At 43.8% G+C, this 144,179-nt stretch overlaps 1 protein-coding gene across 1 annotated transcript; it reads right to left on the reverse strand.

Annotated features, from left to right (window-relative positions):
* Positions 1–13,049: 13,049 nt before the first annotated feature.
* Positions 13,050–93,609, reverse strand: CEMIP2 (cell migration inducing hyaluronidase 2). Its single transcript, XM_080820079.1, has 24 exons — positions 93,491–93,609; positions 74,578–74,920; positions 69,876–70,016; positions 68,717–69,278; positions 63,390–63,559; positions 59,049–59,237; positions 57,108–57,277; positions 55,316–55,525; positions 54,817–55,022; positions 54,605–54,674; positions 51,407–51,535; positions 48,719–48,807; positions 43,565–43,696; positions 42,211–42,246; positions 41,237–41,392; positions 38,687–38,864; positions 35,811–36,026; positions 32,190–32,398; positions 27,957–28,139; positions 25,408–25,627; positions 22,304–22,402; positions 18,098–18,252; positions 15,432–15,535; positions 13,050–15,103 (listed from the first exon to the last, which is right to left on the reverse strand). The coding sequence occupies exons 2-24, from the start codon at positions 74,906–74,908 to the stop codon at positions 14,907–14,909; spliced, it is 4,152 nt and encodes a 1,383-aa protein (XP_080676205.1). The 5' UTR covers positions 74,909–74,920; positions 93,491–93,609; the 3' UTR covers positions 13,050–14,906.
* Between the last annotated feature and the right edge of the window lie 50,570 nt (positions 93,610–144,179).

Raw genomic sequence — 144,179 nt, forward strand, 5'->3', positions numbered from 1 at the left:
ACAAGTTCACATTTCTTGCCACGGCAGCTTCCTGACATCTCTCCATCTGTGGTGTTGGATGAAGGGAGAGTAATGAGAGTCCTTTTTCTTTCTTTGCAAATCTAGATTAGCAGGAGAAAATACTTGTGGAGCCAGTTCCTTGGGCCTAGTTTGGTAGCGTACTCTCTGGTGACTGATGCATTTCTTCCCAGAGGAGGCCTTCGTTTTCTTTTGTCCATGTCATTTGATGTGCACATGAGGTAAAAGCTGTTGCTAAGGAACATCCTGGAAGCCAAAGCCACAAAACCACTAGCACTTAAAAGCTTTTAGAGTGCTCACACCTCAAGATGCCGCCCGTGGTGGGATAAGTTGGTCACAGAATGGGTCACACTGACACTGGGTCATCTGCTAACCTCAAGAAAACTTCCATGCAATGAGGTACACTATAAAACCACACACAGTCGCCAACCCCATGGCATATACCTCTTGGGTATTAATATGCCTCCAAAGACCAAAAGCTCAGCTAACACTATTAATGTACATGTATTTTTCCTTCTGTCTTGCTTTATGTCCTAAGACCATTGGCTCTGTGACCAATGAGAACATTCTTGTTGGTCTCCACCATCCTGATGGTGCATGTATAAGAGGTGAACTTTGGACTTCTAACGGACCAGGGATCCAAGTCTCTCTCGCTCTCCCTTTCTCTCTTTCTCTCTGTTTAGCCATGCCAGCTCTCAGGGGTGTCTGCTATGAGAAGTTCCAAACCACAGGAACCTTTGTCACGCTAACCTTTGTTGCTTGGTAGCGTGCAAAGTCCCATTCCAGTACTGTCAGCCCGGTGTCACAGATTAGCAGGTCTGTGGCTAGAGGCATCTCATGTTTGGGGGTTAGAATTTAGATTTGTTTTCATTACACCATCGTTACCACCTGTGCAACAAACATCTTTGCCTTCTCCAGCTAATTCTGAGAGTGAACTTTTGGATCGTGGGGCTACATCACCTACGTCCCCTTTGGACACCTCCTGCATCTTTGGTTAAGCCATTAAGGCATATGGGTTTGAGTCACTATTGACAGATCCTACTCACAAATGGCCAGATGATGGATCCTTTAAATTGCCTGTATTTAAAAGAAAAATGTTCTGCTTTTGGAATGTCCATGCCCATGTAGATTTCCCATACATATGCTATTAAATTTGATTTTTCTCCTATTAATCTGCCTCATGTTAATTTGATTCTTAGTCCAGCTAGAAAGACTTTGAAAGGAAGAGGAAATTCTTCCTCCCCAACACCTACCAATATTACCCTTTCTAGATGTATTTATATTGATACATAACATAATTCATTCATTTTAACTGGAATATAGTGGAATCTATGAATACACTGTATTTATATGACCTTTCAATAACAAACATCCATGTTCTGTCCAATGTTTTACTCATATAAACCCAGCCATAAATATCCCCACATATTTCTTTGCACATATGAACAGAATATTCATAGAAATATATAGTTAGAGCAGCTTATATACAAAGCTATTAGATACTACCAACTTTTTAAAATTTTTTTAATGATTTTATTTATTTATCTGAGAGAGAGAGAGAGAGAGAGCATGAGAGGAGAGTGGTCAGCAGGAAAAGCAGACTCCCCACCGAGCAGGGAGCCTGATGTGGTACTCGATCCCAGGACTCCAGGATCATGACCTGAGCCGAAGGCAGTCACTTAACCAACTGAGCCACCCAGGCGCCCCGATACTACCAATTTGATCTCCAAAGTGTTTGTACTCACTTTCCAGCCAACAATGTATCCAAAAGTTTCATTTCCTCTACATATTCATGAACCCTTTGAACGGTATCTCACCTTTTTTTTTTTTAAACGATTTACTTATTTATTTATTTTAGAGACCACACACAGTGGGGAGGGGCAGAGAGAGTCTTAGCAGACTCTTGGGCTGAGCATGGAGCCCGACATGGGGCTCAGTCTCACAACCCTGAGATCAAGACCTGAGCTGAAACCAAGAGTTGGCCCCTTAACTGATTGGGCCATCCAGGCACCCCAATATCTCACTTTTTAATTGCATTATCCCTAAACACTAATATAATGAGACATCTTTTATCATGTATGTATTTACCTTTCAGGTTTCCTGTTCTGAGTTGGATATGATCGACATTTGCCCTTTTTCCCCCTTGGTTTGCTTTTATTTTTGTTTTTTTTTTTTTAAGATTTATTTATTTATTTATTTACTTGACAGAGAGAGAGAGATCACAAGTAGGCAGAGAGTCAGGCAGAGAGAGAGGGGGAAGCAGGCTCTCTGCTCAGCAGGGATGCTGAGGCAGATGCGGGGCTCGATCCCAGGACCCTGGGATCATGACCTGAGCTGAAGGCAGCAGCTTCATCCACTGAGCCACCCAGGTGCCCCTATTTTTGTTAATGATTTAGAGAAGTTCTTTATATGTTTTTGCTACGAATTCTTTTTTTGGTTATACTCGTTAACAAATACCTCATCCAAGTTTATGCTGTGTCTCTTGGCTTTGTTTAAGATATCTTTTGTCATACAAAATGATTACATTGTAATCTAATAAATTTTTTTTTATGATTTGTTTTTTATGTATTTTTTTAAAGATTTATTTATTTGAGAGAGAGAGAGTGAGGCAGCAGGGGCAGAGGGAGAGAGAAAACTTCAGCAGACTCTGGGCTCAGCACAAAGCCCCATATGGGGCTCAATCTCACGATCCTGAGGTCACCTGAGCCAAAACCAGGGTCAGATGCTTAGCCAACTGTACCACCTAGGTGCCCGTTTTTTATGTATTTAATATCTATTTCTCTCTTCCAATGTCAAAATTATACTCTTCTGTATTTTCTCTAAAATTTTATAGTTTGGGGCACCTGGGTGGCTCGGTCGTTAAGCGTCTCCCTTTGGCTCAGGTCATGATGCCTGAGTCCTGGGATCGAGCCCCACAGTGGGCTCCCTGCTTGACGGGAAGCCTGTTCTTCCTCTCTCACTCTGCCTGCTCGTGTTCACTCTGTTGCTGTGTCTCTGTCAAATAAATAAACATTTTTAAAAAATATAATAAAATGAAGTTTTGTAGTGTTATGCCCCAATAACGGGTCCGTGATTAAAGGAGCGAGACTGATACAAAGCGAAGGTCATGCAAAGCTTTATTTCGTGCCAAGCATCAAGAATCTAACCGAACGTTCGGGGCCGCACCTCTTACAAGAGAGGGCGACCCTTGTCTGTTTCACAGTCTAGCTTTTAAGGGCAAAGACCATGCGGTCGGGCCTGGCCACGCACAGGTGGCCAATGAGATTGTAACACACACAGGAAACTCAACTGTGATGTTAGGTGACCAATTGAATTATAATTTACCCTAGTAGACATTTGAATCAGCCTATTACACCTTGATTAGGATTGGCGCCAAAAGAGTACCCAAAGGGCGGGGGCCCATACTCCTTGGTAGCTAGGGAGACAGTATGCAACCCCCTACTGATCGGATGTCTCCACCTGGCCTGATCCACCTTTGTATCTGGGCATTGTTACCCGGAGCTGGTTTCCGGGACCGCCTTTAAGTGAATCCCCTGGGGGAAGGGGAGCGAGGACAGTTCAAGGGCTAAACAACAAGGTTTTGTTTAACCTCAATGAAAGCCTCTTGACAAAATATAAACATAAAATAGGTCCTTACAGTAGTTCTACATTTCACACTTAAACATTTAATTCATATTGAGTTTGTTTTTCTTCATGGTGTTTGGTAGGCCTCCAACTGCATCTTTTTCCATAGGAAACCATTTATTCTCACTCTATTTATTGAATAGTTTATTCCTTGCCCACTGATTGTAATGCCATCTTTGTTACAGGTCTATTTCTGGGTGCTGTGATTCATTCCACTGTTTAGGCTGCTTATTTAAATGCAGATTTGGGGTTTCAACCAAAGATTCTAACTCAAACTATTTAGAATGGAATCCATGAATCTGCAGTTTTAACACTAAACTCCACGGTTCTGATGGAACAGCCCATAAACCTCACTTTTAAAAAGATAAATCCAGGAGCGCCTGGGTGGCTCAGTGAGTTAAGCCTCTGCCATTGGCTCAAGTCATGATCTCGGGGTCCTGGGATTGAGCCCTGCACTCTGTCTGCCTCTCTGCCTACTTGTGATCTCTGTCTGTCAAATAAATCAATAAAATCTTTTAATAAATAAATTAGTTAAATAAGATAATTTTGAGCTTTGGAAAACAATCAAGAATGAAAAACCCAGGGGCACCTGGGTGGCTCAGTGGGTTAAAGCCTCTGCCTTCGGCTCAGGTCATGATCCCAGGGTCCTAGGATCGAGCCCCACATCAGGCTCTCTGCTCAGCAGGGAACCTGCTTCCTCCTCTCTCTCTCTCTGCTTGCCTCTCTGCCTACTTGTGATCTCTGTCAAATAAATCAATAAAATCTTAAAAAAAAAAAAAAAGAATGCAAAACCCAGAAGGTAATATTCCATAACAGCGATGTCGCTCCTTCAAAACTGTCCTTTTTCCATGTAGAACTTGAGACCTTAATATTCAACATTACCGCCCATTTCAAGGCAATCTCACAGAAGTCTAATGAGAGAGAGAAGCTAAACGTTCTTTCTCTCTAAACTTAGAAACTCATACCACACAGATGGGTACATCTAACTTCCCCCATGGTCATTAACAGTAGACGTGACTTCACCCACAAAGCAATATTCTACTTACCACTGATGAAGATGATCTCCAGGACCAAAATGAGTCAGGCTCCTCTGGGCCCTTCTTCGGACTAGGCCCCTGACCTTGGGTTCTTGGAACCTTTTGGCCCATTTAAACCAGTTTTAACAGGAATCCTGCTGCCTCACCTTAGGGAAAATCCCCCACCCTTGGTATCTTATCACCCTGTCAAAAATCCTGTAAAGCTGGAATCCCCCTGCTGGAGATGTTTCCTCTTAGTAATTTCCCATCACCCAATCCCCCACTCTGCTCCTTGGCTATCAAAGTCCACTTGTCCTTGTTGTACCCTGAACTGAGCTCCATCCACGTTCCTGGTACAAAACCCCACTGTAATAACCCCTTGAATAAAGTCCACCTCACCATCTTTTATAAGAGTACTGAGTATTTTTTTCTTTAACACTGTACACACCAGTAAATATTCTCTGTGTAGCCCTCAGCAAGACAAAGTTCCAGGGTTGGAACCAAATTTTGGTTTTTAAAATGTGAGTTTCTGACATGGTCTCATTCCAAATTGTCAATTATATCATTACCAAAAAAACAAGGTTTCAAAGAAACATATGTAATATAAAGTTCATGTCACTTATCACAAAGTTAGACAGTCAAGTATATTAAGGATAAATAAAACAGAAGCAGTATTTACAAATTTAGGTTACATGAAACTCTGTGAAGATAATATACTTTTTTTTTAATTTTTTTAAGATGCATTTGAGTATCTTTTTTTTTTCCTTAAGATTTTATTTATTTATTTGACAGAGAGAGACAGATCATAAGTAGGGAGAGCAGCAGGCGGGGGTGGGGTGGGGGGGCAGGCTCCCTGCTGAGCAGAGAGCCGGAGGCGGGGCTCTATCCCAGGACCCTGAGATCATGACCTGAGCCGAAGGCAGAGGCTTAACCCACTGAGCCACCCAGGCGCCCCAAGAATATATACTTTTGACACACTAAAATGATAGATCTGTTCACAATGTGATAAAGGTCATAATGTTGAAGATTAAATTAAGTTCAAGGTTGTCATGTTGAGGGCTTTTAATTAAATTCAAGTGAGATAGCATTGAAAACTGAATTCAAGGTGAAGGTCAAGTGATAAAGACTTTTAATTTCATGGTTGTAGCGATGATATCAGCATAACAAACTCTCAGGCATATTAGACACACACACACACAGTAACAAGGAGGACAGGATTTCTTTAAAATGAGCACTGGGGGGGGTGCCCGGGTGGCTCAGTGGGTTAAGCCTCTGCCTTCAGCTCAGGTCATGATCCCAGGGTCCTGGGATCAAGCCCCGCATCAGGCTCTCTGCTCAGCGGGAAGCCTGCTTCCCCCTCTCTCTCTACCTGCCTCTCTGCCTACTTGTAATCTCTATCAAATAAATAAAATCTTTTTTTAAAAAATGAGCACTGGGTATTATATAAGACTGATGAATCACAGATCTGTACCCCTGAAACAAATAATACACTATATGCTAATTAATTTAAATTTTTTAAAAAGTTAATTGCTTTCTTTAAAAAAAAAAAAAAGCAAATTTAGGAATTTAGTAATGAGATTCCACCGGCTCTGACCTGCTAACTTAAGCATAGAAATAGTTAATGGAGGGGCACCTGCGTGGCTCAGTCAAGAAGCAAGAAGAGAGAGAAGTGAGAAGAGAAGCGTCTGCCTTTGGCTCAGGTCATGATCCCAGGTCCTGGGATCGAGCCCCACATCGGGCTCCCTGCTCAGCGGGGAGCCTGCTTCTCCCCCTCTCTCTCTGCCTGCCTCTCTGCCTACTTGTGATCTCTGTCAAATAAATCAATAAAATCTTTTAAAAAATAAATAAATAAGTCTTTCACTGGGTACCTTATTGCTTCATATTAACCACTTGTCTTCTGTAAACAGATAAAGAACCTGAATAAAGTGAAAAGAACGTATCCTGTTAATTCAAATATGTAGCAAGGACACAGGCATTAAGTTGATAATTTCAAAGTTGACTATCCAAAATATCCCATCATTACACTTGTCAACAGATTCTGAATCCAATTATTTTAGATAATATCACATTAAAAATTCACAACTGAAATTTTAAAAATCATCCCATTTCAAGGAATTGGAAACAAGCGCCAGAAAATACAGATCATCAATATAAAAAATCACCCTGCCTTTACCCCTCAAAATAATAATTTTGTATTTGTAATTGACCTTCTTCCTCTGGATGAAAGTGCACAGGAAACTCCTAATCCTTGTGATCTCTAATCTTGTTTATATGTCATCTATCTATCCACTTGGATCCTCATTTAACCTTGGGGGCCTGTGTTTTCAATATAAAGCTGTAACAAAGGAAAGCTGTAATTACCCAATCTCTTCCTTTAAGCTACTGAGATAAGGCGATTTACAGAAATGCAAGACACCATAAACAAAGGGATTTTCCAGAGCTCACCGAGCACAGCTTCCAGGAAGACACTGGGATAAATACTCTTTCTTGTGGCCAAGCCCCAGGGCCTGGAATCCAAATGGATTATAGGTTTCAGAGCCAGGTAGGGTTCTCATCCAGTTCTCATCTAGCCTGTGTTCTGAGAACATTGCTTAAGCAGGAGGAAAATCGGGGTGCCTGGGTGGCTCAGTGGGTTAAGCCTCTGCCTTCGGCTCAGGTCATGATCTCAGGGTCATGGGATCGAGCCCTGCATGGGGTTCTCTGCTCAGCAGGGAGCCTGCTCCCCACCCCCATCTCTGCCTACTTGTGATCTCTGTCAAATAAATAAAATCTTAAAAAAAAAAAGCAGGAGGAAAATCATCATATTACCCATAACCTTCTAAAAGATGATCAGAAGGGATTCCATTCAAACACAAATGCTGGTATGGGGTCGATGGTATTGATCCCATTACCCAGTGACTGATTACCTGGTTTCTGGATTTTCCAGATTTGCAACTTCCCCTAGGCTTTGATAGCATCAGCTTCATTTGTAGGTGAAGTATGTGGGAGAGCAAAATTACCTCAAATCGGGTACACAAAACTTCCAGCAACACATTACCGGGAGCATTATAAGCACTGTGGGCTGATATTAAAATGACATCATTGCCCAAGAGGAAACTAGTTTTAGACATGAGGACTAATCTGACTTTGAATTTGTTTAGCAAGGGCTCAGGCTCCTGAAGGCGGGACATGGAATGTGTGAGCAGTGGTGTGAGAGGTACAGAGAGGTCTGGGAATGTGGTCTTGGCCAGTCGGACCGGACCGCAGCCGTGGACCCTGGGGCAGTCAGGAGGAGGTGTGACAAGGAAGAAATGGGGTGCAGGAAGACGCGGGAATTTCCCTGCGGAAGACACTCATTCTCCAAGCCCGCCTCCCGGCTTCAGCTTGCCATCCCAGCCTAAGCTTTGAACCATTTCACTGTATGTTAGCATTTGTCCCGCTTGATAAGAAGCAAAAGTGAATGGACACCTGGATGGCTCCGTCGGTTAAGTGTCTGCCTTCGGCTTGGGTCATGAACCTGGGGTCCAGGATAGAGTCCCACGTGGGGCTCCCTGCTCAGTGGGGAGCCTGCTTCTCCCTCTCCCTCTGCCTGCTGCTCCCCCTCCTTATGCGTTCTCTCTCTGACAAATAAATACAATCTCAAAAAAAAAAAAAAGAAGTAAAAGTGAAAACGTGGGTGGTGGAAGGATGGAGTAATAATTAGAAATAAGTTGTTTCTAGCCCATGTTGAGTTTAGGGCAAGAGGGATTGCAGAGCAAACTATTAGCTGAACTGCACTTTTCCCTCCCAGGAACGGAGAGCAGAAAGCCGCACACACCAGCCGAGGAACGGGGTGCAGACGCAGGGTCTCACCCACAGCTGCCTTCCAAACAGCTGGCTTGCTGAGGTACACAGCTGGCACAACAAAGGGCACAAAGGCACATCCCATGAGGATGCTCAAAGCGAGTCACTGAACACGTACTGCCTGGCCCAAAGTCCTGTTTTCCAGATACAAACAACTGAGTACAGAAAGCATGTTAGAACTAGACCGCGGGCTTTCACAGGCACTTCTCAGGGGTTCCCAAATCTGGCATCATCTCCAAAGTCTGCTTTAAACAAAACAGATTCCCTAATCCTTAGCCCTGAAACTACTACATTAGAATTCACAGGTGTCTGGAAGTCTAAGTTTTGTTTTTTGTTTTGTTTTGTAAACAAACGACCCAGGCATTGTTATTGTTGATAATGAACCTTGTTTGGGAACCATGATTGTTCTCATTTAATCCCCTTTGTAATTTTACCCCAGTATCGGTAGTCCCATTTTATAGACGAGAGAGAGCGAAAAATCAGGACTAGGGATGCACCTGAAGTCACAAGGCTAGTAAAGACCCCCGACTGACATCAGACCTAGCCTGGTCACCAGAACATGCACCAGACCTACAGCAATGAACCGGATTAGGCACTTCACATTCTCAAATCCACTAACTACTCATGAAGAATCATTTCCCTTAGAAGACTGCTTAAGTGCACATTTTGGGAGGCAACAAGTTTTGGATGGCTTTTGTTTCCCGGGATCAGAACTCTCTTCTTCCCTGCCACATTGGGAACCAACAATGCCCCTTGCTCCCTGAGATCTGTAAGATCCTACATAAGCTCCCATCGGCAACCCATCTGATCTAAGCCTTCCGCTCTCAGGAACTGGGTGTTTAAGAACAACATAGGCTGGAGGGAAGAAGGGAGTCCCGCCACAGTCACCCACAGAGCGTCCCACCCTCTGTGGGCGAAGACCAATTTCGTTATCTCCCAAGCTCATCCAACCACCTCCCACCACCTGTGTGCGTTAAAAGGCTTTCACTTACGAATCAAACTGCTTGTATGAAGTCATTCACTCTAACCTTAAAAAAAAGTCTGCAATTGACAATCAGCGCTTCCAGGAATCTGAAATAACCAGAGTGGATACAGTTCCATCCCAAAGCAAAGAAACTATGCTTTTGTAATCCATGCGGCTTGATTATGGCTGAATGTATATTTTCCTTTAAACTCCTGAAACTAACAAGAACTTGCAGAAAACAAAGGATGGCTGGCCCTCCAGAGTGGGAACACCCAAGCCAAAGGAATCATCTAATAATGAGAATTTCAGACGATGGAGAGAGAGGCTTTTATCGCAGGCTCCAAACTTCTGCCCCAGGAACAGTGACAGACTGTGCTGTGCACATCAGATCTGCCTTGCATCTGTCACAAAAAGTTCTGGGGAAGATCAGGGTTCAAAAACACAACATTACAACTTGTTCAGATGTGCTCTCTGCTGAAGGAAAGGAGGGAGAGACGTAATAGGAGCTCACTAAACCTTATGGGGTTCTCAGAAAAATTCTCATATTTTTCTTTAGAAGAAATACCCGGGGAGCTTGTTATAACATTATATTCCCGGCTCCAACCCCTGGAGATGCCAATTCTCTGGTCTGAGTTGGGGCTGGAGATTCTCCACCTTCATCAAGCACCTCAGGTGATTCTCATGCTGGTTTTTTCCCTTAACTTTCTAGTTAAAAAATTCTCAAGTCTTATGAAAGTCCCAGGAAGAGGATAATGAACACCAGTAGACCCTTCACCAAGAGCAAACTTCCTCAGGAAAGGAACAGAGAAAACGTTTTCAGCTCTGAAGTCATGCAGACCCTGTGCCCACCTAGCGCCTCAGGTCTGCCACTGGGAAGCAGATGGATGGGGCTGTCTTCCAGTAAGACTTCACTTATCGTCACTGAACTTTAATTTTCACATCACAAAATTATGCTCTTCTTTTGACTTTTTCCAATGTGTCACCTTTAAAGATACAAACCTTATTCTTGGCTCAGAATTGGTACAAAACCAGTCAGGGGTCAAATCTGGCCTCTATGTCACTTTGCCAACCGCTGAGGAATTCAGTTCTGCTCCTAAGGTCTAAGTTCTTCTGATGATGAGCTTGAAATTGATGGCTTTTTAAAAAATATATATTTTATTTATTTATTCGACACAGAGAGAGAGAGAGGGAGAAGCAGGCTCTCCACACAGCAGGGAGCCCAACGCGGGGCTTGACCCCAGAACCCCAGGATCACAACCTGAGCCAAGGGCAGACTTTCAACTGACTGAGCCACCCAGGTGCCCGAAATCGATGACTTCTCTTATCCAGACTAATCACACTGTCCATCTTAGGAAAATTGAAAACCTTAATCTATGAGATTGTTTTCTGACAAACTCTCTGATGTATTTTCAGATAGAACATTTCACACCTTCTTACGGCTGATATTTTTGGATGCCCTGTAGGGCACAGTTCCTCATTTAGAAATCTTCATAGTTCAGTCAGTCCCTAATTTTATCACATAAAATAAAGTCTGTGTGTGCCCTTCCCCACAACACAATGGCCTGATTAGCATCTTTTTCTGCTTCTCTCTTTTTAAAAAATATTTATTTACTTATTTATTTATTTATTTATGGGGGGCGGAGAGAGAGAGAACCAGGCTACCCACTGAACAGGGAGCCCGAAAGGATCAATCCCAGGACCCTGGGATCATGACTTGAGCCAAAGGCACATGCTTAACTGACTGAGCCACCCAGACATCCCCAGCTTTCTCTTATTTTGAGGACAAATGGGTAAAAAAAACAAGACAAAACCCTCCGCCTTCCAGATGACTCCAATGACCCAGCAAGATGTGAATAGGATTTCGTTACTTGTGAACAAGGGACTGGGGATGCTTCTCCTTTTTCCTCCTTGACCTTTGGTTGAAAATCAGCTCCTGGGGCACCTGGGTGGCTCAGTCGTTAAGTGTCTGCCTTCAGCCCAGGTCATGATCCCAGGGTCCTGGGATCGAGCCTTGCGTGGGGCTCCCTGCTCAGCAGGAAGCCTGCTTCTCCCTCTTCCACTCCCCCTGTTTGTGTTCCCTCTCTCACTGTCTCTGTCAAATAAATAAATAAAATCTTTAAAAAAAAAAAAAGGAAAAGAAAGAAAGAAAGGAAGGAAGACAGAAAGAAAAAAAAAGAAAATCCACTCCCACCCGGAGTCTCTGCTTGCATTTCCAGCAGACCGGATTGTTACCAAGTTAAGACAACAGTAATGATACAAATCTGTCACCCAATGATTCCCATTCAGTCTTCACCTTTAGGGGATCTTCTCTGGTTATTAAACATGGTTTCCTAAGTATCTGAAAGCTAAACTAGAATTCTGGAGGGTCAGGTCCAACTCTGTATCACAGAATCAACAAAGACGGTCATGATGGGATCTGTATCCTTACCAACGAGGACCAAGCTGGGGGGAAAACCCACCTGAATTCACTAAGTGCATTCCTGTTTATTAAAATGCCTTCCACCGGGCTTATCCGAACATGACCTCATCTCCAAGGGAAGGAACACCTCGTTATCTGAAGCCTTCAAGCATCTATCACCTCATGGCCTGCCCCTCCTCGCTACGAAGTTACCCACTTAATGGCATGAGGATGCGTTTGTTCTCTTCTCATGAAGCTGGAGAACAGGGAAGTCCTAAAACCCCCTCCGCCATCCCCTCATCTGAATGTCAGCTGAGTGGCCACTTGCAGTCACATCCCGAAACCAGGCACCCGCCGTTCACGTTCCTGCAAGCTCTCCTCCAGCTTCAGAAGAGACTACGCGGCACACCAGGCTCAGGTGCAGAGGCAGGAACCTCACAGCAAAGACTTAAAACCCACGTCTATGGACATGCGAGAAGGCCCTGTGTTTCTCATCAGCCGGCTGATTTGCGGACGGCCACATTTCTGGAGCTCCGCCAACTGCCTCACCTGATGGAAAATGCTTGTGAACTTGTAAATCACCCTTGAATCCATTTTCCCCATAGAAGTAAAACAGATTGCTGGCTTCCCCCCTTGCCGGAAATGTATTTAAAAACTTAGTTGACCAACTTAACAATGTGAGGTGATTAAGGACTAAAAACCATATTTTAAAACTCTATTAAAAGAAGACAATAGTGAAGTGCCGTTTAGGGTTAGGAGTTCGGGAACGTAAAAATAATAGATACATGTGATTTTGCTCGAGTCACAAAAAATTACAGACTCGAGTTAAACAGTGGACCTGTTATATTAGTGCAATGGTTTTTAAACCTGGCTGTGTTTAAAAAGGGAGCTTTAAAAAAATTCCAATACCCAGGCTGCATCCCACCCCAATTAAATCTGAGGGTCAGGGTGGGGGGTGGGTCCCAGGCCTTGGTTTTTTGTTTTTTGTTTTTTTAAAGCTCCAAGGCAATTTCACTGCACAGGCTCGGTGGAAAAGGTCTCCGCTGCAGAAGAGGATCCTTGCCCTTCTGCAGCTCAGCGTTTCCCAATCTCCCTGGAGGAGAGTTTCCGTTCCTCATCCCTGCCAAGAACTTTTCCGCGGCTGGGGCTGGAAGCTGGAATGAAAAACGGCTGATCGATTGACTGAGTCACACGCATATATAAAAAATACATGCACACATATTTTTATTTATTTAACTTAGGCCCTGACAATTAGCACACAAATCAGAAACACTGAGTGCCTCAGAACTTACATAGCCTCTCCAAATCTTTAAAGAACCAAACTCTAAAAAACACACATCGAAGATATTTAAGTCATAAAACACACACACACACACACACACACACACCACGCACAAACTTTAATCACCTTCAGGAACCATGATCCAATAATATATTTAATAGGTAAGATCTTGTTCATCAATATACAAAAGAAAACGACAACAACAACCCTCAACTTTAAGACACATGCCCTTAGCAAGGGCACTTAAGAGTTAGAATGGTTTATCGGTAGCATTTTGAGGTAGCATATTTTGTAAAGTAACAGAAGTTTCAGACCTGTTCTGCAGCTTGTCCGGGACGCCGAGGGACAGGCCCTCACTCAGCCTTTGCTCTTGGGGCAGGAGAGTGAATCTGTCCGTGTTCACTGCCAAGTCAGCCTGAACTCACTTCCTACCCTCTCGCCATGGCCGTGTCTCTCATACCCTCCTTGTACTGCAGGTTTGGGGAAAAGCGAAGGCATTTTTTGGATCCTTCTCGCCCCTGGGTGTGGTGTCCTCCCTGGCTGTGGAGTTAATCTTTCCGCTACAGGCAAGTCTCACGGGCTGGACACGCACGCACCCAGGGGGAAGGGACATCGCGCATCGCGGCACTTTCTTTTTTTAACTGGCTCTAACAATTTAATTAATTAAGAGTGACCAATTCCTCTAACGCTCTGCAGAGTATTGTTACTGAATATCGCCCCCTCCATGATTCTGGCCCTTCAAAGGCTCTCCCTTTTTCCTCCCCCTGAGTACACTATTTTGGGGTATCGTTGAGCTTTCTGTAACTTTCCTGGCAGGATGGTGAGCAGAAAAGCTTAAAAAAAAAAAAAACACACACACACAAAAACGACAACGAAACCCGGGTACAGGAGCAACCCCGAGAACAGACTTCCCTTGTGCCCCTTGAAATGACCCACGTGTACAGTTCAGGAACACGGTCTTCTTTTTAAAAAAATGTAAATATTCAGCTCAGCTCTGCATTTTAAACAGAAATATACAGTCAAAACAGGCTAAGGATTAAAGCTGCAAATATGGTCCCAGCAACTTCAGACCTCGGCGGAGCTGATCATATTTTTTGCCCCGGGGGCGCAAGTTTAAAGGGATGTCAAATCCCTAAAGCCCTTTTGTCCCAGTATGCTTTCTGTCTGAAAGTTCAACCCTTGGAAGGAATCAATGTACAAATGCATAAAAATAGCACATGCCCCAGGCAAAAAAAAGGGGGGCATGAGCTGGGCCTGAGTTGCCACTTAAGACTGTCATCGAGTATCCTATACAATCTGCAAAGGCTGTGGGCCCCGATCCAGCACCCAGGGCCTCGCCGAACACGTCCGCCACCCGAGTCAACTGCTGACCCAAAGCCAATGACACAACCGGGCATCAGACTACAAGTATCCTAGGTGCTACAAAAGCTGGTCCGCTCAAGGACTCGGCCAACCCACCTCCCCCTGATGGCACCCTGTCACACAGAAGGTGAAGCTGCTTACAGTCACTAAGACACACGGAGTGGCGGGTGAGAGGCAAGAGAAATGCTCTCCGAATACACCAGCCTAACCAACCCAAATAAATTCTTCAACACTTTGTACAACTAGAAGGTGCGCGAGCTGGTATTCAAGCCATCATTTTAAATCCTTCCGTCCCCTCTCTGTATCAGACAGGAAAATGGTTCCATTGGGTTAACAGTGTCATTTTTAAAATGCCATAAATTAAATAAGTTAGTTCACATTTTTTTCTTCTTCCCCCAGCACTTAAGTTACAGTGAGTCCCTAATGTGCTTTTGCAGTCTGCATGAGCAGCTCCAGATCCCTCCGGCGGACAACGCTGGCTCGAGGACAACCATATTCATCCAGCTGCAAAGGTAGGAACTGTTCGAGCAGCCCGAGGCCCTGGCCAGCAGGACTGGTAAACAGCTTAGTCCAGGATGGTTTAAAGTTTCCGCTGAATCCCAAAAATATGGTACTCCCTTTAAAAAGAAAAAAAAAATGCACCATTTGTCCATCTAATCCTTCCAGGCAAGACCATGCAGGAGGTGAGTCGGAGGTGAGCAAAACAAAGACAGCTATGAAACAGAAAAGCTACACTTCCTTGCGTCAGCCGATGAACTCTGACCACCCACCTCTTGCCCCAAATAACAAACCACATCCCCAAACACTTCCTCTAATGTCTCCTTATTTAAAAATTATCTTAATGACACCCACTCCAGCAAACTAAGCTCTCGTAGCTTATCCCACCCGAAGAAAGCTTCTATGGCTGGACTCGTAAGAACTTCAAGAAAAAATACAAATACAAACCTTTGTTATAAAGATGAGCTGGTTTGGCTAATCCCAGAGGTACTAATGAATCGGAAATATTTAAATGCTTTATTTCTCCTCTTGTGCTCAACAGAACAATTGACCTGTACATAAAAGTCAGAAAATTGGAGGGAATTTCAAAAAATCAGCATGTATTAATTGAGTGCTTTTCTGAACTGAATACAGCAGAGAAATACTAGATAAAAGCAGAGCTAAAAACAAACAGGAAACAAAACAACAAAACAAAACCCAGATGCTTTTAGCATCTCTGCTGTTCCAAATTCAGGCTCCCTGCCCCGCCCAGGACCCACCCAGGACCCACGATGCTCCTGTAAGGTGTCTCCAAGTGTTGGGAAAGCCAAGGTCACTGAGGTCAGTTGACCCAGTGAGTGAACTGGGACTCACCTCTTTTATGGAATATATTAATAAGGGAAGCTAATTTTGTTTCAGATGCTCTATCTGTTCATGTCCTATTATCTATTTATAAAATAAATGAACAAACACCAGTTCTAAAAAGAAATAAAGTCTGTGCCCCATGGTTTGGTTTAAATTCCATGTTTATCATGCAGCATATCAACACATATACTTAAATCCGTTTGCGGATTTTCTCTTCTCCTGCCCTCTCTCTCTCTCAACTCTGCCAGTGTCACATGGGCTTAATTTCTATGGCCTCATGATTTATTTTAAGATGTTATAAAACAAGCCCCATGTATTATTTTAAGTTGTTTACAAATATTTTATTACTCTCCCACAGTTACTCTTCCACTATTCTTTTCTTCAACTTTTATATAACCATGAGTATTCATTTTATTAATGTGGGTCTTGACATGCTGACGTCATCCTAAAGCAGGGGAGACCACTCAGCGCCAGGACAGAGGTCCGACCACAGCAACCCTACAGGCCTGACCCTCTTCTTCAGGCTTGTCCCATGAGATCACCTACAGGTCCCCAGGGACCCGCATACCCCAGTGTGTGCCTAGTTCTCTAGAAGACACTGGTAGCTGCTCCATAACTTCTTAAGACTTTGTTAAGATACAACATACAGGGCCCCCTGGGTGGCTCAGTTAAGTGTCTGCCTAGGCTCAGCTCGTGATCCCGGGTGCAGGGATCGAGTCCCATATGTTGGGCTTCTTGCTCAGTGAGGAGTATGCTTCTCTCTTTCCCTCTACAGCTCCCCCTGCTTACTCTCTCTCTCTCTCTCTCAAATAAATAAATAAAATCTTAAGGGGGAAAAAAAAGATACAATATACATACAGAAAAGTATCATTAAGTGTACAGCATTTTGAATTTCTGCACATGATGTACTTACGTAAACAGCCCAGATGAAGAAACAGAGAGCTAACCATATCTGAAAAGCCTTCCTTCAGTACCCTTTACAAAAACAACCTAGTGACTTTTTAATGAGTTGGTTTTAACTCTTAAATCTATAGGGTACCTTACAGGACTGCCGTGTTATCCTAAAAATTTATGGTGAGCAGTATGCCCTGGAGGGGTTTAGGTGAACTGAGTAAATGTACCCACCATCAGCAAAAATCTTTAAATCCTTAAAGAAAATTGAGGCCTTGGAAAGGAATTCCCTAGAAGTACCTCAAAGCAGAAAATAGAGCTGTAATATTCAGCACACTGAATATTACATTCAAATAATCCAGTGACTTTATTTGAAATTTGGTCTTGTCAGGGTGCCTGGGTAGCTCAGTGGGTTAGGGCCTCTGCCTTCAGCTTAGGTCATGATCCCAGGGTCCCTGGATCGAGACCCGCATCAGGCTCTCTACTCAGCGGGGAGCCTGCGTCCCCCCCAACTCTCTCTCTGCCTGCCTCTCTGCCTCCTTGTGATCTCTGTCTGTCAAATGAATAAGTAAAATCTTTAAAAAAAAATTTTTTTTGGTCCTGTCATATGTAAAGAGCGTAAGTCATCAGATGACGGAAGATGCATTCAAAAACCAGACAGGACCTTACTCCCCAGGAAGCTTATGCTTCCCTTAGCTGCCTCACTGAACAAAGGTCTGCATGTAACTTAGTGTCTGCCACACAGCCAGGTGGCAGAGAGGAGGCTGAATTCGTCTCCTTGCCTCCAGGTAGGGTCTAACCATCCCCTCGAAAAAAAAAGTTTTGCTCATGTGCATTCTTCTTCAGAGACCAATGAAACAAAACCCATCAGGCCAGGGCTCTTACAAGAGAGACCAGATACTAGTCCACTTAAAACTGAATTGACTCCTTTCCAGTCACTTGCACCTGAGCTAGGCGGGGAATTCACAGCACAACGCCATCTGAGGGCTTATCAGTACAATGGATGGCCATGAAGGTCAAATTGTCTATAAAATTGCTTTAAACTGGAAATGAACCTTCTGAGTAAGTTAGGTGCGATATAATCGACCAAATACTAAAAAGTGGGAAAATACTGTTTAATATTCCAAAATATTGGACAATTCCCACATGAAGAGCCTTCACACCGTTTGCAAACTCCGCTCACATCCGGGCTTTCACCGAGCAATGCTATGCAGCTTAGACCATGGGCGCCAATCTGAGACGAGGAAGAAATGACCGCCTTTCAACAGCCCTAAAAGCCCACACCACAAAAGGGTGGAAAGACAAACCAAAGCTCAGAGTTAACCAGGTGTCACCTGTTGCGATGGTCCATCCCCTCTTGCAGAACAAGCGTCACCTACCTTGGAGGGATGCCTGTTCTCAAATACTCTTCCATGCGACTGACATCAGCAGGAGAGAAAATCTTTTTTTCCATTAACCGGAAGGGAACACTGCAGGCATCCACAATGAGGAGGAGGACACCTGCGTTCTGGATGGTAAAGTCGGTGCCATTGACCTGGGAACAGAGAAACGTCTGCTGTCATCACCCCGTTCCTATCTCCAAGATGAATCTTTCTAGCCTTTCCCTCCATCTTCTAAAGCCATGAATCAAATTCTATTTCCAGGATTCAAAGTGCATAATCCAGTGACTCTTTCTCCACCAACATCTGAAACCCTGCTGGTGTTCTCGCAGACTGTGCCTTTGATGGGTCTTTACTGGTTGGACTGGAAGCTCCAAGCAAAGCATGGCAGTCCCCACTCGGCTGAGTAGCGTGACTCTCACTGCAGGTGTGAGGACTCCATGCCTATCCCACTCTCTCACTGGGGTCAAAGCTCTCACACTCAGCGATCAGGTGTCAGCCTCTGTACCACCGTTCCCGCCGCTCACTTATTGTCACGCTAGTTCAGAAAAAAATATCATGCCTTCCCCGACACAGAAACCCCCCATTAGAGTTTAGGTTTGGAACACTGAAGGATCCAGATGGCCTCATCTCCTTTGTTCCACCCATAGCTCTCCCTTAAAATAAAAATGAAATGTGGTAATTTCACCAGGATGTAAACCACAAGGTATTAATAAATTTTGTTCATAATTTATTGTGAGCTGAAATTTCCAGTAGTCCTCTCTAAATTAAATTAGTGGTTTGAGACTTCTTCAAGAAAAAGGAACTCCAGACACATCCAAATATCATTAACTCGTCAGCCAGAAAAAGAAGGGAAAAAAACTCGCCGGACTAAAAAACGACTGAACACTAATTTAAGCCATAGGCACTGTTCCTATTTTAGATGTATAAAATTGGGGCGCCTGGCTGGCTCAGTTGGAGGAGTATGCGGCTCTTGATCTTGGGGTCCTGAGTTTAAGCCCTGCACTAATATAGAGATTACTTAAATAAAGAAATAAAAACTAAAAAGAAAAAGAAAAGGTTTTTCTTGGGAAAAAAATGTGTAAAATTATAAACTAGGCTAAAAGCTAACACTTGTTCATGTTTGGGGAAATAACATCTAAATTTTTTTTTTTTTAGGAATTTATTTATTTGAGAGAAAGAGCAGAGGGGGGCAGCGGGAGAAGGATAAGCGGATTCTGCACTAAGCACAGAGCCCAATACAGGACTCGATCCTAGAACCCCCAGATCATGGGCCCGAGCCAAAGCCAGACGCCCAATTGACTGAGCCACCCAGGTGCCCCTAAATTTTATTTCTAATCACTACTTGTCTCACAGGAGTCAAATGACTTTTTTGGCTAGGTATATAGCATTCTAATCCAGAGAACAATTCCAAAAATCCTTGAGGTCAAGTACCACTTCATACTTGGGAAGACGGGAAATGATTCTCTTATTTTTAAAAATCTGAATACCTAAAATTGAGATACATCTGAGAAAAAACACATAATGATCCTCCACACACTTAAACTGTCCTCTTGAAAAGAACCCCCTAAGAATCTATTGCTTAAAATAAATCACAAAAGTTTCCATAAAGACTAAAGCGACACCATGTCCTAGCAAAAACTGCAGGCAATACTTGGGTAAACCACTGGAGGTAAATATGACAGAACATAATATTGTGGGACTTTTCTGGGGTCCTGAGCACCTAGTGTGCAGCAAAGGAGTTTAAAATGTGTCTTCATGGGACACCTGGGTGGCTCAGTTGGTTGGGCGGCTGCCTTCGGCTCGGGTCATGATCCCGGGGTACTGGGATCGAGTCCCGCATCGGGCTCCTTGCTCAGCGGGGAGCCTGCTTCTCCCTCTGCCTCTGCCTGCCTCTCTGTCTGCCTGTGCTTACTCTCTCTGACAAATAAATAAATAAAATCTTTTTTAAAAATAAATAAATAAATAAATAAAATAAAATGTGTCTTCAGACGCTGGAGCAGAGCCTGCCTGAGATTTTTTGGACGAGCCAAACATTATCTTCTCGAAATGTTTAGTGAAGTTAGTAGAGCAGAGAGACTCAGCACCCACTCGCTTCCCTTCTGCAACGGATTCCCACGCCAACAAGGCTGGGGGGTCAGGTTCTCCATGCTGCCGACTGCCCTGAGATGCTGAGCTAACAAGTTTTATGCCAAAAAACCCCTACATCATGGGGGCGCCGGGGTGGCTCAGTGGGTTAAGCCTCTGCCTTCGGCTTGGGTCATGATCTCAGGGTCCTGGGATCGAGCCCCGCATTGGGCTCTCTGCTCAGCAGGGAGCCTGCTTCCTCCTCTCTCTCTGCCTGCCTCTCTGCCTACTTGTGATCCCTCACTCTGTCAAATAAGTAAATAAAATTAAAAAAAAAAAAAAAAACCTACATCATGAACATACTACAAAATGAACTGCTGCTAACAGAGGGCAACAGGCATAAATATATAGTTGGGAAATCTTTGAGCTCCATTTAAATAGGGATAGTCTCTATTTATTTATTTTAAATTTTGTGTATGTGAAGTCACGAGATCCATCCACTTAACCAATTTTAACTGTACGATACACAATCACGGACTACAGGGACAAGGAGGTAGAACAGACCTGGAGACCTTATTCATCTTACTCACCTGAAACTACATGCCTGTTGATCAATAACACGCCATTTCACCCTCCCCTCCCCCCACGTAGGGATATTCTTAATTCAGGGTTGTTAAGAAGTTCTTGATTCAGAGTTCAGTCCTGGAGATGGATGATGGTGATGGTTGCACACCCTATGAATGTACTTCACACCGCTGAACTATACACTTAAAAATGGGTAAGACAATGAATTTGATGTTATGTATATTTTAACACAATAAAAGAAATTGGGAAAGAAAAGAAAAAAAGTAAGATGCAATTTCGTCCACATCCATATGGATTTGCGGCTGTGTTGCCCACCACTTTAAAAAACTGAGCTCCTATGGTTAGAGGATGGGTCAAACGGGTATAGGATTAAGAGGTAAAGACTTGGGGTGCCTGGGTGGCTCAGTGGGTTAAGCCTCTGCCTTCGGCTCAGGTCATGATCCCAGGGTCCTGGGACCGAGCCCCGCATCAGGCTCTCTGCTTAGCAGCGAGCCTGCTTCCTCCTCTCTCTCTCTGCCTGCCTCTCTGCCTACTTGTGATCTCTCTCCCTCTGTCAAGTAAATAAATAAAATCTTAAAAAAAAAAAAAAGAGGTAAAAACTTTTCCAGTTATAAAATGTGTAAGTCACAGGAAGGAAAAGTACAGCACAGGGAATAGAGTCAATAATATTGTAGTAACTTTGTATGGTGACAGGTGGTAACTACACTTACCACAGTGAGCATTTGATAACGTACAGAGATGTCAAATCGCTACGTGGAACGCCTGAAACTAATGTAATATTGTAGGTCAGCTATACCTCAGTTACAAAAAAGAAAAAATGAGCTCTTTAGAGAGACCACGTGAGGGGCGCCTGGGTGGATCAGTGGGTTAAGCCTCTGCCTTTGGCTCAGGTCCTGATCCCAGGGTCCTGGGATCGAGCCCCACATCGGGCTCTCTGCTTGGCGGGGGGCCTGCTTCCTCCTCTCTCTCTCTCTGCCTGCCTCTCTGACTACTGGTGATCTCTGTCTAATCAAAAAATAAATAAATAAATAAATAAATAGAATCTTTTAAAAAAATTAAAATTAAATTTAAATTTTTAAATAAATAAATAAATAAAGAGACCACATGAAACTGGGACCAGGCCCGGCTAGCTATCAGTTAGGTGGCTAGATACCTGCCATACCGAGAGCTCCTTAGACAGTGGCGCACAGGTCAACCTGATTTGGAACAGACTTCATGCCAAGAGCTGGTCACCCCTGGCTAGCCGGACTCTTCGCCCAAATTCTACCTGTTGCCAGCGAGGCTCAGGCCTACACTTTCATAAACCCGCCTAGAAGAGAGGACTAACACTTTGCGAACCAATTTTAACATTCACTCGAAGTCATCAATGAACACAATCTAGTGAGAAAAAAGACTTAATACATTTAACTTGTGTAAAAATGCAAACGTTTAGGAGGTATTTGTAGCTCTATCACATTGCTTGCCACCAAGTGACTGTTGCCAGAGAGAATTCATGTCACCAGACGAAACACAACAGTGAGAAGCTGAAGCAGGGTATGTGCCGACGGTACTTACAGAGATAATAGTCAGGTCTCCACGCTGAGTCTCTGCTTTACTGGGTGACTGGAACTGCACGGGGAGGTAGCTTTTATGAGGATCACTAGTAAACACCACCTAAATGGGGAAGAAATTCCATATTTCTGTCAACCACATCTTCCTTCAAAGGGGCCTCAAAATCAACTCAATTATATGAAACCCAATGGTGCTGGGGTTTTTTCCCCCCTGTGAACTTTTTGTACAGACTGAATGGCCTAGAATTCCATCTTTGGATCCGGATTTAATTCAAGAAGAGTATGTTCCTCATTTTCTGGAATAATCCCAGCCTCAAATAATTGAAATCTTGTTCAGGAAATCAATTCTGCAAGTGACTACGTAAATGTGCTTCACACTTAGAACTTTGTCCTTTTCAGACCAGTTATCTTAAACTGGGACTCAGTCACTCCAGAACTAAGGAAAGTAAAGGTGACGAGGATTATATTTCAAAACCTTTCAGCCGGTGGTGCATCACCAAGCTAACTTCCTGACCTAATTTGCACTGTGTCCCATAAATCAAGCTACCCCGTACATCCAGGCCCCTAATCCCACTGTTCTATCGCCTTCTGCAGGCACCACAGCAACCTCGCTTTCCCACAAGTGCTTTATCTCCTTTCCTGCCACTTCACCTTTGCAGATGCTGTTCCCTCCCCCAGAATGCCCTTCCTTGTTTCCCTCCACTCCTTGAAATCACTCCCAGCCTCCAAATCCCACCTTGCACCTCCTCCCTAAAAGCCTTCCTCTCAATCAAAAGCAGGCCAAACTCTCACACAGTTCAGTACTTCAAGTATATATTCCTTATGAATGCGTGTTGACAACTTCATTCCAAGGGCAAACAATCGTCACGATACTCAACATTTAGAAGCTCAGGTTTAGAGTCAAAAGTCTGCGTGAATTTTCCTACTTACTCCTCATGTACATGTGTTTCTTTTTGATATTCAAAACAAACTCATTCCTTCAAATTTCCAAGTAAAAGTGAGGTTTCCAAATGCTTCAAGTACTTTGCAATTGCACCAAGTCAGTAATCGATACATTTTTAAAAAAATAAATTCTAGGGGCACCTGGGTGGCTCAGTGGGTTAAGCCTCTGCCTTCAGCTCGGGTCATGATCCCAGGGTCCTGGGATCGAGCCCCGCATCGGGCTCTCTGCTCAGTGGGGAGCCTGCTTCCCCCTCTCTCTCTGCCTGTGTCTCGGCCTACTTGTGATCTCTCTGTCAAATAAATAAATCAAGTCTTTAAAAAAAAAACCCATAAAAAAATAAATTCTAATCAATGTTTTAAGCACACACACAAAAAAACTAGGAGTGCTAAACATTAATGTATGGAACCATTTAGATAGGCTTAGGATATTTCCAATGATAATTATTTTTATAAATTACCATGTTATGATTGCTTTAATAAATTATATAATCTTTTCTGTAATGAAGGACTTTTAACAAATTCGGCTTGAGAATTAGGCTGAAGAACTTACTTCCCCACTAAGATTATCTAAAAATATCACTTTAGGGGCACCCGGGTGGCTAAGTCAGTTAAGCGTCTGACTCTTGATTGCGGATCAGGTCATAATCTCAAGGGCTGTGAGACTGAGCCCTGCATCAGGCTCTGTGCTCAGGAGGTAGTCTGCTTGAGATTCTCTCTCTTCCTCTCCCTCCATCCCTACCCCTAAGAAAATAAAAATGAAAATAAAATAAAAAATAAATAAAATGTCACTTTGACAGTCAAGATATTACATGGAACAAGCAAGGATCTATATAAACTTCCCCATGTACATGGTTGGCTTGCTTGGTTGGTTGGTTAGTGAGTTGGCTGGTTGGTTGGTTGGTTGGTAGGTGGGTTGGTTGGTGAGTTGATTGGCTGGCTGGTTGGTTGGTGAGTTGGTTGGTGAGTTGGTTGGCTGGCTGGTTGGTTGGTAGGTGGGTTGATGGGCTGGTTTTATTTGAGGTGGAGAAGAGAAGAGGCACAAGGATATGAAAGACTGAAACTGTGGATAGTGAGTTGCCATTGAAAAAATACTCATATATGATAACAGGAAGAATAAATCCATGTTCCTCTTTCTGCTCTTACCGTCACCCACAGGCAAAAACAAGAAACATTTCTGATTCAGCAGGACTAGGGTGGGACCAAGAATTCTAATATCTTATAAGTTCCCAGGTGATGCTGATGTGGTTGATCTGGGACCACACTTTGAGAACCATTTTCCGTAACCCATATTTGTTGTGTAAAACTTAAATATTAATTAGAGCAATATCAACTCTATACTTCTTTTTCACTTGGAGCTGGTCTGACTTCCTCTGAAACCCTCATGCCCAGTCTGAGCTCATTATTTTGGATTTACTTTCACTGCCACGTGTTCTTAAGATCCAGAGGGAGGCCTTGTAATTAAGAAGGAGAAGAATTTCGCTTCTAGCCAAAGTTAGTTTGTAATTTTAATTACAGGTAAATGTAATAGCAAATGCTTCAAAACTAACAGTAGCTTTCCACCTTAAGGGGGGGGCAATTTTCATAGGGGTTGCATTTTTTTAAGATTTATTTACTTTGGTGGGGGAAGGGCAGACGCAGAGAGAGAGAGAATCTCAAGCAGATTCCATGCTTAGCGCAGAGCCCTGGATCCCACAGCCCTGAGATCAGGAGCTCAGCCAAAATCAAAAGTCACTCAACCCACTGAGCCACCCAGGTGCCCCATATAGGAGTTGCATTTTTGGAAGAGAAATTTTATAGTTCTCAATAAAACAAAGTACTTTCCTACATCACTGACATGTAAACCCAACAGCAATATTTTAACAGAATCACACCTGAGGGGGAAAGAAAACAATGAGGACCAGAAAGTCCACAGTCATCCCCAGTAAACTGCTGTATCCCAGGGGTCAGATATTTCTATTACGAATTTGGACTAGTTTACTTCTTAGGCTTATCGCATTCTAGAATGGGCCAAAATTCAGGAGAAATCACGCAGTACTTATAACTTGGCAAGACAGATGTTCCCAAGAAGAATGTCCCTATTGCCAAAATAAAGAAACAAACAAACAAAACAGAACCCTGCTTTCGGTTCTTCATCCCACCCACAGCGCACTCTTCTCCCTGATCTACCTGGCGGGTCCCGCAGTCTTGGCAGAGCCTGGTGAGCATGGAAGGCATACGCTTGAGGGCCGACGGCTTCCTGGAATACTGGGGATACGCTCTGGCCATGCAGTTACTGATATCTTTTGAGTCCGTCGCTGCCTGGATCTTGACTCTTTCGCATCCCTGAGATGAACAGTAACTGTGGCCATCCCTGTGGCTTTTGGCTTTGAGATACAAAAACAGCAACCTGAGAACACAAACCAGTCCACGGGATGTTAGCCGGCCTCTCACAAACTCACGGAAATTCCTCCCACTGGCTCATGGCCCAGAGGGCTATTCCTCTAATAAAGTAACTTTTCCTTAAAAGAAAATAAATTACAAAACTAATAAAGTCGTTTCTCCTTCCTTTCTATCCTCCCAGGGCCCTAAGTAAAATGCAACACTACTTTCAGGAAATATTTTGATAACCCGATTCAATCATTCTGAAACATACCAAAGTTCAATCCCGGAGTGAATTAGTTCAATAGGTAATTTGGGAGGATGGACTTTGGTTTGGTTCAAAACTTCCTTGGAAAATTTTAGATTTCTGTTGAGTTTAAGATTTCATAAATTACTGTGCTTTTTTTTTTTGTTTTGTTTATAAATCATTTCGGTTTAAGGCATAAATTCGAAATAAATAAAAATAGCAACTGTGACTTGCTTGCTACGGTCTCCCATCAATTCCTGTGATGTTTACAAAGAGCAAATGGGCCTGAGGTCCTTCTGTCTGTACTTCGGCCAAAATCAAGGGAAAGGAACAGTCCCGCCCACTTGGAATTATCCTCCTGCTGCCAAGATGAATGGAAAAGTAACTTCCAGGCAACAGTCCAACATCTGTCAGCAAACCCAGTCTTTCTGAACCAAAGGAAGTCAAGACTATAAAGCATCTGATCAAATGTGATTGATTACTGGAGATCACGAATTCATATTTTAATACGAAGTCAGTTAACAACGAAAAGTTGCAGTTATGAGGTAAACATGAGCCATTGTCCTAACATCAACACTTTCAACATACATCTATCAGGAATGAAAGGGACCGAATTAGGCTTGGGCCTTTTTGACATACAATTTAAAAAAAAATTTTTTTAATAAATAAATAAATAAAATTAAATGACATACAATTAAAAATCAACAAAATGAATAGAATTAAAAAAAATTAGAACCTCGAAGGCTGAGGGATTCTAAAAATACCAGAATGGAAAAAAAAATATTTCCCAGTTAATCATTCATCATTTGTGATCTCCAGACCATCCTCGCAAATTGGGGTGTTCCATTTATTTCTGTGGAAAATCAACGGGGGATGTGGAAATTTTGTCATCTGCAGAATATAAGTCCAAGTAGATTGTCTTAAGTCTTACTAAGAACTGAAAATCAGCGACAATTATGATAAGAAAAGACTTCAGCGGGTCACACGGGCTGCTGGGGGAGCCCTGGAGGGCAGAAGAGGGGCATCTTCTTCAAAAACTAACAAGACACGTGACGGAACCCCTACCTCACGCCCCCTTCTCCCCATTCTGAACTTCCGTCTTTCCCCCAAACATGCCATGCCGCGTTCTTCCATGCCTCCATGCACCTCTCCACACTGCTCCTGGGGACACCTGACCCCTCTCTTTTTCCATCTCCTCCTACTCATTCCTCAGGAGTTAGCCCCAGGGTCACCCTCTTGGGATGTCACTGGGCATCCCAGGCTGAACTTCTGGGTGACCTCAGAAGGCACACTGACAACCCCACTATAGGAATTGCAGCATTTAAACCTCTAGTTCACTAATGACTTGCTTTATAAGCCCACGTCCTTCATTCAGTGGACAGTGAATTTGCCGAAGAAATGGCTCTTAGTCACATGAGTATCTTTATGGTACCCAGACGATGGCATACGTGATGGGAATGTCAGCTTAAGGGATGGACGCTGAAGGAGCATGCTACTTGCTGCAAGAGTACAGGAGATCGAGCCTACCATAACCCAAAGGCTGAGAGACTGTAACTGGATAAAGGCAGACAAAGCCAACAGGACCCTGGGTGAACAGGATTAGAATTAAAAAGTGGAAAGATGCAGCCTAGAGAAAGTTGAAAGCAAACATGCCATGGTTACACAGTGGTTTGGTTTTGGTTGTTTTTTTTTAAACTCAAGGTCAACTTGAGAGATCACCTTAAAGGAAGAAAAAAACGAGCTCTCCCTGAAATACGAACTCTAGCCCACATAAGCGATCATCTTAAGGGTTGCCATAGAAAAAAAAATTATTTTAATTTTCAATTGGGCCTACTGGTTCTTTATTGACAAGGGTAATTTTTCTCTCCAAATTGCCTTAATAGGTATATGGCAAACATCTTCATCCGATTCCTGCTGCCAACTGTAATTACGAGTCATTCTACGTCTCTAAACCTCTAATAGTTAGTGATGAGCAGAGAATTACCCGCATCAGCTGCTTTTCTAAACAGCCGTCCCATCCCAACCTATTCTTAGTTAGGCTGAAGAACTAGTAATTTCACCATTAAAGAAAAATAGCAATAATTCCCATTCACTGGTTGCGCCCAATTACCCCGTGTTGGAGTCAAAATAGAATTTCCTCTCCGACTGCTTCCGCTGCAGCTCTTCCAGTGAGTGAACGGGCTCGTACTCCTCCATTCTGGATAACGAGCCATTATGGCGCTGTAAGAAGCCGAAGGTAACCTGAAAACTTGTGTTTGATGGATAGCAGAGGCCAACTCGAATCCAGTCATTCCTATAAAGGACAGACAATAAAACAATGAATCCACACTTGAGCCTGCGTATTTTGAGTACCATAGCATCTGTGAATTTCAGCCGTGATCCTTCTCCGCCTTAAATTTCTGCTGTGGGGGCGCCTGGGTGGCTCAGTGGGTTAAGCCTCTGCCTTCGGCTCAGGTTATGATCCCAGGGTCCTGGGATCAAGCACCACATCGGGCTCTCTGCTCAGCGGGGAGCCTGCTTCCCCATTTCCCTCTCTGCCTGCCTCTCTGCCTACTTGTGATCTCTGTCTGTCAAATAAATAAATAAATTTTAAAAAACAAACAAACAAACAAAAATTTCTGCTGTGTATTGACTGAGCCACTAACAATGGAAGTTCCACACCCCGACATACCAGCAATTCCGGCCACCTCTGTATGTTCCCCAAACTTCTCTTATCAATATACTTACGACAACTGTCTGGCTTGCAGCAATGTCTCGGTCTCAACAAGACCTCAAAGAATGTGAACAGAAGCTGGATAAAATGTACTTAAACACGGCAAGAGGAGAGTAAAATTAAGTGAGATGGCTGGGAATGGGGTTTGCGAAAACAGAAGGAACACTAATAGCCTGACAGTGGGAGTGTACGCTGGTAAAATCTTTCCAAAGATTTTTTTTTTAAAGATTTTATTTATTTATTTGACAGACAGAGATCACAAGTAGGCAGAGAGGCAGGCAGAGAAAGAGGGGGAAGCAGGCTCCCCGCTGAGCAGAGAGCCCGATGCGGGGCTCAGTCCCAGGACCCTGGGACCATGACCCAAGCTGAAGGCAGAGGCTTTAACCCACTGAGCCACCCAGGCGCGTCCCTATTTTTATTTTTATTTATTTTATTTTATTTTTTATTATTTATTTTTTAATTTTATTTATTTGTAAGTAAATAAAACTCACAATCCTGAGATCAGGAGTTGCACGCTCCAACCTTCTGAGCCAGCCAGGGGCCCCTCCAAAGAATTTTTTGTTCATAAGTATTTTTTTTTCTTTTGTGATTGCATGAGGATAAATACTTAGTGGTAAAACTGCTGGATATAAAGGCATATGTGCTTTTAAAGCTTCCGATGCATATTACCAAATTGCTGTGGGTTTGTTTTTTTTTTTTTTCCTTAGGTAATATCCTGTCTTTAGATATAAAATCAACACTTTCTGGAAACCATTAAATCATTTGCTGTTTGAGGGCATTTTGTAAGTTGTGGTAAAATATACATAACCAAAAATTTATCTTTTTATCCATTTTTAACTCCACGGTTCAGTGGCATTAAGTACATTCACAGGGTTCTACAATTACCACCACTCTTCCAAAAGAATTTTTAAAAAATATGTAACGAGGCCTTAAAATTATTCATGCAGGTTTTACCAGTAATCCCATTAGAGAATAATTAGGAACGTAGACCAGGAAAGATGCTCTATGCTGAATCATTTATAATAGCATAAAGGGTGTGTCGAGGGGCTGGCAGAAGAAAAAGAAGGTACATGCTCATGGAGAAAGAGAGCAGTCAAGTAAATTCTGGTATATTTATATGCTCCAAAAACACAAGGGTGGAGGGGCGCCTGGGTGGCTCAGTGGGTTAAAGCCTCTGCCTTCGGCTCAGGTCACGATCCCGGGGTCCTGGGATCGAGCCCCACATCAGGCTCTCTGCTCAGCGGGGAGCTTGCTTCCCCCTCTCTCTCTGCCTACTTGTGATCTCTCTCTGTCAAATAAATGAATAAAATCTTAAAAAAAAAAAAAATAAGATGGTGGAGAGAGAGGAGAATAATACATTTATAACGCCTCACTCTGATTAGAAGAATTATAGGTTATTTCCATTTTCTTTACAGCTTTCTCTATCTTCCTTATTTTGTTTAGTGAATAAGCATAGCTCTTACCTTTTTTTTTTTTTTAAGATTTTACTTATTTATTTATTTCACAGACAGAGATCACAAGTAGGCAGAGAGGCAGGTGGGGGGTGGGGGGGAAGCAGGCTCCCTGCTGAGCAGAGAGCCCGATGCGGGGCTCGATTCCAGGACCCTGAGATCATGACCTGAGCCGAAGGCAGAGGCTTAACCCACTGAGCCACCCAGGCTCCCCAGCTCTTACCATTTTTAAAGTGTTGTTTGTAGACATGGCACTATGACAAGACCTATGACTGCTCTATAATCACATCAAATTTGGGGGCAAAAAACTGTCCATCTTTTCCACTTGCCTCTGCCCATGATGTAATTTTTATAAACTTTGAGCTACTTCGGCAAGGAAAGTCTGACTGAACTTCAAAAGCCCATGCAGATTTTTGAAACTTCTGGGTTCGGCCTCGTTTCACTTTAAAACATTTTTATTCTAAAAGATCTTTACTTGCTCAGTGCTTGTTCAGAAGTTACACGTGATCCTTACAGAACCCTGCGTATCCTTCGGTTGTCATCTCTCACATCAAACTCACACCCTGCTGGACGCCAGTCTTCGCATTACTAATCACTCTGACCTTTCTCCGTGGTCCCCTCTGACCATCGCTGTTTCTTTCACTGCCTTCTCCGCAGCTCACTCCTGAGACTGGCCACACAGGATTGGCTTTTAGAAACCTCACCCTGGACACAGTGTGAACTAAGGACTGGAGGCGGGGAGGTCACGTAGGATCCAGGTGAGAGACGAAAATGGTCTGAACTCAGCCGCAAGCAGTGTGGGTGGAAGGAAGTGGACAGACTCGCACAGCGCTAAGGAGATGCGACCGACAGGCTCTGGTCGCTGACAGGATGGGACGAAGGAAAAGAAGCAATGATGAGTCCTGGGGTTTTTGCCCGGGGCTGACTCCGTAGGCAGGGGTGCGGTTCTCCAGCAAAGGCATAGAGAAGCAGCAGCAAGTGTTAGGGGAAAACAGTCATGGTCCGCTTGAGAGCAGGTGCTGGGGCCCTAACGTCTCAGAAGGACATCGCTGATATGTCACAGACCCTTGGAAGTGACCTACGTAGAGCTGAATTCCTACATGTTAAAGGCCACCTCTGTTCATTTCAAGTGGGCGTTTTTTTGTTTTGTTTTTTCTTTCTTTTTTTTTTTTTCAAGTGGGTGTTTTAAGAGAGGCCATTTCAATTTTTCCAACACCTATCCGAGTAGTCTCATGGAATCCCCCGAGGTCACCAACACACGCAACTAGACTGGTTACCTTTGTCTTTCAAAATAGTCCCATTCCTCCTTGCCAGGGTCATCTGTCACTTGCCCTGACACACCCCATGCTCCCTTAGCACTGAATCCATCCGTCCCTGAGCCGAGCCAGCCTGTTCTCAATGGCATTGCTTTTCTAGCAAGACTGAGCCCTCAGTATCACTTCCTCTGTGCAGCCCGGCCCGGCCCCGGTAGGCAGCATTCCTGCTCCATCCCGTGTCCACTAAAAATAGCACTGGGTTGTCAATGCACTTAAAATTTTTTCTACCTGGACAACAGGAGCTCCTGAAAGGCAAGAACTTTTCTCGCTCACCTTTAGGTCATCAGGCACACAGAGAACGCTTGAATACACTGATGGAAAAACAGAGCCTTTGATTGAAAGTAACGTTATTAGGACAGAGAACTGAGATCCAGAAGGGACAGAAAGATGCCTTCTGGCAAGTGGGGGTAGGTGCCTTGGATTCACGTCCCGGCTCTGTCCCCTCTCGCCTGCAGCTGATGTTAGTTGTCAATCACGCCGCTCTCTTCTGTCAGGTCTAAAGTGGGCCTCAAACATCTTTGCACTTTCTAGATAACCAAGAGCTCAGCTGGTACGCCCAACACAACTTCGTCCCCTCCCAGCGACGGGGAATTAAAGCGTTCGGCAGACTGTAGTGAAACCTCTTGTGAGGCTGCGCACAGTAGCTCAACCACAGACAAAAGAGAAATGTTTTTAACATGATGGGGTCCTGTCAATCTGTGAAACTGCTTAATTATGTCAACAAGACATATACAGCCTCCACCTAAGAACGAAGTACATGAAAATGGGCATTCATGCCCTGCTCCGAAAGCAATACGGTCTGGTTTGTCCCCACGAAATGACGCCTTGCTCCGCTATGGGAAGTAATAGTAATGGAGACGTACTTGTTGAAGTTTATGAGGTAGAGAAAAGCAGTCCTCGGTGCCGGTCCGTTCCAGTGGATGGTGTAGCCCTTCTCCAGCATGATCACCGGCTGGTACTGAGGAAAGGCAGCCTTCTGGTTAATGCCCCGGAGCACCATAGGGTAGGAGGGGTACTCATCTCGAGTGATGGTCATGGTCAGATTCTGAGTGCTCCACGTCTGCACATAAACCTTCAGAAAGCAATCAAGAATTAAAGGGGAGAAGAGTCTTAGCCACAGAGAACATGCTGGTAGTCCCCGGAGGGGAGGTGGGGGGCAGGGGGGGCTGGGTGAAATAGGGACTGGGGATTCAGGAGCACACTGAACCGTGATGAGCACTGAGCCACCTGTAGAATTGCTGAATCACTACCTCATACATCTAAGACTAACTGAACACTCTATGTTAACTAAACTGGAATTAAAATTAAAAACTTAAGGGGCGCTTGGGTGGCTCGGGTCACCATCTCGGGGTCCTGGGATCCAGTCCCATGTACGGCTCCCTGCTCAGTGGGGAGTCTGCTTCTCCCTCTCCCTCTCACCCTCCCCCCCAACTCGTGCTCTCTCTCTTTCAAATAAATAAAAATCTTGCAAAAAAAATTAAAACTTAATGAATTTTTTTTTCAAAAAGAATTAAAGAGCGGAGAACGAAAGCTCAGATAACCTAAACAAACACTTTCCAGCACAAAGTTCAGAGTCTCTCCTTCCAGAACAGAGGTTCTGTGACCTGAGCCAGACTCAGTGAATAGTAGCCAACTTTATCCTAAGTTATACTTAAAACGAAGCCGACTTAAGCGGCAATGGTAAAAACAGACCAAGCATTCCGCTAGCCAAGACCTTCATCATCCGTTCCACCGCCACAGGCCAGCTTATTCATCAGAATATAAAACCTTTGTGGCTTATACAGCTTGTCAAAGAAATACTTCAGTCTGAAGAACACACATACAAAGAATCTGTAAATTAATGTGAAAACTGATACCCACCAGTCAATCTGAAAGCCTTTCCTCTAAAACAAGAGATGGAAAATGAAATATCTTAGAGCTTTGGCTTTCAATTTTCCATGACCTACATCAGTCCAAAAAGTCATTTTTCACCCATTCAAAAATAAATAAATAAAATAAAAGCTATAAAGCACTTTGCAAAAACTGGAAAAAAATACATTCAACAGACAAATTTAAAAATCCTGAATTCATTCCAGTGGCTGTGCCCCTCGCTGTGCCAAAATGAAACCTTCTCCAAATGCATCCTCCAAAGAACACACCTCAGAACGATTTCCTAAAACAAATCACTATCCCATAACGGAAGTCTCCAGGAGGATTAAAACGCTTGCTGAAAACGGCATTTAATCCACTATAGTTCTCTATTTTTCTCCCTGTCAATTCTATGGTTTTGTCCATATTGATTCCTCATGCATACAACCTGTGAGCCAGAAACGCTCCCAAATCTCAGTCATGTCTGACTATTTCAGTATAGTAACACTCTTCTTTACGACATCCCTTGAAGATTTAAAATAACGAGAGGAAACATACCATTTGAGACTACCAATGATCTTCATTTATATATGTTTATTTAGTATATATTTACTTAGTATTTTATATTTATTTAGTATTTATTGTAAAAATTATAATAGGATGTTTATAAAAATCATAATATATTATTAAAATAAACAGTATAAAAATTTAGGGGCGCCTGGGTGGCTCAGTGGGTTAAAGCCTCTGCCTTCGGCTCAGGTCGTGATCCCAGGGTCCTGGGATCCAGCCCCGCATCAGGCTCTCTGCTCAGTAGGGAGCCTGCTTCCCTTCCTCTCTCTCTGGCTGCCTCTCTGCCTACTTGTGATCTCTGTCTGTCAAATAAATAAATAAAATCTTTAAAAAAAAAGTATAAAAATTTATTATAAAAATATTTATATTTATTTAGTATATATTTGTTGTTTATGTACTATATATTATATTATAGTTACTACACAAACATACTTATTTTAAAAAGTATGTTTATATTTAACCTATACTTATTATATAGATTATATAAATATAGAATATATCATTTTAAATATAAGTTAAAATAACAACATAATTTTCAAACTAGGTTATAACATAAAAAACAGATTATATATAACAGGATATATGTAACAGACATATCGAAATCAATCTCCTGCCTTCTTCCAAATCCAGGAAGGACAGGAAGTGACACATGTGACTTTTTTTTTTAAGATTTTATTTACTTATTTGAGAGAGAGAGGGAGGGAGAGAGCACAAACAAGGGGAGCGGCAGAGGCAGAGGGAGAAGCAGACTCCCCGCTGAGCAGGAAGTCCAATGTGGGACTCGATCCCAGGACCCTGGGACACTCAACCGACTGAGTCACCCAGGCGCCCCTGTAACTTAAATTCGCCTTATGTTTTCACCTTTCTTCCGAGCCCCTTTAACCCTTGAGTTAGCAAAGAGCTAAAATATATTCACAAAGAGCCAAACAATTATTATTCCATCTTGAGATCCAGGTACTTCTACCTTTTGCCTAAAAACATACCGTCTTATTTTGTTTCTACCTTTTACGGAAAAACACACAGTCTAAACATTATCTAAGTAATAGCAAATGGCTGCAGATCTGGGCTTCCAGCCCAAATCTCAAATTCTTAGGAGAAAATTTCTGACTTGTGGTCCTACCATTCCTAGAACCTCCTAGGAAGCATTAGATGACTTCTTTCTTCGTCCTCCAATAAAAATTGAATTACTACTCTGCCTTGTAAGACAGGAGGATTAGATTCACATTCTCCAATACATTTGAAATCCACAGGGTTGATGGGCACATTTATAATAATTTTCTATTTCACTGGTGAGCACATACCACTCTCAGACAGACACACACCCATGAAATTCAACTAAACTGTAGCTACAGAAAAGAGCTAAAAGCTTTTTGGTTTTGTTTTATTTTAATTCTAGAATTTCTACAGCATCCGAGGTTTAACTTCGTTTTAGCAGGCAATTCCGATTAAGAGTAAGATGAAAGGAAAAAAGAAACTACATTTCAAACGACATTCTTTTCTTCTCTATTATGGTTAATTCTCCATTTCTTTCCTTGTTTTTCCCAGAACTTAGGCAAGAATAACATGTTTTTTTTTTTTCCTTATGGGGATAAGAAATCCCACAACAAAGAAGCTAATACTCCTTTAAAATTAAGCCAGGAAACTTCCTCCAATCTTTATCCCCCTGCCTAATTCTCTAATTTAGCAGAGATAATGACCCTCAAAGCAAAGAATAAATCTCCCTTTCAGTGAGCACAGCGGCAGCACGGCAAGAAAACCTGGCCTAAGACTGAGGAAGTACGGGTTCTCACCCCAACTGTATCCCAAGCATATTTAACCAAGGGCAAATCATCCTACCGCGCTTGGACCCACATTTCCACTTGTTGAATTGCTCTGGAGGAGGAGAACTTGAAATAAAATTGTATGAGTCCCCGATCCCTTATGAATTTTTTTTTTCTTTTTTCCTAAAGAAAAATCATGCTTTGGAAAGGATCAATGACACTACAGAGCAGGAGAGCCCTCCTCCCAGAAGAGATGCTGTCAGCAGCTGGGTCAGAGTTCGGGCGTCACAGCGCACAACGGCTCACCTGGGCGTAGTCCCCGCTGCAGACCACCGCGTTCCATTTGGTAATGTTCGCACAGCTTGGGTGGCGGATCAGGTAGTTGTCAATTCTTCCCACATAAGCATCCTTGTAGCCTGTCACGGAGCCATCAATGTCGTGGAATATGGAGTTCTTGTCGCCATCCAGCTCACAGTCTTCAAACCAGGGGCCAGGCTTTCCAAAGAAGACGTTCAGAGAGACCTGCCGGCAGTGAAAAACCAGGACATCACAATGGGAAGGCTTCTACCGTCCTGGCCGGCGTCCCCTGCGAGCACCCAATGGCATATCCACTTCAACTGCTTCAAGGTTAGAGCAGCCGCCAGTCCCAGTTCACGGTTGTCGATGATGGCACCCAATCAATCAAAGTGTTCAGTTAATTACGACATGGTTGGGCAAAAAAAAAAAAAAAAAAAAAAAAAGTCACAGAGCCTTGTGGAGGTCAGGTAGCAAATGTTGAAAACATATTTGGTGTTTTCCTTTTTTTCCATTTAAAAAGAATTACCTGCTCTCCAGAAAAAACTAACCTTGGTAAGAGAATCAGAACAGTTGCGGGAAGGAGGAAATACGCAGTCACGCATATTTGTTAAGAATTATAAACTTCGGGGCGCCTGGATGGCTCAGTAGGTTAAAGCCTCTGCCTTCGGCTCAGGTCATGATCCCAGAGTCCTGGGATCGAGCCCCACATCGGGCTCTCTGCTCAGCAGGGAGCCTGCTTCCTCCTCTCTCTCCCTGCCTGCCTCTCTGACTACCTGTAATCTCTATCAAATAAATAAATAAAAATATTTTTAAAAAAAGAATTATAAACTTCACACTTAAGGTGTGTGCATTTCCCTGCCTGCTAATTATACCTCAATTAAATAAAAATCTATTATAAATTCCATCTTCTGAGCTAGCTCATCATTTTATTTCCCTCCAAATGTTTTAGTTGCTAGTTCAGTTGACTCCCCCCTCCCCCACTCCCACCACCCAAAAACAAGTATAGTGCAGACTGAAACCCCGTCCCGGCATTGCCTTGGTGTGCTGGGTGACCGTTGAGCGCACTAGAATCTGCTGTAAAGCATATGTGACGTTCTCCCCAACATCGACCAAACCCAGCTCAGTCATTTTCATGTCAGGTAGAGTTAATTTAAGGCTTTTATTAAACACACAGTACACAGCTGCAAAGCAGGCTGCAGGTGACATGTTTTATAGTCTTTAGCTACTTCTTATTAGTGGTAAATTACTCCCACTACGCAAGCCTCACAGATACACCTCTCAAATGCTTTTATGCACTCATTACCCTCAGATGTTGTAAAATCAACCAAACATCTAAATAATAGGCAACTCAACGAAAAATCAGTGATGTTTGGGACAGGTGGCTCTAAATTCTTACTTGTAGGCCTTTTTTTCCCCATTTCCCTTGTACCTTCTGTGGTTAAATCTAGGAGAAGTTTAGGGCACACTTCCCACCTCTTCAGGGAGAATAAAACTGGCATACCGTTCCCAGGGCACCTCGGCAAACTGTTCCCAGGGCACCAGCACCGTCAGACCCCCAGGCTGATGACCACTACCTTCAAGAGCACGGATGTAAGAACTCGGGAATTCCACAGCCAATGTAACACCCAGTGAGCTATTTTTCAGAACGAGTGTGTCAGGGGTCACTAGAACTCCGTGTATGGAAAGGTCTGTATGGGCAGTAGTGAACACCCCACCTCCTCCCTAGCTGTTCCAAGGACTGCCCTACTTATTTATGCGGGAAGTGATCTGCTAGTGTAGCCTTCCCTCTTCCCCTGGAGTCATAGGGCCTAAGAGAGAACCAGCCAACGAAGCTGGCATCCCAATGTGCACCTGGGCTCCTGCTTCATGTGTCAGCCATTCTGGAAAACTGGATACACACTCTGGTCAAACTATCCCATGTTCTTTTTTTTTTTCCCCCAAAGATTTTATTTATTTATTTGACAGAGATCACAAGTAGGCAGAGAGGCAGGCAGAAAGAGAGAGGAGGAAGCAGGCTCCCCACTGAGCAGAGAGCCTGATGTGAGGCTCGATCCCAGGACCCTGAGATCAGGACCTGAGCCGAATGCAGAGGCTTAACCCACTGAGCCACCCAGGCGCCCCTCCCATATTCTATTTTAAGCTAGGCAACTGCAGAGTCTGCCTGTGGACAAAAATGAGAGAAATATGAGCCACTCTCCAGTTGCAGCCATTTGTGGGAACGGTGAGTGAGGAGAGACTCTCATCCCCCCAGTCCCACAGTCATCTTGGAACAGCCAAGATGGCGGAGGGCAAGGTATAGAATCAGACTGTCCTGTGTATCAGGCTCCAGAGGGCACGGATGAAAGTACTAAGAAAACAACTTTTGTGGGCTACTGTACTGTAAACAATTATTTCTCAGTCTTCTTTGTAGTCTTCATAAAAATTTCCCAACAGTTTGTACCTGTATCTGTCTTATACCATCCCAGTTCTCCTCTTCTTTCCCATCCCTTTATCCTCTGGTTCTCCAGAAGAACAAGCCCCAGACAAGTAAAATACCAGGCACAACTCAGTTCTCCTCATGGATGATCACAGTGAACTTCCCCAAATCCTATATCCTGCTGCTCCTCTGACACTCTCCCATCCCTACGCCGTGTCATCACTTTAAGCCACGGTCCCTTCCAAGATATCACGTGAAGGTCAAAAATACCTCAGGTCACACGGGACTTCTGTTCTCACTCTGAACCCGAAGGAACAGTGTGCATGGAATTAGGAGTCTCTCTTGCATCTACTTCTCCTCCCAGTTGTAAAGACTCATCACGAATATTTGGTGTTTTTGTCTTTGGGAATGATCTATCCCCCACCCTCCCGCCATGGTCACCGCACAGGTACCGTAAGGACATACTTACATGTGGACCAAACTTCACGAGGGAGATGTTATTCCTGGGGGTTATCTGCCAGGGATTCTTCATAAGGAAGCCAATAGCGCTGGTGTACCTATCTGGAGTGGGCACGTATTTTTTGAAGGTACACCTGGTTAGATGAATGGGCCCATCATAAATCTGAAAACCTCTGATGGGGAACGTCCTGTTGAAACATAAGATTTTGTTTAATGCACATAGGCCCCTCCCTTCACTCACATGTTTGTTTTATAAACACTGTTGAATCTCCCGGACACACTAAGTACAATTCTAGGATCCAGTGGAACCAAGAGAGAAGATCCCTGCGCGAATGAAACACATACTGCAGTGGGAGAGGCAGAGAGAAACAAAAGGTAATTTCAGATAGTAAGTGTTGTGGGGGCAGTGACACACAGTACTACGACACATTGGGGTGAGAGATGTGCTGTTTGGGACAGAATGGAGGCCTCTCTGAAGATGTGACATTTCCCGCTTGAATCAACCCAGTTAAGACCTTTTATTTGGGAACTCATATACTTTCGCTTTGGTTCCAAAATCTCTGGCAAGAGAACAAAAGACAAATCTGTAGCTTTCACAGAGAGAACCTCCTTTCAAGCCACTAAATGATAGTAATAAAATGAAATGATAGGCTTGAAAGTATAAAAGTGTAAATTCTCAAGGCTTACTATGTCAGAGGGGCTGGCTGGAGTGAGAAATTCGGTTTATTCATTTTCCTCCCTTCTGTTCAAACACAAGCCCCTTAACCTACTAATCATATATCATTAATCATAATTAAGGTACAAAACCCATAATATTCTGGATCCCTTAGGTGTCTACTCTGTTAAAATTCTTTAATGGCACTGCCGAGGATTTCTGCAGCAACTTTAGTTTACAACTTGGCAGCGTTTTTACAGCAAAAGCCTACATGCTAGCAAGGAAATGAAATCGCCTGGTTAAAAAAAATCTATGCATCTCGATGCATTTCTGAGGAGAGATCCCCGAATGGTTCTCTCACATAGAAAAAGTTGTCAAGACACAATAAAACAAAGGCTGGATCCAGGGACCTAGGAGGAGTCTTTGTTTTGGAAAAGCCTCCTTCGCAAGGAAGCAGTGAGCATTTTGAAATAAAACTGGAGGCCACATAACATACATATGATTGTCGAGTCAGTATTTTGCACACCTGAAACGTAATACTTTAAGTCGACTATACTTCAGTTAAAAACAGAGAGAGAGAGACAAGAAAAAGAAGAAACCGGAGGCTTCGTAAAATAAAAAAGGACGGAGCTGGCCGCCATCATACGGCCACCAAACGCCAATAGCCATTCTTGGAGACACGTCAGAAGAGGCAGCTACAGCTTAGAACACTCCGACAGGCACGGACTGCGCTGAAGGCCGACTCACAGGATCCGAATGCCACCCCAGCCACGTTCAGTAAGCTCCTCATTTATAAAGCAGGATAACGACATGACCTACCTCACTGGGCTTTGCAAGGATTAAGCGGAGAATAGAGTATTTAGAATGGGGCCTGACACATCGTCAGCATTTAATAAATGTTAGCTATTAAATATCCATGAAGTTTCTTTCCCAGTAGCTTCCACACAGTCTGGCCAACAGGAGTGCTAGACAGAGCGAAGCTTATAATGGCATTCAAGATTTCCCAATGACCAGCACAGGGGGAGTGGAAGCAAGCTCGCTCTTTGCCAGAAGCTAGTAAAGTCCATTTGGCCCTCAAAGCCAGCAGCCCGTTGGACCCATCCCCCTGACCTGTCCCAGCCCAATGACCACCTATGGTGCACAACTTTAAGGGGACTGCTGCTTGATAACTTCTGGCAGTAGCTCTAATGTGAGACCTTTAGAACATGAGTTTTTCTTTATCTATTTTCCTCACGAGGAAAACAAGGACGATTCCAAACCGTGTCTCAGAACCAAGGTATGGATTAATTCGTTAGTAGCTCCCTAAAAGCTCCAAAGAATCATTCTGGGTTAAGTACTATTTTAATGACTCTGATTATTTTGACAGAAAACATGCCAAGAGTCTCCTCCATGCAGCTGAAACACTGGTAATTATATGGGCCGTGGTCAGGGCTTGAGTCAGCTTTGGCAACTGCCCACTCTTATTTTCTAGGACTCTTTGCAATAGGTTATTTCCTTTTGCCAGTGGCTATTTCTGCAAACCAACCTCACAGATTGAGGCAAAAGTGACCTCATGTCATAGTTTACAGTTTGGCCAACTTTCTGTGGCTCAAGAAAGAAGAAAACAAAAAAATCAGCAGCTTTTATCAGGCCTCATGCAAGGAATGAAAAATGAGATAGCTTCCTTCGTTTAAACAATTGATAACGAAATCTATAAAGCGTTCGATCGTTAATGCTCCAGAATTCCAGAAGATACTATACACAACTGTAATAGCAATAATACCAAAAATAATAGTAGTGGTCATTAGGTAAGGTGGGAAGGGCGGCACGGTGGGAACCAATCCACCCAGGATTACTACGGAAGCTTCCGTAAGGGTTTTCATTTCTCGTTCAAATATAACCGTCTGCTGCTAAAGCAATGCTTACCTGTTCCGAGGCAGGGTCCGGGGCTTCTGGTCTATCCCTCCAATGCCCACATACTTGTTCTGACCCCCCTGGAAGCCGTAATTCCTGCTCTCCCCAACAAAGAGAGACTCGGATACCTCCTGGCTGGAGCCTTCATCACTTGGGAAGCTTCCATCGCTGTGAAAATGAGCATAAACATTACCCTCCCCTTTCCAGGAGATTTAAATTGACTCTCAGATAAACAGCTGGGGATGCCTGGGTGGCTCAGTCGGTTAGGCGTCGTCTGCCTTCAGCTCAGACAATGACCCCAGGGTTCTGGGATCAAGTCCCTGTGTCAGGCTCCCTGCTCAATGGGGAGTCTGTTCACGACAGCAGCCAAAGTAACTGTCCCATAAAAAGTTCAGGTCTTAGAGATCACTGCAAAGTTAGACCGGCTTCTAAGAAAGAAGTTATTTAATATGTTCCCAACTGTTATTCCCTTCTTCTCAAGTGTTTTCTTCTCCTTGTTGTTTTTTTAAAAAGATTTCATTTATTTATTTGACAAAGAGAGAACACAAAAAGGGGGAATGGCAGGCAGAGGGAGAGGGAGAGGCAGGCTCCCTGCTGAGTAGAGAGCCCTGACGTGGGACTCGATCCTAGGACCCTGGGATCATGACCTGAGCCAAAGGCAGATGCTTAACTGACTGAGCCACCCAGGCGCCCCTCAAGTGTTTTCTTCCAAACAAAAAAATATGACGGGCCTACCTTTCTACGGAATTCCAGCTATATTAACCTCCAACTTTGGTACAAATTCTATTAATTAAGAAAAATGTATTTTTGGCCCTCTAGTGGTATCAGGAAGTGGGTGTTGTTTTGTTGTTGTTTTTTTCTTTAATGCTAATACAATGATAGAACACTCCTATGTCCCATCAAGTAAAAACAAAAACAAATACCCACGCTATTGTACCTTATAGCTTTAAAATAATCTAGGAAGTATTTCCAAAGTGATTACAAACCTGGCAAAGGTCAGCCCTATTCCATTATCTGCAAATCTGTAAGAGAAGAGAATAAAAGAACATTTAATTTACCATCTCATGTAACAAGAGATCATTTCTCTCAGTATTCAAGTTTTAGGAACTCCAGAAGCTTCCAATAATGTTTACTCTCCAAGACCAACAGAAAGCATCTCGCTTCCCAGCAGCTAAACGCACAGACTCCACAGAGAAGGTACCCGGTTCAAATCCTACCTTTGCCAATTACTGGCTACAGGAACCTGCGTGACCTTGCATGACCTTGGGCAAATGACTTGACCCAACTCTCCCTCAGTTTGCTCACCTACAAGTTGAAGCAATAACACAACCCTGCTCATCAGAGTTGATGAGGGCATTAAACATCCTAATTAATTCTATCCCTTTAGAACAGCGCCTGGCACAGGGTAAGCAGTCTGTAAGTGTGAGTTGTCACTGTTATTTTCATCATTATTTTTTAAACAATTAGATCATAGCATCCTCTTCAAATTTTTCAACACTAATACCTAAGCTACTTCTACAGACTTCATGCAAAATTAATTTTTTTGCACCATGAAAGTCAGAGGTGACGGTAAAATGCCAAGGAGCTAACATGAGTGCCAGCCAGAAAAAACGTGTTTTTCTAGACTCTCGAACCCCAACTCTTAGCTCAACATACATCAAGACTTCTCCTAAAATTATAAAAATGGGAAAAAAGCAAGATGCTTACTGCCTCGAGTCATGTTAAGACATAAGTCAACAGACTTATTAAGGTGGAATTCACAACTTCTGTTTTGAATGGCAGTGAAGGAGCATCAGGGAAACTTGTGAGTTTCCAAAAGCAAAGGAAAGAAATCCAGGTAGTTTCAAAATCTTTATTTAGCTCTCTGACATAGACCATGTTTGTTCTATCAAGTTAAAGCCCCAGTTTCTGTTCAATCTCATCAAAAAACTCTCATGTCACCAGACAGGTTCAGTTCCAATAAAAGCAGCGGAATGAGACGATTCCAAACATTCACAGTCTGTGAGTGTGAGCTTACTTCCTCAGCGCCCACCCTGTCTATTAGGAACAATAATATGATTCCAGGGGCGCCTGGCTGGCCCAGGCAGAAGAATATGCAACTCTTGATCTCAGGATTGTGAGTTCGAGCCCCATATCGAGGGTGGAGATTACTAAAAATAAACATACTTAAAAATAATAATAGTACTAATATTAGAAGTCCAGAAAGTATCACTGTACTTTCAGTACACTGGGTTTTTCTATTTTTTAATAGACTTGAAAAATAAATACATTGGAGAATAAATAATTAAATTCGTGCATACATCAGTGTTATCAGACAATGACTTTGCAGAGAATACCTACGCTGAATTCTGAACGACAATGTCTCCCCCTCTGACCCAAGCTCCGTTGTCATTATTTTTAAAAGAAATGAGCCTGTCAATTAAAGCAGCAACACGTGGCTTTTCAGGGTCTGCATCCTGATGAGGCCTAAACCTTGGGGGTTAAAAAAAAAAAAAAAAAGGAAGTTATTAAAAAAAGCATTGGACTTTTTTACAATTGTAAGCTTTTTATTTACAATTGTAAGCTTAAGTGTCAAAAGGCAGGATTTATATTTGACCAAAACAAACAAACAAAATCTTAAGGCACAACTTATAAACTCATTATTGGTATTTCAGATATTGAAAAAAAAATTTTGTTTACTTACCTAAGATTCCAGAGAACTACTTTCATAACTTATTTTTTTTAAATCAACTTATATTATAGACTGGGATACTGCAGAACATTCTAAACACTAAAACCATTTCCAAACAAACAAACTCTCAGACCGGGAAATCTGGTATGTTTTCACAAATTCTTAATCTACACGACACTAATATAAACATACTAAATAAATTCATCAGATATTTCAACATTCATATATGCGAACTGGAATATTATGTGAGTTGTATGCTGGTGAAAATATTTTAGACCCAGAGATAAAACTAGTTCAAGACCTTAAACACGACTAAATTTAAGACAGATTGTATTTAATTAATTTAATTAATTTAATTGTATTTAATTAACTTCATCAAATTTTACCTCTTTTATTCTCTTCCTTCCAGAACCCTTCCAGAACCCTTACAAGGACCTTTTTTTTTTCCCTTAAGGATTTTATTTATTTATCAGAGAGAGAGCAAGCACACAAGTAGGGGGAGCAGCAGGCAGAGGGAGAAGCAGGCTCCCCGCTAATCAAGGAGCCCGATGTGGAACTTGATCCCAGAACCCTGGGATCATGACCTGAGCCAAAGGCAGACACTCAACTGACTGAGCCACCTGGGTGTCCCCACTTACAAAGACCTTAATAAAAAGGTCAAATAATTGGTGTAAAAAACTGTCCCTTAGGGGCGCCTGGGTGGCTCAGTGGGTGAAAGCCTCTGCCTTCGGCTCAGGTCATGATCCCAGAGTCCTGGGATCAAGCCCCATATCGGGCTCTCTGCTCAGCAGGGAGCCTGCTTCCTCCTCTCTCTCTCTCTCTCTCTCTCTCTCTCTCTGCTTGTCTCTCTGCCTACTTGTGATCTCTGTCAAATAAATAAATAAAATCTTTAAAAAAAAAACTGTCCCTTATAACAAATTGAATAAATAATTCCATAAGGTCACCTATTTTTTTTTAAAGATCACTTCTACCTTCATCTTACAAAGCTTGGGGACAGGGTGGTTGGGGGGACAACTAGATAGCTTTTCAAAAACCAATTCAGCAGTTCAAGATTTTTTTTAAAAAGATATTATAGAGACAACAAGAGAGGGAACACAAGCAGGGGGAGTGGGAGAGGGAGAAGCTTGTTTCCCACCAAGCAGGGAGCCGGATGTGGGGCTCAATCCCAGGACCCTGGGATCATGACCTGAGCTAAAGGCAGATGCTCAACGACTGAGCCACCCAGGTGTCCCAGTTTGAGATTTTTAAACATGCAGTCAGCAAATACCATTTGCTGATATGCCACTACCTTGGTTGCTGGCACACAGTAGGTGCTGTGATGGGAGAAGAAGCCAAAGGTTCTTAGGCATGGCTGAGCTTGGCACATTCAGAGAACAAGAAAGTTGGCTGGAGAGTTAACACCAAGGAGCAGGGGCGCCTGGGTGGCTCAGTCACTTAAGCGTCTACCTTCGGCTCAGGTCATGATCCCGGGGGAACCTGGGATGGAGCCCCGAAGGGAGCGCCCTTCTCCCTCTGCCTGCTGCTCCCCCTGCTTGTGCTCTCTCTCTCTCTCTCTAATAAATAAATAAAATCTTAAAAAAAAAAAAAAAAAGAAAAGAAAAACAAAAAGCATGGGGTAGAGGATAGAGAGCTAAGCATGTGCCCAGCAAGGATATGGTTCTTTATTCTAAATGCAGTGGGAAAAGCAGACCAGAGAATAATGGCTGTGAGGGCAGGGGGGAGCAGGATACAGGCAGATGATGGCCAAAGGGCACCAAGTTTTAGTTATGCAAGATAAATTCTAATTTTTTTTGAGAGTGAGCACATGTGCATGTGCCAAGACTGAGAGGGGCAGAGGGAGAGGGAGAGAGAGAATCTCAAGCAGTCTCCTCGCTCAGCAAGAGCCCCACACGAGGCTTGATCTCATGACCCTGAGATTGTGACCTGAGCCGAAATCAAGTCAGACACTTAACCAACTGAGCCAGTCAGGTGCCCCTGTGCAAAATAAATAAATTCTAAGGATCTACCATACAGCATCGTGCCCACAGCTAATAATCCTCTATTGTGCACCTAACATTTGCTAAGAGAGTAAGATTTTAGGGTAAATTCTCATATTACATATCCATAAAAAATATTCTTAAATTTTTAAAATCATAAAGGAGGTCAGAGAAGACTTTGGGAGGTGATGGCTAGGTCTATGACCCTGACGGTGGTGATGGTTTCATGGGTGGACACCTATCCCCAAACTCCCTGACTTGTATACATTAAGTAGGCTCAGTTACATGCTAAGAATATCTCAATAAAGTAGGTGGATAAACAGAAAGACAGACAGACAGAAGGACGTGATGGAACGTCTTCAGAAGCCGAGAAGCAAGGAAGTGATACAACTAGATTTCACTTTCTCTTAAAAACTGGTCATTTGCTGCGACATGGTGAAAGGACTATAGACAATGGAACCCAGGAAACCCGTCTGGCAAGCGCTGTATCCACCCTCGGACCATGTATATACCTCTTAACACTAAATAGCTCTGACCTCAGGACTGAAAAGTCTGACTCTAGGCTATCGCCTACTCTCCAGCCTTGTGCTTGCTGGCACCAGCTTCACAGTCTTTGCATAATATCAAGCAGATGGAAGAGTTCTGGAAAGAAAACTATACAACATTCTAAAATCAGGCCAAAAAAAAAAAGTATCGGAAAGCAACACTGCTGCCGCCATCTTGTCCTTTCTCAAATTCCTATCCACAGAAATCAATCGTTGACCACTTGCTTGGACGCTCTTTACTTTCAACCTCTTTCCCACTTGAGGTGGAGATGATAGTTAACGTTCCCAATTTTTCATCTTCGTCACCCATGAGCTTTCAGCATGCTTTCCAACCTCCCTTAATTGCCCTTGGCTTTAAAGACTAGTTGGTTTTCATGCTTTTTCATTCCTTTGGATGAAATGTCCCAATCTCAAACCAAGAGTTCTCCTGGGTTACACTTCCCCATCTTCAGATGCCTGTCATTTCACATCTTGAAGACACAAGGAAAGGCTCATCTGATCAACTGTTGAGTCAACTTCCCCTTTGATGAACAGACTAAGTATCTTCTGGATCCCATGAGCCAGAGATTAATTCATGGGCTGGCTTATTACTCATTGTGTTAGAGTTTTATCATTTTTACTCATGTCTGGACTGCATGAATGCATGTGGGCATAGCCTACACATTAGTTTGTACAAAATTAAATGTATACACCAGCTGCCAAATGTCTCATTACTCATCTTCTATAATCAGTTCTTTTCTATAACAACTTCCAAATGGAGTCTAATTCCCAATATGCATGCACTTATAAACTGGCAAGAGAAATAATGCAGAGCAGAGAAAAAACTGCCATCATCGTAATATCATATACACATACCCACTGTGTTATCCAGGCCATTATGGGTAAATTGTTTTATCGTCAAGTCTATTTAATTCTGAACTAATTCAGAATTCTAATGAATTCTGAAAAATATATTTTCACCCATCCATCATACACACACACATCATTTTTTTCGGTCAGGGAAGAGAGTCAATTGTGTTGTGTTAAGGATCTTTCTGTTAATACTAAGCAAACCACACACTATTCGTTCTACCAGTTAAAATAAACTCTTAAAAAGCAGGAGTGTCCTGCCAGCAAAGATTTCTTTGTTTTGCCAGTTAATATTCTCTTCTTGGTTCATCGTTGGTTCTCATCTCTATGCTCCTTTTTCTCTTTTAAGTTCATCTCCTCTTTCCCTTTCGCATTATCTTACTCAGCTATTAGATGTCCAGTGACTTATGTTTTATTTAAATAATGTCCGTAATTTCTTGGCTTCTCACATGCCATCTGATCGTTGCCTGAAGATATTTCAGGCTCAAGTTGACCTTTAAAGAATCCTGATGAGTAATTTTACTAACTGTACTTTGCCCAGTTTTCTCCTGACCTCATGCCTTATTACTGTGTTGCAAGAATCCTGCCTCGCACTTCAACGCACTCACCAACCTACAGTGTGGCTCTTATCTTACTCCCTCATGAACAGTAGGGCCTGGCAATCCTTTTCTTAAATGTCTGTCAACAGATCCTATTAAATCTAGCACCCCTCCAAAACCGGACGTGGGTCAGTCAACTTGAAGTATCAGAAAATAACACATACAGAGTTTCTGCTGAATAGAACTTTGAGTTGCTATCTCTTTTCCAGAAACTCTTATTTCCATTGGAGACACGTTATTTATTTTGGCTCTCATATAGCACGTAAGAGAACTTTTGTTGAAATGTTCCCCCTATTCCAACCACATTCTGTGGTTATAAAGGAGAGTAATACAGAGCCCAGCGATGATGGGATTCTGAGCCTACAGACAAATGAACCAAACTAGCTTGCTCATCAAGTTCAAGACCTTTCCCTGTGAAATACATTCGACGCAATGTTCCCTTCTGACCACTAACAATAAATTCTCCATGCCTTGGTTTTCAGGAATGACACTAAAACATCTTAGCTCGCTTTTGTAGTGAATCACGTTCTACTTTATGCCAAACGTAGCCCCTGTTTTCAGCATCTGTCTCTCCTTTTTCTTTCTTGTTCCGCGTCTCTCTTTCACATCAATTTACAACTATGAAAAGCTGGAGAAAGTACTGACTTCTTTGGCATCTCAGTAAGATTTTAAAACAAACCAACCAGCCACAGGGCTTAGAACAGCAGAAAGAAATGTTTTCCCAATGCTCTCCTGCAAACATTGAAAGCTTCAGTTTAAATGTGTTCATGGAAAAGAGAGCACAATGGCTTAACTCAGGAAGTTTTGCTTTGGCAAGATATGGCTGGAGTGTGAGGTCAAAGGATGAGCTCTACCTTGCACTGTTATCCAAACAGAGGTACTCCCTTGGGTCTGCCGAACTGGCATTGGTTGTTTTGACACCTTTGTCAATAAATAAGCCAGCCTGCAAAACACAATCAGGGACTGAAATGAATATGAATCCTAAGTTAGAGCTACATAAAGATTCATGAAAATTAGTTGTAGCTTCTCACACCCACCAAAAAGAGGGGAAAGGAACAAACAGCAACTTTACCAGATAATTTACTTGATCTAATTATATTCAGTCATTCAACAAATATTTATTTAGTGCCTGCCTTCTGGGAGGCACTGAGCATTGTATGTTAACAAGAAAGCCATGGCCTTTGCTGTTGCTGGCACATAAACTGGCAGGGAGACATGCCATTAAGTAAACAATTACAATCCAACATGATAAGCATATGATGAAGAAGTAGACGATGCTCGAGCAACACAGAGAGGGGCATCAAGTGAGATCTTTCTCACAGGTGGGAGACACAGGCTGCAGGGGAGGTCCCCGCAAACCAGGGAGCCCCTAAAGCTGAGCCAGGAAGGTTGGGGAGGACATAACCACACTAAGGAATGGGTTGGGATGAAGGACAGGGATTGAGGGGGAAGCGGCTGAAGAGCCCAGAGGAAAGCGCTCAGGGATATCATTTGTACAAAAAGCCTGGAGGTGAGGCAGAGCATCTGAGAAGAAAGTGTCAGATGGACTCCCAGGAAATGTAAGGAGGGAGGAAACGCAAGAAAGAAGGCTAAAGAGAAGCAAATGGCGGACAACACAGTCGATACATGAGAGTCACTTCAACGGGACTTTTAATAGAGGCATGTTAGGAAGGAACGCTCTCGCCAACAGGATGGATTAGTGGATTACAAGGGGACAGAAATGGGGGAACTGGGTGATGGGTATTAAGGAAGGCACTTGATGAAATGAGCACTGGGTGTCATATGCAGCTGATGAATCATTAAATTCTACCTCTGAAACGAATAATACAGTTTATGTTACTTGAATTTCAATTAATTTAATTAATTAATTTTTAAAAAAAGAAAGAAAGGGACAAAAAGGGAGATAAGAGACGAGGTAGGACACGACCTCAATAATCCAGAAGAAAAATTAAGGTGACCTAGGCTTGTGGGAGTCGTTAACGGGGGAAAATGGATAGGGCAAGGCTTCTTTAAGAGGTACGATATGCTTTAGTATTTAAGGAAATGTCTAAGGGTGAGGGAAAGGGAGCAATAAAGATTCCTGTTCTAAGTTTGGGCGATCGGGTGGCCAGTGGTTTCATTCAGTGAAACAGAGAGAGGGGAATGGGTGTGAGGATAAAAAGAAGGATTTTTAGTGAGGACCCACAGCAGAAGGGTCGGTGTTGCTATTCTTTATGACTGATCCAAAGATCACCGGTTCCTCTCGGAGGACTCCCAGGGTTCCATTTCCCTTGGCTACAAAGTATTATTCTGGACAGTCAACCCCAAATTAAATAAGTTAAAACCTAACCATTATTAGATTATTATTTAGATCTGCTATTCTTAGAGCTAAAAGATCACTGCATGTCCTCATGGCATAGGATATTAAAAAATTAATTAGAATGAGTTTTTTTGGTACCACTATAATTAGAAAATTTTGAGGATTTCCAGTTTGAAATGGTACTCTCAACAATGATTAGCCTCAATCAGCTCCTCAGCTCACAAAAAAACATAATTCTGACTGAGGTTTTTTGCTCTCTCAAGTCTTCAAGTGATTCCACTCTTCAAATTATACCACACTTAGGTTTTTAAAGGGTCCTCTCTGTATCAGAACTGGGAAGCATTAATTGAATTTCGATGTGGCTCATATCAGGGTAAAGAATCTGGGCACCGTATCGCATAAATGAAAATATCGAAGTGCCTTAAGTGGGGGGTTTGGGGTTTGGAGGGAAGGAAAAAATGAAACAAGATGGGATCAGGAGGGAGACAAACCTTAAGAGACTCTTAATCTCACAAAACAAACTGAGGGTTGCAGGGGGGAGATGGGGAAGGGAGAGGGTGGTGGGGTTAGGGACATTGGGGAGGGTCTGTGCTATGGTGAGTGCTGTGAACTGTGTAAGCCTTACGATTCACAGACTTGTACCCCTGGGGCAAATAATACATTATATGTTAATTAAAAAATTTTTTTAAAAATCAAAGTGCCTTGTGAGCACAAAATGAGGCAAATATAGTTATACTCGAGGGTGGGGATGAATATCATGGAACCTTGACTTCCTAAGTGGCCTTTTATTTACTTTATTTATTTCAAGTCGGGTCAAATACCATAAGTAATATTTTACTATGTAATTAGTATTAAACGCCCAAAAGGAACCTCTACCCACACTGTGAACTGGGAGCAGAGAGAAAGGATGCTTCTTATCTAATGTGTACATCCCTAAAACATGATATTAATGACTGGAAAGAAGGGGAGGGGGGAGAGGGAAGGAATGAGGGAGAGGACATGGACACAGGGATCAAGTCCATCATTCTAATCACTCAGTTTGAGTGCACATGCGTTCTGCTGGTGCTATGCCTGTGGATACTGGACATAATTCTCAACGTGGAAGGGTTATGGGTAATCCCAAATTACTTTTTCCGATGACAAGTTTTACTGAAAACTGTCATTTCTCACCTGCATTTCTCAGCATTCCATCCTTCACCTTGGAAATCACATGAAATGATTTTGTTAAGACCTAGGAACCTACCTTAAAACTTGAATGGACTCTGTTGTTATAAAATATACCCAATGGAGTGAGTTCCGGTTTTGCTAAGAGCTGCAATCCACTGGATTCCCCCGTAGGTTCCTTGTGGAATAAATACCATATTCCAGCATCCTGTCAGTAAAAGGGCGAGATCATTAAAAGCCTTACTTTATAAAGCCACTTTAGGAAACATGTTCAAAAAACCAAGTGCTTCATAAGCAAACTGAATCTTCTCAACACTAATTTTTCATTGTTTCGGGCTTAGAACGGACTACGAAAGTTGTGCACTGATCTAGCACCCTCCAAGTCATTATAATCAAGCTTTAAAAAAAAACAAACTTAATTCTACTTGCAGTCCTGGATAGAAATAACTGGCTGATACCAAAACTCACTTTCAAAATATACCTCTCCCAGCATTATCTACTTTCAAAAGTTATGCAGTATTAGAACCAAACAAGCCTTCCTTCCTTCCAGGTGACCAGGACAGCACGGCCTTTTAGCCATGTGAGTGTTTTTCTGTCCACCTCCAAACCTGATCAATAAATGAGTCATACTCATTAAACAACTGTCCGCCAACACGCAGAGCTCACTGACTTCTTTCAAACAACTCCAATGCCCTTCCTGTCCCAAGGCAAACTTTTGCCAAAGAAAAAAAACCACCACACGCATGAATCAGGATGCTGTCTCAGTCTGGATCCTGTCTGTTCACTTTCGGTATTACTGGCCTGAACAGGAGAAGCAGGGCCGTTTTCACAATTTTTGGCACTCAAAATGAGATATAAAAATCAAAATTAGTGTCTTAATCCCCATGACAAGTGTTTTATTTTGCAGTTTAATGAAAAACGAGCCCAATGCAAAGGACAAGTTCCCGCAATAGAACTTTGACTGAAAGTTAACATAGAGTCCGAAAGTGTGCTATAGAGAAACCCACATTCAGCAAACATTTCTTTAGTGCTTCCCTGTGCCAGGCGTGGAGTGAGCCTATTCTCAAAGAATTCATAGTCTGATGGGAAATAGAGAGGGAACTAAAATATATGTATTAGGTACTACATTCATTGTAAGAAATAAGGTTTTTTAGAAGCATAAAGAGATGAACAGCAGAAAGCATATATACTTACCCACCAAAATGAAAGCAATATTTAACATTTTTCCATGATAAAGGTTTAGAGATGGATCTTAATAAAACAAACTACCCTGAAAAAACTTGTGCCTCCTGTACTCTTTGGGGCACAAAACAGCACAGAAGATGACCTGGAGGCTCCATACCACAGCCCTAGAAGCTCAGGGTGGCACGAACCCTCCCAGGACGCAATGGAGTCTGGGGTGGGGGTTGGGGGGGCATCAAGGGGGTAGCAGCTGTTTCCTGTTGAACACTGTGGTGTCAGAACAGGTAAAGGGAGCTTTGTAAAAGGCAGTGGAAACGTACAAGAAGAAAGAGTTTGATTTATTTGGGGAGGTAAACCCTTGCCAAAACATGAGTTTTACTGGAACGGTTTTTCTAGAAAGAAAAGAAAGAACTCACAGAACGAAAAGGAAAAAGGACGAATATATGATGGGAAATGAGAGACCGGCTTTCTTCGTGCCTCACATGAGCCCCAGGAAGGGCTTCTGGCCACCTCCCCCTACATTGTTTCATGAACCATTTGCAATTTGCTTTCATCTTCAACCCACGACTTCTGAAACAAGCTGAAAGGAACCTTTGCTCTGTTCATTTGAAACGTAACACACATCAGAAGATGATCCCAGCCAGGGTGAGGCTGTGTATCAAGCCTGTGGCCATCTTGGCCCCAAAACCTATCTTCTAATTAGAAACTCTTGGCACAAATTTGACAGATGTTCAGCAAACATGTGACGAAAAATGAATGGACGGAAACCTGAAATGATTAAATGTCCAGGTCTCTGCCCTGGTAAGTAAGAATTTTATGTTTTATGTTTTTAAGGAAAATCACAGAAGTGAATGCCACCATCACCCAGTGGTGCCCATATTCCCATTATCTGGAAGAAATACTCCCTTCCACTAATCTTTTACTCAGTCCTGGGAAATAATGCTAGGTATCTCTTTCCTTTTAAAAATTTAATAGCTTTGGGACGCCTGGGTGGCTCAGTGGGTTAAGGCCTCTGCCTTCGGCTCGGGTCATGATCTCAGGGTCCTGGGATCGAGCCCCGCATCGGGCTCTCTGCTCGGCGGGGAGCCTGCTTCCTCCTCTCTCTCTCTGCCTGCCTCTCTGCCTACTTGTGATCTCTAGCTGTCAAATAAAATAATAAATAAATCTTAAAAAAAAAAAAAAAATTTAATAGCTTTTACATATATATATAATATATGTGTATATAATATTTTTTATATAATATATAAAAATGTGTGTATATAATATATATAAATGTGTGTATATAATATTTATATATTATATATAAATATATAAATACGAATATGCAGGCGTTGCTGCAAAGCTCCTATTTCTGTACCACAGTGCTCAGCACGGACATAATCATAACAGTATAATGTCTTCAAGACTCACTTTTCCATTATAAATTAACAGTTTCAAATCACACTCAATTATAAATGTAAATCTCTCCCAAGTTTCTCCAGGAGACATTTCTGCCATCCCAAAATGGCTCATTTATTCTCTTAAATTATTCTTATGTGTCTGCATGTCTCTGAAATGATTCAAGGCACACAGTTAATTGAAGGCACAGAGTTTAGCTGCTTTACCAAAGAGATGAAGCCCCTAAGCGTGTATGATCCCAGAAGAATGTCCACCTTGACCAGAATGACTGCTGCCATAAGATTCTACAGAACAATCCGTTTCCATAAAGAAAAGCTAAGGCTTTCCTCATTCATTAAAATTAAAAACTGAAATGATCAGGCACTCAGCCATGCACAACTTGAATATGAGAAGCCAGAAAGATGGCCCACGACCCAGCGAAAATGCACCTGCAAGGTCCGAAAACCCCACACACCAGCCCACCTCTTTTCCTCCATTTGGCATCCATCTTACCACACCCATAGGTACTAACTGGCAGGAATGATGCAGAAGAAACAAAAGGACCATCTCAACCATATCCCGCTTTCAGTGAAACGAGCAGTACCAGAACACAGCACCGTGCCTGAGCTAGACTGTCCCCCATGACGTCACATCCCCACAAACCAGAACACTTCTCAACACGAAGACCACACAACCAGAAGCATTTAACATTACTTACCTGTGAGCCCGCAGCTGCATTACTAATCAGGTTATTGTTGGGATGAGCGATCCAGAAAGTTGAAACGGCCCTGCAAGGCATTTTTTTAGAATGACTTCAACACCAATCATGGAAAAATCCTGCCCACTAGAAAACTTCCCCCGAAACATCTTCCCCCAAAGTTAAAGGCTTTGAGCATCACACACAAGTCTCTCTCTCTGCCCGTCACTCACATGCAGTCCGTGGCAGGCACAGGCACGTAATTCCCGAACACTTTATCTCGCATGGTGGTGCACATGGAGTTATTCCTATCGGTGGGGAGGAGGGTGCCGGGTTTGGTGAGGAGGCCCAGATTGTGGAACAAAGTATTTCTCTGTTCCACACCGTCTTCCAAAAAGAAACAATGACCCAGCGTGTCAAATCCGATTGTGTCTTTAATCTGTAGAAACACAAGTGCGCAACGTCATCGATAACATGATCAACTGAGGTTCAAGTGACAAGTGCCATCTACACAGTGCGCTCACTACAGACGCAAAGAGAAGTTTTCATCTTAACTGGAGGGGCAAAGCCAAATGCCCGCTGTTATTATCTCCTGATAGAGGAAAACACCAGAATTCTCAGTAAGAGGCGGATCGAGGAAGGCAGGAGCTACAAGAGCTGACTTAATCAGATGGAGAGGTTGTGACAATGAAGGAGAGTTACTATGCGTCAGCGTAGTGAGGGGCTACGTACCAGCAGACCATTTGTCCCGTGCACAGTGACGCACCGGGAGAAGCTGTGATGAATAGATAAGCCGTCCACAAAGGTCGCGTGTCTGTACCCCCCCTTATAATCCACGTCGCCACACAGGTGGAAGTGAACAGGATACCGCCCCAGCTGCTGCTGACCCATGTGTTTCAATTCCACGTAAGAAAGATGGACAGATGTGAAATTCTTTCTTATCTGTAGGACAAGATAACCGAAATCAAAGCGATACACTTTGGAATATTCGAGTAGCAAAACAAAATATGGTTCTAATAGAAAATGTCTAAAGGTGAATGCATATTAAAATTTTTGGGGGGGGGCACCCAGGTGGCTCAGTGGGTTAAGCCTCTGCCTTTGGCTCAGGTCATGATCTCAGGGTCCTGGAATCGGGCCCCGCATCGGGCTCTCTGCTCAGCGGGGAGCCTGCTTCCCTTCCTCTCTCTCTGCCTGCCTCTGCCTGCTTGTGATCTCTCTCTCTCTGTCAAATAAATAAATAAAATCTATTAAAAATATATATATATCCATATATATATATATATATATATATATATATATATATCCCGCCTTTGGCACCCTGCTTTCCCGGATCTCCAGTTCCTAATTTAGCAAATCCTTCTTCTTTTTTTTTTCTTCTAAGTAATCCCTATGCCCAATGTGGGACTCAAACTCACCACCCTGAGGTCAAGAGTCACACGCTCTACTACTTACTGAGCCAGCCAGGTGCCCCAGCAAATGCTTCTTAACATAAGTGAATACTTTAAAGAGCCATAAAAATAGCCTCTACTTAGGAATAAAAGGAAATGCAACCAGGAAAGCTACAGAAATGATTTCTATATACGTAATGTGTTTTGATTTGTTCAAATATTTTGGTCATCTCCAGTCTTGTCTCATTCTTTCATTTCTGTAAATACCATCACAGTTTGATAAATAGTTATTTGTTAATCTTCCCACATAATATTATTTACTTCAGTTCTTTTTAAATATTTCTCTGCGATCCACAATTTCAGCATTCTATTTTTAAACACCGGATTTTTATTCATACTACTAACAACAAAGGAATAACACTGACCACAATTTCAGTAAACAGTGTAACAGAAATGTTAACAACCATAACCTACGCGGTGCACAAAAACTGTTTTTAAAACACAGGCAGCCCAAAACGCAGCCCAGAAGTCACAGCAGTTAGTATGCAGGGCAAGGCTTACCACAGAGTAAGTGCTCAATACTTTAACAGAATAAAAATCTACGTACAAAAAAACATTCTTACAGAAAGATATTTTGTATGTATATATCACTACTGCTTCCCCTTTCATATCAAGTTCTAAGAAGAATCATTTGATCCTTTCAGAGACTGCATGCATGAGACAAAATGGTTTAACTAATGGTCGAGGTCAACTAAATGAAGATAGAATTTTCTCTTTTAATTATGCAAAATCTTTTCATTGTTCCTGAATAGAAAAATAAAATATGATTTCTTTTTCATATCCATATACATCCCACTGCAAATTTGGGAGCTCCTGGGTGGCTCAGTGGGTTAAGCATCTGCATTTGGCTCAAGTCATGATCCTAGGGATCCTGGGATCAAGTCCCGAATCGGGCTCCCTCCTCATCGGGGGGCCTGCTTCTCCCTCTCCCTCTGCTCCTCCTTGTCCTGCTCATTCTCCCTCCCACCCTTCCTCTCTCTCTCTCTCTCATAAATAAATATATAAATTTAAAAAATCTTTAAAAAAGCCTTGAAAGTATTTAACAACCAAGGAACTCATTAAATCTTTTTGCCTACCATGACATGCCCCCCATATGTATCATAGTCAAAGAATTGGCACTGGTTCCCAGCGTAGCATGAGTCTTCCATTTCTCCTCGGATGACAACGTTCCGGGTGAGAATTCCGACCTCCGCTCTCATGTCTACACCATCGGTGATCTCACCCATGTGCAGGAACTGAGGGGCTTCTGGTTCACATGGGCAAGAGACAAAAAATATTTTTAGCAAAGAACACATGAAACGTGTCGAAAAGACAGTCCTCTTTATTGTGCAACTCCAAGATATTATCAAAATGGATAGTGTGCTGCCATTCTTGAATACCTCAGAATCATAGAATATAAGGAAGCAATTTTAAAGATTATTTATTATTAATTTTTAATTACTTAAGATTATTTTATTATTATATTATAATAATAATATATTGTAATTATAATTTATTATGATTAAGATTATTTATTATTAATTTTAAAGATTATTTATTATTAAGCTTAAAGATTATTTACTCTAACCATTTACTCAACCTCAAAACCAAACACAGACAGGGGGCTTAATCCTCTCCTGAATGATACCAATATTCTGGAATGTACCTAAGTACTCTCTCTCTCTCTCTCTCTTGCTCTCTCAGGTTCCTTCCAAACCCTCTTGTTCTAATCCCCTGAGGGCACATGAAGAACCAAATGCATGGTGAATCCAGAGAAAGGAATGGTTTTGCAGATGTTAATAATGGGGTATCAAGTTATTTTTGCTTTCACTTCAAAACTAAAGGAATATGCACTGAAACATTAACATTACAAACCTGACCATCTTTCCTACTTCTTATTTTAATACGAGCATGCATTCTTTTAAATTTCCACCTTTTTGGAAGTCTAGAAACACTTTAATAATGAGTTTTCTCTGATGTTTTTATCACATAAACTCAGGAAGGAAAAATACAAATAAATCAAGCAGTTGAGATCATGGGAGATTCATTATCATGTAGACTTGTTAACAAGAGTGGGAATTTCCAAACAAAATGAATGCCAGATGGTAACATGGTTTTTTGGGGGGTTTTGTTTTCTGCTTATGCTCTATATCATCAAGAAGGAAAAGTACAACACTGAATGAAGCATAGAACGTGCCAAGGGAGCCAGTTGTCCTACTTTTTTTTAAAGCAAAAACACTTTCCTTTGAACTACATAGAGCTCTAAATTACCCATGACTGTGTGCTTATTAAATAGTTACCATAAACTCTTTGGTTTTATACCATAAATGTATATATAATCTTGAGTACACAAGGAAGGGAGACAATGTAATAACTTCTACAAGTGAAGCAACATATAAACGAGCTTTGCCTATTACAGTCTCAGGAGAAGTACCTGGTAGAAGTCAGCTGTTCTTCCTAAACACAGCTTACAGTACGGATCTCACTGCATACTGCTTTCCGTCAAAGAACTCAAGCTTATGATAAAAAAATGTAATCTATGAAAATACCTTTCCAGTTCTGTTTTAAATATTAGATCTGTTTTTTTTGCCAAGGAAGTAGGTGCTCAAAAACAGTGAGACTTTTTTTAAATTAAGAAGATAAAAGACTTCTATTTAAGTATGAATCAGTCGATAATTGGACTATTATTTAATAGTAAAAAATGAAAAGAAGTTGGATAGGATCTTGGTGGGGGGGGAATCAATCCATGAAGCTCCATCTTTTTTTGATGTTTGTTTTAAACAAAGATCAGCACAAAAAACCCTGATTTTCCTGCTACACATGATTAACAACAACACTATTGCTCCCCAAATACTCTTATCTAACATCCCCTGGGATCTGGTGTTCAAAGCACCCCACCGCTCAGATCTCTAATATCCAGATGACGGTGGTGGTGGTGGTGACGGGTGATGAGGAGGGCCCTGGCTTTGGGGTGGGGTGGCGGGAAGGGGGATGCTGCAGGAATCAAATGCCAAGAAACATGCTGAGCAGCCCGATACCTTTGACTTTGACCTGGAAGCGGTTGCACTCGGGACAGGGGAGGAGAGTGAACTCCTCTGCCTGGTACATAGAATAGTCTGTGCTCGCAACCACGATCTGGTCTCCAGGTTTCCAACTACTAACGTCATCCAGCAGGTGAAGCTTCACTCCATCCACAACCTCCACCCGGAAACCTGAAAGAGAAACACCTAAACCAAAAAGAAAGAAAGAAAATGATGCGTTAGCAGGCGTTTCTGCCTCCTCATTGACTCACAAATCCAAAGCTGAGTTAGACACGAGTCAGTACATTTTTACCAGTGCTAACCATGTGCCTGTTGTTCTGCAGACACTGATAAGAAGAAGATGGACATGGACAGCCTGACCTCCAGGGTAGAGCACCCCATGTTCCCCAAACCACGACGGGACAGGAAATGTCCAACTACTCTTTTTTTTTTTTTAAGATTTTATTTATTTATTTGACAGACAGAGCTCACAAGTAGGCAGAGAGGCAGGCAGAGAGAGGGGGGGAAAGCAGGCTCCCCGCTGAGCAGAGAGCCCAATGCGGGGCTCGATCCCAGGACCCTGGGATCATGACCTGAGCCGAAGGGAGTGGCTTAACCCACTGAGCCACCCAGGCGCCCCCAATTACTCTTTTTGATCCCCAAATCTCTCTCTGTACTTGCACTCAGTGCTAAAACTATCTAATAAGGCTTCCTAGCAGTCCTAAAATGTAGTAAGAACATATCCCACATAAGGAGACGCTGCCAAACAGGGATAGGTCTGTAGTAAATACTCAGTGTTTCAATGTGATCCAGACACAGGATGAGAGAGAGAACATTAGCACATACATCATCTTAAGAACACAAGTTTGCTTAGGCAATCTCTCATCCCTGGGCCTTTGTTCATGCTTTGGTTCCTTAGCTACAATGTCCTTCCACTCTTAATCCACCAACCAAGATACTATCTCCATCTTATAAAGGTCAGGCAAATCTTTCTTTTTTTTTTTTAAGTGGATTTAAGTAATCTCCAACCAATGTGGGGTTCGAACTCACAACCCTAAGATCAAGAGCTGCATGCTCTACTGACTGGGCCAGCCAGGTGCCCCGAGATCAGGCACATCTTTAAGGACTTCCCCGACATCCTTGCTGGAAGCAACCTCCTTCTCCAGTATCCTCATTCTACTGTTCCTTCTGGTATTATTCACACCTGTCCAAGGGGAGAATAGCTCCCTCTCTTGGAGGGTACATTCATGAAGGCAGCGAGTACGTCCACCTGTATATCTGCTCCTCTGTCTCATCGTGCAAACTCACAGAGGTCCGCTGAAAGGACCAGCATTCCCACTAGGATCTATAGTGTCACCCAGAGGCCACAAGATAGTGTCCCTGTCCAACACCGCTCCTTCCCTGGGATAACATCAACTCTGCCGTCTATGTGACCCAGGGACTAATCCCTGATCTCTCCCAATGCATCCTTTCGAAACTCGAAGTCGGTTCCCCATTAGCTGACCAAAACTGAAAAATGGATCCAACATCTCCTTCACTTACTCCTTCACGTGCAACCAAGGGTCAGAGCATTTCCTGCTTCTGAAACACCCGTGATAGAATCTGTCACAAACCAAAAGCTGAACTTAATGCAAATGTATACACAACAGATGGAAGCCACGTCATAGCATCAATGGAGAAGGGAAGACACCGCATCTCAAAGCTGTCTGTTTCCTTGTATCTGTACTTACAACCATCCTTCCAATTAACTGGCACACTGTTCTGGGGTGACTTCAAGATACCGACCCTAAGGGTCCATGGCAGGAGTGAAGAAACACACTGACTCAAGTTAGGGAACTCAGAAAGAGGGAAATTCGGGCAAGGCACAAGGAATGCTACAGACACCTTGACAGTCCTGAGCCCACTCTCCCAAGAAAACCTAACCTGAGCAAGTCATGGATTCTATTCCTTGAGATGCCAACCTACCATGCGTTTGTTTTCACAAAGGACCAAAAGAAAAGTACTGAAAAAAAAAAAAGTAGCTTTCTTGTTTATGTATTTCTTTTATCCAGATACTAAAGCCTATGATGGGATTTGGTCTAAATAATAATATTAATAATAATGACTCCAATAACAACAGCTAATAGTTGCTGGGACTTTACATGCATAATAAATAAACTTTTCAGGGTGCCTGGGTGGTCGGTTAAGTGTCTGCCTTCAGCTCAGGTCATGATCCCAGGGTCCTGGGACCAAGTCCCTCATTGGGCTCCCCGCTCAGCGGGAAGCCTGCTTCTCCCTCTCCCACTCCCTCTGCTTGTGCTCCCTCTGCCGCTGTGTGTCTCTCTCTCAAATGAGTGGGTAAAATCTTTATAAATAAATAAATAAACTAAGAACTAAGAAACAATTTTTTTCATATAATATTTTTTTTAAAAAACTGCTTTTTAAAGAAGAGGGTTGCTGGATACATCAGGTTCAACTTCAAACACCATGAGGATTTGTTGCTGTTTAAAGAAAGAAGTCATAAGGTTAGATCGGGAAGATCTGTGTTATTCACGAAGTCCTCACTTTTTCCTAGCATCAGAAGAAAATCCTGCCTAAGATTTCCTCCCATTAACACTAGCGAACTGGAAATATGAAAGGAAATAAGCTCACCCCCGCCTTGCTTCCTGGAGAGATTTTTCTACCTCTTCCAGAAAATAAAAGCCATTGAGAACACGGAACCCAATATCCTACGACAGCTAGAACGGACCCTCTTCCAGAAATGAGTAGTCACTGCTAATGTGGAAATAAAAACAAAATTTTCCACAGAGGAAATGTTGATTTGAGGTTTGTCAGTAATTATCCTCTGCATGAACTCTTACTGGAAGCCCTTCCACTAAGCTCTTCATGCAGGACCAAATTCTTGCTAAGAAATGTTTCCCGTCCGCTTTTTGCCGGGGCAACCAGGACGGGGTAGAACGCAGTGGTTTTGGAAGCAGAAAGCTGAGCTTCCTTGTCGGTAGTAAGTACCATCTCCTCGGCCCAAACCCAGAAGGTGGTTTAGAAGGAACATGTGAAAGTCTCTATTACATACAGGGAACTCTATTTACCTGCTTATTTTTAAGCAAAAGACTTTCTCTTTAATTACAAGGGTACAAAACGCACCATTACAACCCAAGTCATGTTTGGATCACCATTAAAATAGCTAATACCAAGTGCTTCCTAGGTGCATGTATGAAAAACTTCATATTCTTCCCCTCAGATACCCACAGCAGCTCTATGTGGTAGTTTCTCTGACTGTGCCCATTTTTCAGATGAGGAAACTGAGAGCTAGGAAGTTCAAGTCACATGCCCACCATCGCATAGGAAGTAAAAGAGCGGGGCTCTCTGTCTCCAGAAATCCATCTTAGTAAGCATACTGGCCCCCTGCTGCTGAAAACGGAGGTATGAGCCCTAAAATCAACCTTTCTGGATAATAAGGCACCTCTCGATTACTCATTTCACAATAATTTTGGGATAATTTTTGCTTGCAAAAGAAAGGTAGTGGGCAAGCACAGACAGGAGCCTGCTAATCCATAACTTGAGCCAAAAAACCTGGCAGCAAAGCAGGAGAGGAAACATCCTTAAAGAAACAAGTCAGAGGTACCCTGAACACCCAGTGCCAGGCATTATTTGAACTAATTATGGTTCTTCTGAAAGGTGAATGAGAATAAAAATTATGTGGAAGAAAATGTTAAAGACCTAAGGTAACAGTATAAAATGTTATTTCAAGCGAGGGAAACAGGTTAAAACAAAATGGACATTAGGGGAGAAAAACATATATAAGAGAAAAATAACTAGATTATTTGCACAAAAACAATTCTCTCTTAACAACAGGGTTAGAACTTAATTTTTACTTTGTACGTGTCTGTGTTTTCCAACTCGTTTAGAAGACAAATGCATTAGCTGGATCAAGGAAAAATTGCTAAGAAAACGAGGGTTGTTTATATAGCATGTGTGCAAAGGTACTATTTGTGACATGTCTGCATAAAGAGAAGATTCAAAGTACAAAAGCATATTCACCGTCTCAGGTTATAACCGAAGGCAGCTCACCCTATCACATCTAGACTGGTTCCAGTGGTACCAAATCCAGGAAACAAATCCGTCTCTAATAGTTAACCACACTTTATGACTCAAGAATCAAGAACAAAGGCCAGCTGGGAGTGACCAGGCTTCAACAGAGCATTCTCCAACCCAGCAAGAACTCTTTGAGTCAAAACGATGGACTATAGTGGGAAACGACACGTTTCACCTTCAACCAGTTGAGAAACCCAATCAGACTGTCCCTTGAATACAACTCCACCTAAAGTCTTTCACAGAACTTGCCAATGTCTTAGAAGAGTCTAAACCATTCCTGCTTACCTTCAATCCACTCACTGTAAGCTGTCACGGCGAACTTCTGACCATCCACAGTATAAAATTCTCTTTGGGCAAGAGCCTTGCCTCCACTACTATGGTTTTCATAGTTTCTCACGGACTCATTGCAAGAAGTACTTCCTCCATCGATGACCCCAACCAAAGCCCACGCTTGCCTGGAGGGGAAAAGAGCAGGCGCCTTATTTGTCACGGTCCCAACCCAGATCCTTGACACAGATGTTACGTCAGGTGCTGCGTAGTGCTTGAATTTCATTTTTATCAAACCCTCTATCTCTTTTTCCATGTGGCTGCAAGTCCAAACCTTGACTGAAGTCACAGACGTCACAGAAGGAAATGCATCTAGATTTTTTTAAATCCTTGTTTGTCTGGCCTTGTAACAGGTGGAACACCGAAGGCTGGGACTAAAATGAATCACTGTCTTCCTTCCCCAGTACACACCCCTATTATTCACCTATCATTCTGGCCACAAACCCATTTATTTCCCTTCTTTTAAAATGAGTATGGCACGCACCCTGGTATTTATAACAGCATTATCTACAATAGCCAAAATATGGAAAGAGCCCAGAATCCATTGACTGATGAATGGATAAAGAAGAGGTGATGTGTATCCACAGACACACAGACAGACAGACAGACACACACAGGAATATTACTCAGTCATTAAAAAAAAGAATGGAATCTTGCCATTGACAAAGACACGGATGGAACTAGAGTTCATTATGCTAAGTGAAATAAGTCAGTCAAAGAAAGACAAATACCATATGATTTCACTCATATGTGGAATTTAGGGGAACATAGGGGAAGGGGGGTTAAAAAAGAGAGAGAGAGGGAAGCAAACCAGAAGAGACTCTTAACTACAGCGAACAATAGAGACTCTTAACTACCAGAGGGGAGGTGGGCTTGTGGGGGGCAGGGAGGGGAATGGATAAAACATGTGACAGGGATTAAGGAATGCACCTGTCGTGATGAGCACTGGGTACTGTATGCAAGTGTTCAATCTCTATATTGTACACCTGAAACTAATATTACACTGTATATTAACTAACTGGAAATCTAAACAAAAACTTTAAAGAGAAAAGAGGGCACCTGGGTGGCTCAGTGGGTTAAAGCCTCTGCCTTCGGCTCAGGTCATGATCCCAGGGTCCTGGGATCGAGTCCCATATGGGGCTCTCTGCTCAGCAGGGAGCCTGCTTTCTCCTCTCCCTCTGCCTGCCTCTCTGCCTACTTGTAATCTCTGTCAAATAAATAAATAAAATCTTTAAAAATAATTAATAATAAAGAGAAAAGAAAAATAAATAAAAATAAAGTGAGTACTGCCCGCTCTCTTTTGAACTCTCAGCAATGTTCTCAATCCGGCTCCGTGATAGAATGACATAATAGAACGAGCTTGAGGAAGCCATCCAAACTCAGACCCAGCCTGGACTGATGCCATCATCATCTCTGCAGGTGGGGCATGGCACTGGCAGGTTTTCAAAGTTCCCCAGAGGATGTGAATGTGCAGCCACACTTGAGAACCACTGAGTCAGAGAGTGGTTCTCACACTTGAGTGTGCATCAGAACACCTGGAGGGCTTGTCAGATCAGACTCCCAGGCCCCACCCGCTGACTGTCTGAGATGGGGACAGCGCAGGCACATTGCTAACAAGCCCCTCCCCCTGCCCCCCTGTGATGCTGATGCTACTGATCTGTGGACCGCACTGAGAACCCGAGTTACAGGTCAGAGGTTAGAGCAGTAGTGATCAGACCTGAATGCGCATCGAACACCTGGGGGTCCTACCCATCAGAGATTCTTCTGTAAAAATCTCTAGGAGGAACTTGGGCATGCGATTTTAAAAAATCTCAGGGGTGCATAGCTGAAAACCACTGGGTTACTGGTTTCTTAATAATCTTAAATCAAAATTGTGTAATCACTACCTGAGAGATTTAAAGTTTTACAAGCCATATATCTATTTGTTGACAGCAACTGTGTTTGAAAATGCCCTTTAATTTCATTTCATTTTTGTAATAAACATTCCAGGGACTTGCGCAAACTTGTGGCCAAAATAAAAAAAGAACAAAGACAAAAAGCCAAAAAAAATCTGCCTTAAGATTCCTGGTTTAAAACCCAGAAGGAAAAATGTCAATTTCCTACTCTAGAGGGATGGGGTGTGGAGGGGGGGGAGGGCGTGTGTGTGTGTGTGTGTGTGTGTGTGTGTGTGGGTGGGTGGGTGTGGGTGTGGGTGTGTCTGCCTTAATATTCCTGGTTTAAAACCCGGAAAGAAAAATGTCAATTTCCTACTCTAGAGGGATGGGGGGGGGGGGGGGGGGGGGGGGGGGGGGGGGGTGTGTGTGTGTGTGTGTGTGTGTGTGTGTGTGTGTGTGTGTGTGTGTGTGTGTGTGTGTGTGTGTGTGTGTGTGTGTGTGTGTGTGTGTGTGTGTGTGTGTGTGTGTGTGTGTGTGTGTGTGTGTGTGTGTGTGTGATATATCTATGCCAGACAGATGGCTGGATAGTCACAGATAAAAGTTAACCAAAGCATGCCTGTATCCTTATAAATTCCACACCTGCCCCTGCGCGGATTAGCTACTCTCAGCTGACCATGCTTTATAGCTCTATTTATACTCCTTGGTACAGTACAAAGAATCAAATGCCAAATGTTTCAATTTATTATCTCCTATGTGAGAAGAAAGGAGAAGAAATATCAGAGGCTTCCTTTATTTACCAAAGCTGCCTCAGCAACTATAAAACAATGTTCTATTCTCCTGACATTATCTCCAAAACACTCCTACTTCCCTCCTCCACTTGAGGAAAATTTCGCTGCACCAGAACAGTATCTTCAAAGGCGTGTGTTTGTGTACATTGGAGATAATGTCAAAGCAATGGAACACTGGCACACTGGCAAAGGATCACAACTCAAATTCCTCTGTCAAATCAGCAGCACTATTTGAAAGGGAATACAGGAACCAGGAGGAAAGGAACCCAAAAATGTCAAACAACATATTCACAGCTAATGATCACACAAATCCAGAAGAATAATGGAGTAAAGAGACAAAAGCTGTCATCCTGGCATTATAGGATAATGAAACGAAGTAGGTATCTAACTTTGAAAAGACCATGTTTCCATTCCTAGGTCTATAAATTACAGAAGTATGGATACATGGGTTTTAGAAGACGGATAAAAGAACATTTGGAGAAGCCCTTTTTATTTACTTTTTTAGGATTTTTTATTTATTTATCTGACAGAGAGAAGAGACAGTGAGAGACGGAACACAAGCGGAGGGAAGGGAGGTGGCGAGAGGAGTGAGAAGCAGGCTTCCTGCTGAGCAGGGAGCCTGATGTGGGGCTCCATCCCAGGACCCTGGGATCATGACCTGAGCCGGAGGCAGACGCTTAACGACTGAGCCACCCAGGTGCCGCAAGGAGAAGCCCTTTTTACAACAGAGGTCTGAACTGTTACAAATGCCCAGCGGTGAATACACGGGGTAAGACTCCTACAACAGAAAATGAACAGCAATGAAAACAAACCAGCACCACACGCACCAACATACATAACCCTTAGTTAAGAGTTGAACAAAGAAGCCAGATACAAAATGGGGTATATTGTCTGCTCACATTTATATGAAGTCCAGAAATAAGCAAACCTAAACTTTCACATTCTCCACAAATTCCAGTGAGTGGTTATCTTTGGGGAGCTGAGGGAGTCATCAGTGAAACAGAGGGGACAGCCAGGGGGCCTCGGGGCCACGGGCAATGATCTATGCTTTGACCTGCATGGTGGCTATCCAGGAGTCATGTTGTGATAAGTCATTAAACCCTGCATTCTTGGGGCGCCTGGGTGGCTCAGTGGGTGAAAGCCTCTGCCTTCCACTCGGGCCATGATCCCAGGGTCCTGGGATCAAGCCCCACATCGGGCTCTCTGCTTAGCAGGGTACCTGCTTCCTCCTCTCTCTCTCTCTCTCTCTCTCTCTCTCTCTCTGCCTGCCTCTCTGTCTACTTGTGATCTCTATCTGTCAAATAAATAAATAAAATCTTTTTTAAAAAAAACAAAAACCCTGCATTCTTGTTTTTAGCAGTTTTCTGTGTGTGTCTTACATTTAATCCTAATTTTTTAAGAACCCACCTCCGGGGTTTGGCAACTGCTACTCCCTGTCTAGAAAGCTCTCCATCTCCAACTGCCCACAGAGCATGCTTCTAAACAACCCCCCAGGTTTCTCACCTTTGGGAAGCCTCCACAGGTCCCCCAGGTCAATTTGAGGGCTCCCACTATTTGCACTCCCCTGACAGCCCAGAAGTGAGGGTCTCACTGCACACTCCTGTCTACTGAGGTGTGTTTATCCACTGGATTAAACAAGGACTCTTTCATCTCAGCACCTAGGGGTACGAGCACTCAGCACCTCCTCAAAATCCCCACAGTGAAGAAAAGGCATTTTAAGAACCATTACAAACCCTTTTCTTCATTAATTTTGTCTGCTTCACCTTCTCTAGAATTTCCGCAGCTACTGCTCCATTCCAACAACCAATGGAAGGAAACTAACAACTAGATCCACCAACCATCCAAGGGAAAAATAGCTAGAGCCTTTCCATATGTGAGTTTTCAAGTCCTCTTCCTCAAGTCCTCACAGCAGACTCACTCCCCGGCTTTTCGAAGAACAGTAAGCAGATTTAAAACTTCTCTTTTCTGAATTACATGTTGAGCCAGCGACTTCCCCCAGCCTCAGGGCTGGATTGGGAAATCCTGGGGCTCTAGAGGAGGAGCGCCCAGAAGCCCAGCAAGCCCACAAAGACTCCTCCTGTGTGCGGGACCATCCCAGCCCTCCAGTCCCTGCCTTCCTCGCCTGGGGCGAGGCTCCAGAGACCTGCACCCAGCCAACAGGCAGATGCAAATCAGCAGGCGGAGGGCTCCAAAAAAGGCAAAGAGTGCCCCGCCCCCAGGCTTTGTGGGGGGTGGGAGATACACAACTCGAAGTCTACACCTTCTCGAAGAATCAAGCAACCTGAGCTTCAGACGGTTTGCCCAAGGTGGTTTGCCCGAGGTCGAAAGAGGGAAGTAAACTGCCCCGGGACTGCCTGGCTGTTTCCCAGTAGCCCACAGCTGTTCTTCACTTTCCAAAACCTGCCGTTCTGGTTCACAGTGCTTGGCCAACGGATGCCAAGAGAAGAGCGTCTTGGTCTTGCAACCAGCACCCTCTGCCCCCCAGGCCCATGTTTCAAAGCGAGAGTGGCCATTCTGCCACCCAAAGCCAGGCTACGGTGTGTTCTGTCCCTTTCTGCAGCCCCTGACACATAGACACAGGCTCTAATACGGCTCTGGGGAGGAAGGTTAAAGGTCTGCCCACCTGTAGCCCAGTCCTTGGATCAGCTTACTTCCCAGCCGATCCTGGATCATTTGTATGGTTCCTTGTAAGAGGCTCTTGGCAGCTGAATCCCCCACGGCTATGGCGACGATCCGGCCTGGATCCTGTACTCTCAGGAACTCCTGCAGCCGTCTACTCTCGTTGTGGTATTCGTGGGTATCAAACCTCGCACTTTCCAAAATTTTGGCCGTGTCCTGGTCAATGATTCTCACGTTGAGGCCCCTAGAAAAGTCCTTTTCAAAGGCGTAGGACCCAAAGGTCAAGCCTGAGGAATGCAGAGTTCTCGCCAACAACGTCCACGAGACCTTCTGGGCCCCGTGTATCTCCAGTGTCCCACCAGCTTCCACACCAATAAATTTTTTGCCAAATATTGGCATACTTTCACCTTCATCTGACTTGCCATACAAGGCAATGGTCGCTTTGGACTTATAGCGGCATTTTTCTGCTCCAATATGAAGCGCCCCACCATCCTTGATCAGGATGTAACGAGTCCTCAAAGTAATATTTCTGGATCCATCCTTATCATCCCCAAATACAAGCAATCCTGCAAGGAACAAAACAAGTATCAGCCAACTCCTGAAACACCTCTCCGGGATACAGAGAAAAAGAGTTTACCTTAAGTCGGGGTGGGGAAGGAAAGACTCTCCTGCAACTAAGTTGGGGAAAAAATTGTTAAGAGTCTGCTTAGGAAATTAAGCCTGTTTTCAAAATAGTAAAGGTAGAAATGGAGAGTTCATGTCTCAACACGCCAGAAATGCCCAGGGGCATGAATTTCAATCCATTCTCTTGAAGATTAAAATTTTTTTAGAAAAATATCTAGGAGCCTACAAATTATTTTTACGTATGTTAACCCATGTTCATTCTCTCATCACCCTCCATAGCTGTAAGAAAGATCCAGCTACGAGAGAGCACCTTCTGAAACTGTTTCCTTCCCTATCAATCAGAGGTCTTGACTTGAATGATTTAAGGGAATTTTAGCTCTTGAATTCTACGGTGCTACCTAAGGAACTTCTCATGCCCCATGGATAGACCATCACCACATTCTAAAGGCTAAGAATAGCTTTCTACATACAGAATATCAAATCCCCCCCAACAGGAACGAGCAACCTTGCCACCCCCAGAGCCAGTGACCATTCCTCACCTCCATCCTGAATGACTATAGAATTCACGGTGGCATCTGAGGTCAGACGGAACATATCCCCCTCCTTGATAACAACTTGCTCTGCAGAATCTTGTCCTGGATCCCAGTTCCTGAGACGTGGGTTTTGATCTGGGCAATTCTCTATTTAAAAAATGCAACACCAGCATCCCATCAATGCAACAAAATGCAAGAATTTCTTTAGCCACATCCAAGTACTACCATCATTGACTGCAATCTGCAGGTGATAGACCCATTTTAAGTTCCTGCCATCAGGATGGAAATCCCATCCCATTCCACCTAGCAGATATATTCAATCCTTTACTTCAACGCATAAAAAAGGTTGCTCTACAAAACGAAGTTGCCACCATCTAGTCTGGGTCAGACTCCCCAAGGTAAACACAGAGTTCTCCTGAATCATCTACTCTGGAAATAAATTGACAGCAAGAGGCAAAACTGTGAATTGTCTCTGGACCCACACTAGGAAGCGGTTTTAGAAAACAAATTTATGGGGTGCCTGGGTGGCTCAGTGGGTTAAAGCCTCTGCCTTTGGCTTAGGTCACGATCCCAGGGTCCTGGGATCGAGCCCCGCATCGGGATCTCTGCTCAGAGGGGAGCCTGCTTCCTCCTCTCTCTCTGCCTGCCTCTCTGCCTACTTGTGATCTCTGTCTGTCAAATAAATAAATAAATCTTAAAAATTAAAAAAAAATTTAAAAAAATGGGAACTAGTAAGTAATAGGTACGTCAGGTCTTCCCAGGTTCCTTCCTGTGCACAGTGAATCATAAAGTGTGTGACAGTAGGCCCCCTCTCGTTCCGCAGACCGCAGCTGATAAATACCAGCTATCTGCAGACGTGCACGCTTTCCCCGTGAAACTGCAAGAAGCAAATGGCCAAAGGCATGACTTCTCATTTTCAAACATGAGGAAACTACGGACCAGAGAAGCCAAATCCAAGATTACTCAGCAAGTTGAGTGACACTCAAGTTCCCCCTTAAGAAATGAGGTTTGCTGGACATGTTGTGTTCCTTTACTAGAATTAGAACGTGCCCCTTGAATAGATGATGATGGCAACATAAAAGTATTCTGCATTGCCACAGCTGTTTAATGCATGAGACCTTTGGTTGCTGCTATAGACGGGGGTGCGGGGGAGGAATCACACTGGTTTTGATCAATTCATGACCCAAGTATTTACGGAGGACCCATTTGCTCACTTTGTACTAGATACTGTAGAATTTATAAAGCATAGAAGGAACGCACAGCCTGCGGAGCTTATACTCTAGTTTCAGAGAAAAGCCAACAGGCAGGAAATAATTATAATGTGGTAGTTGGGTGATGCGCAAATGAGCTCAGAGAAAGGAGGGGTGGGCTGGAGCACTTGAGGCAGGTTTCACAGGACACTAGACCTAGACCCTAAAAGGATGCACAGTCCTTAAATAAGAGGAGCATGGGGCGCCCGCGTAGCTCAGCAAGTTAAACATCTGACTCCTGATTTAGGCTCAGGTCATAATCTCAGGGCCCTGAGATTGGCTTAAGATTCTCTCTCTCTTACTCACTCCCTCTCCCTCTGCCCCTCCCCCGGCTCCCTCTTCAAAAAAAGGAAAAAAAAAAAAAAAAAAGAAGAAGAAGAAGGGGAGCATGAAGGTGAGAGATGCAAGTGCCCCTCGCTACCCAAGTTCATTGGTTGCTCAGTCAGAAGGGCAAGGTGGGTGCGGCCCATATTTAAACTCAGCTAAGGAAGGGGGATAGGCAGGGTGTGCTTGGGAATCATATGAAGGTGGAAGGTACACGTTGGGAAATCATAGGAGGAAAAGTGGAGAGGCTGAGTGCAACACAAAGATATTAATTTTTATATAAAGGAAATTCTGACTCCTCATTTTGAATTACGTAACCCTTAATGCAAACATCTCATTTCTAAGCACTCCTGTTGCCCTAGGCTCGTGCTTTCTCTTTGAGGGGATGGTAACCTCTGCAGTTAAAATCAGCCTCACTGGTGAAGTCCTTGGCAATTATCTCATGGAATTTTTCTCAAAGCAGTTTCATAATCACCGATATTGAATTCAGGTAAGTCAGTGATCATCACTATTAGACTAGAAATAATCCTTAAATGTTTCTTTCCACTGGAGAAACAAGAAATCTCTTGAATGTGTTCTGACTTAACACTAAGGATTACTTACGCTTCTCTTCAATCTCCCTCCCTTCCCATAAAACACGGAGCTGGAACTCTCTGTGATGTTACATCACAAGCAAATGTATGCCCCATGTAACAAACACTCTATACCCAGCTACTGAGAAGGAAATCCAGTATTCTGACATGTAGAGCCTACCAAATGGTTATATAATTTCTCTTGGTTTTTGTTTTATCGTTGTTGCTTTGGGGGCTTTTTGTTGTTTTATTTTTTTTTTAAGATTTTATTCATTTATTTGACAGACAGAGATCACAAGTAGGCAGAGACACAGGCAGAGAGAGAGCAGGAAGCAGGCTCCCCACTGAGCAGAGAGCCCGATTCAGGGCTCGATCCCAGGACCCTGGGATCATGATCTGAGCTGAAGGCAGAGGCTTAACCCACTGAGCCACCCAGGCGACCCTTTGTTGTTTTTTTAAAGAGGAAGAGAGACAATCTTAAGCAAGCTCTACGCCCAGTACAGAGCCCCATGCAGGGCTCGATCCCACAACCCTGAGATCATGACCCGAGCGGAAATCAAGAGTCAGACGTTTAACTGACTGAGCCGCCCAGGTGCCCCAATTCCTCTTGCCTTTAATTCTTTCCCAGGAGAGCATGCTTCCTTAGGAAACATCACCAAAAACTCTAGTCTATTGCCTTCCTGTAAAGCACACTTAGTGAGAAAATACATGGTCTGCAGAGAGCACCGTCAAATAGTCCCAGAGCCCCCACCTGCCCGGCTGCCCAGGGTTGAGCTGCGGCTTCATTATCAAGATTATATAACAGCAATAACCACAGCGAGGCTAACCCTCAACGATGTCAGCATACCACATATTTCCACCAAAGTTCTACACATATACTGCCAAAATGTGAAACTAAAGAATGTTGAGTCAAAGGAACCACATCAGTGAATCACAGTCTTAGATGGGAAAATGAAAACATCAGTTAAAGGCACAGATTTCAGCTCTGATCTTCCCCCCAGACCTGGCATCTCTTTACTGTAGATGACTTGGGAAGAATGAATCAACAGCAGTGAACTTGGTTATTTTGCTGGAGAAAAGGGAAGAAAAAATCAATGCCAGGAGCCAATAGAAAGCAATGGGACAAATTCATCCTGTGGTCTCCTGGCCTGGTCAACAAAGACGTTGGTATGAACATCTCTCTCTCTCTCTTCAGGTCTATTCCCTTAGAAGCATGGACACAACTTCTAGAAGCATGGACACAAGTCTCTTTATAGACTTTAAAGTCTATAAAACCCCAAAAGCACCCATGGAAACTAAATAAAATAGTATTTGTAAGTCTTACAAATGATAACATGCTTCTCAGATGTTATATCCATTTAAGGAGGCATCTAATTTGACAAAAATCTGTTGTACAGAGTAAAAGAGAAAAAATGCAGACAAAAATGATGCCCAGTCCAGGGTGTTATGGTCTGCCCCTTCTTCAACAGCGCTGAGCCCTCTGATTTTCAGACCGGTGGATGGGACTCTAACCCGAGGCCATGATACCATATTGAGGCTGACTGACAATGAATTTCTTTAAAACCATTTGAACTATTGCTATATTGCAAAGCTTTGCAAAGCAAAGGCCATTTAAGAAATGAAAACCTGCCCACATGATACTTAACTATAAAGTAATAAGTGATTTTTAGATAAATGGATCAGACCATCCTACTGGATGGTTTCCTTCAAAGATACAAATTGTTTCCTCAAAACACTTGAAGCTTCTCTTTTAGAACTGTTCCCCAGCCGATTTCAAGCCACCGAACAGATATAGCACTTTCCCTCATTAAAAAAAAAAAAAAAGCAGGCGCCTGGGTGGCTCAGTCAGTTAAGCGTCTGCCTTCTGCTGAGGTCCTGACTGCAGATCCTGAGATCCAGTCCTGCATCGGGCTCCCCGCTAAGTGGAAAGTCTGCTTCTCCCTCTCCCGCTGCCCTTCTCCCCTACTCACACTCATGTTCTTTCTCTCTCAAATAATCGATAAAAATAAATAAACTTTTTAACAAAGCAAATGTAATTTTGTCACTACATTTAGTAATTTTTTTACTGTATTTTAAAAAAGTTTTTATTATAAGTAGGCTCCACACCCAACATGGGGCTTGAACCCACAACCAGGACATCAAAAGTCACATACACTATGGACTGAGCCAGCCAGGTGCCCTGATATTCAGTCATTTTTATCACTAAAACTCCCAGCAGTCAGAAAATCATACCTACCACGAAGGATGAAATTGTGCTACTGCAAGAATTCAGTAAAGACTCTTAAAATGAACATTTTAAAAAGAAATGCTCCACGAGCGTCTTGAGCACTGGGACAAAGCAGCAAATCCTTCAACTGTATCATTTCCAGTGGATTCCTTTAACGATTGCTTTAATAAGCAGTTATGCCTCCATTTCTCTATATATGAATTAGCTAGAGCCAAGTCAAGATAACTCGAGTTTTTCTTTTTAATTCTATCCTCCCATTTCCTTCCCTCATTCTTCTCCTGGAACACGTGCTCTGTACACGTGCGTGCCCACGATGTGCAAACTTGCACACTTACCATCTGGAGCGTATTTCGAGGAGATCCCGAGAATGACCGCAAGTGCAACAAAAAATGAGAAGCTAGTGATAGCAAAGCAAATGAAAGTATTTTTGTGCCTCTTCTGCTTTCGGCTTTCTCTCTGGGCTTGCTGCTCTTCGGTGGAGAAAGCAAAGGTGGCCCGGGCTTCCTGTCTGATGGAGGTCAATTTGGCTGAAGCTTGGCTCTTTGGAGGAGGAGGGGGCCGCAGGGGCACAACCTTCCCTGGAACGTAGCCAGACGAGCGATGGCTGCCTCCATTCTGAGGCTGCAGGAAAGCAGGGGAGTGTCCCCTGGAATCAGTGGCATGCATGATACACTGTCGCTGCGAAAAGAAAAAAAAAATTAAGGTCCAGACATGTGAGAGTAAGGTCCAGACAAAGTAATTTTTTTTTTTTTTAAGATTTATTCATTTGAGGGGTGCCTGGGTGGCTCAGTGGGTTAAGCCTCTGCCTTCTGCTCATGATCCCAGGGTCCTGGGATCGAGCGCGGCGTTGGGCTCTCTGCTCAGCAGGGAGCCTGCCCCACCCCCCACCCCCCACCCACTTGTGATCTCTGTCAAATAAATAAATAAAATCTTAAAAAAAAAATTTATTTATTTGAGAGAGTGTGCGCAATCAAGCGGAGGGAGGGAGAGGGAGAGACTCCTCAAGCAGAGCCTGCTGAGTGCAGAGCCTGAAGGGGGTCTCGATCCCAGGACTGTGAGATCATGACCTGAGCCAAGACCAAGAGTTGGCAGCTCAATGGACCAACACCCCCCCAGGCACCCCAGTAATGGCTTTATTAAGTGTTTTTTATTATGATCAAATTACGTCACATAAAACTCACCACTTCAACCATTATAAAGTACACAGTCTGGTGGCCTTTAGTTCCTTCACAGTTTTGCACAACCGTCCCCACCAACCATCTCCAGGACATCTGCACCATCCCCAACAGAACTCAGTAGCCATGAAGCAAGAATTCCCCGCTCCTCCCTTCCCCCCAATGCCTGGTAACCACTTCAACGACTCTTCGAAAATACCAGGTCAGCTCACACACCTGATAGAATCACTAACTGTCATCTAACGTCACTGCTTCTTGCCCCGGCTGCACATCACCGCCCCTGCCGTACCCCAAACAACAAAGTCAGGACCCAAGCACCTCCATCTGTTTCATGCCCCAAAGGGATCTGCATGAGCGCCTTGGTTGCCAGCCGCTCTCCTAAGGCAACCGTTCTCAGTGCTCATTGTGCCTGCGAGTCACCAGCGCTATTTGATAAAAATGTCAATTCCTGGGGCGCCTGGGTGGCTCAGTCAGTTAAGTGGCTGCCTTCGGCTCAGGTCATGATTCCAGGGTCCTGGGATCAAGGCCCGCATCGGGTTCAGCGGAGAACCTGCTTCTCTTTCCCTCTGCCTGCTGCTCTGCTTACTTGTGTTCTTTCTCTATTTCTCTATCAAATAAATAAATCTTAAAAAAAAAATGTCGAGGGAACCTAGGTGGCTCAGTGGGTTAAAGCCTCTGCTTTCGGCTCGGGTCATGATCCCAGGGTCCTGGGATCGAGTGCCCCATCGGGCTCTCTGCTCAGCGGGGAGCCTGCTTCCCCCTCTCTCTCTGCCTACTTGTGATCTCTGTCTGTCAAATAAATAAATAAAATCTTTAAAAAAAAAAAAAATGTCGATTCCTGGGCTGTCCACCCCAGGGATTGCGGCTCAGCGGGTACCAGGAGGGCCATGGATTTTATATCTTAAACACAAACCTGGTGAGACACTGAAGCAAGAGGTCAAACTTTTTGAGTACCAGGACTCTAAGCTCTTCACACTGAAGTTGAAGTCCACACATGCTAGGAAGACCACATGTTGGCCCCAACAGGTTCCCACAGACAAGCTTTCCCGTTTGGGTGTTCGACGTCCCTACTAGGTTTGTCTTTCGGTGAAGCAACTTAAGCATTTCTACCTGTGTTATCGCTTAGCCACAGACTAGGAATTCATTTAGTCAGGACACCTAAAGTCTACATTCTCTGGTTAAAAAAAAGAGACAACAGGCCCAAAATGCTTAGCTAAGGCCACATCACCAAGACTTGATACCTAACCTAACGGGGGTTTCAGGCTCTCTGGGGAATGTAACCTTCAACCAGTCTGGAATTACCTGGTCCGCCCTAGTAAGATCATCAGCCTGACAGGCCCCTGCCTTCCCCTAAAGGAAGGTGACTGCGCCGGAAACAATCCACTCTCTGCTAGAAACTTCTTTTTCTGCCCCCTCTGCCTTCCATTTTTTACAGCTCCTTGGAGCCCCTTTCTATCTGCTAACATGAGATGCTGCTTGATTCCCGAATCATTAAGTAAAGCCAATTAGGTCTTCCAACTCACTCAACTGAATACTGTTTTTAACAATTTCTTTGAATCCTCACGTTTTGTTTAAAAGAACAGGCATTCAGGGGCACCTGGGTGGCTCAGTCGGTTAGGTCATCTGCCTTCGGCTTGGGTCATGGTCTCGGGGCCCTAGGATCGAGTCCCACATTGGGCTCCCTGCTCGGCAGGAACCTGCTTCTCTCTCTCCCTCTGCCTGCTGCTCCCCCTGCTTGTGCTCTCCTGCTCTCTGTCAAATGAATAAAATCCTTAAATATATATATATAATAGGCTTTCAAATATTATGGTTAGAATATTTTTTTTTTAATCTAACTCACAGTCCCTACTGCCAGGCACTGTTCTAAACCTCTCATATGTATTACTCATCTAACACATTTAACATGACAAATCTCAGTAGCTCCCATGGTCCCCATCATACACAAGAGAAAAGCAGAGGCCTAGAATCGTTCATTAGCTAGTATAGGAGAAAACCAGGACTCAACCCAGGGTGCTAGAGTTCAGGCTCTTAACCTTATACTAATGTGTCTTTCAAAACAACCGAGAGGCAGTAATGTCAAAGAAATCAGTTTTCTGATTTGCAAGGGTGTAGCTAGAATGAGCTAAGTCTGAAAGAGCACATTAATATTTTCAAGAATTCTTCATGCAGGGGCACCTGAGTGGCTCAGTGGGTTAAAGCCTCTGCCTTCGGCTCAGGTCATGATCCCAGGGTCCTGGGATCGAGCCCCACATCGGGCTCTCTGCTCGGTGGGAAGCCTGCTTCCCTTCCTCTCTCTGCCTGCCTCTCTGCCTACTTGTGGTCTCTGTCTGTCAAATAAATAAATAAAATCTTAAAAAAAAAAGTATTTAAAAAAAAAGAATTCTTCATGCAGAAGTTCACTACCAATGAGTCTCATCTAAGAAAAGCTGACACACACATAAAAGAAGGTCAGTCCTTCTTATTCTTTAGAGTAAGCACTTGGAAGTTTCTGAATGAACGAGTAAGTTTTGAATGCAACGCTATTCTGTTACTTTGCAAAGAATGCAAGGAAGCAAGACATGCTATGCTTCTATCATGTCGTTCTTGCAAGGACCGTGGATAAACATGTTCCGTGGCTTTGGAAACACGATGTTCAAACTATTCCATTACTTCCCTTCGTTCGTAACTACAGCATCTCAGAGTCACCTGATTTCATTCAGTACCTTGTAATTAACCCCCTCATCTTCTGCCAAAACAATGATTAAGATCCCAGTCACAAGGGTACCCCCAAATTGCTCTAAACCACAGCAAATCCATGAAACACAAAATGTGGCCATTAGAAAAGCCATCAATAAGCCTTCCCAGGACCCAAACGACCTGGAAATTAATGGGGACAGGAAGGGAATCTAATCAGGAATTGATGCCGATTTTACACGGGGCAAAGAACATTCTCAGAGTCAGTGTGTCTGTCAAAACACTTGGTGAGTGGAGTTTGATTTCTGAACAGAAGTAATTATTTAGATGAAGCTTAAGCTTCGTGACAAAGGGAAGAGAACACGATTCAAGGTTCCATTGAAGAAACTGCTGCATGTGCCAAACAGCAGAACGAAATAATGGAGACATCCTCCTGGAACAAATGAGAGAGTATAACAAAGACCCCTTTATGATCCCCTATTAACAAAGAAAGGACTAAACTAGATATTCTTGAGTGCCAGGCTCACCAGGGTGGGAGGGGAATCATGACGATAATCTGCTCTGAAAGGGAGTGGGAAGCTTTTGTTCGAGGCTGCCATCATCTGATACTTCATTGTTTCGGGGTGAGAAAGGTTGTTATTACTTACCAGGCTGGAGGGCCCTTTTGTGGGAGATGATGTGTCTCCAGATGTACCCACAATATAATAACAGGCAGTAAGAGGCTAAATGAAGCCACCAACCCACTGGGAATAATTTGTGTCTTCACATTCACAAAATGATATCCTAACATGGAAAACTCAGATGGTGTTGGCCATAAATTAAATCGATCAATAAATGAAAAATATCTGTGGCTGTGTTCTTCCCATAATCCTTTTGTAAACCTCAATATTATATTTTTTAAGTTTTTATCACTTTTTTTAAGTAAACTCTACACCCAACATGGGGCTTGAGCTCATGACTCAATCAAGAGTTGCTTGCTCTACCAACTGAGCCAGCCAGGTGCCCCAAAACTAAATATATTTATGTTCATGTATTTTGAGCCCATAAGCTTCACTCTACTGGAAAACACGTAAATGCATCAGCAACAAATACAATCATTCTTTTCCTAAGAAGTAGACACACTGGGGCGCCTGGGTGGCTCAGTGGGTTGGGCCGCTGCCTTCGGCTCGGGTCATGATCTCAGGGTCCTGGGATCAAGTCCCGCATCGGGCTCTCTGCTCAGCGGGGAGCCTGCTTCCCTCTCCCCCTCTCTCTGCCTGCCTCTCTGCCTACTTGTGATCTCTCTCTGTCAAATAAATAAATAAAATCTTTAAAAAAAAAAAAAAAAAAAAAGAAGTAGACACACTGTTGAGACCACCTTAAAATTACAACCGGGGACATCTGGTTGGCTCAGTCATTAGAACATGCAAGGCCTGACCTCAGGGTCATGAGTTCAAGCCCCATGTTGGGGGCAGAGATTACGTAAATAAATAAATAAATAAATAAACAAACAAACATACATTTAAAACTTTACAACTAAAAAAATCATTTTATGCAAATTTCTCTTACAATTTATCATGATTTTTTAAAGATACAAGATACAAATACACTGCTTTAGAATTTCACTTGACATTTACGAGTTTACTTTAGGAGTAGTATTATGAGTCAATCAATTACTTAAAAATATAATGATTGGTAGTTATAGATTTAAATTATTTGTGGGAAGACTTGACATTTTGCTCATTTAGTCAGCAACTGTGAGCTTTCGAGGTCACTAGAGATTGTGGTAAGTACTGTGGGGGATAGACAAAAGATGTGCAGTATCCCTAAAAAATACAATTCCTAGGTTCAATCTTTCGTTTCCTCAATTCAATTTTAATCACTTCCTTGAAGGTAGAGTGGTATTGACCAAGGAAGTCGACCCTTGAACTGGGGAGCGGTTAAGGGCACTGATCCCTGCCTCCCCCCAACAAGCAGTCATAAATCCATGTGTAACTTTTGACTCTCCAAAAACTTAACTAATAACAGCTTACTGTTGGCCAGAAGCCTTATGGAGGACATAAACGTTGATTACCGCACATGCCGTATGTCATATGCACCATACACTGTATTCTTACAATAGAACAGAAAATGCTATTAAGAAAACCACAGGGAAGAGAAAATTCATGTGCAGTGCTGGATTAGTGTGAGTTTGGGGTTCCAAGAACAAAGAGGCACTTAACAGAAGAAAGCATGAAGAGTTCCCTCAGCTTTCAAGACTTCGAGGGGAGTCTGAGCTGTCATTTTAAACTTTTTATGACAGACCAGTGTTTTTAGTCAATACACTAATAATTTGTTCATATTACATGTCACTTTTAAGAGGGCCGTCTTCCTAGTGTAAAGAACACAGCACTCTACAGAAGGAACACGTTAGCATTTTATGATGTATTTGAAGAGCTAGTACAGACTGAGTTAAAGCCCTAAACACAGAGAATTCAAAATGGGGGGCTGGGGGCAGAAACCAAGTCATTCGCTTTGAGTTTGGAAATGCACTCCATGAAGATTGCAAAGCGTAACTTCTGGCATTCCAAAGAATTACCTCATATTTCTTTACCGGATGGTAAAAAGTGGCAGCCCAAAAAGCTTAGTAATAATTAATTAACTAAAAAGTAAAATCATTAAGTAAATAAATAAATAAATATCACTTGTCATATTTCATGCTATCATATACTAAATAAATACCATGCCATTAAAGATCTTCACAGGGAATTTAGGCAAAGATTTAAAGGACATAATACAAGAAACGACTAAGAATATGAAACCATATCAACTTGAAAGATATCAGTGCAAATGCTGAAAAAGGGTAAGCATTCAAAACCTACTACTTTTGTAAAAAAAAAAAAAAAAACTCACGAGAAAACACTTTAAAAGTTGCTATTATTTTAGGGGCACCTGGGTGGCTCAGTGGGTTAAGCATCTGCCTTCGGAGCAGGTCATGATCCCAGGGTCCTGGGATCGAGCCCCGCCTTCAGCTCTCTGCTTAGTGGGGGGCCTGCGTCCCTCTCTCTCTGCCTGCCTCTCTGCCTACTTGTGATCTCTGTCTGTCAAATAAATAAGTAAAATCTTTTAAAAAAAAAGTTGCTATTATTTTAAATAAAATTCTTCTGTTGGATAAAAAAGAATGTAGCACCTCAAACAGTAACTCAAGGTGGGAGGGGTCCGTGCGTTTGTCAAGAGCACTCAATTACAAGAAGTAATCACAGAAAATAATTTCCTTAGGAATTTCAATAACATTAAAGGAGCTCAGGTTGGCGAGAGTTTCTTGGGCCTATAAAAAAAGAGCATGATTTTAAGAAAACAGATATATTCTCATTTAAAGTCATTCAACACCACGCTAGGCTCTCCATGAGGCCCTGTCATCTCAGCATTCTATAGGTTCCCTGGCTGTTCTTCCCTGCACTCTGCCTAGAACTCTTGTTGGGGGGCTCCTGTCCTGGCTGGCTCAGTTCATAGAGCCTGTAACTCTTGACTTAAAGTTCAAGCCCCACGTTGAGCGTAGAGATTACTAACAACAACGACAACAAATTTAAATAAAACTCTAGTTGATTATCTTGCTTTCTGCCTCATGTTTGTTAACGTGTGGACTTGTCCACCCGTCCCCTGAGGCTGACTCTAAGTTTCTTGAGAACAGGCACTAGTCTCACTTATCTTAGTATTCTCACCTTCCACACAGTAGGTCCTCACCAGGTACTTGCTGAACTTAGATCACACTCTACCTCTATAGACCACACACACAAACACACACACACACACGAATGTCCCACTCAATCTTTCCTCAACATACTTGAGGTTCTGGGAAATTTGTCTCATCGATCTGGATCTGTGGCCTTGATTTGGGAAAAACTGAGAACATCTACTACTTCAAGCAAGAAAGCCAAAGCATTAATTTTTACAAAGTGCAATTCTAGTGCGCAGTCTAGCTGGTGACTAAAGGTATTATCACCAACTGCAAACAGGAATTCTAAAGATAAAGAGCGGCAAACTTGACAAGCTCGGCCTTTCACATTATTTTGTAATCCTGGTAGCACAACAGTAGGAAATGCAGCAGGCACATAGGAAAAAGGAAAGTGCCCCATTCCACTTTACACTGTTACGCTGAAAACCAGAAAGTGCTGTGATCTGGGTCCCGGGGCTGGTTCAGCCAGTAGAGCATTCGACTCTTAATCAGCAGGTTGTGAGTTCGAGCCCCACAGTGGGCACAGAGCTTACTTTGAAAACAGTCCTGTGATCAAAGGGAAAGTCTTCTCAATACAGACAGAGCAATATTTCAAAGCCAGTAAGTACTCTTTAAAAGGGCCGAGTTTTCACATCTTTCTACTGCCACAAACCACCTACTATCCCTGCTTATTTATTCACACAGTGGTTGAGGACACTTGCCCTCGAAGCTGTATATTCAGACCCCCAAAATCACTCAGCGTCTCCAACCCAGTGGAGATGGGATCCCACATGTCATGCATATCGACCCCATCATATGGAACACCTAATGAAAATGCTCTACGTTTGACTCATTTGAGGTCTTTGAAATCCTACCTACACTTGTTATGAGAACTTAGTTTTGAATGGAAAATTCAGGCTGTCGTTAGGGGAGCAGTCAAGAAGCTGGTCTGATCTCAGGCTGACTCTTCTTTGATCAAGCACCTAATTTTTGAAAGGTCAGTTTTGCCAAGTTACAGTCAAGTTTTGGAATAAACGGCCAAAATCTGGCTGAGGAAACTTCCTTTCATTAAGATCTTGGTAGTTCATAAATGTAGTGATCCGAAGGGGCACGTGCACCTAAATGTTTACAGCAGCAACGTCCACAATAGCCAAACTACGGAAAGAACATAGATGTCCATCAACAGATGAATGGATAAAGAAGATGTGGCGCGCGCGCGTGCGCGCGCGCGCACACACACACACACACACACACACACACACACACACACCATGGAATACTATGCAGCCATCAAAAGGAATCAAATCTTGCCATTTGTGGCAACGTGGATGGAACTAGAGGGTAATAAGCTGAGAGAAATAAGTCAATCAGAGAAAGACAATTATCATATGATCTCCCTGATATGAGGAATTTGAGAGGCAACGTGGGGGGCTTGGGGGGTAGGAAAAGAATAAATGAAACAAGATGGGATTGGGAGGGAGACAAACCACAAGAGACTCAATCTCACAAAACAAACTGAGGGTTGCCAGGGGGAGGGTGGGTAGGGAGAAGGTGGTGGGGTTAGGGACATTGGGGAGGGTATGTGCCATGGTGAGTGCTGTGAAGTGTGTAAGCCTGATGATTCACAGACCTGTACCCCTGGGGCTAATAATACATTATATGTTAATTTTTTTTTTTAAAAGATCTTGGTAGGTCTTTACCACACACCCGCTGGTATGCTCTTGGTCACAACAAAAAGTAACACATGCCAGGAACAAGAGGTGTTCATGAATTACCTTGAAAACAAATGATAGGTATTTATAATTATTAGTAATTATAACCTAATTAAAATTTTAACCAGCTCTTAACGGCCTTGAACCTACCAATTAATGTTTCCAACTTCCAATCTCCCATTTTTTAGGAGAAAGATAACATCAAGGAATCAGGTTTAGGGGGTTGGGGGAGGGCAGTAGGGTGTCTCTTTCCTTTTGTTGTAGATTCAGACTCTGTCTATAGTTGATAAACAATGACCTCGACACGTTAATCATATAAAGCTGTTCTGTAAGAAATAAGCTTAGCAAAACTGACTTTTAGGCCCTTTAGTTTCTCAAAATGTGAAATAAATACTTAAGTGTGAGCAATATTTTCATGAAAATTATATATTTAAATACATATTATAAAGATTTTTCAAAAACAATGGTTGAAAAGTTTCTGGGGGACACCCTTCTATACAAAGCTTAGAGGAATATATTGGGATGCATACCCTATTCCCACAGCATACAGGATAAAATACATTTTTTTTAAGATTTTATTTATTTGACAAACAGAGATCACAAGTAGTCAGAGAGATGGGGGGGGGCGGGGAGTTGGGAGCAGGTTCCCTGCTGAGCAGAGAGCCCAACCCGGGGCTCGATCCCAGGACCCTGAGATCACTACCTGAGCCGAAGGCAGAGGCTTTACCCACTGAGCCACCTAGGCACCCTAAAATACATTTCAACATAAAATGCTAGGTCTGTACGTAGAGCTATGTGGGAGAAAACGGACAGATGGTGGAGGAAAGCTAAGTTCAGTTTCACTCAGAGATCAGCTTGGTTTGTCCAAGCATACATCCAAAAGACTCCAACACCCTGAGACCTCCAAACACAACAGTGCTCTCAGACGAGACATAGTCTCCACCATTACCTTGCACAGACACGCCTTTTGTCTTTTCTTTCAACTCTCCAAACCAAGATGAGTCACTATCACCTGCAATTGCCTGTCATGTTACCAAGAAATAAGACACTTGGCATGGTTAGTTTATGTACTTCACTCTGGTTTACTTTTACTAAGCTAATCATGCCCAGGGCAATATTCAAAGGCAGAGGGGAATCACCAATCCTCCATTAAAAACCTCTCCCTAGGGGCACCTGGGTGGCTCAGTTGATTCAGCATCTGCCTTTGGCTCAGGTCAGGATCCTGGAGTCCTGGGCTTGAGTCCTGCATGGGGGGAGGGGGGGGAATGGTCCCTGCTCAGCGGGGAGTCTGCGTCTCCCTGTGACCCTCCCCACTGCTTGTGCGCACGCTCTCTCTGTCTCTCAAATGAAAACAAAAACAAAAACTTCTCCCTATGCAGGGAAAGGATAAGGGGCTGAGAAATCTTCATTTTTATTCCCCTACCTTCTTTTTCCGCTTGGTCAATTTAGACACATATGATGAATGATACTCCCCAAAGCTGAGTTACTATTATGCATAAACACCAGTACCCCCAGACTTCTAGTCCAGCACCAGGCATCACTGTTCACATTGCCCCTTTCCTCAAGAGAAAACCACACTCCCAGCATATACTAACTCCATTAAAATATAATACAGAGAAATGACAAGGGATTTTTCAAACCTATAATCTCCTAAAAAGACTAAATTGACTAAAAATTATTTTTTGTCACTAAGCATTTGAGTCAGAATAAGCATTATTGAAAGCCAGAAGACATTTGTTTTTAGCTGCTTAGAAACTTGCTTTTTGTTAAACTCTACTGTTAAGCTCGTTGCCAGAAAGCCAGTTAGGAAATAACAAATCCCTGGAAAACAAAAATGAACTAAAAATACTAAGAGTCAGATTATGTTGAAAACAACGAAGCAACAAATGCCGGGTTTATGGGTCTGCCGTGAAGGAATTCAGATTAGCAAATGGTCTACAATTTCCCTAAAGTGGATATATCCCTGAAAATTACGTCGGAATCTCCTGTTAAATATGGATCCCTCAGAACAAAGAGTCTTTTTTATGATATCTAATGCCCAAAGTAAACCAAGTGAACTCTTTCCCATCTGAAAGTTATATAGGCAACCTTTGAGAAATATTTTTCGTTCGTCCTTACAGTCCTCTCACGTAAGCGAGGTACCGGAGGCAGATGTCTGACTTCCCCGACACCAAGGATACTCATTAATCCTGTCTTTTTCGAATCTGTTAAGCATCTCCATGAAAAGCAGTGCTTGACCCCAAAGCCAAGATGGCTGACAGAGCAAAGGCTAAAGAACATTACCATGGGCAACAAAAGAGAAGCAGAAGAAAAAAGGAAAACAGACCCACAGACCAACGGGGGAGAGAAAGGCTGACAATGAAGAATGTCTAACATTCCTTACCCGGTCGAAATTAAATTTAAAAAAGCCAAGGAGGTAGGCCCCTGGGCGGAAGGAAAGAACTAGTGGATAAACCAAACGGAAGGCAGAACAACCTCCAACCTGGGAGCCCTGGAGAAAGGAGAGGCTGCGTCATTTCACCTACCAGTCCTCTGCTCTTCGCTCCTATTTCCTTTTCCTGGGTATTATTCCTCAGGTTCCTTTTTCTCCTTAATTCTTTCCACTGAAAAGCTGCCCTCTCTTCTCCCCTCCTTCCCAACGCTGCTTACACCATCCCCCTTCGCCCTTGTTCCCCCACAGCTTGGGCGGACACAGGCTCCCAACCTGCTGACAGTGACGGATGGCTGCCACAGAGGCACACAATGGCAGACCCGGGCGTGTCATCAGCCTTGCAGCTGGCCTTCGAAAGAAAGAGCCAGAGCCAACGTCTGACCTGGGGGAGGCTGATTTAATTAAGGTTACAGCAAAGGGCAGAGCCGCCTGCGGGCTCCGTTCTCCGCCGCCGAGGGCCAGGGACAAAGCCGGAAAATAGTTCTCAAGAAGAAAGAGCCAAGAAAGTTATGTTGGTTAAAATGTCATAGAGTAGGAAAAAAGAAAAGGCGACAGAGATCTGTTTGATAAAGAAGCAGAGATGCACCAGGAGTCCACGATCTCGAGAAAGAGACATCAAAATGCAATGACAGTAGAAAGCGGGTGACGAGGATGGATGTCCGGGCATGGCTTTCAAGCCAGGAGATACTCCAGATGAATAATGAGATGCCCAGATTGAAGAGATCTGGGGCCACGCGATCCAGCATCAAGGCAGAGTTTCTATTAATGGCAGCGCCGGGACTGCAGTCCAAATGCACTGTTTCTTTCACCTACAGCACATAGCCTATTTTTAATACAATGTTCACCCCCGAGAATAAAGGCTTGCACAAAACGGAACGCATTTAGGCTTGAACATCTCTTACAGGACAAGGACTCTGCTAGATGATGGGGACCCAGTGGTGCACAATCTCTATCTTCAAGGAGCTCAGAGCTCAGTGCTGGAGAGAAGGGGAGGGGTCAGGAGAGGACCCAAGGAAACAAGTACAATGCATGTCCAGGCAAAGACACTGGGCTGGTGGGCTGAAGAGGTGATCGCCTGAGTTTATTAGATCTCTATAAATGCAAAAGAGTTCATTTTTAAAAGCCCTGGCAAGCTGACTTACCCAAATGCATGCCACCAGACGACTACTAATAGCTTCCTTTGCATGTATAAACCAAAATCTCCCACGGAACTCAGCCACTAACATGACAACATGCTGTCCAATGATGACCAACATGGGAGAAACAACAGAAGTCTCTTGTATTTTCTGGAAGGCTCAGATGCGTCCCTGGCCAAAATAAAAATAGTCGCAGTGCCTGATCTCCTGGGGCGTCTGAAAGCTAGGCTTAGGGAAGGGACCCTATTATACCTGCTTCAGTCTCCAAGTTCATCACAAGTCAACAGTGCCTGAGAGTCATCAGGGAGGACCAACGACTCGGCAAGAACTCTGCCCTAGATGGTGCTTAGACTTCGCAGAGCTGAGCAGGGACAGATTCCAGCCAGCAGCAGTGGGACAGGCAAACAGGGGCTGTGTGATGACCTCAAGGGCCTGAAGCACAAACAGGGAACAAGAAGAAATACTTGAAGGTTAGCGCCAAGCTCAGACCACATGGTAACCCGGCAGCAGGGATGGGGGTAGAGGTGGGGGGTTATCCAGGAGCTGACCATACACTGTGAGGCACGACCATATGGAGAGGACAGGCACAAGCACTTGGGAAAGCAGCTATTAACACTCATCAAAAGACATCATTATTGCATGGAGCACTGGGTGTGGTGAAAAAACAATGAATACTGTTACGCTGAAAATAAATAAAAAATTAAAAAAAAATGCAAAAAAAAAAAAAAAAAGACATCATTAACCATGCTGAAAAGACGATTCATCTCCCATTTGGCCTTTTCCACTCCATCTCCATACCCAGCCCACTCGCTACCAAACTGCTAGCTTCTCCATATTACCAGCACCTCCCTTCTATCTGAGCATGTCCTAGGGTGACTGGCGAGGGGCTGTCATCAAATACCCCTTCACAATTAAAGCCACATCTTTGGCATTAAGCAAAGAGAATTTTCGAGATCCTCATCCAAAGTGAATTTTATAGAGGTGGCATTGGTCCTAGTAAAAACCCAATCTGTTTTTTTTTTACCACAATAAAAAAAGACGACTCATTTTTCTCATTCCTTTCTGAAACAGGAATCAGGCAATTGTCCTTGGGCTCAACTTAATCCTTCCACTCCCTAAAATGTTAATAATTAATTTTCCAACCTCATTGTATGCAAAAAAAACCAAAACAAACAAACAAACAAAACTATTCATTCTTCAAGGAAGTGAGTCACCATCCGTGAGGGCCATGGTGAGAATAGGAGATGGGTGGTATCCAAGTAGGAGGCAATAATTAGGCAGGAGCCCCCAAATCAGTAACAATTTCACTTTGGAGAGCATTTGTCATTAGAAACAACCCAAGACATCTGGCTTGTGGTGGATACTCATATGTTTTAAGATACTTATCTCAAACTCAGAGTCAATGAGGACCATTCAGTGGCTCAACCTGGGTAGTCTGAAATTGCAATCCTTTCAGGCAACAATGTTTCAATCACACTCCTATGCAGTCTTAACACCATTTTAAAAACTATATGAAAGCTAAGACTGCTATGAGCCTTCTCAGGCAAGCTTTTCAAAATAGAAAGTCTCCAAATGCTGTCAATTTTTTACTTATTGTCCAAACTAAGACAAAACCCTGATAACATAAATATCAAAGGTTGAGCACGTGTGACCACATAATGAAAATAAATGTCACCTTACAACTCTGGCCACAAGGTTAGTCTAATAATAACAATTTCAAGACAGATTTGCCTGATCGATCAAAGGACGGATTCGATGGGAGATAGCAATTCTGTGTTTTAAGTCATAGACAGAGTCCCAGTCTGTGCCATTTTTTTTAAAGAGGCATTTTTTAATAAAGACCCTATGTTTCATTCATCTTGGTACTGCTCACAGCCCAGAGCCTGGCACATCTTAGGAATGCAATAAAATATTTGCTGAACATAGTTCCTGACAACCAACATTAATGGCTTCCCAAAGCAAGTACAGGGAAAACAAAAGACCATGCCAACATATTTCTAATACACTTACATCCTATGAATCACAATACAAATCTGAATAAAGTTTCCAGGAACTTGCTTTTCCAAAAAAAAAAAAAATGTGCACTTTTACATTCATATGCTATTTATGAAAAATGCAAGTAAAGCTAACATTATTTTTACACTTAGTTCCCTATTTGCCAGAAATTTCTTACAAGAAGCATCACCCCACTGTGTACATCTTATCATGTATAAATCCTACCAAACAAAAAAAGGTAGAGTGTATGCTTTAAACTTGGGTGCAAGGGGTTTCTAAGCCCAAATGCAAATTATTTCCCCATTAAAACACTAAAATAACTAAATTGCTAACAAAACCAAACAGGAACAAATTAGAGTATATTAGTGGGGGGGAAATGCTGACTGGAAATGAGGACAAAGGGGTTCTTGTCCCTGCTCAGCCATTAATTTACTATATGACCTTACCTAATTAGTTAGCCTCTCTAGGTCTCAACTTCCTCATTTTAATATTGTTTAAAGCCCTATCGAACTACATGCTAAGATTCAACATGTCCTGAAAACTGATTGACATGTGTACTGCGCCCCCCCGCCTCCCCAAATCACAGTGAACGTGATAGTTTTAAATATGTGACTAAGATTTCTCTCAAAGGCAACTTATTAAAATGTGAGATTGAGCTTAAGTCCATTTCACCTGGAGAATAAGGCAACTAGATTAAAACAAACAGTGCTTCTAGATTCAAGTTTCACCCAGACAGTCACTGTTCTTACTGGGGGAACAGCCCTTTCTTTCATAGCATCATTGAAAATTCCACCTCTTTACAAATGGGGAAAACGAGTCAGGGTCATTGTCAGGGTCTCAAAAATGCAGATGCATGGCTCTTCCTTCTTTTCCCTTTTCCACATTCATCTTGTTAGGGGAGAGGAAAGCTGAAGAGCTAGCTTGGCTTGGAATGTGGCAGTTACGGTACAGACCAAGACAAGCCCCTCTCAATTGAGGCACTGTACGAGCCAGCCCATCCTTGTAATGACTGCTCACAACTCAAACGCAATGAAAAGATTTCCTGTGGCTGAGATGGGAAGATGCCTGGACTCGCTGAGGAATGCTCTGTGACAATAACCACCATTACCACCTGAAAAACTGCACTCAAGCTGAGATTCAGAACACTCCAGAAAGCATCAACAAAATAGAAATTGGTCACCGAGACCGGTTAGACTCAGTTATGATCTGAAGCTACTAAAAAGCTCTAAAAAGAACATGTTTTGAAAGTACCTTTTGATACCCAACAGCACTAGCCTGTATGGTCCTTTACTACATACACAGCAAATTAAATCAAACTTAATCCTCAAAGGATTGGATAAAGTATTCTCTCTTTTTTTTAACTTTTTTTTTAAGATTTTATTTATTTATTTGACAGACAGAGATCACAAGTAGGCAGAGAGACAGGCAGAGAGGGGGAAGCAGGCTCCCCGCTGAGCAGAGAGCCCCATGCAGGGCTCGATCCCAGGACCCTGGGACCATGACCTGAGCTGAAGGCAGAGGCTTTAACCCACGGAGCCACCCAGGCGCCCCTAAAACTTGATAAAGTATTCTTTTTTTTTTTTTTTAAAGATTTTATTTATTTATTTGACAGACAGAGATCCCAAGCAGGCAGAGAGGCAGGCAGAGAGAAAGGAGGAAGCAGGCTCCCCGCTAAGCAGAGAGCCCGATGCGGGGCTCGATCCCAGGACTCCGGGATCGTGACCTGAGCCGAATGCAGAGGCTTTAACCCACTGAGCCACCCAGGCGCCCCTTGATAAAGTATTCTTAAACTAATTCTACAGGTGAACAAACAGCATGGAAAAAAGTGGGGGAATTGTCCAGCAGCAAACGTCAGAGCCTCATCTGAAACTCAATTCTGACTTCAAATACTCCAAACTTTATGTTTCAAAACGGTACCGCCGACACCAGTGTTCAATCCCTACTATTTTTGTGTGATTTCAAAAATTTTATTTCTCACTAAATTGCTTTCTCCCCCACCCGCACTCCCAATCTGGTCCTCCTCTGGATTCTTAAAGCATTGTACGCACAATGCTCCAAACACTCATACACACTTACTGTGCCTTCTCTAATTGCTCATTTCCTTTTCTCCCAGCCTAGGCTCCTTCCTTTCAACAGCAGAGACCATCTCCTCTTTCCTTACGGACGGAAGCCACCACACAGACAATCTTGGCTCCCTGTGCCTTCCAAGCTTGACCCACTCCACCCAACTCCCTCTCCCTACAGACAAGAACACGGTGTGGGCATTCAGACTGCTTCCCAAGTGCCCGACACACAACAGGTGAACAAAAACTGTTAGTTTGATGCATGGTGGGTAGGTGGGTGGCTGGATGATCCAAGACTCGTATTTTACAGAATTTTACAAAGTACACCTTTACATCCAGTATCCCATGGGAGTCTAAAACTGTATTTAATAATAATCTTTTTAATGATCTCTTTCTGCACTGCGGCTCATCGTATCATTCTCAAATTCTGAACCCGGGCCCAGAGGTGCGGAGCTGATAAGTAGCAGCCTGTCAACTTCGGACATGGCCCACCACTACTTTACTTTCTAGACTGTCTTCCCACCGTTCCCAAGGTAGCTTGGGAACAGGCAAGATTAGGTTCATTAGAACACGAAGGAGGCGTTGTCCCATTCAGGTTTCCTGTTGTGAAATCCGAGACTTCCGAAAATCTGCAGGTTGCAGGTTAGGTCAACAAAGGAGCTTGGACTCAAACAAATTCGCCGGGACCAAGAAAACCTGAAAAAGCACAGGGGAAGAGTGTACTATCTGACCTCCGTGTCCACATCTGCCTCAGCTTCGTCCGCAGGCCGTTAAAGCAGAACAGGTAAGTGAGGACTCAAAATTCACTTCTAACCTTACTGTTGTGAGCCGAAGCACACACATCCATCAGATCGAACAGCATCAGGTGGAATGAAATGAAAGCCAGAAGCAGACTTCTGGTTCCATCTGCACACATTCAGACCCTGGAGCGCAGGTACGCAGAAAGTGAAGGGAGTGACTTTCAGGTAAAGGACACAACACCAGAACACCAGGTTCTACCTAGTGTCCACTAAGCACGAGTACTTTTTGCTGCTTTGCCCAGAAATGCAAACCCAAAAGAGCCCTTTGACTAGCTCATCAAAGGCACACAACCAGAGCGTGATGTCCAGACCAATTTTGAAAACAGCAAGCTTCCTTCAAGGGTCAAACAAAGATTAAGAGCTCCTTTTTGCCCACCAAAGAACCCTAAGGCTAACCACTTGAAATTCCTAACACAGACCCACTTCCAACAGGTATGTCTGGCTGCCCTGAGGGCTGAGGCCTCCCTCAGCTCAGGTGAAATCTCCCTCCATCCCAGTGCCTCTAAATTCTCATTTTGTCTCTGTAAGGGCTCCGGAAAGCAACATCCGCCTACCCTCAACACATGCAATTATGCAACAACACATCACATTGTCACACTGAAACCGGGAGAGTGGACACACGCCAGTGAGTGCCTCCCGTGTGGAATGCAAGTTCTTAAAATTATGAAGCACTCCATCCTTAAACCGACTGTTGATGAAAGGAGATGGATATCAAAGCCTGTTTTCCTAACCTTAGCCAGAGAACTTAAGTGAGCGGTTTCCGCTCCACAGCGAGGTCTGGTGATAAGCCTCAGCAGAGAGCAACCAGGGACATCGGGACCTTGCTTTGATTGCAAAGGATGTAGCAACTGGCATTAACTACTGAACTCTGGGATCCTCGCAGAGCCGGACCCCCTCCTTTGCCAAGACCTCCCAACTCTGCACAGTAAAGCTGGGAGTGGGGTCCAGTGCCAAGGCTACCCCAGCTGTAAAGAAAGCTGCGAGCGATTTTAAAGCCCCCTCCCCTTACTTTTACTAACACAAAGCAGGGTAAGGGCTGAAGGGTTGGTTCACCAGCCCAGTGGAACAGTAAAGAGACAAAGGTCACCCCCAAACGCGTCCGCGCGCGCACCGAAGCCGAGACTGTGCAACGTACGTTCCACCAACCTTCCACTGTGGTCGGCTTCCTGTGGGGTTTATCCCCCCACCCCAACCCTCTCCGGAAAGTTTGAGGCTGTTCACACCGACTTTCAAAGGTCCATTGTTTCCTTCCCCGTAAACGCAATGAAAAGAGAGACGTTGAGAAAGAAACCAAGACGCCGTTCCCCAGACCCTTTCTTACGGAGAGGATTTACTCCGGGGGAGTCCGGTGACTCCGGACCCAGCCAGAAGAGAGACTGAGAACCGCGGAGTGCGGGGGGAGTGCGGGGGGAGGGCGGGAGGGGGCTTCGGGGGGCGGGAGGATGTTTTCCATTTCAGCAGAAATGCCTAAATGCCAGACCGCCGGCAGCCGGGAGCTGGGACGGTGCTCGGGGCCGCGGGCGGCGACCTCGCAGTGGCCCCTGCGCGCAGCTGGGGAGGCGGGGCGGGGGGAACCCCTCCGCGGCTTACCTTCCCCTCCCCCACTTAGCGTCGGCTACTTCAGGTGCCTACACCGCGGTCCAAAGAGACGGAGCCGAGCTCCCAGCGTCCCCGTGTCCGGATCTTCTCTCCATGGCCAGAGAGCCCCCGGAGCCCCGCGCCCGCCGCCGCCGCCGCCTCTGCTTTTATGCAACTGGCAGCCGCAGCCTCTGCCCGGAGGTGCAACGCTCTCCTCCCGGGAATGACGCGCACTTCCCTCCGCCTCCGCCTCCTCCTCCTCCAGCCCCGAGCCTCGGGGGCAGGGGCCTCGGCTCGCTCGCTCCCGGAGCAGCCGCTCGGCTTTCTCCGCTCCTTCCCCTCCGGGAGGAAGAGAGCCTCGGCCCCGGCGGCGCGCGCCCCAGCGTCCCCGCAACGATGGGAGGCGGCGGCAGCGCGGGGCAGAGCGGGGTCCCGGGAGTCGCGCTTGTCCCTGGTCGGCCGGCGCCGCGGCTCGCGAGGGTCGCGCTCAGCCTCCGCCGGCCAGACAAGCCGCCCGGCTCCGCTGGGCCTAGGGCTGCCGATTGGGCGGGCGGGCGGACGAGACGGAGGAGGCGGGGGGAGAGGAGGAGCCTGCGGCCGGAGGAGGCGGTGGCCACGCTGGGCTCCTCCCGCCGCCCGGCTCCGCGGGAGCTCCGGACCCCGGAGCTCAGCGTCTCCCGCGGCGGCGACCGAGAACCGCGCCCCGCGCTGCGGCTGCAAACTCCCACCGTGCGGGTCTGAACCTGAGCCGGGGCCCCCCAGCACCTCGCGGCCGAGCCTGACAATGAGCCCCCATCAGCTCCGGCTGAACCTGACAATGAGCCCCATCACCCCCGGTGGAGCCTGCTCCCCCCCCCCCGATCCTGTCCTGGCTGAGCCTGACACTGCGCCCCCCTCACTCCACGGCTGAGCCGGACACTGCACCCCTACCGCCTCCCGGGTGAGCCCGACTGCGCCCCAACACCCCACCGCTGAGCTGGACCCTGCGCCTTCATCGCTCCCGCCTGAGCCAGACTCTGAACCGCATCATCCCCAAAGGGACTTCCATAATTCCCGAAAATGTTCTGTGCGTCGGGTCAGCGCACCACGGCCGCCCCCACCTGGCCGACCGCGGGCGCTGGGTTCTTAGCCCTTTCCGAAGAAGGAGCCCGCTCTCCGACTCGGGACAGCTCCTCCGGCAGCGCAGAGCGGCCCCGGCCCCCGGCTCCCCAGCCAGAATAAATAGAACTACGCTTCCCCACGCCCCCTGCCCGCGTCACTCTGGAGTGGCTGCCGCTTGCAGGAGTGGCGCGGAGCGAGCCCGCCCACCCCGATGCCTCCGGACCTCTCTACCGACTCCCGCACCCGGGCTGGAGTAGCCCAGCCGCCCCCCACCCCGCCCCTTGCTGGAGCGGCTCTCACGGTGATAGAGGCTTGGCTCCCGCTGAGGGCGCGGCCGGGGCTGTATCAGTCAGACCCGCGAGGTCCCTAGCTAGTGACAGCCGCAGGACTGCCAAATCCAGGCAGTCGTCATCCTCTGTTTAATTCGGAATTGGAAATTGTCCCGAAAGGGAACTCTTTCAGTAAATACTGTACAGACAGGAGTGTTCATTTTTCAGGGCTGCTCTTCCTTCCTCCCCGCCCCCCACACCCTTTTAACAAAACCTTAGTCATGTAACCATGACACACCCAGCAGGCGGGAAAGGGAATTCCCTACTTCCACGAGTTTGGTACAGTTTGTAGAAATCAAAAAGTTGCCAGATCTTGGCTGATGATAAGATTGCCCTGGGGAACTTTGAAAAGTTCGGATTCCCAAAGTTCACACGACCTAATGACTCACAGAGGCCTGGAATATGTACTTTGGTTTTTTTTGTTTTTAAGATTTTATTTATTTATTTAACAGACAGAGATCACAAGTAGGCAGAGAGGCAGGCAGAGAGAGAGGGAGGGGGAAGCAGTCTCCCTGCTGAGCAGAGAGCCCGATGCGGGGCTCGATCCCAGGACCCTGGGATCATGACCTGAGCCGAAGGCAGAGGTTTTAACCCACTGAGCCACCCAGGAGCCCCAGGAATATGTACGTTTGAGAAACGGTGCTCCAGCCTCAAATTAATTAAAACCTTGGAAAGTTGCCTCCACTATAGCAACATGGTCCGGTGCTGAGACCTTAACGAAACTACCAAACTTTGGGAGTCAACCGTCCCTCTGGGAGAGGGAGGAAGTTTCTTGAAATAAGGCAGATGCAGGTGGGGGGTTGGGGGGGCGGTGCTCAGTTGGTGAATCATCTGCCTTCAGCTGGATTCAAGATCTCAGGTTCCTGGGATCCAGCCCGGTAGGGGGCTCCCCACTCAGTGGGGAGTCTGCTTCTCCCTCTCCCTCTGCCCCTCCTACCTGCTCCTTCTCTCTCTCAAATAAATAAATAAAATCTTCAAAAAAGGGGGGGGCAGATGGTTTTGAATGACAAACTAGAAGGGACAAAGTACTACTTCAGTGATCAAAGATGAAATGTTTAGGACTATGCCTTATAAAGACAGGATAGGAAATGTGTCCCCCTGGTGTGGTAAACTGTAGTAAGCAAAGAGTTCAGATCCTAATCACTAGAACCTGGAAGTGTTCCTTTATATGGAAACAGGGTCTTTGCAGGTGGGATTACATTAGAGATCTGGAGTTGGGGAGATTATCCCGGGTGATCAGGGTGGGCCTTGAGTGCAATCACAGGTAACCTTAGAAAAGGGAGGCAGACAGAAGATGATGGGAGCATGCCAACAGATGCAGCTCAGTAAAGGAGTGTCAGCAGCCCCCAGAAGCTGGAAGATGCGAGGAAGGGTAGGTCTCTAGAGCCTCCAGAGGGAGGGAGTCCTGCCTACTAGGAGAGTTCAGACTTCCAGACTCTAAAAGAACGAAAGTATACATTTCTGCTGTTTTAAGCCACCAAGTTTGTGGTTATGTGTTACAGGAGCCATGGAAAACACACACATCATATCACCTGTGTGGTGCCAACTTTACATTAAAATGCCCATTTTCAGGACGCCTGGGTGGCACAGTTGGTTAAGCGTCTGCCTTTAGCTTGGTCATGATACCGGGGTCCTGGGATTCAGTCGCGCTCCTTGCTCAGAGGGGAGCCTGCTTCTCGCTCTGCCTGCTGCTACCCCTGCTTGTGCTCAATCTCTCTCTCTCTCTCTCTGACAGATAAATAAAATCTTCAAAAAAAAAATGCCCATTTTCTGAATCTTTATTAAGTGCCAGGCACTTTGCTTGGAGTTTGAATATGTTATCTAAATTAATCCTCCCCAAAATTGTTACTCCAATTGTAGACATGAGGACCCTGGGACTGAGAAAGTCTAGGGAGCCTGCTGCATAGCAAGAGCCTATTGGAATCAAACATTAAAAGTGTCTATTAAAAAATCATGTAAACTGGGGCGCCTGGGTGGCTCAGTTGGTTGAGCGGCTGCCTTCGGCTCAGGTCATGATCCCAGCGTCCTGGGATCGAGTCCCACATCGGGCTCCTTGCTCAGCAGGGAGCCTGCTTCTCCCTCTGCCTCTGCCTGCCTCTCTGTCTGCCTGTGCTCACTCTCTCTGACAAATAAATAAATAAAATCTTAAAAAAAAAAAAAAAAAAAAAAAAAATAAATTAATCCTCCCCAAAATTGTTACTCCAATTGTAGACATGAGGACCCTGGGACTGAGAAAGTCTAGGGAGCCTGCTGCATAGCAAGAGCCTATTGGAATCAAACATTAAAAGTGTCTATTAAAAAATCATGTAAACTGGGGCGCCTGGGTGGCTCAGTGGGTTAAGCCTCTGCCTTCGGCTCAGGTCATGATCCCAGGGTCCTGGGATCGAGTCCCACATCGGGCTCTCTGCTCAGCGGGGAGCCTGCTTCCCACCCCCACCCCCCACCCCCGCCTGCCTCTCTGTCTACTTGTGATCTCTGTCTGCCAAATAAATAAATAAAATCTTTTTTAAAAAATCATGTAAACTATTTTAATGAAAGTTTTGGTTTTAAAGAGGTCTTATTTCCATAACCTATACCTGTTGCCAAAATCAAAGAAAATGGACATGGATATCTGGGGATGCTGTGCGTGGAGGGTGGGGTGGGCAAGGGGTGTAGGAGACTCATATCTTCTGCTCAATATTGTTGTGAACTTAAAACTGCTCTAAATAAAGCCTATTGGGGCGGCACCTGGGTGGCTCAGTGGGTTAAAGCCTCTGCCTTCGGCTCAGCTCATGATCTCGGGGTCCTGGGATAGAGCCCTGCATCGGGCTCTCTGCTCAGCAGGGAGCCTGCTTCCTCCTCTCTCTCTGCCTGCCTCTCTGCCTACTTGTGATCTCTGTCAAATAAATAAATAAAATATTTTAAAAAAAGAAAAAAAAGCCTATTGGGGGGACGCCTGGCCGGCTCATTCGGTAGAGTGTGTGAGTCGGTAGTGTGTGTGACTCTTGACCTCAGGGTTGTAAGTTCAAGCCCCATGTTGGGTATAGGGATTACTTAAAAATAAAGTCTTTTCAGAACATTTTAAATAAAAAAATAAAGTCTATCAACACAAAAGGGGACATTGAATCCTTATGTGGCTGACTTTTGAGAATTTTATAAACTTATGTTCTTGGGTCTTTATCAGGAAACATAAAAAAAAAATCAAAGTTTCTTAAAATAAGGGAGATGGTTTTGAAACTACAGTCTCCAACTTCCAATGCTTTGACTTCATTGTTCAACTTTATGAGGGGACGAATGTGAAATGCATTCAGTACAAACACTACTTCAAATTTCGAATTAGGATCTTTTCCTGGTCCACCCAGACTCTTTCATGATGCCAGGCAGCGACAGGGAGCCAAGGCTCCCGGTCACCCAGCGATCACGAGGGTCAACAACCAATCCACTCACAACCATTCTGTACCCAGACAACCATTCTGTCTTTCATTTTCAGCACAGTATTCAATACATTACACGAGGTATTCAATGCTTTATTATAAAATGGGCTTTGTGTTAGATGATTTGGCCCAACTGTAGGGTAATGTGGGTGTTCTGAGCACATTTAAGCTGGGCTGGGCTAAGCGATGATGTTCGGTAGGTTAGGTGTACTAAATGCATTTTTGACTTAAGATATTCTCAATTTATCATGGGCTTATCCAGATGTAACTCCGTCATGAGCTGAGGCAGATCTGTAATGTGAACGGAGTTATACTGGACACAAAGTGAGAGGCCACAGACTTCTCTGGTCAAGGAACTGATGTGGTCCCAAATCAGGTTCCCAGGGAAGCAGGCTGAGACAGAGTGGCAAGATGTTCATTAAAAAATGTCCATGAGGTCAACACCTTTTGAGGGAGGGACAGGAAGCAGGATGGGACAGAGGGAAAAGTTGAGCTGCCCTGTGAACCCAGCCAAGCTCCCTGGGAGGCTCCGGACCAGCATGGCCCTTCTGAATTATTGCCGCGAGATGCCTTTACATAGTCTCCTGAATTAGTCATCGGATATGGTGCATCCTGGGAAGTGGCATGACCTTGGGCAAGGCAGCTCGGCAGCCCAGGAGGGGGTTGGCTCTGGACAACCCTCGGAGCTGGGCAGCATGTACTCTTGAAGGCAGATCTGGTAGTCTAGTACCAGCAGGCAGTCACCTACTCCCTCACTGTTCTGTCCTTTCCACACGAGGAGGGAAAGCCTCATATGAGCATAGGATGCCTTTTGTTTGTTGTCCCAGTGCTGGCAGTGCTCACAGTCTTGAGGCAGGACAGCACACTGGCTGACAGTGGAGGTCCCTCAGTCACTTGGCCTGGGTTAGAACCACAGTCCATAGCTCCCTGCAGGGCAACTTCAGACAAGATGCCCAGCCTCTCTGTGCCTGTGTCTTCACTTAGAAATGGGAATAGGGACAGGGCTCCTGGCTGGCGCAGCCGGTGAAGTGTCTGCCTTCAGCTCAGGTCATGATCTCAGGGTCCTGGGATCGAGTCCTGCATCAGGCTCCCTGCTCGGTGGGGAGTCTGGTTTTCCTTCCACTTCCCCCTCTACTGCCCCCCTGACTCGCACTCTGGCTCTCCCTCTCAAATAAAATCTATTTTTTATAAGATTTTGTTTATTTATTTGACAGAGAGAAATCACAAGTAGGCAGAGAGGAAGGCAGAGAGAGAGAGAGAGGAGGAAGCAGGCTCCCTGCCAAGCAGAGAGCCCGATGCGGGACTCGATCCCAGGACCCTGAGATCATGACCTGAGTCGAAGGCAGAGGCTTAACCCACTGAGCCACCCAGGCACCCTAAAATCTTTTTTTTTTAATGGGAATAGGGGCATCTGGCTGGCTCAGTGAATAGAGCATGTAACTTTTGAAATCGGGGTTGTAAGTCCTGGCCCCACATTTGACATAAAGCTTACTTTGAATGGATGAATGAATGAAGGAATGAATGATAGTACCTAGTCCATGCAGTTGTTATGAGGATTAACTCTGATAACGATGTAAGGGGCTTAGCCACACACTTCGTAAGTGCTCAGCACACTGTGTCGTTAGGGTCTCTGGCCCTCTTCTTTAGCCTTCCATGACTGGCTAAATTAGAGTCCTAGGGTGCCTGGGTGCCTCAGTCGGTTAAGCAACTGCCTTCAGCTCAGGTCATGATCCTAGAATCCCAGGATCAAGTCCTGCATCAGGCTCCCCACTCAGCGGAGAGTCTGCTTCTCCTTCTGACCTCTTCCCTTTCATGCTTTCTGTCTCAAATAAATAAATAAATCTTTTCTAATTAATTAATTAATTAATTAGAATCCTATATCAGGTTCCACTCACAATGACTTTTTTGGTGGGGATTTGCAACTAAGTGCGCTAAGATCCAGACTGGAGGTGGAGGCCGTGAGAAACATTCAAGGAACATGACCTAAACAAAGCTGGTGAGAATGGTGAGAAGCCAGAGCCACGCTCCAACCACGCCGTATTCCCGTAGCCTCTCTGGCTCTGTATGCACGTCCCTTTCCATCTCTCTGAAATGCCAGTTCTCCCAATCCATACCCTGGCTGGCCCTCCCTCACCCCACTCACCACTGCGCCTTCACCTCATGAGAGCTGGATCAAATGTGACCCTCTGTGTGAACATTCTAGAATCCATCAGGGCCTGCCTCCCTTTGGGTCCGATGGCTCTATGCACACATCTGTTACACCCCTACCAGCACCGCGCCAGGATGCTTAAGTATGTCCTACTCCCAGCCACCCCCATCCTGTCCCCTTCCTTACAGCTGGTGGACTGGACACCTGATGAATCAGAGTCAAGATGGAACCTCATATTGTGGATGGCAAAGAAGTCCACAGAGCCCTTCAGGAGAGGGGAGAGTATCAAACACCACGATCTGGAAAGAGCTTGGACACCTCTGCATTCAGCATTTTAGTGTCACTGCTTGCTTTGTATGTTCCAGCTCCAAACCCTTTGAAGGCAGAACTTCCCTTGACTACCACCACTCTTCCCCTCTCTGTTTCCCCCACCACCATTGCCAGGCTATTAGAAATTAATCCCTACAGACAGCGTTTCATTCTATGAGGGTCTGAACAGATCATTTTCAAATCTCGTTTTTCTGCTCATACTTGTTCCCGGCTACATTTAGTGTCTGGGTGTGGAAATGATTCTCCAGGTGACTAATGTTGTCTCCAGGAAGGTGTTGATATGCTGTTTGTCATCCTCACCTTAATTAAAAGTCTTAGAAGAATTTTCCCCCATTGACCGAATGCAATAACATTACGGAATGTTAGTGTGACCTTTCTCCACTGGGGTAGACCTGAGTGTCTACAAAACCATCTTTTCTTGCTTTATGTCCTTGTATCCAACTAAACTCATTCTCACACTTCATCAGCTTGTCGTGAAGACTGTATGTTTCCAGTTAAAACTCTCTGGATCCTTGCTTTAAAGTATGATGTAAGCAATTCTGATATAGCTAAAACTCTGACACAGTCTTTTCAGGGAGAGAAGAAACATTTATTTATTTATTTATCAGCCTCCAAAATCTGTTGGGTAAGTAGGAATGAAACCTCTTTTCTTTTTCTCATTTGAAAACACAGCCTTCTACTCTCAAAAAAGAGATACTGCATCCTGATTCCTAGGCAATATATTCAAAATAGGCACCAAATCATTTTAAGTTACACACTATCTCTATGTAAGTGGTTTTGCTTTGTCATTGGCACCCTGAACCAATATCTAGACGGTCTATACAACTGAAGACACCGTCCCTGGGAAGGGAAATAAGTTGCCTGGGGTCACTCAGCTAAAGTAAAGTTGCTACTGTAACATATTTCGTATTAAAATTTCTTTTACCAATTCTAAGGTATATGCAGTATTGCCCCCGTTGTCTTATGGGTTTGCTGTATGAGGCTGAGAAGATATATGTAAACTCAAGAAATACACATGAGAAATGTACCATCTTTTTGTCATATTCACAAATGGATGCGTACTGAAAGATTTTAAATAGTGAATTAGCATAAGAATTGAGAAAGCTGATCATGCATAAAGTACTTAATTTAAAATAATACCAACATCCTGGGGCATGTGGCCTGCTCAGGGGGTGGAGCACATGACTCTCAGTCTAAGAGTTGTGAGTTAAAGCCCCATGTTGGGCATAGCACCTACTAAAAAGTGTTTTTTTTAATTTTTTAAATAAAATAAATAAATAATACCAACATCCTGAAATCATGCATTATCTCCTAGGTTTTATCCCTTCTTTCCTGGACCTCCCTTCCAGGCTACCAGTAAAGAAGCATGAGACCACTGTTCCCTGAAAGATTAAGAATGCTGTGTACTCGTCCAAGAAGCAGAATTAGAAAGAAGCAGCAAGATCAGCAACACCGGACCTGCATCAATTCACAGCTGCCAAATTCCCCTAAGTATATCGTATAAATCTCTCTGCAGGGGTGGCTCGGTGGCTCAGACAGTTAAGTGTCCAGCTCTGGATCTCATCTCAAGTCTTGATCTCAAGGCCATGAGTTCAGACCCCAGAATGGACTCCACACCCAGACTGGAGCCTACTTTAAAAAACAAAACAACGGGGGCACCTGGGTGGCTCAGTGGGTTAAAGCCGCTGCCTTCGGCTTGGGTCATGATCCCAGGGTCCTGGGATGGAGCCCCGCATCGGGCTCTCTGCTCGGCGGGGAGCCTGCTTCCTCCCTTCTCTCTCTGCCTGCCTCTCTGCCTACTTGTGATCTGTCTGTCAAATAAATAAAATCTAAAAAATAAAAAAATTTAAAAAAATTAAAAAAAAAAAAAAAAAAACAAGGGACGCCTGGGTGGCTCAGTTTGTTAAGCAGCTGCTTTCGGCTCAGGTCGGGATCCTAGGGTCCTGGGATCGAATCCCACATCTGGCTCCTGGCTCAGCAGAGAGCTTGCTTCTCCCTCCCACTCTGTCTGCTGCTCTCCCTGCTTGTACTCTCCCTCTCTGTTAAATGAATAAATAAAACCTTAACAAAATTCTTCAAAAAAAAAATAAAAAATAAATAAAAAACAAAACTCTCTGAATTTTCCATGGTTACAATTAAAAACTAACATGCAAGAAAAAAAGAATAGATCCCTACACTCTCAGGGCCATCTGGATGATGAAAGAGCTTTTCAGGAAACTTGAAGTCACCAATAATTTGAAAAGCCATGGTGAACAACTTCTCAGAAGTTCCTCTCAGTCTACCTCAATTCCACAAATCTCTTTTGTGTGATATAGCCACATTTCTCTCTAAAGAAATGGACATGAAACTATTCTAAAAGATAGTCAAGATTACTTGAGGTAAAGGACAAATACTGTATGATTCCACTGACATGAGGCGCCTAGAGTAATCAAATTCATAAAGACAGAGAGTAGAATGGTGGTTGCCAGGGGCTAGAGGAGAGGGGCACTGTTACTGTGTAACGGATACGGAGTTTCAGTCTGGGGAGATGAAAAGGTTACAAAGATGATTAGTGGCGGTGATTGCAGAATATGAATATATTTAATACCACTGAAACTGACACTTTAAAATGGCTAAAGGGTAAACTTTTTGTTGCCACGGAGAAAAGATTACATCTTGAAATATTATAAACTAAGAAGAGTCATCAAATATTTCCCAAGTTTCTAAGAGTACAACGGAAAAATGACAAAAATAGAAAAATCTGATGTTATGTTCCATTTGGATGTAAGAATTTACTGTGACTTGAAACGGAGGCATTATTTTCAGAAAACTACTGTTAAAATGCACTAGTAAGTGGGGCGGAGGGGGTCTGGCTGGCTCAGTCAGTAGAGCATGTGGCTCTTGATCTCAGGGTCATGAGTTCAAGCCCCATGTTGGGTGTAGAGATTACTCTAAAAATAAATAAATAAAATAAAATAAAATAAATAAAAATGTACTACAAGGTGCCTAAAAATGGAGCAAGGAATTTCAGCCCTTTCCATGATCACATCAACACAGCTCTCTTGTGTGGACGAGCCGAGGACAGCTTGGGAAACAGAGCTCAGTTAGTTATCCAGCAAATACTTACTGGGGGCCACTGTGCCAAACACTGACAGATTTTTGATAGTAAGACAGCACAGCTAATGCAATCCTGGTGGAGTTCCTCTCTCTCATCGAAGGAGACTGACAAGTAAACCAGTAAGCAAATGATAATACAGATTGTGATAAACTCTCTGAAGGACATAATCAGAATTATGAATGATGAGTGGGACAGAAGACACTGATGGCCTCAATGACCCACACTCTCAGTATTCATGCTCTTGTGAGGTCCCCTCCCACACTAGCTCTGAACTTGGCCATGCGGCTTGCGTTGGCCAATGCAACAATGGTGGAGTGATGTAAACAGAGGCTTCAAAAGCATTTGCATGGGGCGCCTGGGTGGCTCAGTCAACTGGGATCATGATCCTGGAGTCCAGGGGTCAAGCCCTGCATCAGGCTCCCTGCTTGGCAGGGAGTCTGCTTCTCCCTCTCTCTGTTCCTCCCCTGCTTTTGCTTTACTCTCTCCTCTCTTGCTCACTCTCTGTCTCAAATAAATAAATTTTTTTTTAAACCTTAAAAAAAAAAAAAAAAGCATTTGCACAAGTTGCTGGGGTTGAGGTGGGGGAAGGGATATTTAAGATCACATGGTCAGAGAATACAAAGGTAGTAGTAGTTAACAACCTAAAGGATGTGAATCCTGAGAACAAAAATTTGAAAAGGAAGATACATTATAATGGCAAAAAAGGAGGGACCGAGGTAGGGGAAGCCCTGAGGATGGGGAATCCAGGCTTGGAATACCATGGACCCAGGAGAGGCCAGCGGTGAACTTTTTTCTAATTTCTGCCTAGACTGGCCCCTTATCTGGGTACTAAAAAAATCATAAAAAGAAGCCATAAAGGTTCAAGAATTTTCTGGAGAGATTCTTTGCTTTGCAGAGAAATATTTTTAAAATTGCTTAGCTGAAAATAAGGAACAGATTTTTTAAAAAAGATTTATTTACTTATTTTAGAGAGTGTGCACGTACCTGTGGGGGGACAGGCAGAGGGAGAGAATCTTCAAGCAGACTTCAAGAGCACAGAACCCCTCACAGCTCAATCCCGGGACACATGCGATCCTGACCTGAGCCAAAACCAAGAGTCAGCCACTTAACCAACTGAGCCTCCCAGGCACCCCAATGAGCAACAGTTTTAAGAAGGCCAAACAGCTTTCAGTCTCATGTCTTTGGAAGCCCTGAGCTGCCATGTTCAAATCTGGCTACCCTCCTAGAGAAGCCACATGTAGAGAGTGTCATGCCTTCACTCTCTCAAACTGAGAGACCATGTGTGGGGAAAGAGGACTCAACACATAGTGAGAAGGAAGACCCAGTCATCTCAGCATCCCTGCTGAGCTCAGCCCCACCTGTCCCACCAAAGAAATGCAAGCATATGAGTGACCACCGGTGAGAACAGTGGAGGAACTGCCCAGCTAAGCCCAATTCAGATTTCAGAATCAGGAGCCAGCGAAATAGTTGTTACTTGAAGCCACTAAGTTTGGAGTGGATGCTATGCAGCAGTGAAAAAAAAAAAACCCTCAACCAGTGGTTCTTGAATGGGGGCGATTTTGTTCCCTAAAGGATATTTGGCAATGTCTAGAAGCCATTTTGGTTGTCACACTGTGGGTACAGGTACAAGGGGCATCAAGTGGATAGATGTCAGGCATGTTGCTAACATCCTACAATGTGGAAGGCGCCTGGGTGCCTCAGTCGGCCAAGTGTCTGCCTCTGGCTCAGGTCATGGTCTCAGGGTCCTGGGATGGAGCCCACATCAGGCTTCCTGCTCAGTGGGGAGCCTGCTTCTCCCTCTGCCTGCCTCTCCCCCTGCTTGTGCTCTCTTTCTCTCTCTCAAATAAATAATTTTTTTTTTTAAATCCCCCAAAGCACAGGATGAAGAATCATTTGGCCCAAGATGTCAGTAGTGCCGTGGTTGAGACATAGGGATCTACCCTAAGGGCATATGTATTTACAACTTTGATAAGTAATTGTCAGTCTTTTGTAGAGGCTATGCCCATGTATTTTCCCAAGAGCAATTATGAGAATATCTCTCACCAGCAGCATAAATCACCATGTACATAGATATGCAGATAAAGTACTGACCTATGTATAGATATGCACCTATTTTTGCCATAGGAAAGATACCATCACTCCGGCATCTACTTGGGTCATCATAATCAAGGAGGAGGGCCCTTTCCCATAGACAAGAGTCATATATAGTTCCTCTTATGTGATTTGTCTATTCAGAACCTTTGCTCGTTTTTCTGCTGCTGGGCTGTTGTCTTTGTCATTGATTTGTAAAAGTTCTATATATGCTAAGGAAATTACCCCCTTTTTGTGATTTTGAGTTGAAAGTATGATTTCCCAGTTTAGACTACTGATGTAGGGTGGTAAATAGCTAGAAAGCAAACTATACCGAGACAATCACACTTAAATGAAAAAACTTGTTTGTAAGCTACAGCTTGAACCAGTGAAAGAAACTAACAAGGGGCGTATTGAAGAAAGAAAACTAGTGTGTGCTGGCGAGAACCACACAACGAGGGACAGAGGGAGGCAGCGTGTAGGGGGCTGAAGAGATGGGGCGTCGTTGTCCGGGGAGAGGAAGCCCCCTCTGAGGCTAGACTGTGAACCTGACAGACTGAATTTCAAGCTGTAGGAAATTATTTAAAATAGTGGATGATACCACAGGTCAAAGATCAGGCTCTACGTTCTGTCCGTAAGCTCCTGTTTACCTTCTGAACCATTCAAGTCTTGTTCCTCTCTCAGTCTCGCGGATATAAAAACAGCCACCAAGGAGAGACCCAGGATAAGCGAAGGTTCTGGAACCACACTGCTTCAGATCAAGTCTCAGCAATACCACCTATTAGCCGTGTGACCTTGGGCAATGTACTTCAGCTCTCTGGGCCTCTCCATTTCCTTATCTGTAAAATGGGACTAATCACAGCACACACCCCTATAGAGTGATTATGACAGTAAATGAGTCAATAAATATGAAGCATTTAGAGGAGTACCTGGTACACATATGCATATGGTTAAAGTTATTTAATATTATTGGGGCACCCGGGTGGCTCCGTCAGTTAAGCATCTGACTTAGTTTCAGCTCAGGTAATGATCTCAGGGTTGTGGGATCGAGCCTGCCCTCGGGCTCCATGTTCAGTGGGGAGTCTGCTTCTCTCTCTCCCTCTGTTCCTCCCCCACTCATGCTCTCTCTCTCTCTCTCAAATAAACATCTTTTAAAATAAAAATAAAGTTATTTAATGCACACACATACTTGTGTATTTAATGTACACACATATTTGTCTATTTCAGACAAATAACACAGTATCTCAGATTTTCAACCACTGTTGTATACAATAATCCTCACTTCACGGTAAAGAAACTGAGGCTCATGGAAAGTAAGTAAGTCCCACTTTTTTCATCACGTTTGGGCCATCTCCCAATATTAAAGAAAGTAGGGGGCGACTGAGTGGCTCAGTGGGTTAAGCCTCTGCCTTCGGCTTGGGTCGTGGTCTCAGGGTCCTGGGATTGGGCCCCCTGTCGGGCTCTCTGCTCAGCAGGGAGCCTGCTTCCCCCTCTCTCTCTGCCTGCTTCTCTGCCTGCTTGTGATCTCTGTCAAAATAAATAAACAAAATTTAAAAAATAAGAAAGAAAGAAAGAAAGTCGTATCTTCACAAGGAAAGCTTGTAGGAGAAAGAAAATCTTACACAGGCAACCAGAAACCATCTTCAGTTATAGGAAGGGTTATTGTCAGGACCAGAAATTAATGTCCTTCTGTCACTCCATGGGGCAGAAATGCTATCAATAGGTAGAAAAATCAAGGGATGCAAAATTTGGTTCAACCTTATGAAGAAGTTGCTATTTGTACTTTCCGATGTAGGTCCAGTTTCTAGCTCAGCGCTTGGCAACAGCTCTCAGATCTCAATAAATATTTGTTGAATGAATGAATGAATGAATGAAGAGCTTTCCAAAACAGCACAGATGGCCTCAGGAATACTCCATCCCAGCATGTGTAAGAGGTTACAGCTAAGCCCCTGATGGAGAGCTAAAAGAAATGCTACTGACATATAACTATGCTAGCTGAGTCTTCAGGAAGAAAAATGATCTAGAGTATATGCAGTAAGAAAAGTTCTTCTCAGAACCACTAACTGAATTCTGGCTTTAAAAGTTTCTGTACTGGGGCGCTTGGGTGGCTCAGTGGGTTAAGCCTCTGCCTTCGGCTCATGTCATGGTCTCAGGGTACTGGGATAGAGCCCCGCATCGGTCTCTCCACTCAGCAGGGAGCCTGCTTCCCTCTCTCTCTCTCTCTCTCTGCCTGCCTCTCTGCCTACTTGTGATCTCTCTCTGTCAGATAAATAAATAAAATAGTAAAAAATAAATAAATAAAAAGGTTAAAAATTTTAAAAAATTGAAGTTTCTGTACTACAGGTGAAAGTAACTTCAACGGGGACCCCTGTCAAATGCTTCTTATTGTTTTTGTGGGACACAACAGGTGTCCAGAGGCAAGACCGCTCTACTGCTACTGTACACAGGTAAAATCAAGTAAAGGAAAAAAGCTGTAAGCAGCATGCCTCAGCAAGAAAAAAAAAAAAAAAGGAGAAGAAGGAAGGGATGGTTCAAAAGGGCATTGGCAACATGTAAAGTATTATTATAAATTAATTCCTACCATTGGAAGATTTATGATGCACCAGCCACCGTGAGAAACTGAAGTCTCAATGGAAAAGTGACTTTTCTTCCAATTTTCGAAGACACTGGAGCCGGAGAGGGCCAAGTTCAAATTCTGACTGACACATGTAATCATGGTTTGACTCTAGGCAAGCTCCCCAAATCCTCTGGTCTTCACAGTATTGTCACATGTAAATCAACACAAGTGGAGATACAGAATTCCACACAGAACACACCACATGCAAAACATCTCCCACAGGACCCAGTAAATGTGGGCACTCCCCCCAGTCTGTACAATGTATGAGCTGCCTACGACCGCTGAGAGCCACCAAAGATTAGGCGGCTCGCTTGGTGAGCCAGGGAGGTCTCCATCTCTGGAGGTGTTTGTGCAGAGGCTACACATCTACGTGCAAAGAGTAACACTAACATAATGCTTCCTACCTGCCAGGAGCTGCCGTGTGGGATTTAGAGATATTTACGAACTCTGCAGATGCCCCAGCCCTATGAGGTAGATACCAGGGGTCTCCATGTTTTACAGATGAGGGAACTAAGGAGCAGCTAAGTGGTTTGTGGGGGGGATGAGGTGCCAGAAATTTCGACCCCGAAGCCCTGCTTTTAACCATTGTACTAAGTGCATGTAAGCAATAGTGTGAAGACATTTGGCTCTTAGTTTGCTGGAGTCCGTGACCTTGACGTTGCTTCGGGCACAGAGCGCCCCCGGGCCCATACTTTCCGTCTAGTGTGAGCCGCTAAAGGGCCTCGACCGCGACACACATTAGCGCTCAGTTTCAAAGGAGAAGCAGTAGATGCCCACGCGAGGGGTGGGCCCCGGCGCAGCGCGTGCCTCGCTGGGACAGCGCCCCCCGTCAGGCGCCGCTCACACCCGCAGAGCACCGGGCGGGTGTCAAGGCCCCGCCGCCAAGCGGAGGCGTTTCCCGGAGCCAGACCCTAGGTGTCACCAGCGTGCCAGCGCGGCCCATCCGTCCGTCGTCGGCTCTCGGGCGGCCGCAGGAAACAACAGTGTCAGCGGCGCGGAGCCGGGGCGCTGACGCACGGAGGGCGGAAAGGGCGTGGGTGCGAGAGCCGGGAGCCCCGCTGTTTGTGCCCGCGGCGCCCTGCGGCCGGGAGCCGCGCTCCGCCCGCGGCCCCTCGCTTCCTGGCCCCACAGCGGCTGGGGGGGATGGGGGTATGGGGGGAGGCGGGAGGGGGGATGGGGGATGGGGGAGGCAGGGGGGGGGGAATGGGGAATGGGGGAGGCGGGGGGATGGGGGATGGGGGAGAAGGAGGGGATGGGGGGATGGGGGAGAAGGGGGAATGGGGAATGGGGGAGGGGGGGTGTGAATGGTGGGAGGCGGGAACCCACCGCCCAGAGTTCACCCTTCATTTTTAAAGGTTATTACTGTGGATTCGGGCTTGAGGTTTGGACTTTGAGGAGAAAGGGGAACAGAGACTTGAGGGGTCCTAACAGAACTTTTCTTCCTTTGTTTCCCTCTGCCTTGAACCGCATTTAGATTTAACATCTCCTGCGAGCTCAGTCTGCTGGGGAAAACAATAAAGCCGTGCTGACTTGCATGCACATCAGTGAACAGAATGCTTTCCCAAACGCGGTCTCGTTCGATCCTCCTAACACACCTGCGGAACAGACAGGACAAGCGTTATTATTAACCCCATGGTACAGAGGAGAACAGTGAGGTTTAAGGAGACGGTAAACAGGACTCAAAATAATATTCACTTTGTCTCCGAGGGATTAAAAAAAAAATCTCTGGTTTTTAAATTAGATACTTTGTATAGTGAACCCATGTAATATAAAAGACTAGGCGTTATTCAAACTCCTTATTCATCATCTCTCTTCCCCGCCCCCCATTACATTTGCTGGTCACAAGAGGGAAAAAGTTATAAACCACAGAAAGGAAGAAGACAGTTCTAGGTGAAAAGAGACTTAAAATACACACTAAGTGCCATCTGTGGTTCTTGACCCCACCCTCATTTGAATGAATCAATGAAAGGGGTATTTGGGAATCGAATGCAAAATTTTGAATATAGACTAGGAATTAGGTAACATGAAGGAATTATTGCTAATCTTGGCAGGGATGATAATGGTATTGTAGTTATAAAGAAAAAGGTTCTTTTTAGAGCTTCCCCATGACATCTGTAAAATATGTTAGCCGGCACTTGGGTGGCTCAGTGGGTTAAATGTCTGCCTTCAGCCCAGGTCATGATCCCAGGGTTCTGGGATCCAGTGAGTCCCACAAGGGAATTCTTGCCCAGCAGGAAGCCTGCTTCTCCCACCGCCTGCTCCTCCCCCTGCATGTGCTCTTTCTCTGACAAATAAATAGAATCTAAAAGAATAAAATAAAATATGCTAGCAAAAAACCTAATATATAAATAATAAATAAAATGAAATATGTTAACAAAAAATAATATTTTTTAAGCATTTGTGAGAATATACTGACAATTGTTTACTCTAGGTTATGGATATACATATAGGTGTTTATATTACATTCTATTTTTCTTGATGTTTAAATTTTTCATAACGAGTTAAAAAAATCTGCTGAGAAAAACAGAGACTCATTCTTCCTTTTACAGTTAAGCGTCTTTGTCTTTTTAATTTTTTTTGTATTTTGACATTTTCTTTGACTGCCTTTCAGTGTACAGAAAATTCGATGGGTGGGGCACCTGGCTGGCTCAGTTGAAGGAGCAAGTGAGTCTTGATCTCAAGGTCGTAAGTTTGAGCCCCACATCAGGGGTAGAGATTACTTAAATAAACTTAAAAAGAAAAGAAAATTTAGTGTGAAACATAAATGGAGTAAGAGGCCTCATCTTCTATCTGACTGAAATTTTACACCTATAATTATCTTTGATCACACCCTGCAGATTACAAACAGGAGCCCAATACATAGAATGTGAAAAAATTCCTCATAAAAGAAAATGGTGCTCTGAAAGATTTTTTTTTTCTTTTTTGCTTTTTGAAACCAACCAAATTTACAGGAGTTGCAAAAATAGTGTGAGGAGGTATACCTGGGTGGCTCAGTCATTAGGCATCTGCCTTTGGCTCAGGTCATGATCCCAGGGTACTGGGATTGGGCCCCACATTGGGCTCCCTGCTCGGCGGGAGGCCTGCTTCCCCCTCTCTCACTCCCCCTGCTTGTGTTCCCTCTCTTGCTGTGTCCCTCTCTGTCAAATAAATAATAGTGTGAGGACTCCTGTGGACCCTTCACCCAGATACACCAGTTGTTAACACTTTGTCATGTTTGCTCACCACTCTTTCTAGCTACACAGTTATACGTACTTTTTTCTGGACCATTTGAAGATAAACAGCAGACATCATTCCCTGTTACCCTTAAATACTTCAGTGTAGATCTCATGGGAATGGGGACTTTATAACATAACAGCACAATTATCAAATTCAGGAATTTTTTAGCGTATCCAGTCCCTATTCAAACTTTGCCAATTGGCCCAACGACGTCCTTTATAGTATCTTACTCCAATCCAGAATTCAGGATCAAAATTTTGTGCATTGCATTTGGCTGGTGCCTCTTTTTAGTTTCTCTCAACCTGGAACAGACCGTTAGCTTTCCTCTGTCTTTCAGGACATGAACAATGAAGACTACAGTCCGGTTGTTGTGTATAATTTCCCCTAATTCAGGCAGAAAACCTACTAATGCTCTTCAATTATAATTTGAAAAATTTCAGCAATGCAACCTCTCTCTTCTTCAAGAGCTAGAATTACATTTACAGGAGAAGAGAAAAATTGAACTGTTAAACCTTGAAAGTATGTATAAAAAATATTATTCTCCCTGAGAAGATTCAGAGAGGCCTCAGTGGTGAATGGAATCAGTTAAATAAATTTACACGACAATATTAGATTTTAAACTAGGTGAAAAGATTAACTGGTGACTATAATAATTTGGCAATAAAACATACTACTAAGGGAATCTCTAGTGATCTCAAGTTTGGGTTTCTTTTATTTTAATTAATTTATTTTTACTTCATTTTATTTTTCTAGTTTAAAAAGGGGGCACCTGGATGGCTCAGTTGGTTAAGCATCTGCCTTCAGGGGCGCCTGGGTGGCTCAGTGGGTTAAAGCCTCTGCCTTCGGCTCAGGTCGTGATCCTGGGGTCCTGGGATCAAGCCCCGCATCAGGCTCTCTGCTCAGTGGGGAGCCTGCTTTCCCCCTGCCTCTCTGCCTACTTGTGATCTCTGTCAAATAAATAAAATCTTTATTTAAAAAAAAAAAAAAAGCATCTGCCTTCAGCTCAGGTCATGATCCCAAAGGCCTGGGATCAAGCCCGGGATCAGACTCCCTTGCTCAGCAGAGAATATGCTTCTCCCTTTCTCTCTCCCTCTGCCGCTCCCTCTGTTCATGCTCACTCGCTCTCTCTCTCAAGTAAATAAATAAAATATTTAAATAAATAAATAAATGTCAAATAGGGGTGCCTGGCTGGCTCAGTTCGTGGAGCATGTGGCTTTGGATTCAGGGTCATGAGTTGAGCATGGAGGCTACTTTAAAAAACAAAAAACAGCAAACAAACAAAGCCTTTAAAAAAATAGCATATAGGGGCCCCTGGGTGGCTCAGTGGGTTAAAGCCTCTGCCTCTGGCTCAGGTCATGATCCCAGGGTACTAGGATCAAGCCCCACATCGGACTCTCTGCTCAGTGGGGAGCCTGCTTCCTCCTCTCTCTGCCTGCTTCTCTGCCTACCTGTGATCTCTGTCTGTCAAATAAATAAATAAAATCTTTTAAAAAAATAGTATATATATATATATTTTTTAAATCTGGGATATATAAAATATGTTTATATGAAAATAAGAAAATTAAATTACAACTTAAGCTATCTTCCAAATTCTGAGATAGGAAGAACCTTAGAGATTATCCAAGCAACTGATATTTTACAGGGAAACAAAAAATCAAAATCCAGACTGTATATTATAGAAATACTCAGACAAGTGTACCTGGGTGTTTGTACAAAGATGTTCCCCCAATACTGTTTATAATAATGGGGGGGTGAGGGACACCTGGGTGGCTCAGTGGGTTAAAGCCTCTGCCTTCAGCTCAGGTCAGGATCCTGGGGTCCTGGGATTGAGCCCCACATCAGGCTCTCTGCTCAGCAGGGAGCCTGCTTCCCCCCTCTCTCTCTGCCTGCCTCTCTGCCTACCTGTGATCTCTGTCAAATAAATAAATTAAAAAAAAATCTTTATATAAAAAAAATAACGGGGGGGAATGATCTCAATGCCCATCAACAGGAGGGTTTTTTCTCATTAGGCAAATTTTTCAGAAGTTATTATTAAGGCATGCCTGGGTGGCTCAGTGGGTTAAGCCACTGCCTTCGGCTCAGGTCATGATCCCGGGGTCCTGGGATAGAGTCCCACATTGGGCTCCTTGCTCAGTGGGAAGCCTGCTTCTCTCTCTCTGTCTTTGCCTGCCACTCTGCCTGTACACTCACTCTCTCTCTCTCTCTCTCTCTGACAAATAAATAAATAATTAAAATCTTAAAATAAAAAGTTATTTTTAAGAAGTTTGGGGGGAGCAGGTTGCCTGGCTGGTTCAGTCAGTAGAGGATGCAACGTCTAATGTGAGTGTCATAAGTTCAAGCCCCACGTTGGGCATGAAGCCTAGTTTAAAATATAATATAAATAAAAATTTAAAAATAATTTTATTATGAGTGGCTTTTAAAAATTATTTTGTCAATATATTAGACTCTCTGTAGCCATTAAATAACAATGCAAATGTATATTTAATGAAACCTGCCCATTATACATGAAATGGCAAAGCAAACTCTCAAATATCATCTTTAGTAGAATCCCCCCTTTTTAAAGTAAATGTGTTCAGATGTGTGTGGGAACTGAAAAAAATCTGTAAATAAATATACCAAAATATCACTAGCGATGGATGGCCTAGAATTGATTTCAATTGACTACTTTATCTTTAGTAAAGTGTGAATTTTATATCAATTATTATTTCATTAAACAAGAAAACTAGTTATTTTTATTGCAAGAAGAAGCAAGTTTCTTCTTTTCATTTTCACTTTGACCAGTGAATATTAACCATGTCCCAAAGTGTGTGGAACAATGCTATGGAATTGTTACTGGCTGGAGATGTTATTCTTTTTTTCTTTTTTTTTTTTTTTTAGGTTATTTATTTATTTATTTGACAGACAGAGATCACAAGTAGAGAGGCAGGCAGAGAGAGAGGAGGAAGCAGGCTCCCCGCTGAGCAGAGAGCCCGATGTGGGGCTCGATCCCAGGACCCTGAGACCATGACCCGAGCTGAAGACAGAGGCTTAACCCACTGAGCCACCCAGGTGCCCCTCGAGACATTATTCTTAATATTGAAGATCAGAATTGCACTAACAGGGAAGAAAGCTTATTTGAAAGTGGAATTATGTCACTGGGATCAGAATCTGAAAACAAAACAAAACAAAACAGAGTATGTCTCACTCATTTGAGAATGACATGTTGTGCGAAATTTTTTGGATGGAAGGACGGACGGATGGACAGATGGATGTGTGGGTGGGTGGATGGGCAGGTGGATGGACGGACAGATGGACGGATGGACAGATAGACAGACAGGCAGATGGATAGATGGATGGACTTCAATACGTGTGAATGTGCATGGCATACCATTCCATAAAGAACTAGAGTCAGCTGGGAAGAGGGTTGAACAGCCAGATTGATCTAGGTTTTCATTCTTTAGTGCTTATAGTCAACAGTCACAGTGGCTGTACTTTCTTCAAGTTACTACGCCCTCCTCAGGAAGAGAAGGGAGGAGGTCAGGCCTCTGCTACTCCAATCTCTGCCCAATAAACAGCAACAGAGACTGGAGGAAAGTATGGTGAAGACTGACACCCACCACTCTCTGAGGGATTCTTACCCTCTGGGGTACCCTGTGGGGCCCCTGCAAAATTCAGAAATACGAACCCCCGATTCTGGCTCTATTTCAGGAGATGCTTGAGCCCCCAGAATCCCACCCATTAATTTTGTCGAGGCTCCCCAAGTCCATGTTGAGAACTCCCACGTCTGCCTGTAGTAAGAGAGGACCATAAAAGCTTTAGAGGTCTAGCCCTTGTATTTCTCTTCGACATAGAGGATCTTGCTACCTTGAATGTAGCTACAGCAAACAGCACTTAAAATTAGGAAGGAAGGGGACGGAAGTTAGTATATTTTTCTGAGTTAAAACAATGAGTTAAAATGATGCCTTTCAAAATCAATAATCCACCACAGTCCCAAGTGGTGAATTAAGGATCAGAGTCCATGATTCCTCACAAAGAAAAAGAAAGAAAGACAAGCAAACGTGCGTGTATTTATGCAACGGATCTATACTGAGTTTCCACTGCACGCCAGCCCTGTTCCCAGGAGCTGGGAGTCCTAACAAAGGACAAAACAAAGCCCGCCACATGGAACGTGCTTTCTTGTTGAGGTGCGGCAAGAAGACAATAAACAAGGAAACAAGCAATTATAGGATATAATGTTACAGTGTACTAAGTGCCAGAAAGAAAAATACAGTAGAGGAAAGAGAAAAAGAGCAATGAGAAGGTTTTATGACAGACGAGAGTGAGGGAAGGCTTGGCTGACAAAAAGACACTTGAACGGATGCCAGAATGGAGTGAAGGAGCAGCCACGCAAGCATCTGGGGAAAGAGTTTTCCAGGAAAACAGAACAGGAAATGCAAAAGCCCTGGAGAGGGAACGTGTTCCATGTGTTAGAAACAGCTAAGAGGCCACGGCGGCTGGAGGGAGGTGAATAGGGTAGATGGTGCAGCAAAGCCCAGGAGGTAAGCTGGTGTCAAACCAGGTAAAGGCTTGGAGGCCCCAGGAGGGACTTTGCATTGTCTTCTAAGAGTCATGAGAAGCCTCTGGAAGGAGGGCAGTATTGTGATCTGACTTATAGCGGTCATTCTGGCCGCTATGTGGAAAGGAGACAGAAGGGGGGTGAGTGCGAGAGCAGAGAAGGGAAAAGAGAGCGCGTATTTCTCCCTTTCCACGTGGCACTGGTAATGTTGGGTGGCCCCAGGAAAGAGAACACAGATACAGAAATTACTGGATCAAACTGAATGCTTCAGACCAATTCATTCTGCCAGTATGTTGCCAACATCCGGCTGATAGGCCCTGGAAATGAGACAGCAGTCTCCCAGCTAATGTAGGCTGGGATATTGTGATTTATAATAATAATACGTATTTGGTCTTTGTCCCCATTTCTGGCACGGAACTTCTAAAGCCCTTGGAATTTCCCAAGTGATGAGAGTGACAACAGTGTCTCTGGTTGTATTAATAAGGCGTCTTTAAGACTGAACCTAAGGACGGGGGCTGGTTATCTGGGAAACCAACCATATGCCTAGAGGGCTGGGACTCAATCCCATCCACCTGATCTCTGGGGAAAGGAGAAGGGTTGGAGGCTGAATCAATGGTCAGCCATTTAATCAGTTATTCCTATCTAAAGAAGCCTCCACGAAAACCCAAAAAGACAGGGTCAGAGAGCTTCCCGGTTGGTGAGCACATGGAGAATTGGGGAGAGCGGCTTGCTCTAGAGAGAGCGTGGAAGCCCCACCTCCTCCCTGGCCCCATACCTTGTCCTCTGCATCTCTTGCGTCTAGCGGCTCCTAAATTATATTCCTTTATAATAAACCAGTAATCCAGTAAGTAAAATGTTTCTTTGAGGTCTGTGATCCCCTCTAGCAAAGTAATCAAACCTAACTTTGAGGGTCTAGCAAATTAATCAAACCTAAATTTGACCCAAGGAGGGTCTTGGGAAACTATAATCTATAGCTGGCCAATCCGAAGCCTAGGTGACAAGCTGACTTGTGACTGGTATCTGATGTGGGGAGGTGGGGGGGCAGTCTTGCAAGACTGAGCCTTTAACCTGTGGAATATGACACTATCTCCAGGTAGATAGTGTCAGAATTGATTTGAATTGTAGGACTCCCTGCTGGTATCTGAAAATTGTGTGGTGGTGTGGGAGGCTGCCGATGTGGCCCACACCTCCTTGTTAAGCAACAAACAACATTGCATCCCAGCATCTAAAAGATTTAAGGGTTTGGTCTCCATCATATTTCCATTAATTCACCAGTCTGGCACCTATAGAATGAATCTGGTGGGAGGATTGTAAACTACCCCAAACTCAACCACGGAGTAGCCGGATCGCACCTGCCAGGCCACATGTAGTATTTTAGATAGAGATTAATATGGCCTCAGGCACACAGACTGTAGAGGACCTGCCTGTAGATATTCCTAACACAGTGTTTCTGTTGTACACTGGTCCCCAGCAATATCAGTTATAAGCACAGATGATCATCTAGCTTGACTTCTGACACAGTCTCAACCTAGAGGTCTAAACCAATAAGACCCCAATCTGAAAAGGTAATTGAGATAACAGTTGGGGTCTTTCTTCCTCCAGTCTGGAAGAGTGTCAAGATGTCTTTCCACAAGCCATCAAAAAAAATCAAATCTTGCCATTTCCAACAATGTGGATGGAACTAGGGGGTATTATGCTAAGCAAAATAAGTCAGAGAAAGACAAGCACCATATGACTTCACTCATATGTGGAATTTAAGAAACAAAACAGATGAACATAGGGAAGGGAAGGAAAAAGAAAATAAGATGAAAATTGAGAGGAAGGCAAACCAAAAGAGATACTAACTCAAGGGAACGAACTGAGGGTTGCTGGAAGGGAGGTGGGTGGGGGGAGAGGGTAACTGGGGGATGGGCATTAAGGAGGGCATGTGATGTAACGAATACCTGGTGTTATATGCAACTGATGAATCACTAAATTCTACCCTTGAAATTAATAATACAGTATATGTTAACTAAACTGAATTTAAATAAGGAATTTTATTTTTTTTTAAGATTTTTATTTATTTATTTGACACAGAGAGATCACAAGTAGGCAGAGAGGCAGGCAGAGAGAGAAGGGGAGGCAGGCTCCCCGCTGAGCAGAGAGCCCGATGCGGGGATTGATCCCAGGACCCTGAGATCATGACCTGAAGCAGAGGCAGAGGCTTAACCCACTGAGCCTCTCAGGTGCCCCTAAATAAGGAATTTTTAAAAAATCTTTCCATAGATCAAGCTTGTATACTTGATCATTTTTTTTAAAGATTTTATTTATTTATTTGACAGAGATCTCAAGTAGGCAGAGAAGCAGGCAGAGAGAGAGGGGGAAGCAGGCTCCCTGCTGAGCAGAGAGCCCGATGTGGGGCTCAATCCCAGGACCCTGGGATCATGACCTGAGCTGAAGGCAGAGGCTTTAACCAACTGAGCCACCCAGGCACCCCTACTTGATCATTTTTTTAAAAAGATTTTATTTACTTATTTGAAAGAGAGAAAGAAGAGAGTGAGAGAGAGAGGGCACGAATAAGTTGGGGGGAGGAGTAGAGGGAGAAGCAGATTCCCCGCCAAGCAGGGAGCCCGATGCGGGGCTCAATCCCAGAACCCCGGGATCATGACCTGAGCTGAAGGCAGACGCTTAACCGATTGAGCCACCCGGGTGCTCTTATACTTGATCATTTTTATACCACTTCTGTAAACATTCCGGTTCACATTCTTCTTCAGCTTCGGATGTGTTTACCCAATGTCTAACCCTTGAATTTCCAGGCCATATTGCCCTCTCTGGCCAAATAAGCATTTTGCCCAGAAAGCCATATCCCAGCAGTGACCCTTGTGCCACACTGTGTACCATCTGTGCAGACATGGCAGAGGCCATCTGCAGATACCCCAGAGAACAATCACTGTTCTCCAGCACTCTGAACTTTTCTCTATGTAAATTATTGTAAACAACATCAATGATTGGGACAATGGAATTTGATTTTGATTCTTTTCTAGAATCAAAGATGTGTTCTTCTCTATTCCAATCAGAAAATAAGGACCTGAATTCCCATGTAACAGACAACAATACACATTTACCATTTTCCTTCTGTGTTGTATTAACTCTCCTTCCTTCCGTCACAATCCAGTCCAAAGAGATCTAGATCATCTTGAAGGTCCACAGAACATCCCATTAATCTATGACCCTGGCAATACTGTGTTGATCGGACCGAATGGCATCAGAGGCCTTGGTAAGACATATGTGCTCCCAAGGGTGAGAGGCTTGCCGAACCTTTATCTGAAAAGGTAATCTGAAAGGGAGATCTATATCAGATATAAAATATCTGAAGGGACGTTTTATCTCACATCTTCTACCACGAAGGAGACACAGTGCCTTCTGGACCTCTTTGGGTTCCAAAGACAGCACATCACACAGCTAGAGGTTAAGACTTTGACCCACATACTGGGTGACACGAAAGGCTTCCAGGCTTGAGTGAGGCCCAGAGCAGGACACAGGTCTGCCCGAAGTCCACACTGTGACACTAGCAACCCTGCTGCCAGGCCACGTGCTCCGTCAGACCCCACAGGGTCGGAGACGCAGTGTGGCCTGTACGGCAAGTCCCAGGGGAGAATCCCAGCATAGACCATCCTCCCCAGGTAGCGTCTCTGACCTGGTCCTCAGGCTGTGCCTTGGACAGCTTGTCTCTTGGTCAGCACGGCAGCTTCTGGGGGTGTGCTGTGTGAGGGGGCGGTGTTCGCAGACCCACTCCCACATGTCCTAGGCTGGGAAGTGAGCCCCAGTCCCTGGGCTGATACCATGTCACATGGGATCCCACACCAGTGAATGAAACACGTCCTAAGCCCTCAGAGAGTGGTGCCGGCTGAGGCTCCTGATGTAGGGAAAGCTGATCCCAGGCTCAGAAGATATGCCTATTCCTGAGAATAAACTGCTGGTCCTTCTAGGATAAAAGGAACCCAAGATACTCAGCTTCTTCCTTAAGGTCTGTTGCTGGAAGTGGGACATTCATCCGCAGCAGTCTTGGTAAGTGGAAATCAGTAATGCTTGTTCCCTGCATAGTCTCTGTCCCCACCACCGTGGACACTTGATTCACATGTCAATCATACCAGCAGTGATAGGGCCAATGACAGGGGCTGGCGGTCAGTCAACTGACCGGGTCATTTTGTCGGCCTGGTTGTTCGCTGCCTCTTCTGTAGATGTTCTCTTAGAGATGTTAACATGTGAGACGTTTCACGCCTACTCCTGTATTACTACTCATGGCCCCTATGCCAGGCCTCCCTTTCTGTAGCCTTCCAATCTCCTTTTTCCTTCCAGACCCCTGGGTCAACTGGCCAGGCCATCTGCCACTGCCCATGAGTCCACATATACTCTAACCTCGGGCTACATCTCTTCCGTACAACGTACACCACGCAAAGCTCTATCCACCCAGAGGATTTTCCCTTGTCATCGTCTTTTAACACAGCTCAGAGGGCTCTAGAAAAGATACCATCCTGGGCCCCTGGGTGGCTCAGTCAGTCAAGTGTCTGCCTTTGGCTCAAGTCATGATCCCGGGGTCTTGGGATCGAGCCCCTCATCAGGCTTCTTACTTGGCAGGGAGACTGCTTCTCCCTCTCCCTCTGCCCGCTGCTCCCCTACTTGTGCGCGCTCTCTCTCTCTGTCAAATACATACATAAATAAATAAATAAATAAAAGAAGATACCATCCATTTTTAGATTGCATTCACATGCAGGGTGGACCCATCTGTTGATTAAACTCGATCTTTTCTCCTTCTTTGGTTGGTCACACAGAAGGCCCATACAGCCGTGAGCATGAGCTCAGGAGGCAACAGTGGTGGATACCATGGGGTGGGCGGTGGGAGGGGTCTGGGATCCTGCCCATGCAGCTTACTTGTACCCTCGGGTCCTGCTGATTCTCAATTCTGGGTGTAGCACCTTCATTTTATGAAGGATTGCTGCTAGGACCCCCTTATTTATCACTCGGTTGATCCGCCCCAGTTCATGATGAGAAGTTTTACTGCATGATTGCTTGGTGAGCGATGGACAGGCCTGCCATCTGTCCTGACCGGAGCTTTACGTAATGGCAGGAGTCGTTTTTCAAAGGCGTGTGATTCTCTACTGCAGAGAACGTGGCCTCGCTCTCCACCCCAAGGTCCTGAATTGTGATTCCCACTGAGACTGGCCACAAATCTATACAGCATCTCTTCCTACCATTGAGAGCTACCACACCGTGGGGTCTGCAGGCCCACATGGCCCAAGTGGTCACCCTGGACCTGAAACAGAGTGCTCTCCCGCATAGGATCCCACACAAACCTGGCAGTCTTGCCCGTCCCTGAGTATAAGAACTATAGCAGTAACCAAAAAAATACATATACCTTCAAGTTTTCATCTATTTTTGATAAAAATGACAGTGAAGGTGGTTGAAACCTGGAGGATCCAGCAGAAATAGTTCGGTTTACGTGTAAGGACCCAGCCTGAGTAAATAAAACTCAAAAATACAACCCCAAAACCATCTAGGATCTTTTTTTCCTCCAGAGGCATGCAAATATCAAACTTTCTAGTTGATCAGCCAGGCATGAGAGTTCTACCTTGAAAACAAAAAAGTACATCCTGTTGTCCTCATGTCTTGATCTCAAATGGGTTCTCATCAGCTATTAATACATCACATTTTTTTAAAGCAGAGGAAGTGCCTGGGGCAAATTATTTTCTCAAAGGCTCAGAATGGTGCAATGCTCCATTTCCCACCACCACACACACACACTCAGAAACGATATCCGAATGTCTATCTGGCTGGAATTCATAAAGTTTTCATTAACTCAAGTCTAGCAGAAGGGACCCAGTAATAATACAGTGTCCTAAGCGTCCCATTTTCTACCATACATAAAGGCTTAGTACTTAAGTGGTAATTATTTTAGGGGCGTCCACTTGGAAAGTGTTCAGATAAGTTCAAGTTAGGCCAGGGCCCTTTTCCTGTTCCATATCCTTTAGCATAAGATTCAAATTCATGTGACTTTCATGAGATAAATAATACTTCAAGCTACCATGTATTAGAGTTTATTATTTACTACTATAATATTATGCAAAGTATAATCATATTTCATTTACTAGAAAAATCTAGTAAAGTAAGGTTGTGTGAGGGATCTACAAGGCCACTCCCAGTCTTAATGATTTGCTAGGGAATGATTTGCATGAGATACAGCATACTGTCACACTCATGGCTAGGATTTATGACAATAAGTAGCTACGAAGAAAAATAAGCATTGGGGAAAGTTATATAGGGTGGAGTTTAGAAGAAACCATGAGCTTCCAAACGTCTTCTCCCAGTACAGTCACACAGGACATGTGTGATTCCTCCAGGAATCAGTTGAGACAACGCAGGTGAGATGTTATCTGGCAGGGAAACCTCACTGAAAGACTCCGTGCCCAAGACTTTTTTTATATATATTTTATTTATTTATACATTTTATTTATTTGACAGACAGAGATCATAAGCAGAGAGGCAGGCAGAGAGAGCGGAAGGGAAGCAGGCTCCCTGCTCAGCAGAGAGCCCAATGCGGGGCTCGATCCCAGGACCCTGGGACCATGACCTGAGCCGAAGGCAGAGGCTTTAACCCACTGAGCCACCCAGGCGCCCAGTGCCCAAGATTTTTATGGGAGATTGCTCAGATAGGCACTCTTTGCTTAGCATGTCTCAAATTCCAGACTCCCCGGAGGAAATCAGGTGTTTGGGGCACCTGGGTGGGCTCAGTCATTAAACGTCTGCCTTCGGCTCAGGTCATGATCCCAGAGTCCTGGGACTGAGCTCCACATCGGGCTCCCTGCTTGGCAGGAAGCCTGCTTCTCCCTCTCCCACTCCCCCTGCTTGTGTTCCCTCTCTGGCTATGTCTCTCTCTGTCAAATAAATAAATAAAATCTTTTAAAAAATAAGAAAAAAAAGAGAGACATCAGGTGTTTGGCATAAACTATATCACTTGCACAATTTCAGCCCAGTAAGCAACTCTTAATGAGACAATGGTGGGAATCCTTCCCAAATCCAAATTCCCAATCAAGGGCCAAGCTTGCAAGCAGACCTTTGAAAGGATAGCAATCTCAGGACTGCTATGTGTGTCTATGCTATGTCTTCTAACCCTTTTCTGCATATATGCGTTATTATCCTTCTTACAATACATTTTATATTTTTCTATTCCGTTCTACTTATGTTACATATTTATTTAAAATATTTACATTATATGTTTAGGGTGCTAGGTGGCTCAGCTGGTTAACTGTCTACCTTTGACTCAGGTCATGATCCCAGGGTCCTGGGAGCAAGTCCCATATTGGGCTCCCTGCTCAGCAGAGAGCCTGCTTCTCTCCCTCTGCGGCTCCCCCTGCTTGTGCTCTCTCTCTTTGTTAATAAATAAATAAAATCTTAAAATAAAATAAAATAAAAAGAACTCAAATAGGCTGATCTCTTGCTCAAGACCATACAGGTCATACATGGCAAACCACAGTATATACGGTTTACTACTACACTGTAATGTCTCAAATCACAGCATCTAACATATGTAAAATAGCTTTCATATTGAGATTACCTTATATACATACAGATTCCTCCATGAATAAAATCTTCCACTGATAATTATAGCTGCTGTCAGTCTACAGACAGAAGGAAGAAAAGGAAGAGGTTTTCGTCGCAGTATTTCTCGTTTCTAGAAGATGTGTGAGAACTTTTGCTTCCCAGTACTGCATCTAAGAAGCTGAGAAATCGCCATCCACACTAACAAAAAGTAAAAAGCTGAACCAACTGAAAAATCAACAATTCTTTTTCGACTCCCTAGAGAAGGGAAGTCACTGGCCAAACCGCTCCTCCCCACCCCCAGAATTGGAGAGACTGACAGACACCGAGACCCACCAAAGCAGACGCCTCCGTGGGAACCAGTGTCCGGGAAGAAAACTGGAGCTGTCGCTGATGAATTTCTGGAGGCTCAGCGTGGACCAGTCCGAGAGACACAAACTTCAGGGAGCTCAGTTATTAGGAGGACCCCATCCTTCCATGTTTGATGTCCTGGAGCTCTGGCATGGAGAGGGGAAAAGGAACTATTTTGAAACAACATCAGATCAGGGGACCTGGCTGGCTCAGTCAGTAGAGCATGGGACTCTGGACCTCGGGGTTGTAGGTTTGAGTCCTACCTTCAGTGCAGAGACTTACTTAAAAATAAAACCTAAGGGGCGCCTGGGTGGCTCAGTGGGTTGAAGCCTCTGCCTTCGCCTCGGGTCATGGTCCCAGGGTCCTGGGATCGAGCCCAGCATCAGGCTCTCTGCTCCGCAGGGAGCCTGCTTCCTCCTCTCTCTCTGCCTGCCTCTCTGCCTACTTGTGATCTCTGTCTGTCAAATAAATAAATAAAAAATCTTTTAAAAAATAAATAAATAAATAAATAAAAATGAAAAAGGGCGCCTGGGGGGATCATTCGGTTGAGTGTTCAATTCTTGATTTTGGCTCAGGTCACGATCTCAGGGTCATAAGATCAAGCCCTGTGACAGGCTCCCTGCTAACTGGGGAATCTGCTTGAGATTCTTTCCCTCTCTCTCGGCTCCTCTGCACATCATGTTCTCTCTCTCTCAAATAAATAAATCTAAACAAAAACGAAAACAAAAACCTGGGACGCCTGGATGGCTTCAGCTCAGGCCATGATCCCAGGGTCCTGGGATCGAGTCCCACATCAGGCTCCTTGCTGAGCAGGGAGCCTGCTTCTCCCGCTGCCTGCTGTTCCCTTTGCTTGTGCTCTGTCTCGAATAAATCAAAATCCTAAAAAAACAAAAAAAACAAACAAAAAAAAACAAAAAAAAAAAAAACCAACTAAAAGAATGGAAATATATCAGATCAGATCATTCCCTTCTTAGCAAGGTCTGCCCTCAGGAGAAACTCTTCGACCAGAGCCTAACCTGCTGGGGTTTTATCAGAGCCCAAGAGATGTAGGGAAGGAGAAATACCCAACTCCACGGAGCTTTCCAAATGGGAGAAAAGAAATCCCCAGCTCCCGCTCGGTCTAGCCATCCTGTCGCACCTGAGAAGAGGAAAATACGAGAAGCACCTGTGACGCTCATGATCACGGGTTATGATCTCATCACGGCACCGCAGAATGCTTCTCCCCACCTCAGCATTCAAAGTAAGTGGATGGGACGAACACCAGAAAAACAGACTCAAATACAGAGAAAAAACTGACGGCTGCTGGAGTGGAGGTGGGTGAGGGCGTGGGTGACACAGGGAAAAGGCATGAAGAGGTACAAACTTCCAGTTATGAAATAAACAATTCGCAGAAATGAAAAGAACAGCCTAGGGAATAGTGTCAATACCACCGGTCAAAAACGAATGAAGAAGTGACTTGGATGGGAGCCTTTTGACCCCTAAAATAAGGCCTCCCATGAAAAGCGTTTGTCCCCCACTTCACTGTGCTAAAGCACAAATACAGATAAATATGTTGCGTAAAAATAATAATGAATCAATCTATCTTTATCCACGTCTGCAGCGCAGAGAAACTACTTTCCAGCAGTCTAAACCCTGGAGTTGGCTCTCCTTGCATTTGCTTTGCAAAAAGCAGAAAAGGATCCTCTTTTGGGGCATTATTTATATTTCAGCACGACAAATACTTTGATCAACTGCCCAATCCTAACAAAATGAGGGCCCATCCATGATTCATCTCAGCCGCACATGTTTCCTATCAAATCATAGAAGCTTTATATAAATGAATCAGGTTTAGGCTTAAGGAAGGAAGTCAGTGGTTATTTCAATCACTCTTTGGCCCATATGTCCTTCCTTTGTCTCCTTAAACGATGCTTTTACGACCCAAATGCCACGCTCAGCCTTGGTGAAAATTTCAGCCCCATAATTTGCAAATGAAGTGAGCTTGAGCAAACCGCTGTGACTTTCTGGATCTCCATTTTTCTCATGTGTAAAATGGGGATAAAAATAATATTTTTCGGGCGCCTGGGTGGCTCGGTGGGTTAAGCCGCTGCCTTCAGCTCGGGTCGTGATCTCAGGGTCCTGGGATCGAGTCCCGCATCGGGCTCCCTGCTCAGCGGGGAGCCTGCTCCTCTCTCCCTCTCTCTGCCTGCCTCTCTGCCTACTTGTGATCTCTCTCTGTCAAATAAATAAATAAATAAAATCTTTTTAAAAAAATAATATTTTTTTCATGAAATGACTATAAGGATTTCATGATCTCCTGCATGTAAAGCTCTTGGCACACTGCCTGGCATTAAAAAAATACTCAGTTAATTTTATTTGTTTCTCACTATAATCACAAGGGCCATTAAGTGATCATTAGCCATCTTTTTTGAAATCTATGCAATCTGTTAGAACAGACATCTTTCTCTCTCCCATTCTCTCTCTCTCTCTCTCTCTCTCTCTCCCCCTTATTATTATTTACCAGTAGCATTTGTGTAATGTTAGCATTATTCTTATCTACAAGGGCTGGATATTGGGAAAATCATGGAAGGATCCAAATGGGACCTTTGGTGCCAAATGCTGGGAGTGTTGGGATCCGTCTGGGCCTTTTCCAGGGCTCATGAGCACGAGCTGAACGTCACAAGATGCCAGACGGCAGGAAAGTGAGCACCCGCCAAGACCTGGAGATAACTTTGGAACTAGAAATGGAGGCTGCATTTTGCTGGCCCTTCCTTGTAATCTTTCCTGATAAACTTCTGCTTCTTTGGCATGTGGGTTGCTAAGGTGATGGGATGACAGGAGGGAATTGGGCAACAGATGGTGCTAATATATTTAAACTTGACTAGATGCCAGTGAGCGTCGTGAGCTTAGACTGGCTTATCTTTCCTACATTTCCTTGGGACCCAGAAATCCACCACTTAGGCCCAGCAGCAGTAGGGTTTGGTGAGGAATGGGGAGTGCTGGTAGCAGTAAGAGTTTGCTTATTAAAGGATCTGGTTTTTATTGCGATGAGAATTTCACAATTTATACAAATATCAAATCATTATGTTGCATACCTGAAATTAATGTTACATGCCAATTATACTTCAATAATAATAATAGTAGGGGCGCCTGGGAGGCTTACTCTGCCTTCGGCTCAGGTCATGATCTCAGGGTCCTGGGATGGAGCCCCGCATCCGGCCCTCTGCTCAGCAGGGAGCCTGCTCCCCCCCCACCCCCACCGCCTGCCTCTCTGGCTATTTGTGATCTGTCTGTCAAATAAATAAATAAATAAAATCTTTTTAAAAAATAAATAAATAGGGGCGCCTGGGTGGCTCAGTGGGTTAGAGTCTCTGCCTTCGGCTCAGGTCATGATCCCAGGGTCCAGGGATCGAGCCCCGCATCGGGTTCTCTGCTCCGCAGGGAGCCTGCTTCCCCCTCTCTCTCTGCCTGCCTCTCTGCCTACTTGTGATCTCTGTCTGTCAAATAAATAAATAAAATCTTAAAAAATAAATAAATAATAATAGTAATAGGTCCCTCCCCCCAAAGATCAAGAACATTTTACCCTAAGCTATAATATTGAGATTTGGAGTTCAAAACTTGCTTCTACCACTTAGAGCTCTGTGTCCTTGGATATGTTCATTTACTTCTGGAACCTTAGAAAACAGGACAACAGCATCTGTTTTCACTATTTCAGGATTGTTGTAAAAATCCAATGGAGGAGGGGCATCTGGGTGGCTCAGTTCTTAAGCGTCTGCCTTCAGCTCTGGTCATGATCCCAGAGTCTGAGCCCCATATTGTGTGTAGAGATGACTTAAAAATAAAATTTAAAAAATCTAAGAGTCAAATGGATTAAAAATTGCGGAAATGTGTTATTAAATGCCACACGTCGTAACGATATTATGGTGCTACCAAACGACTGCCTTGGAGTGAGGCTTCAAAAAACCTTTCAGAGAAAGGTGCTGCTTCCTGCTTCCCAGAATGAGCTGAATGAACTGAATTAGAAGGTGACACTCCCCAGTAATCCAGCCATTTAATGAGCGCCCCAAATAAAAACTCTGGAAAAGGGGACACCTGGCTGGCTCATTTGGTGGAGCACCATGACTCTTGATTTTGGGTTCACGAGTTGTAGCCCCATGTTGTGTATAGAGTTTACTTAACAAAACAAAACAAAACAAAGAAAAACATTAAATTTTTAAAAGCCTGTTAATTGCCTTCTCTCCTAAGTTTCTCAATACAAATCACTACACTTAAAATTAAAACTATAGAATTAAAAGTTCACCTGATGTTTAAAATGACAAGCCTGGTCATTTATTTATTAAGAAAACTAAAATAGAGATTGGAAGTAGTGCAGGTCCCTTCAGACCTTACCTAATTAGAAAGAACCAAGCTATAAAATTCAGTGACACTTCAAAAATACTATCTAGAGGAATAACAGTATGATCTGGAAGCCACTTTGGCTTATGTCTCTGAAAGATGCCTTTAGCAAGTGTGAGTAAGGTTGCTAAATATTTTTCAGGTTGATTTGTCAACATAATAAAAGATTTACAGACTGTGCCTCAGTTTCCTTGTATAAGTATTATGAGCTGTTACCAGGCAAAGGTCAAGGTTTCTGTACCCAAGGTTACAATTTTTTTTAAATATTTTATTTATTTATTTGACAGAGATCACAAGTGGGCAGAGAGAGGGGAAACAGGCTCCCCGCCGAGCACAGAACCCGATGTGGGGCTCGATCCCAGGACCCTGGGATCATGACCCGAGCTGAAAGCAGAGGCTTTAACCCACTGAGCCACCCAGGCGCCCCCCCAAGGTTACAATTTTTAACAATGTGCCTCTAGCTACGAGATTTTTTTTTTAAATAAGGAGATTAAGACAGAGAGCTTTTAATTTGTATTTATATGATTAATTTTTGTCTTTGAATATTTATTCTATCATGTGACATACATAAATGTTGTAAGGACTTGAATTTGCCTGAGCCCATTAATAACAGTAGAGCAAGTCAAATTTCAACCTGCGTGAAGGTCATAGTTGCCCAAGATCATTTTTTTGAAACATATGCTTCCATTTTCTACCTGTTGTGTCTTCAAAGGTGCCACAATATGAACAGAATATGAAGGTATATTTCCAATTCTGCAGGATATTTTTCACTTCACTGAAACCTAATACATAGATTTCATGTAGAACATCCTAAATTAGAGTGCCTATATTAAGATTTAATCCGGTATTTTTATTGAAAAGGATACTTTTTTGCATCATATGCTGTACTTTACAAGGTTTGCAACAACATTTTCAAAAGAATTTTCCTCTCCAGGGGCACCTGGGTGACTCAGTGGGTTAAAGCCTCTACCTTAGGCTCAGGTCATGATCCTAGGGTCCTGGGATGGAGCCCCACATAGGGCTCTCTGCTCAGCAGGGAGCCTGCTTCCTCCCTCTCTCTCTCTCTCTCTCTCTTCCTGCCTCTCTGCCTACGTGTAATCTCTGTCTGTCAAATAAATAAAATCTTTAAAAAAAAAAAAAAAGAATTTTCCTCTCTGTATGAATAGTCTTTTTTCTTCTTAGTTACGCAGTAAGTGGAACTATGCAAAAGAAGCTATTGGTTTAAAAATACACGGCAATATAAAAGGCTTTTGTTTTCCCTTGCTTTGAGGAAATTCAATATAGTGGTGTAGCAAGGTTGGCAGGGGTGATCCCAGCAAGAAAAGGAGGCCCCCTTGCCCCACTTTCAAGTGTTTGAAACTGAACTTGTATTCTAGGCCATCTACTATGTGTGGCGGTTCCGTCCTTGAATTAGAATATTTTGCATAAACAAACAGAGCCCCCTCCCCTTTTTAATGAAGTGTTTCATAATATATATGGGCATTAAAAATAAGATGGAAGCTATTCGTACTGCACTGTGTGCGTGTGCCAGATTCTTGATGTCCCAGAACACAGTCGTCCTCGGTGGTTGGATGCGGGATATTTCCAGGCCTCTGCTAGCAACGACACCATGAGAGGAAAATGCAAAGTGAGGATGGTTATCTATCACTCTGTTAATGAAGACATGCAGATTACCTCTCCACATCTGGTTCGCTGTCAAATGACTCATCGTTTTTGGCTGTTACACTAATAACATGTCTGTATCAGCACAAAGGAGCTAGAAAATCATCATGATTAAGAACAGAATATGGTAGCTTACTTTTAAAAAATAGAAATGGGAGGCGCCTGGGTGGCTCAGTGGGTTAAAGCCTCTGCCTTCGGCTCCGGTCATGATCCCAGCGTCCTGGGATGGAGCCCCACGTCGCGTGGCATCGGGCTCTCTGGTCGGTGGGGAGCCTGCTTCCTGCTCTTTCTCTGCCTGCTTCTCTGACTACTTGTGATCTCTGTCAAATAAATAAACAAAATCTTAAAAAAAGAAAAAGAATAAAAAATAGAAATGGGCCATCTATTTGTATGCAAAGGAGTTTGGGTCATGGTGATTGAGGGATAGTAGCAGAAAAGCGTTCACCTTTAGCCCAGAAGGCTGACCTACAGCCTGCGTGGTTCCCTTGGGGGTTGAATAGGGCCGGCTGCTAAATTCTTAAAGGGTCTCCTGACCACCGCTGTATCTCACACATAGTTAATATTGAACTGAGTGATAAGCACCAGAGAAATCTTGAAAAAGTAGTTTTACGGTTGGAAGTTTGAAGAAGACCTTTATGATCTAACACTCCCTGCACGTCCCCTTGCCCTTGAGCCCTGAGTGTATAACCACCAGCTTCACACAAGGTGAGTGCAGCTCTTTGCCCTGGATAGCTCTTCTGATCCCCCAGATACTTAAATAAACTTACTAAGTTGCAGCATACAATGTCTCAAGAACTCTCTCTTGTCAGCTGGGATGCCCAACCCTGCAATAACTGTATCTAAAATTGTAGCCTTCCCCAAGTTACTCTGTTAATAATGGGAAGTTCAGAAGCTGCTTTGTGTGTAAGTGATCATTCACAACTCTTGCCAAGCAGGGAGAAGGAAATCAACACAGCTGAGTATTTAATAATGTGGGATAAATCAGGTGAGTTTTTTCTCTGAAAATGTTATCAGGGGTTCCTGCTGCTCCAGCATCAGAAAAGTTCATTGGCCTCTCAGGTGTACTAACATACATCATTAGCATCTTCTAAACAAACAAACAAACAAACAAAAACCCACACCTTATAGTTGTCAACAGAACATCACAAGAATAGAGACCTCTCTTTTAAACATGTGAAGACATTTAACGTGGATGAACACGTAGAATTTCCCATCAATTGTCCTGAAAGCTGCCATTTGTCGGTGAGGAATAACTTTTTAAAGCATATTGATATAGATCCTAAAATGCTCATATCCTTGATGGGAATACTGCAGATTTACAAAGAGAATGTGATGCATTTGAAAAGAAAATAAAAGAAGCTGGCAGAGTGGAACTCTTTGTTGGAGGTAATTATTCTCATAACAGACACACACAAGGCATTTTCCCTCTACACAGCAATGGAAGGAGTCAACCACGTGTGGATCATGTCATCTTTCCAGCGTCATCTCTGAACTACATTTGCATATGATGAAGATGCTACTTTAGAACTAAGAGTTAGTACTGTAAACTACTTAAAGGGTTTTTTTTAACTTTTTTAATTTTTTTTCAAATTTTTTAAATCCTTTTATTCACTTAAAGGTTTAATGCACGTGCACGATAAACTTGTAGGTCCACTATAGGGTATGGTAGAAGGAAATGGAAGGAGACTGGAGAAAAATGCTGCTTGAATGAACAAAATACTTTTTAAAAGAAGTAGACGAATTTCAGCTTTGCAATATAATGGAACATAGGGAATTTTTAAGATTACTATTTGTGTAAGAGAAGATTTTATTTATTCATTTGAGACAGAGAGATACAGAGAGAGAGAAGAGTGCATGAGCAGTGGGAGTGGTAGAGGGAGAGGGAGAAGCAGACTCCCCACTGAGCAGGGACCATGACTTGGGGGCTCCATCCCAAGACCCTGAAATCATGAGCTCAAGGCAGATGTTTAACCATCTGAGCCACCCAGGCACCCTGAGATTACTATTTGTTAAAATTCAATATTTATACATGAAACTGCCATATTCGGAATGCATCTATTCTACACCAGGGCTTAGGAGAAGTAACTGGCTCTCACAACTGATAAGCTGTTTATTATAAACATTTTATTTAGAAATAAACTATATTGTTAAGTAGCTAGTCTAGAAACCAGCACAGAAATGTATAGAAAATGTTAAAACTCATTTGAAAGGTGGAGATTGTGCACACCAAGTGCCATTCAAGACATGACTCGAGTGGCATAACAGACAAAGATTTGTTTTTTTTTTTGTTTTTTTTTTTTTTACAGAGAGAGAGAGAGAGAGAGAGAGAGAGTACACACAAGCAGGCAGAGAGGCAGGCAGAGGCAGGGAGAGAAGCAGGCTCCCAGCCAAGCAAGGAACCCAATGCGGGACTCGATCCCAGGACCCCGGGATCGTGACCTGAGCCGAAGGCAGCGGCTTAACCAACTGAGCCACCCAGGCGTCCCAAGATTTGTTTTTTAATTATACGCAGACACCTCAAAACTTTCAAGTATTCGTCGACTATCACTGCAAGCTTCAATTTTGGAATAATATCTTTCTATTTTATCTGCACTATACACCAGCCCTTCTGCACACGACTGCCTTAGTCATCTGCCTACAGTGCCATCTGGACATCAGAAGTCCAGCTATGTAACGCTAGTAAAGGAAATCTGAAGAGAAGACAGTGCCAAAACGTGCAGTTTATGTCCTTCTGAAAAATATATAGAGTGCATGTTTTTGCTGCACCTTCTTCTTCAGCACTTCTTCAAGAAACGTGCTTTTAGCAGCAGCTTTCTGCCCAAGGGTCTTGCCCCCATGCTTTAATAATTGCCTTTTCTGCACCAAAGAAAAAATAAATGTGCTTTTATTTTTATTTAATGAGTTAGGTTCAGGCCTTAATAGAAACATCTTGGCTATTATGAGCTTCATACCAGTAACACACTAAGGAAAATTTTTTTGAGGAGAATTTTCTCATTATTGTTAAAATTCCTAAGTGATTAACCTTATTTCTCATACATAAAAATGTCTAAAAAAATGTCTAAAGGGGGGTGGCTCAGTGGGTTAAGCCTCTGCCTTCGGCTCAGGTCATGATCCCAGGGTCCCAAGATCGAGCCCCGCATCGGGCTCTCTGCTCAGCGGGGAGCCTGCTTCCCCCACTCTCTCTGCCTGCTTCTCTGCCTACTTGGGCTCTCTCTCTCTCTGTCAAATAAATAAAATCTTCGGGAAAAAAAAGTCTAAAAGGATATGATAGAGTATATATAAAAGGAATCACTGTAAACTATTTTAGATTGCCATGGCAACTTGCATCTTAAGTTGCAAGTGAAAGTACATTATTTTCGACCTTTAACTCAAATAAAGCTCTCATAAACAAAAAGCTAGCTGGAAGATCTCAGTACAGAAGCGGATTCTCCAGTCCCTTTTCGGAACTGCTCCACTCTACCGCCAGAGGGCACCGTGTGCATACTGGGCAGGGAGAAAGCCAAAGGCTTACTACAGACATTCGCCTCTTGATTTTTTTCACTAAAGAATAACCCAGTCAGTGTGGGTATGAGTGGAGGTCAGAGCTGGGGGATAGGCTGTGAAAGCACTTCTGTGCAACTTGAACCTTTTTTTTTTTTTTTTAAGAGGGAGAGGGGAGGCAGAGGGGCGGAGGGAGAGAGAGAGAATCTTAAGCAGGCTCCATGCCCAGCACAAAACTGAGGCAGGACTCGATCTCACAACTCTGAGATCATGACTTGAACCAAATCAAGAGTCAGAGGCTTAACAGACTGAGACAAGTGCCCCAGCTTCAAACTTTTTATGATGTCCCTAGTTATAGCAGCTGCCCCAGAAGAGCCTGAGTTCAACCTTGATTCAGCTGGAAACAGAGTGTAATTATGATTGAATGATTGTTTTTACAGGTTGCTGATAATATGTACAAAGAGTTAAGAATTGAGGAGGGTCCTTTGTGTTTGAGGCAGTCTTCTTCAACAAAAATCAGACCAAGCCTGGGAGTCAGACCTTTTTCTATTCTTAGTTATACCAATCTCTGAATAATGTTTGTACAAATTAAGAGGGGGAAAATCTTTTCTTTCTTTCTTTCTTTCTTTCTTTTTTTTTTTTTAAAGGGGGATGCCTGGGTGGCTCAGTCAGTTAAGCATCTGCCTTTGGCTCAGGTCGTGGTCCTAGGATCCTGGGATCTAGTCCCAAATCAGGCTCAGTGGGGAGCCTGCTTCTCTAATTTTGCCGCTCCCCCTGCTTGTACTCTCTCACTTGCTCTCAAATAAATAAAATCTTAAAAAAAAAAAAAAAAAAAAGAGGTACAACCAAGTTCCATATACAAATATTTGGTTTAAAAGAATAGAATCAGGGATGCCTGGGTGGCTCAGTCTGTTGGGCGTCTGCCTTCAGCTTGGGTCATGGTCCCAAAGTACTAGCATCGAGTCAGGCATCCGGCTCCCTGCTCAATGGGGAGCCTGCTTCTCCCTCTGCCTGCTGCTCCCCCTGTTTGTGCGCTCGCTCTCTCTCTCTCTCTCTCTGATAAATAAATAAAATCTCAAAAAAAGAAAAGAATAGGTTCATACTTTTAATGCAAGATGTTTAAAGATTTTACTCCAGGGGTGTCTGGCTGGTTCAGTGGTAAAGCAGTCCCCCTCATGTTCTCTCTCTTACTCTCTCTCTCTCAAGTAAATAAATAAAATCTTAAAAAAAAAAAATCACAAATTCTTTGACCTGGAAGGGATCAACAAGTCCAAATCCCACATTTTACAGATCAGAAGGCTGAGACCAAGACGGAGGGGATTGGATGACCTAAGTTCTCCCACTGGTCACAGAACTGGGTTCAGAACCCAAATCCACTGACCCTGACCTCCTTTGCCTGTCACAGCACACCGCTTAGGGCTCAGTTTTTACTCTGAGCTTAGTTTTCTTTTCTTATTTTTTTTTTAAGCATATACATTATATTGAGGTCTTGGTTCCAAGAAAAGTCAAAATCTTAAAACAGAAATAAAATAATCTTTCTTAGGATTTTCTTTCCCCACCTCAATTATAGAAATACTTTTCTCCCTATATGTAGAATAAACAATCAATATTAAAGTAAAGTATTATTGATGGCAAACATTTTAATCTAAATGATAAACTATAAACATCACAGAAATATAGTGCACATATTTTTATAAAAGTGATTTCTGTAAATATTGGAAAAACCATAGGGAACATTATACTTCTTTCTTTCTTTCAATTGGCTTTGTTTTATTTTATTTAAAAATAAGCTCTATGCCCAAAGTGGGGCTTGTTCTATCAAGAGTCACAAGCTCTACTGACTGAGCCAGCCAGGTACCCTTATCCTTGTTTATTTTAAATAAAACACAACAGGGACACCTGGGTGGCGCAGCTAGTTAAGCATCTAACTCTTGGTTTTGGCTGAGGTCATGATCTCAGGGTGGCCGGGACCGAGCCCTGCTTTGGGCTCCAAGCTCCGCATGGGGCTGGCTTGAGATTCTCTCCCTTTCCCTCTCCCTCTGTCCCTCCCTCCCACTCATGCTCTGTCGCTTTCTCTCTAAAGTAATAAATAAACAAATCTTTATTTATAAGGATACTTTTAAAATGAAACACAACCATAGAGCTTTTTAAAAATTGAGATTTGGGGCACCTGGGTGGCTCAATCGTTGGGCGTCTGCCTTCCACTCAGGTCATGATCCCAGGGTCCCAGGATCAAGCCCCACACCGTGCTCCCTGCTCCACGGGAAGCCTGCTTCTCTCTCTCCCACTCCCCCTGCTTGTGTTTGCTCTCTGGCTGTGTTTCTCTCTGTCAAATAAATAAATAAATAAATAAATCTTTAAAAATAACAATAAAAATAAAATGGATAAATCCTATCATCTCCATTTCTTTGATAGAAAACATAAAGAAGGGGCGCCTGGGTGGCTCAGTGGGTTAAAGCCTCTGCCTTCCGCTCAGGTCATGATCTCAGGGTTCTGGGATCGAGCCCCGCATTGGGCTCTCTGCTGGGCAGGGAGCCTGCTTCCTCCTCCCTCTCGGCCTGCCTCTCTGCCTACTTGTGATCTCTGTCTGTCAAATAAATAAATAAAATCTTAAAAAAAAAAAAAAAAGAAAACATAAAGAATTGTTTTTCTCCTTTACCATTGAGGGTTTTCTTCTCAGACCAAGTGCAACCCTTCCTGAGACATACTAAATTCTGACTAGAATACATTTTCCAGCTCAGCTGTAGGGTCTAGGAATCCCTAGTCCCTTAGGAATCCCTAAGTCATTCTCTTGGGCACCTAAGTTTAGTAAAACAATCTACTTATGCTCACTCCTAGTTATTGAAACCAACCCACCAACCAGAAATGCCATGGTCCTCACTATATCTCTCTCTTTTTAAATGATTTTTATTTTTAAATAATCTCTACACCCAACATGGGACTTGAGCATACAACCCTGAATTCAAGAATCACATACTCTACCAACTGAGCCAGCCAAGCAACCCTCTCACTGGCATCGTTTGAGTAATTCTACCAAAAAGATTTCATATTTTTCTTTCCCAGCAGGTTAAAAGAAACTACTCCAACAATACCCCTCCTAATAAAACACAAAATACATTCCCTTTTTATCAAAATATTGCTACAGAGAAGAATTTATCTTGACTTTCCTAGTGGCATTCCGGATACTCACAGAAGTACACAATTGTTGGAAATTTCTTTATCATAACTGCAAAAGGCAAGGTGACCACTTTTTCCTCTTAAAACAGACAAACATATATGAGGGTTATCTGCTCTGGGATAAGTATTATCATCAGCAAACAGAAAATAAATTAAAGATGGCATCATGGCTTTTTGTGTAATTAACAAGAAAACAAAAAAGCATATATGTAAAAATAACCCGAGTATGATTCTCTTCATCTGGGAACCTGACAGTCTACACTTTTGTAACTTTAGCTTGGTCTAAATTAAGGAAATGTAGGGTGCCTGGCTTTGCTTAGTCAGAAGAGAATGTGACTCTTGATCTCAAGGTCATGAGTTCGAGCCCCATGTTGGGTGTAGAGAGTAGTAAAAAAATAAAATAGGGGCACCTGGTGGCTCAGTCGGTTAAGCATCTGCCTTCCGCCCAAGTCATGATCTCAGAGTCCTGGGATTAAGCCCCACATCGGGGGTCCCCACTCAGCAGGAAATCAGCTTCTCCCTCTTGCTCTACCCCTCCTTCCTGCTCGTGCTGTCTTCATATAAATAAATAAAATCTTTAAAATAAGTGAGTAAATAAATAAACTTTAAAAATTAATTAAGGAAATATATAGTGATCCACAACCTACATTTGAGTAGACATTTTTCACTTATCACATTATCAAGGATTATTTAAAAATTATCACATTATCAAACTCCCCATAGTAGTGAGGACACTGAGAAATTTGCTAATGGTCTACATTGGTGGAAATGTAACTTGCTAAAACCTTGTTCAAAGGGAATTTGGCAGTGGATATTAAAACTTAAACTAGAAACTAGTCATTACTTTGACTCAGCGATTTTGTTTTCAAGGATTTGCTTATGAAAATAACCAGGGTTAGATAAGAAGGTTTCCCATTCCTTACTTCAAATAACAAAAAGCTGAAGAGCACTTAAATATCCAACAATAGGGGAATACATATACGGTATAAGCATCAGATGGGATACAATGCAGCTGCTAAAAATATTGTTAAATAAGGTCTAGTGGTGGGGCGCCTGGGTGGCTCAGGGGCTTAAAGCCTCTGCCTTCAGCTCGGGTCCTGATCCCAGGGTCCTGGGATTGACCCCAGCATCGGGCTCTCTCCTCAGCAGGGAGCCTGTTTCCTCTCTCTCTCTGTCTGCCTCTCTGCCTACTTGTGATCTGTCAAGTAAGTAAATAAAATCTTAAAAAAAAAATAAGGTCTAGTGGCATACAAAATTGTTTATGATATATTTTAAGGAAGAAAGCATATATAAATACATGTAGAATCCACATTCGTATGTTTTAAAAGCTATAAAAAGTATATAACAAAAACTTTCTGATAATTCCCCTGGAATGGTAATCGAATACACGGCATTATTTTTCTTCTCTATATTTTTGTGTACTTTCGAAATGTTCTACAATAAACAGGCAGCGCTTTCATAACTAAGAAAAAAAAATCTTGGGGCACCTGGATGGCTCAGTCAGTACAGCATGCAACTCTTGATCTCGGCCTTGTACATTTGAGCCCCACACTGGGTGTTGAGATAGATTACTTACAAATAAAATCTTATAAAAAAAATTCTTTGTTTTCTTTCTTTCTTCTTCTTCGTCTTTTTTTTTTTTAATCCAGGCCTTTGTCAACAGACCGTCCAAATGCAATAATGACAGGAATGTAGTAGGAGACAGTTTGCAATAGTGTTGCAACAGTGTTGCACTTGCTGCTGCACAGGCGTGCAGACCCTTTGTCACACCAGCTCTGGGTCTCCGCAGAGCTTCCTCTCTCTCAGCAGCCTGCAGCCCTAGGAGGAGCGCCTCAGCGGGCTGGCCCCCAGCCACCACGCCTTCCAAAACCCTGTTGGAGGAGCAGAAAGACCAATTCCCCGCTAACAGGCAGATGGTGAAACATCCTCTTGGCTCTTGTACATTCAGCCATATTGGTGCAGACACAGCTGAAAAAAGGCAAGCAAGTTCTGCAAGGCCAGGCAAAATTAGTCCTCGCTCAAGGGAGGGCTGTGCCACGCCAGCTGGCATTTCCTGCCGTGCCCTCAGCCTGATCAAGGCTGAGAAATTCAGTGGATGATGTGCAAAGTGAGGCCCTGAACTGGGGACCTGGGCCTCTCAACTGGTGCAGAGCCCTGTGACTCTGAAACCGTGCCCCACAGGGTTAATGAGGTTAAAACCGGCCCCAGCAAGACCCCCACTGATTCCCCCTCCTTTTTGCGAGGGAATGTGAACATTATCTTTTGGAGGCAAACAACAGGAAGAGCTCCAGGCTTCCGGAGCGTGAGCCAGACCGCAGACTCACACCTGTGGGGATGGACCCTGGGGTGTCCAGTTACCCCCACCTCATTGTAATGTTAAAGACTCCACCCGAGGGGAGCACACTTCATTAACACAATACAGGGTGCCTCTTTGGCCATGTGTCCCCAGGACCCCTGCACAGCCTTATGCTGGCCTTTACCTGCAATGACAAAGACTCCCCTTTCTGACCATTCATCTTAACCCTAAATAAGAGAAATGCACTCACCCTCACTCAGGGAGCCGTGGCTCTGGAAGTTATTGCCTGTGATCTTCTTTTCCACAAATGAAGTTCCTTAAGTGTGACAACTCCACCTGGCGTAGTCTCTTACGTGTCAATTACCAAGGAGCCAACTCACCTTAGCTCAGGTACGTCAGGAAAGCAGAAAGAATTCCACAGGGCGGTGAAGTGGAAGGAATTCTGGATTGTGAGTCCTGGGTGCCATTCTTCTGTCTCCCTTTCCCTCTCTCTAAATTCTAGTTCCTTCTTCTAGAAAATAGTGGGATGGATGGGGGGTGGGTTGATAGAGGAAATGAACTATAAAAGTTGCTTCCAGCTTTCAAAACCATGATAATGATTTGTAATGAAGTGACACAAAATACATTTCATTCAATACAAACTGTACCTAGCAAGCAGGAGCCAAGGGAAAAACAAAACAGAACAAAACATTGCCTACCCACAGGACTCACAGTCCAAAGCATTGACAAATTTCCCAGTTCCAATCTATATAACTGTTGACTACACCATTTATTTAAGAGAATATTTTTCAGCCCCCCCCCCCCCCGGGTCGCTCAGTGGGTTGAGTCTCTGCTTTCTGCTCACGTCATGATCTTAGGGTCCTGGGATTGAGTCCCGCATCAGGCTCTCTGCTCAGTGGGGAGCCTGCTCTCCCCCCCCTTTCTCTGCCTGCCTCTCTGCCTATCTGTGATTGCTGTCAAAATAAATAAATAAATAAAATCTTTTAAAAAAATGATAAAGTGACCTTACAAAGAATCAATTTCATTTCAATCCTTTCATGTTACATAAAGCAACTGTGATTCAGAGAGGTTGAATAGGGCTCTGAGACCCCTAGAAGCTATTTTTTTTCCTTTACATATGCCCATAGATAATTAGAAAATGTAACGTGCTTTCCTGAGGAAAAAAAAATTTTTCCCCTAAATCCTGTGGAAATTATTTCTACGATTTCTATTATTTTGAATCTTCTATTTTCTTCTTATTGAAATTTGACTGCCATTACATAAAGTCTTTCCAAAAAAGAATCTGGCATTTTGGCTACATAGCCCACTTGATCCTTGCCCCTGCTTCTTTGCAAAACCTATTGTGACTGCTTCAAGTAAACTTAGAATCTCCCTTTCTGTGTGCACAGGCCATGCAGCCTGTTTTCTCTGTTTTTCTAACCACCTTTGGCTAGTTAGAAAAAGTGCTTTCAACTTTAGATAAGCCAGGCTTGGTTCATTGACTCCAATCAGACAAATACCTTCTCTGGAAATCAAAACTCTGGATATGCAAATGTGTGCAGGGCAATGAGACAGAAGGAAAGGGTGATTGTAGAGAATAGAGAGAAAGCAAACTAACATGTATCCCATGCTTTCTGTATGCCCGTGGACTCCCCTAATCTTCACAACAATGCTGTGAATTAGGTATTATTATCCTAAAGGTGAAAAAGACACCAGAGAGCAACTTGCCCGAAGTCCCACGCCCAGGAGAGGATGGAATTGAAATCTGAACCCAGGCCAGTCTGCTTCCACATTCTTCCCAGTACAGCAGCCACATTCTTGCCCCGTCATGGTCTTCATGACTTTCAACTGATGAGTACCTCTTGATGTAAAACAAGCAAACAAAAACCACAAAGAAAACAACACCGCCCCCGCCCAATTCCTATAAAATGGTATAGTCACACATTTGGAGAAAAGCAATCCATTATGCAATTCACTAGAAAGGGCCCTGAATGTCTAAGAGGTGTTACCAGAGCATTGTGCTTCAATTGTTAAGACTCATCCCAAGTAGGGTGAGTGATGCTTTACTCCTTGTTTCATTATGCTACGTATGATTCTTGTATCACAAGACAGAGGAACTTAAAGGATGAAGACAAAGAAGGGCTGTATAGATTTTATTTCTATAAAAACTTCTCTCTAAATCCAATCTCCTTATAATTGATCAAGCCATTTTTGTGGCCTTTTTTCAGATTAAAGGTTTTGTGTTCTCCTTCACCTCCCTCCTCTGGCTTTTTTTCAAGCATTTTTCCAGTCCACTTACAGTTCAGAACAGATGTAGATGCTGGCCTGCTCCCAAAACCTTGCTGCTAAATCATGACTCCACCGTTCCCCATGGACTGAGTAGTGCCAAAGTAGAAAATGACTTCAGCCCACAGCAGAATCTATGTTGCTGCCAATCCGGTTTAAGCCCAAAGAAAGCAATTCTATTTGCAGCACTTTTTTTTTTTTTTAATTTCCAGCTTATGCCGAGAAGGTATAGTACATCACATTTTGATGATTTATACACTACATCTTAAGGCCTGTCTCTCCCCTATGGCCTCAACATTGTCATTTATCAATTCCCCAGACTGGAAGAGCCAGGGCAGGGAGAAAAAGGCAAAGTCTTCAGGATATCGGAGAGAAGCAGATGAACAGGAACTCAACAAGAAAATAAAATGGATCTCTAAAAAAAAAAAAAAAAAAAAGAAACCAAAAAACTGCAAATCATTTAAAATACGAAGAAAGTAAGAGGATATGACCCGGAAGATTGATATATGAGATACCTTTGGCTTACTCACATGGAATCATGTCAGCTGTATCATTTCTCCATCACTGGTGGGTACAGGAAACTGCACTGTGTTGATAAAGAGTAGATGACAAAGGGAACAGTTGTCAGTAACTTAGCCCATTATTACAGCAGAACTACCCCAGAAAACCCTGGGCTCAAAAAACTACAGCATGCAGGTAACTGCGGAACACAGAGAGACCAAGAAGTACTGTCCCAACTTCGGATTCCAGAAACAGGTGGAGAATATCCATCCTGGGAAGGCCTGGACTCGGTGAAGTGGAGCATCTTCATTACGGATCGAGCAGAAGTACCAATTGGAAACCTGATGACAAATTTGGGGCATTGAAGAACCTGTTCCTTCAGGGTTCCCTTTTCACTTGCTTTAATGTATTTAGGTTTCTAGAGCTCTGACATTTCCCTAAATAGGCTTATTGATCTCATTCATTTATTCTTTCCCCAAATATGTGTTGAGCTCCTAGTAGAGTCAGGCATTGTCTGAGGCACTGGAATGGAGCACCATGTAAGAAAGACCGGGTCCCTGCTACTATGAAGCTTTCATTCCAGACTCACACTTCTTATGTTCCCAACAAGGAAATTTTAAGCATATGACCTATCTCATCACTGTAGAAAATACTCAATCCCTTCAAGTTGTAGATGGGGCCCAGGAGTGCAAGAGCATCTGGCCCTACCGGCCCAAACAGACAGGGTGTAGCCACCTGCTGCTGACCAAATCCAAGGGCAGAGAGACACATGGTGGTGAAAAAGGAAAGGAATTTATTTCAGGAAGGCCAACACCAGGAAGACAGTGGATCAGCATCTCAAAGACAGTCTCCAAAGTGCGGAAAATACTTCTAGGTTTATATAAGGAAAATGTGGAACAAAGGTCAGTGGGTACATGCTGGTGGGCAGTAAAGGTCAGGTCTATCTTTGTCTTGGGGTCAATCATGCAGGGTCTTGCTGGCTCAGTGCAGTCCTTGTTACTTGAGGAGGCAGTTTCAGTTCCCATCACGGGATGCTTTGCCCTCAGGGTCTTTTGCCTGAGTTAAGAGGTAAGCTGGAAAAAAAGTTAATCAATTAGAAAGTACAGACTGAGGTCAAGACGGAAGTAGCTGACGTTCCCTGAAAGTTGTACTTCAAAGTGAGTCTGTATTACTGCCAATAAATTTTCTTCTTTGAGGGATCCCTTCGTTTTTTAGGCACAAAACATATGGCCTTAAATGGTAGTAAAAAACAAGCAATGAGAACTTGGAACTTTTAGAAGGGTCATTTATTACTATACAAAGTGCTAAGCTTGCCATACCCTAAAATCTCCACAGAATGAAAACATAAAAATCCCAAGAGATATACACACCCACCACTAGAGGCATACTGGTCTTTGACTTAAATAACTCTCAAGAAATAACTTGTTGTTTCTATTAACATTTGATGAACTTTGACAAGTTAGCACAAATGGTTCAGTGAAATGACCTGTCTTAACAGAAAGCCAAAGCAAAGGGAAGAGAAAATAAAATGTAAAAGAAAGGGAGCAGAATATGCTACCTCAAAATATGCCTTTTTGGCATAAAGATTATTTTAGGCTGATTAGTTTTGAGAAACTGCAGACATAGAAGAAGAAATTGACCTTTTCCGAGGGACATTTACATTTATAAGGAACACCTCCATTTATAAGGGTGTCTCCATCTCTGTATCAGCAAGAGAAGACGGTATCCAAATCTCTAGAAACTTATCAATGGAAAAGGTCTGACTTAAATCTGCGTAACAACCTTACCCTTTGTTTACTGTGCTTTTTCCGGTAGCCTCCCATAATTAGTTTCCCTGCCCTACCCAAACATCTTTCTTTTGTCATTAGCTGATGATGGTTTTTAAGGCGGTGGCTTGAGCCATTTCAGGGAGTTACCCAGTCTTCCTGGTCTCTTCATGCATACAGGAGGTATATATGTTATTATATTTCCGATTGTTTTTCTTTCGTTAATCTGTCTTATATTACAATGTGGTATTGGGGAGGAAAAATAATTTCCCTCTACCCATCTAGGTTCTTGGCCAAGACCACACCCCTCCCACCCTTAAATACTATTTTTAGCTTAAGACAAAAGAAAGATGTAGGAGGTAGAAAGCCAGTAATGGGAGCTCACCAGGAAAAGCATGGAA

This window comes from Martes martes (assembly GCF_963455335.1).
Source record: "Martes martes genome assembly, chromosome: 12".
Classification (NCBI taxonomy): Eukaryota; Metazoa; Chordata; class Mammalia; order Carnivora; family Mustelidae; genus Martes; species Martes martes.

Coding starts and splice junctions, on each gene's coding strand:
- CEMIP2 (XM_080820079.1), bottom strand. CDS start 74,908: ATGCATGCCACTGATTCCAGGGGACACTCCCCTGCTTTCCTGCAGCCT. Junction 22,403..25,407: donor AAGACTGCGGGACCCGCCAG/GTAGATCAGGGA, acceptor TTCCCCATTTAG/GTGGTGTTTACTAGTGATCC. Junction 15,104..15,431: donor AGCTCATCTTTATAACAAAG/GTTTGTATTTGT, acceptor TTCTTTTTAAAG/GGAGTACCATATTTTTGGGA.